This window comes from Pongo pygmaeus, chromosome 12 (genome assembly GCF_028885625.2).
Source record: "Pongo pygmaeus isolate AG05252 chromosome 12, NHGRI_mPonPyg2-v2.0_pri, whole genome shotgun sequence".
Classification (NCBI taxonomy): Eukaryota; Metazoa; Chordata; class Mammalia; order Primates; family Hominidae; genus Pongo; species Pongo pygmaeus.
The window spans coordinates 85267445-85411623 of record NC_072385.2 but is presented as its reverse complement, the minus strand read 5'-3'; the positions used below and the strand labels follow the sequence as shown (position 1 = coordinate 85411623).

Below are 144179 nucleotides of genomic sequence, written 5' to 3'. Positions count from 1 at the left end.
CTTCTTTACACCCTATCTGTTGAGGAACCCAGACCATCTACTCCCCTACACTCTGAATGTTGCTGATTATGCACTCATGAAGCAGTTCAACCAGTTTCTCTGTCCTCTTTATTTCCCACAGATTGGCAGCTAGATCTGGGGATGTGATCATACTCAACTTTGATTCCTTTGGGAAGACTAGGCGATGGTGTTTTCTTTCATATGGAGACATGTCTGCCTGTCTCTTTTTGTACCGTCAGCAGCTCTTGGTGCTCACTGCCTATATCCATTAAATCATTGGGGGTTAAAAAGTGGTGACACTTTAATTATATCATTTCTTTTTAATTTACTTGTTGAAATAGTTTTATGTAAAGATGGTTTCCCTCATTAACTATTTAGTAATATAATGGTACTGTTCATATAAGGTAGGACAAATGCTTAATTCTTTTCCATTATTAATTTTCAAGACAATGAATTAGTTGTCTATCATCTTCTAAAGAAGATGATACATACATATATGTGTATAAATATATATTTAATTATAATTGATGGGTTTTAATAAATTATTATCAACTTTGAAGCCCAAATTGTTATCATCCTGTCTTTGGCCAATGGAAATCTCTTTAGGCTGGCTCCTGGGTCTTTGGAAGTGACCCTGGTAAGTCCTTGTTCTTTTTTTTTTTTTTTTTTTGAGACAGTCTTGCTCTATCTCCCAGGCTGGGGTGCAGTGGCACAATCTTGGTGCACTGCAACCTCTGCCTCCTGAGTTCAAGCAATTCTCGTGCCTCAGCCTCCTGAGTAGCTGGGATTACAGGCACCTGCCACCATGCCCAGCTAATTTTTGTTTTAGTAGAGATGGGGTTTCACCGTGTTGGCCAAGCTGGCCTCCAACTCCTGACCTCAAGTGATCCATCCGTCTCGGCCTCCCAAAGAGCTGGGATTACAGGCATAAGTCACTGCATCCAGCCAGGCCCTGGTAAGTCTTGATAGGTTCCCCACTATCTAGTATGACAAGATAGTTGAGGCTCATCTTGTATATTGACTGCCAGTTATGAGTGTAATTATATTCTCCAAAATTCATATATTAAAATTCAAACCCCAAGTACCTCAAAGTATGACTTCGTTGAGAGAATCTTTACAGATGTAATCAAATTGAAGTGAGGTCATTAGAGTGGGCTCTAATCTAGTATGACTGGTATCCTTATGAACAGGGGAAATTGGGGCACAGCAATACACATAGAGGAAAGACAGTGTGAAGAAACAGGGAGAAGATAGCCTGGAGCTGTGAGACAATAAATTTCTGTTGTTTAAGACACTCAGTTTGTGGTACTTTGTTACAACAGCCCTAGAAAACTAATACGTTTCCCAAGATTTGAAATTAGCCATTTCTCCAAGAAGCCCTGATTTCTTTAAATGAGAATGCTATTCAAAAATCACAATCTGGCTTTTATGGGTGCTGATCACTACAGGGTTGAACACTGTTTTTAGGCCTCTTCTGTGGACAGAGATATCAAGGTTAAAAAAGAAAATATCCTTAAACAAAACTGTTTTTAAAACAACACATACAGAAAAGCACCCATTTTAAATATAAAATACCTCTGAGTTAATAGTAACATTTCCAATTCAGATTCAGGACCACAGTCTTTTTGTTTGTTTTTTAATCCTCCTGTATTCACACAAGAAAGCCTGGTTCTCACCAGGCACGGTGGCTCATGCCTGTAATCCCAGCACTTTGGGAGGCCAGGGTGGGTGGATCACTTGAGGTAAACAGTTTGAGGCCAGCCTGGCCAACATGGTGAAATCCCGTCTCTACTAAAAGTACTAAAAATTAGCCAGGTGTGGTGGCAGGCACCTGTAATCCCAGCTACTCAGGAGGCTGAGGCAGGAGAATCGCTTGAACCCAGGAGGCAGAGGTTGCAGTGAGCCAAGATCACACCACTGCACTCTACCCTGGGTGACAGAGCAAGACCCCCTCTAAAAAAAAAAAAAAAAAAAGAAAAACCTAGTTCTCAAAGGCAGAGAATATCTGGTAATTGCTGTTTACTTTATCCTGTATTACCCATATCACAGGCTCAGAAAAATATACATTTACTGAGAACAGCTAAAATTGTTTCCATATATTCTTTCCCCCTTCTCCCCTCAGTTTTAATAGATGTACTGTATTGACATTGTCAGATAGCCATTACGTACTATGCTTTCCCTATTACCACTTGTTTAGTCTTAGTCCTACAAGTAATTATTTGCTAATGCTCATGAGCATTCCTTATGTCAATGTCTCTAATCATTTTGGTGTCTAAAGTTCATTTTCTAGCAGATTCCTCAGGGAAAGAAAGTGAAAGCAATATTCCCTGAGTTTTTGCATGTTGATAAATGTTTGTCTTTTATATTTGAAGGTCGGCTTTGATGGATATAAAATCCTTGGCTTGCGTTTTCTTTGAGTGTCTCAAATATGGTACTCCCTTTTTATCTGGCATGAAGTATTATTTACAAATTTGCTAATCTGTGTTTGTCTCATAAAATCACATGGGTTTGAGGGTTTTTCTGTTTTTGTTTTTGCCTAAATGTCTAAAGATTTTTTTCCCATTTTTTTTTAAGTCCATGAATTTTGCTACATTATGTCTTGGTGTTGGTTATTCTGAATGACTATTCTCAGACTATGGTGTGCTCTTTCAAAATGTAACTTAAAATATTTTTTCTTGCTATATCAGGAAAGTTCTTGAATTATGGTTTTGAGTGTCTGTTCAGTTCTCTCAGTTTGATTTCTCATATGGGAGACTTCCTATTATCTATATGTTGGATCTTCTTTGTCTTCAATTTTTTCACATTCTATTGAATTGTTTCTCTTTTAACTTTTTTTATTTTTAAAATCCTTATTCCTTTCACTCTCTTTTCTCTTATGGCATTATCTGTAGTTTATTCTCTTGTATTTTTTCTAGTGAAGACTTTATTTCTTAAGTGATTTTTGTTTCTAATTCTCCAGGTTCTATCATCTCATTTCTGAGTTTTAAAAATCTGATTAATAGATTTTCCCATGTCTTACATTATTTTCTTAATGCTTTTTAGCTTATTTTGAAACTGAAAGTTACACTCTTGATGTGTTCTGTGGACACATGTCTCCAGTGTGCTTTTGTTGACTGAACTGATGTCATTCTGCTTTTTATTTTTGCATAGTAACTGATTTGTTGCTCATTTTATGTGAAAAAGGTTTTTCTGAACTTTTAGGAGACATAGTTGAAGGTAGTTTTGCTAACTTCGGAAAGTTCCTTGTTTTGTCTTCATAAAGTAATTTTTAAAAGTAACTATTTGCCTCCTGAGATTTTCTAGCTGTGAGTCTTCTTTCCTTTGTCTCTATTGTCTTTATCCTGATCCATTTTGATTCCAGTTTCAGAAGTCTGGGTCATGCTCCATTTTGGAAGGAAGCCCCGTCTGGTCAGTTTTATAAGTTCATTGTGGCCCAACTGTTCTAGCTCATTCCACCCTTAATGTGGGCCTCTTGTATTCATCTGCTTTTGGAGTGGGAGAAAATGCCTCCAAATTTCAGCTACTATTCTCAGATAGGTCTGTTGCACTTTGCACTCACTAAATATCTGTTGGCTATTTTTCCTACTCTGTTCTTGGGTTTATCAGGGGCTCTATTGTTTTCCTCTGCTTTCTCCCACACAAATGGCAGATCTTGCAGATATTAATGATTTGTTCTAATCTGCTTGTATAGTAGTCCCCCTTTATTCATGGAGGATATGTTCCAAAACCCGCAGTGGGTGGCTGAAGCTGCCAATAGTTCCAAACCTTATATATACTATGCTTTTATTTTCCCATACATACATACCTATGATAAAGTTTAATTTGTAAATTAGGCACAGTAAGAGATTAACAACAATAAAATAGAGCCATTATAAAAATATACTATAATAAAAGTTATGTGAATGTGGTCTCTCTCTCTCTCTCTCAAAATATCTTATTGTACTGTGCCATGGGAAATCACAGAAAGCAAAACTGTGGGTAAGGGGGGGACTTCTGGTATTTGGGGTTTTCCAGGGATGCTTTATCACCTGATTTTATTGTAAATGTTTTTGGTTTTGCTATCTAGTGGATCCGTTTGTTGTTATGTTAGGATTTTAAGAGATTAAAAAACTGTCATTGCTGTTGTAGTCCCAGAATCTTCTCAATCCTAATACATTTTTTAGATGTATATTTAAAGAACAACAGAATTCTCCTGCACACCGCCCAAAACAACATGACCTCCTGACACAGCAGGTTGCATCATAGATCTTGGAGCTGGAAAAAGCCTCAAGAGATCATCCAGTTCAGCTCCCTATGGTTAGGCAGGAAAAGCACCATCCTAAATTCAGAATAGATAACAGAAGCACTCAGAAATTAAGTAAGAAGTAGAACCTAATATTCTTTAATGGTTTTAAATTTTGGGTTTTTTTATAGTGTTCATACAATTGAAAATCTAAATGTATAAATATATACCACAGAATGTTACTCAAATTAAAATAAACACACAAACAATTCCACAGTATAAACATCAAGTTTATGGTACATTTGGGTATGGATGAGTATTAAAATTTCTGTATTTATTATAGCCATGTATTGGAAATATTAATTTAAAATATATACTTTTCAAAATAAATCTGAAAATCAGCTAAATGCAACATCCAATTCAACTAGTTTGTGAATAGCTTTGTGAGTGAGCCAGAATATTTTAAGGCAAATTCTTGTGAATTAACTAGGGAATGAAATCTGATGATGGTAAAATACTGAACTCAAAAATGACAGCTTTTTTTTTTTTAAAGATGGTACTCCATAATAATGAAAAGAAATAACTGTAATACAAGATGAAAATAACCTAAAAGTAAACAGAACATGTCATTAATAGAGTCCTTCATTATCTAGCGTAGCCTGTAATGGAGGAAACGGCAAGTGTAATTCTCTTATCTTACCATAGGCAGTAAGCACACACTGTAAAATCCATCTCTTCATTTTCTGGTTGAAAAGATCATTGTAGAAAAGGCCTGCCAGGGAGTAGAGGTCATGCTGATTTATTGGCAGTTAAACCTGCAGGACTTCTGCACTGCCTTCAAAACAAAGTATCTGAGGCTATTCAGCCAGGATGATTACATAGTAGGCTATCTACTAAAACCTGGGAGTCTTTCGCTTAGTGCACAACGGATACAATTGACTTGGTTGTATTCAGAAAATTACTGCTATTTTCCATGCAGACTCTTGTTGTATCTTCCTAAAATCGCCTCAGCCCAAAGAATTACCTTGTTAGTCAATTTAATAAAGCAGAATCTTACCAAGTGATATATGATTCAGCTTGGAGGCATAAGAACTTTGGTAAAAATACTAACAGGGACTCACTTGAAGCAAATGAATGTATTGCTGAATCTATGTAATCTGTCTGTGGTGACTCAGACCTAGCTTTCTGAATGTTGACTAGTTTGAGATGATGTTTTAGAGTTTGATACTCAAAATTAATTAGCTTTTATCCATTTCATGTCTAGACACAAACCAAGTTACTTAGGTTAGCTGTTTAAACCATGGACACTACTTATATACAGACATTTTACGTAGACGCATTTTACATATAGACATTTACACAGAGACAGGCAGGCTCAGGTGCTAGGAATGATGGAATCTCAGCAATACAGGTAAGGTAGGAAAGAGGAAGAAGGTAGAAATAGGATGGGTGAGAATGGAAAAAGTGACCAAATCAGCATTTCTGCCTCTGCCCAACCATATCTACCAGAATGAATGTTTATACCTGAGTTAGTTCTCCTTAGAAACAGGAAGATGGCTACTGTACATTGTACCATACAGGACCACCTGCGTCAGGCGCTGGCCTGCCACCACCATTCCTAGCTTCCTCTTCCTTCCTGCCAGCCTGTGTGGCTATGGTCTCATTTATTCATCCATCCATTCATTTATTCAGTAAATATTTTTTGAGATTTTAATATGTGTCAATTACTGTTCTAGGCCCTTGAAATATACCATGTCTCTGTAATGCACTGTTTTTTTTCTTTACTTTTTTACTTATAAAACTTTTTTTTTTCTGAGATGGAGTCTCATTCTGTCACCCAGGCTGGAGTGCAGTGGCACATTCACAGCTCACTGCAACCTCCACCTCCCGGGTTCAAGCAATTCTCCTGCCTCAGCCTCCCAAGTAGCTGGGACTACAGGCGCCCGCCCCCACGCCTGCTAATTTTCATATTTTTAGTACAGATGGGGTTTTATCATATTGGCCAGGCTGGTCTCGAACTCCTGACTTTGTGATCTGCCTGCCTCAACCTCCCAAAGTGCTGGAATTACAGGCGTGAGCCACTGTGCTCGGCCTTTTACTTATAAAATATTAAATAAAAATGATACATTTGTTTTAGAAAATAAAAATGAATATAAAGATGATATTTTAATCCACATATAATCCCAACAAATACTGTTAAACATTTCACTGTATATCTTTCTGATCTTTTTACCTCTTCTGATGTTTTTAAGTTGAAATATCCAGGCATACAAAATATTAAAGATCAATAAAACAAACACTCATGTGTCCATTATACAGTTTAAAAATAAAATACTACACTTTTGAAGACCCCTTCCCAGTTGTATTCAACTGCCTCACTGTCAGGAGCTACCACAATGGTAAAATGTTTTTTTCTATTTTTGACCATATATGTTATGTAGCATATTTTTATTGTATATGTGTGATATATAGGACTGTTTTGCATATTTTTAAAACTTTATGTAAATATTATTCTGAATATATTGTCCTGCAATTTGCTTTTTATCTCTCATCATTTTTTAGATTTATTAACATCAATGTATATAGCTCTACTTTATTGATTTTAACTGTTGTATCACAGATATTCCAGGGATGAATATGCCATGATTCATTTATTCTTTCTCCTATGGATTGGCATGTAAGTTGTTGCCAATATCTTTCTGTTAAAAACATGGCAATGACTGTTCTATTCCTGTCTCCTTGAGCACATGAGGGAGACTGTCTCTAGGGTATATAGCTAGGAATAAAATTGTTGAGAAAAAGGGTGTAAATTACACGGATATTACCAAACGACCCTTTGAAGTGGTTGCATTAATTTACACTACCACAAGTAATGTTCACATAATGTACTTTTTATGTATAAATAAATACATACATGCCCACATTCACACATATGTCATATGTATATGATGTGAATAAGGTATACGTTTCAGAGCTCAGAAGATCCAAGGCCAGATGGTCCTACCAGCATTTCTTTTCTTTTCTTCTTTGTCCTGATCCATGTCCTCTCACCTTCCTGTCCTTCAAGATCCAGCTCCAGTACCTCAGGAGGCCTTGTTTGTCACCAGGGTTCCATACATCTCTCCTTTCCCTGACTTCCTGAGGCTGCCGCTCACATGCACTCACCATCCAGGAGGTGTATTTAGTGTTTCAGGACTTATGCTCCAGCTCTACATCATAAAATCAGCTCCTCAAGGGCAGTAGACTGGCCTCTCCCAGAATCCAGTGCCACATTCATGATGAACCCACCATGTTCTTGATGAGGTTAGTGAATTGTTGATGGAGTGAAGGCAGTTTCATTTCCCTCCCATAGAGAGGTCAGGTCATATTCTTGGAGCAACTTCTTAGGAACAGCTGTCCTCTCCTATATTGGTAATACTTGGAACCACCTAAGATGTTCATCTTCATACCCTTTGTCCCAGCAATTTCATTGCTGTTATATACCCTAGAGAAAACCCCTCACATCTGTTCCTGCCTTTCTCTCACACTCTCCTCTTGGTGAATTCCCAAGGCAGCAACATGTACTTAGGCTAATCTTCTTGAAGCTACTACAAGTGATAAGACTGTTCTTTCAAAACCACAGGCACAAATACAGACTCAGAGTTCATCTTTGTTCAACTTAGAAGAACTCTATTAGTGAGAGCCTTCAGTCTGTTCAGTTACCCAAGTATATTCTATTCTTAGTTCCGGGTCCCTGAGAAGTCTGGATTCTCCTGTTTCTATTTCTAGCTATCTTCTAGTCTTCTGCAATATCCTGAGCAATATACCCTTTCTGGCATGTCTAACCCCAACCTTGTTGTGTTTCCCTCAATAGGATATCAAATATTCAGACGTATTTTCTTATCAGATTTTTCTTTCTTTTGTTTTGACAGCAACATGGTGTAGTGAAAAGAAAGCAGGCTTTGGAATGGATAGAACTGTACTTGAATCTCTGCTCTATCACCTAACCTCCATCATTTGTCAGGTAGGGAAATCTGTCTTATGGTTGCTGAGAGAATTAAATGAGATAACATAGGTTAAGTGTGTTTATCATAGTGTCCTGCATATAGTAGATGCTTGATAATGATTCACGTCATTCATTTCATTTTCCTCCCTCCCTCTGAATTATCAACAGGTATTTCTTCTTGAATAGAGATAGAGTAGGAAGTCATCTTCCTACTTGAATAGAGATGGAGTAGGAAGTCATCTAAGTGACTGGAAAGGACTCCATTACAGCCCACCCAGAATAATCTCTACTCCTATTTGCATCACAAAAATTCTACCAGTACCAATTACCAATTAATTATTTTGTACTCATAATTGACGAGTATTTAAGTACCTTCATTACCTTAGGCAAGTTTATTAGGCACTTTGTCCCAGGACAGAGAAAACCAATGTGAACCTGTTGCCAAGAAATTTAGTGGGGCACTAAAAGGGACACTCATCTAACCAGTTGGGCTGAGAGACCTATTTAGTATTTGGTATCTCCTAAAGACATAAATGTTTCTCTTGGATAATTATGTATCTATCCTTATACTGGCACACATATAGAAACCAATGGTGTCATTACACCAGAGATATCTGCCTCTTTGTGAATGTGTTTTTTATCACAGGCTTTCTAAAAATATTTTTAGAATATTTCAAAATAACATATTACATAAAATATTTAATTACATTTTTATAATAAAAACCTCTATTATCAGTAAGATTGTATCAATAAGATCCAATATTAATTTCCTTCCTCTGTATATCCACAGCAAGGTAAATGCTTTGAACGGTAAAGCAGCTAGAAAAAGAGTTAGTTCTTTCTGAACTACTTACCCGAGAAAGCTATTGGAAGGCCCCAGACACAATTATCAAAGTAGAGCTATCCTAGATCACCGCGGGACTTGGGGAACTTGAGACTAAGAAAAAAGAAATCATTCATTAGGAAGTGTGAGAAATGTCTTAGGGTTGATTTTGTTTAAATGCCAATGTGAACTGATCATTAGCATTTGCGAGAGCTGTGCAAATAACACCACCTAAGGGTCTAAACCAATGCGGAATTGTTACAAAGCAATTAATTCACTTCCAAGCCTTTTGTATTACCTCCACTTTATTTCCCTAGTGTAGATAGACAATTTGTTTTTTAAAAAAAAAAAAAAACAACCAAAAACTGTGATATTCTGCCAACAAGATTACAGGGGTGAAAGAACAACCCCCTAGTCAAATGCAAATTGTAGTCATATTAGCATGTTAATGAGCTAAGTGATAAACTGTGGGTCAAATTTCCCCTTCTCAGCTTAAATAGCACTCCAGAAGGGCTTATTTTAAAATGTTTGGGAAACCTAGGAACGGCAGCAATTAAGGATTACTATGTGAACATGATCTGTTCAGCAATATGAAAAATTAATAGATGGGACTTAATTAAAATGAGACATAATTCTTCCTAATGATTTACAAGTTATCAAGAAACACAGCTTAAAGGAGATATATTTAACTATTCTAAATTTGGAGTGAAGTCTTTCCAAAATTTCTTATATTGTGGTTTTTAAAATTTAGATCTGTTTTATCTAGTCGAAGGAAATGTAAGGAAGAGCCAAAAAGGAAAATAGAAAACAATGACATGTTTAGGGATATCAATTTCTCTTTCTTGACCACTTATCAAACAAGTCTTTCTTGATTGAACCTACTCCCATCACCTGATTTCACCCTTACAAAGCAGCTTTGTGTTTTCATAGAATTTTTCATATTCACTAGCTTTTACGTGCTCATGTTCATTTTATAAGCAGGTTTCATTGTATTTTACAGTGCCTAACTCAGCTTCTCGCCTGCTGGTCAGGCTCTGGAAAGCTGAGTGAAAACAGAAGGCAGCCAGAAGGTGCAGTGGGGACAACTTGCAATAGTGTCACATAGTCCCTCCTCCCTCTTTCTGTGTGCCCATGTCCACCTCTATCCTTGTTGCCACTTCCAGAAGCTTTGTAACCATGGGCAAGTTACTGAATCTCCCTGGACTTCAACTTTGACATTTGTAAAATAGAGATGATAAAGCTTTAGGTCCAAGGCAGTGGTCTCAACCTTGGCTGCGTAATGGAATCATCTGAAGAACTTTTAAAAATACTGATGACTATGTTGGATACAGTGAATTCTAGATTTCTCTTCAAATAATCAGTATGTCAGTATGTTCAGTTCTTTACCCTCCATTTGAAAGTTTAACTTCCTCGTAGTTTCAGTAAACAACCTTTTCCACCAGTTTTAATCAGTATTTCACATCTGTTCCCCTCGTCACCTGCTCTGTCCTGACTCATCCCAGTCACCTGCTTTGACCTGAGTCACCCCTGGTCACCAGCTCTGACCTAAGTCACCTTTAGTTACCTGTTCCTAACTGTCCTTCCTGCCAAACTACCCACCCTGCCACTCTGGCTGATACCCCTGCTCTCTTGAAAATAGCCAATCAGAATTAGCTTATACTGTGTGGTCCAACCCTCGCCAAGAAGGGAAGGACACAGCAGTAGGGGGCTACCTGCGTCAGGAATAAGAACCCCTTCCCCTCCCTTGTTCAGGTATGCTCTTGCCATTACTCCATTCGTGACTTGCACCCTTCTATAGAAGTAAAAATTGCATTGCTGAGAAAATTAAATTTATGTTTGAGTGCTATTTCTTTGCGGCTCCAAGGAACAAGCATTTTGTTTCTAACAATCGAGGAACAGGCATTTTGTTTCTAACAACTGGGTGCATCCCAGAGCTTCTAAATTCATCAGCGTGGTTGTTGCCAGGGAATGGGAAGCTTTAAAGCTCCCCAGGAGATTATAATGTCCAACTGAGGTTGAGAACCGATATTCTAAGGACTGTTATGATAATTAAATAAAACAGGGGAAAAAAGCAGCCTATAAGTAGTAGGAGGTAAAAAATAATGTGCTTCTTTCTTTGTCCAGTTAGTTTTACTATTTATGTTGGTAGCTGTATTTGATCCTAGCTAGAAGCTGAGGGACAGAGAAAGAATTTTGTTCAAAGATTTTTTTTAACTTTCTATTTTGAAATAATTTTAAACTTATAAAAAAGTTGCAAGAACAGTGTAAAGAATTCCCATATACCCTTCACCCAGGTTTATCAATTGTTAACAATCTACCACATTTGCTGTATCACTCCTCCATTCTCTGTATGCACATATTTTTTTTTCTGAACTAGTTGAGAGATAGTTATTGAAAATATGTTCCTTTACCCCTAAATAGCACATATTTACTAAAAACAAAGAAATATAACCACAGAGACAATTATTTGGAAAATTTAATATTGGTACAATGTTAATATCTAATCTACTGTCCATATGTAATTATTTCTAGTTTTCCTAATAATGTCCTACGGCATCCTCCCATTACCCTTCTCTACCCTCACCCCCTTCAGGATTCAACCCAGGTTCATACACAGTAGTTGGTTGTCATGCCTCTTTAGTTTCTTTTAATCTGGAATAATTCTTCTCCTTTTCACAACACAGAATTTTTTTTTTTTTTTTTTTAAGTACAGGCTAATTGTTTTGTATCCCATGCCATCTTTTTTGGTAAGTGTATAATTAAATGCTTTTTATTAAACTTAGAGGTGTGCAATCATCACTAAAACCCAGTCTTGAACATGTTTATCACCCTCAAATGTTCCCTTTTCCCCCATTCCCACCCCCAGACCTAAGCCACCACTGATTTGTTTTCTATCTCTATAGTTTTGCCTTTTTCAGAATGTCACATAAATGGAATCATACAATACATGGTCTTTATGTCTGGCTTCTTTTACTTAGCCTAGTGTGTTTGAGGTTCACCTACTTGTAGCATATCTCTGCAGGTTGTTCCTTTTTTATTGCTGAATAATATTCTAGTATATGGATATGCCACACTTGTGGGCAGCTTCTAAGATAGTCCCCAATGATTCCTAATTCCTAGTACTCATGCCCTTGCATAATTCCCTCCCATTGAGTATGGGCTGGACCTAGTGCCTTACTCCTAATGAACAGGATGTGGCAGAAGTGATGGAATGTCACTTCCGAGACCTGGTTATACAAAGACTATGACTTCCATCTTGGGAGCTCTCATTCTCTCTCACTTTCTCAAGCCCCTTGGACTGAGTAGCCATGTTGTGAGCAGCCCTATAGAGAGGTCCACATAGCAAGCAACTAATTTTTCTGGGCAACCACCAGTGAAAGCTGGAGGCCTGCTAGCACCATGTGAGTTGGCATGGAAGCAGATACCCTTTCTCTATAGTACAGTCTTCAGATGAGACTATAGCTCTGGCCAACACATTGCCTTCAACCTCAGGAGAGACTGAGTCAGAGACACCCAGCTAAGTAAGGTAGATTTCCCGTTGTTTTTAGCCATTACATTTTGGGGTGATTTGTTCACAGCAATAGACAATTAATATATCACATTTAAAAAAATCTATTCTCTGGTAGATGGACATTTGGATTGTTTCTGGGTTTTGACTCTCATGAATAACTTTGCTATGAACATTTACACACATGTCTCAAAGGATTTTTTTTTTTAAATGGCACCAAGCTCACCTGGCTCGTACTACCCCCTACTGTTCCCAATACAATTTTGTTCTTTTTCAACTTGTTTCCTTGTTTTAAAGCACTCTCTTATTCTGTCAAGTAAAATTGTACAATCTACCACCTATGCACTTCGGTAATATCTGAAATCAGAACACATGCTGGAGAGTAAATTGACCAAATTTTAAAAGCCATTCAAGTCCAATCTATACAGAGCCCCTACTACTTCTTGATAGGGTATTAATGTTTCAGGATATTAAAATATTATTTGGGAATAGTGGTGACAAAACATACATCTCTTAGAAAAAAGACATGTTTAATCTACTACACTTGCAGAGTAGTCCTTCATTCCTTTAACTCTTAACAGAGGATACAGTTACCATGACGTGTGTCTTTGTCTATTTTGTGCTGCTATAACAGAATAATACTGACCGGGTAATTTATAAAGAACAGAAATTTATTTCTCTCAGCTCTGGACGCTGGCATCTTGTCTGATAAGGGACTTGTTGCTGCATCCTTCCCGACAGAAGAGCAAGCTAACTGACCATTACGTGAAGCCTCTTTTATAACGGCCTTAAAATCCCATTAATGAGGGAAGAACCCTCATGGCCTAATTACATCTTAAACACCCTACCTTTTAAGACTAGCACTTTAACAACACCTGAATTTTGGAGGAGACACATTCAAATCAAAGCAACATGCATTTAGGATTTTCTTTGCATAAGCAAGACATGAGCCATTGTATTAGTTTGTTTTCACGCTGCTGATAAAGACATACCCAAGACTGGGGAAAAAAAAAAGAGGTTTAATTGGACTTACAGTTCCACATGACTGGGGAGGCCTTAGAATCATGGTGGAGGTGAAAAGCACTTCCTACATGGTGGCCACAAGAGAAAATGAGGAAGCTGCAAAAGTGGAAACCCCTGATAAAACCCTTCAATGCATTACATTTTATTTAATCCTTACAAGAGTCTTAATCATCACAACTTCATGAGGTAGATCCTCATCACAGGAAGGCCTTTTTGCATAATTCCATGAGGTGCCATTCACATTGTGATCTTTGTGAATGGGATCCCTGAAATTGTGTACTGCTAGGCTGCCTATTGGTATTATCTATTGCAATCTCCACTTTACAAATGAAGAAGCACAGAAAGGTTAAGTATCTTGCCCAGGCTTCCCAAGCTTGTAAGTGGTAGAGCTAAGATTTGCATTTAGGGTATCAGGTGTCTTCCAGGGTGATATGGTTTAGCTGTGTCCCCACCCAAATCTCATCTTGAATTGTAGTTCCCATAATCCCCATGTGTCATGGGAGGGACCTGGTGGGAGGTAATTGAATCACAAGGGCATTTACCCTTATCCTGTTATCATGATAGTGAATGAGTTTTCATGAGATCTGGTGGCTTTATAAGGGGACTTTCCCCCTTTGCTCAGCACTTCTCTCTCCTGCTGCCATGTGAAGAAAGGTGTGTTTGCTTCTGCTTCCACCATGATTATAAGTTTCCTGAGGCCTCCCCAACCATGTGCAACTATGAGTCAATTAAACCTCTTTTCTTTATAAATTACCCAGTCTTGGGTATTTCTTCATAGCAGCATGAGAATGATCTAATATACAGTGTAAGAGCTCTTAACCACTTTGCTCTTGCATAGAATCTTACTGTTTGGCTAAAATGAAAAAGGTTATGTTAGATATACTTCTCAGATGATTATTTCTAGGGCATTGTTTCTCAAGCGGTGGTCCCTGGACTGGGAAGATTATCATCATGTGGGAGCTTGACAGAAATTTGAACTATCATGACCCAGCTCCATCCCAGATGTATTGAATCAGAAACTGGGGGTAGGACCCAGCAATCTGTGTTTAACAAGCCCTCTAGCTGATTTCAATGCATGTTAAAGTGTGAGAACTATTGTTTTAGGAAACAACTTAGTTTTTTAAATGAACAAATATTTTTTAAAACATGTTTTCATTTGTTTTAGAGCAATTTTCCTACTCAGATAAGTTTAAGTGTTGAATATACTCTTGATCTGTACTTTAAGAATTCTAAACTCATAGAATTCAAGGAAAAGGCAAGGGTGGGAACAGGGCAATCACCCTCTTGGGCTCCTCTTTAAAAATGATGTAGCTACTCACTCCCTAGGTTTCTGTGTCTCCTCTCTCAAATGTTGAAACAAGGAGAAATTAATTTGTTTAGCTATGCAGTGGGGTGCATCTCCTTGGGGCATCAAATTGTTCATCCATGACTGCCTTACCTAAGTCCAGGGGAGAGGGTAGGGTCACATAGTACTAATGGGCCAGTACAGTCTCTGTTGTGATGGAAACAGAACTCAAAATCTTTTGGAATAGAGGATGGATATAATTAATTCATCTCCAATACACAATTTATGTTTTATATTATATAATATCAAATAGACAAGAATGTATTTTATTCCGTCACATTTTTCTTACTTAACATATTGCATTTGAGTTTCTAAAGTTGTTTGGGAAAGGAGGAAGACATAGGTGTGGCCAGAGATCAGAAGTCCAATGCAACACAGCAATTGGTGAGGTATTCAATGCATTTTTCTATTAAATGGCAACACAGACACCAAAGAAAGGCCCAGTAAATAAAAGGGATAAATTATTCCATTAGCCAGATTAACTGAATTAAGATTGGTAATTTTTCTTTTAGGGACCTGAAGATATATTTTAAAAGAATGTGAAATGCAGTATTTGCTTATAAGAAAAGAAAGTCGGCCAGTCGCAGTGGCTCACGCCTGTAATCCCAGCACTTTGGGAGGCCTAGGCCGGCGGATCACCTGAGATCGGGAGTTCGAGACCAGCCTGACCAACATGGAGAAACCCCATTTCAACTAAAAATACAAAATTAGCCAGGGGTGGTGGCGCATGCTTGTAATCCCAGCTGCTCAGGGGGCTGAGGCAGGAGAATTGCTTGAACCCCTGAGGCAGAGGTTGTGGTGAGCCGAGATCGTGCCATTGCACTCCAGCCTGGGCAACAAGAGTGAAACTCCATCTCAAAAATAAATAAATAAAAATAAGAAATAAATTCAATGGTAGTTTACACTTTCTCAAGGTGACATCATCAGTGGTGGAATTATATATTGTATCTAGCTATTTCCTGAACAATCTATCACCTTTGAATAAACCCTACCTGGGCCTTTTTGGTCCTGGTTGCCCTGTTTCTACTACACTGCATTCTCACCAGCCACAGTTGATTGGATCAGAGGTGGATACCTGACCAAGGAGAAGCAAGCTATTTCAGCCAATCAGACTCTCTGACTCAATATTTTAGTACCTGAACTGCATTATTGATGCAGCACTGGACTCCTTGTACTGACAGTCCAGAACTGTATTGATTCTTGTCTTTCCTGAGATTGTTCCATTTCCTTTTCCTTGTAGACCATGAGGTGATATTTTTATAATGCTCCTTTTAAAGTAATTTATTATTTAAGGACACATATACAGATGGTAAAATCTATAAAGAATAACGAGAATAATTATCTCAAAGAGCAGCATAATGGTTGCCTCTGAAGGAGAGGGAGGGAGATATTTTCAGACAGGGGCAAATAAGGGCTTTTTTTTTTTTTTTTCTGAGACAAGAGTCTCGCTGTGTCGCCCGGGCCGGAGTGCAGTGGTGCGATCTCAGCTCACTGCAAGCTTCGCCTCCCAGGTTCACGCCATTCTCCTGCCTCAGCCTCCCGAGTAGCTGGGACTACAGGCGCCCACCACCACACCAAATAAGGGCCTTTTAAGGTACAGCTCTGCTGTATTCTTTATCTGATGGTGGTTACTCTAGAGTTACTTTTAATATTCGTACATGTATATTTCATATACTCTTGTTCCATAAGACACAATTTCTCAAAGAAGATTTTTAACTTGAGCTAATTTAGTGGGTTTCTATTCCTTTCAAGCAAACATATTTCAAGACCCATTATTATTTCAAGACCTATCATTATTAAAGATAATTTAGTAGTAGTGGTATTCATTCAAATAAATAAAGTGTGTGTGTGTGTGTGTGTGTGTGTGTCTGTGTGTGTTTAAAGCACGCTATTCAAATCTCACTGAACTCTAGGATTAGAATAAACCTTAGGAATGTTCTAGCTTGTTCAAGGTCTAACAAAAGAAAAGAAAATTGAGAGACAATTCAGAATCCTGAGATTTTTCTACCAAGCTGCATCACTTTCCTCATACAAGAGACAGCAATCATATCAGCAAGAAATGCATATTTCAAAGATTCAATTATTTTTAATGCTTATTTTATTCTTAGAAAACTTAACTGCTGGCCGGGCGCAGTGGCTCATGCCTATAATCCCAGCACTTTGGGAGGCCGAGGCGGGTGGATCACGAGGTCAAGATATCGAGACCATCCTGGCCAACCTGGTGAAACCCTGTCTCTACTAAAAATACAAAAAATATATATATATACATATATATATATATATTAGCCAGGCATGGTGGCAGGTGCCTGTAATCCCAGCTACTTGGGAGGCTGAGGTAGAAGAATCGCTTGAACCCAGGAGGCAGAGGTTGCAGTGAGCCGAGATCATGCCATTGCACTCCAGCCTGGGCAAAAAGAGTGAAACTCTGTCTCAAAAACACAAAAACAAAAAAAGAAAACTTAACTGTCTCGGTACTGAAAATAAATTATCTTATGTAATACAACATCTATACATAAGCAACATTTTATATCATGATTGCTGGATATCAAGAACATCCAGAAAAGAAATTACTGCAATTTAAAATGGAATTTTACTGACAACTACTAAATTTTCTTTCCTGCTTATTAATGTTAAATCATATAATAAAGTGAATTTAATGACATAGTGAGTCTTATGAGTATGAGAAAAATTGCTTCCCCTTTGCTAAACCCATCACATGTAATTGAAGATTAATAATACTATGTGTTGTAAAAATTGGCTTATTTTCATTAATGGAAGGCATATCACCATTTCTGATGTTATGTCCCGCTACCTAGAAAGAAAAAAGAAGCAGAATGCCTACAGACAGGACCTGCTACATAATTTGCAGGGCCCAGTGAAAAATGAAGATATGGGTGCCTTGTTCAAAAAGCAGAGGTGGGAGTGCCATTAAGGGTACTAAAATATAAAACTTTTCTTTCTTCGGATGTTTCTCTTTCTCTCAACTTGTCATGGTGTTTTTTATTTGCTACTTAATGTTGTGCTCCCTTGCAAGGGGAATGCTTAGAGGGCAAATGGAGACACTCACAGGTGCCCAGGGCCCCATTCCTGGATTTGCTATGTTTTCACTGTCTACCAGCTGCCAGGTTCACCCGCTTATCAGCTGCAGGACCAACGTACTGCACCCTGCAAAGAACAGGAAGTCAACCTCCCCTTCACATGGCCTGCCACTAACCCACAGGAGACAGGCACCCTCCTTCAAGACTATAACCTCCATACCAGGAGATATTCAGTACCCAGATCATGGGTGGGCGAGAGACTTGACCCTGCCAAGACACCCATCAAATGTACCATGGTGCTAACAGCCTACAGCAGGGATGCTACAGTCATGCCCTGGCCCAAGATGCTACTAGGTGCATGTACCCTACTCAGACCTTTCCCAAACATACCATGGTCCCTGCTGGAGGCAGAGGGTGCCAGCAGATCGCAACCCCACCTCCATGACCTGGTTGCTACCCTGGGTAGAAGTGGTCACTTGGCAGGGGCAAAAAGAGGGAGGCTGGGCAGGGTTTTGGCTGCTGGAACATGGTAGAGCTAGCAGCTGAGAACCCCTCCTGGGAGGCAAAGAGATGGCAAGGGGGGGGACATGTGTGAGCCAAGGTTCCGAGCCCCCATCATATGCTCCATTGTCTCATCAAACTTCACTTAAAAACACAAAATCAAAGATAAAGAGTACGAAGATTTTTAAGGAGACTGCAGACATTAAACCCCAAAAGCAGGGCCCTTCTGAGCACCAGGTCCTATGGAACTGTACTGGTTACACCTATGAAACCAGCCCTATCTACCGAACTATATAGTTACTTCCAGGGCATGACAAAAATGAGATCACAGATACCTGTGTATATTTACAGGTATGTATTTATATCTGCTCTGAAATGTCTTTTTAGATGAAAATAGTATTACGGGTAGGATTCAAGTCAAAGTATAGTGCCAACCAGTCAATATGATGAAAGTAATTCTTTCATAAACATATAGCTTTGATAAAGAAACAGATGGGAAAACACTGTGTACAAAAAAACTTTAAAATTTCTAAGGATTTTTTGCTATTACATGAAATACAGATGATTATGTGTCTAATTTTTGGAGTCTCTCAGTCAGTCCTTCAGTTACAAGGAGTCATCATTTCTTTTTCTCTTCCACATTTCATTTAGTAGTAATCCTCATCAATCCTCAATGCCCAATCAAATTCCACCTTTTCTTTAAGGCCTTCTCCAGCTATCCCAATGTTATCCTTGGTTTGTTTGTCTCTTTTTTACTACTGGTAATTGTTGATTATCTTCCAACAATATGTGTGTTGTGTTTCCAAATGAGACCTTTACATTCTTTGAGGAGAAAATTCGGATTCTCTAGTATTCTCTGTGTTCTTTATTTCTTTATCTCCCTGTTCAGGGTTTAACAGTCTGTCTTGTATTGTGTATACCTAATCACATTCTTTTTTTAAATTAGGGCTCCAAGTTGTCTACATTGTTAAGAACTTGCTTAAATGACAGCAAACTCTACATTGGAAATAAGAGGTCAGCGGGAGATGAGGCTGTATGTGAACATAAAACCTTAGGCCAAAAACCATATTAGGCAAAAATGTGATGCAATCTAAGAGAACATGATCCAGTCTCTCACACAAAGGGCCAGCACCTTCCACTCTGTCCCCTCCCCATGACCCTGAGCACATGCTGTGGTGCCAATGCCTGTTTAACCCTGTTGGCAATGTACTTGACCCCCAAGCACTTCCGAAACTCCACTTTCACCCTAACTATGAATGCTTTCCTTTTGCCTTCTTTTCTCAAGGCTTTGCTCACTGTTTTTTAAGGAAACTAACCTCAATAAGTGAGTTAATGAAAGATGGAATAAACCTTACCCATTTCTCCCTTCTTAGGTGATGTTATACATTTGTAAAAGATGTTTTGGGGAGTCAGATTCTTCACCCAAAAGGAGTACTCTCATTATGTGAATTTTTGTCACTTTTATGGTCCCTCTCCCAACACTTCCCTTGAATACTTGAACAGGTCCTTATTAATTCTGCTAATCCAACACCTAAAATTTTTCTTATGTAACCCTGCCATGGGAAGCCTCCATTTTTGCTCCATGCCAACCTTAAAGTAAAAATCAGAACATGTTCAAATCCCTTCAAAAGAAAACCCACCCTTTGGCCGGGTGCAGTGGCTCACACCTGTAATCCCAGCACTTTGGGAGGCCAAGGTGTGTGGATTGCGACGTCAGGAGTTCGAGACCAGCCTGACCAATATGGTGAAACCCCGTCTACTAAAAACACAAAATTAACTGGGTGTTGTGGCATACATCTGTAGTTCCAGCTACTCGGGAGGCTGAGGCAGGAGAATCGCTTGTACCTGGGAGGCAGAGGTTGCAGTGAGCCAAGATCATGCCACTGCACTCCAGCCTGGGTGATGGAGCAAGACTCCATCTCAAAAAAAAAAAAAAAAAAGAAAAAGAAAGAAAGAAAAGAAAAGAAAACCCACCCTTCAAATATTTAAAGCAATGGAGATTTTACTGAAGATTTTGTAAAGGAGCCAAGGGAGGGCTTTATAAACCACACTCTATAGCACACAACTTTATTAATGCCCCCTTCATTTTTCTTCTTTCCCCTGTTCCTCCAGTGGGGTGGGGTGGGTAGAGTTTTCGATGTTTTCCCATAGAGGGCCAACTCACAGATCATCCCCTATGTGCTGCTATTCCCCTTCTCTCATTTCTTCACTGCAATAGTCCCTACACAGGCTACTGGCATGAGAATGAATGCCTCTCAGCCAATGTATCAGACTAGGCAGTCCTAAAAATAATGGATATTTGGAAATAAAGTTCTGTTCTGTTCACAAATTGGGGATTGCTAATGACTAGAAAGGGAGTGGAAGTGGTATAAGTACTATCATACAACATGAGGAAGATGAGCTCTTAGGTGAGGAAATGTGCACATCAGTTTAAAGTAAAGTTATATTTAGGACATATGGGAATTTTTATGTTAGTATCAAGAAGAAATTAAAAACAGAAGTAGAGAGAAAATGGAAAACCCCTCAATTCGTGTAATTACTTGCTTTCTTAAATGATTGTCAATTTGGCTTAGTCTTTGCTCAAATAAGACAGTACAACAAACACATGTAAAACTAGTAAACACAAAACTAATTAACTGATTCAACAAATATTTGTTGGGTGTGTCTAACAGTGTTCTAAATGCTTGGAACACACCAGTGAAGTAAACAAACACTGCAGCCCCTGTGAGGCCTATGTTTTAGTAGGGGAGACAGAATTAACCAAAATATAACAAATAAGCTACGTAATGTGTTGAAAGATGATTGCTGTGGGAAAAATAGAGTACAACAAGGAAAGGGGACTGAGATTCCTGGGTTGTGGTTGCAGGTATTAATAATTTGCCGTATTAAATAAGAAGGGCAAGGCAAGCCTCATTGAGTAAGTAAAATTTGAGCAGAGACTTAGAAGAGATAAGAGGGTTAGCTAAGCAAGTATCTGGGGGAAGAACATCCCTGGCAGAGAACACGGCTGATCTGGCAGGTTGTGCCTGGCACTGTCAAGAAACAGCAGGGAGGCCAATGGTGTGGGGAGGGGTAGTCAGATCATGTAAAACTTTATGGGCTATTACAAGGACTTTGGTATTATTATTCTGAGTGAAATGGGAGCCATCGAGGAGTTTTGAGCTGAGGAGTGACATGAAATGACAGCTTTTAAGAGGATCACTCTGACTGCTGTGTTAAGAAAATACTCCTGGGGGCAAAACTAGAAGTAGGGAGTTAAGAGGCTATTCAAGTGAGAGGCTATTCAGGTGAGAGATGACTGTGGCTTTGACAAGGGTGGTGGCAGTAGAGGTAGGAAGAAAGGATCAGGTTCTAGATATAATGTATTTTGAAGGTACAAAAAAAACCAAGATGGCTCCCAGGTTTGAGCCTTATACAACCAAAAAGACAGACTGAAGCAATTGACCGTCATTACTAAGAATGTCTTACTCTAAATAAAATGCAACACCACTGTGGAGCAAAAAGTTGCATTTGTTATAATTTGAAATCTCTTTAATACTCACTGCTTTTTCTGAACATTTAGCCAGGATTCAAACCCTACTCTGTCTAGGTCGAGGGCTTTTAAAAAACTGCACACACTGTCTCTCCATTTGACTGATAATTATGGAGGGACCAGAGAAGAGGTATGGAATTTCAGCATTTTGTTGTCCCTAAGATTTTAAATATATATACTTTAAGTTCTGGGATACATGTGCAGAATGTGCAGGTTTGTTACATAGGTATACATGTGCCATGGTGGTTTGCTGCATCCATCAACCCATCTTCTAGGTTTTAAGTCCCGCATGTATTAGGTATTTGTCCTAATGCTCTCCCTCCCCTTACCCCTCATCCCCCTGACAAGCCCCCGTGTGTGATGTTCCCCTCTCTGTGTCCATGTGTTCTCATTGTCCAACTCCCACTTAACAGTGAGAGCACGCAGTGTTTGGTTTTCTGTTCCTGTGTTAGTTTGCTGAGAATGATGGTTTCCAGTTTCATCCATGTCCCTGCAAAGGACATGAACTCATTCTTCTTTAGGGCTGCATAGTATTCCATGGTGTATATGTGCCACATTTTCTTTATCCATTCTATCATTGATGGGCATTTTGGTTGGTTCCACATCTTTGCTATTGTAAATAGTGCTGCAATAAACATACATGGCCATGTGCCTTTATAATACAATGATTTATAATCATTTGGGTATATACCCAGTAATGAGATTGCTGGGTCAAATGGTATTTCTGGTTCTAGATCCTTGAGGAATCACCACACTGTCTTCCACAATGGTTGAACTAATTTACACTCCCACCAACAGTGTAAAAGCATTCCTATTTCTTCACATCCTCTCCAGCATCTGTTGTTTCCTGACTTTTTAATGATTGCCATTCTAACTGGTGTGAGACAGTACCTCACTGTGGTTTTGATTTGCATGTCTCTAATGACCAGTGATGATGAACTTTTTTTCATATGTTGGTTGGCCACATAAATGTCTTCTTTTGCGAAGTGTCTGTTCATATCCTTTGCCTACTTTTTGATGGGGTTGCTTTTTTCTTGTAAATTTCTTTAAGTTCTTTGTAGATTCTGGATATTGGACCCTTGTCAGATGGATAGATTGAAAAAACTTTCTCCCACTCTGTAGGTTGCCTGTTTATTCTAACGATAGTTTCTTTTGCTATGCAGAAGCTCTTTAGTTTAATTAGATCCCTTTTGTCAATTTTGGCTTTTGTTGCCATTGCTTTTGGTGTTTTAGTCATGAAGTCTTTGCCCATGCCTATGTCCTAAATGGTATTGCCTAGGTTTTCTTCTAGGGTTTTTATGGTTTTGGGTTTTACACTTAATTCTTTAATCCATCTTGAGTTAATTTTTGTATAAGGTGTAAGGAAGGGGTCCAGTTTCAGTTTTCTGCATATGGCTTGCCAGTTTTCCCAGTACCATTTATTAAATAGGGAATCCTTTCCTCATTGCTTGTTTTTGTCAGGTTTGTCAAAGATCAGATGGTTGTAGATGTGTGGCGTTATTTCTGAGGCCTCTGTTCTGTTCCATTGGTCTATATATCTGTTTTGGTACCAGTACCATGCTGTTTTGGTTACTGTAAGCTTGTAGTATAGTTTGAAGTCAGGTAGCATGATGTCTCCAGCTTTGTTGTTTATGCTTAGGATTGTCTTGGCTATGTGGGCTCGTTTTTGGTTCCATATGAAATTTAAAGTAATTTTTTCTAATTCTCTGAAGAAGGTCAATGGTAGCTTGATGGGAATAGCACTGAATCTGTGGATTACTTTGGGCAGTGTGGACTTTTTCATGATATTGATTCTTCCTATCCATAAGCAAGGAATGTTTTTCTATTTGTTTGTGTCCTCTCTTACCTCCTTGAGCAGTGGTTTGTAGTTTTTGAAGAGGTCCTTCACGTCCGTTGTAAGTTGTATTCCTAGGTATTTTAATCTCTTTGTAGCAATTGTGAATGGGAGTTCACTCATAATTTGGCTCTGTTTGTCTATTATTGGTGTATAGGAATGCTTGTGATTTTTGCACATTGATTTTGTATCCTGAGACTTTGCTGAAGTTGCTTATAAGCTTAAGGAGTTTTGAGGCTGAGACGATGGGGTCATCTAAATATACAATCATGTCATCTGCAAACAGAGACAATTTGACTTCCTCTTTTACTATCTGAATATGCCTTCTTTCTCTTGCCTGATTGCCCTGGCCAGAATTTCCAATACTATGTTAAATAGGAGTGGTGAGAGAGGACATCCTTGTCTCTGCCGGTTTTCAAAGGGAATGCTTCCAGCTTTTGCCCATTCAGTATGATATTGGCTATGGGATTGTCATAAATAGCTGTTATTATTTTGAGATAAATTCCATCAATATCTAGTTTATTTAGAGTTTTTAACATGAAGGGATGTTGAATTTTATCGAAGGCTTTTTCTGCATCTATTGAGATAATCATGTGGTTTTTGTTATTGGTTCTGTTTATGTGATCAGTTACGTTTATTGATTTGCATATGTTGAACCAGCCTTGCATCCCAGGGATGAAGCCAACTTGATCGTGGTGGATACGCTTTCTGATGTGCTGCTGGATTCGGTTTGCTAGTATTTTACTGAGGAGTTTTGCATTGATGTTCATCAGGGACATTGACCTGAAATTTTCTTTTTTTGTTGTCTCTCTGCCAGGTTTTGGTATCAGGATGATGCTGGCCTCATAAAATGAGTTAGGAAGGAGTCCCTCTTTTTGTATTGTTTGGAATAGTTTCAGAAGGAATGGTACCAGCTCCTCTTTGTACCTCTGGTGGAATTTGGCTGTGAATCCATCTGGTCCTGAGTTTTTTTTGGTTGGTAGGCTTTAATTACTGCCTCAATTTCAGGACTTGTTATTGGTTCATTCAGGGATTCGACTTCTTCCTGGTTTAGTCTTGGGAGGGTGTATGTGTCCAGGAATTTATCCATTTCTTCTAGATTTTCTAGTTTATTTGCATAGAGGTGTTTATAGTATTCTCTGATGGTAGTTTGTATTTCTGTGGGGTTAGTGGTGATATCCCCTTTATCATTTTTTATTGTGTCTATTTGATTCTTCTTTATTAGTCTGACTAACAGTCTATTTTGTTAATCTTTTCAAAACACTAGTTCCTGGATTCATTGATTTTTTGAAGGGTTTTTCGTATCTCTATCTCCTTCACTTATGCTCTGCTCTTAGTTATTTCTTGTCTTCTGCTAGCTTTTGAATTTGTTTGCTCTTGCTTCTCTAGTTCTTTTTTTTTTTTTTTTTTTTGAGATGGAGTTTCGCTCTTGTTCCTCAGCTGGAGTGCAGTGGTGCGATCTTGGCTCACTGCAACCTCCGCCTCCCAGGTTCAAGCAATTCTCCTGCCTCAGCCTCCCGAGCAGCTGGGATTGGAGGCATGCACCACCATGCCTGGCTAATTTTGTATTTTTAGTACAGACAGGGTTTCTCCATGTTGGTCAGGTTGGTCTTGAACTCCTGACCTCAGGTGATCCACCTGCCTCAGCCTCCCAAAGTGCTGGGATTATAAGCGTGAGCCACTGCGCCTGGCCTTCTCTAGTTCTTTTAATTGTGATGTAGGGTGTTGATTTTAGATCTTTCCTGCTTTCTGATGTGTGCATTTAGTGCTATAAATTTCCCTCTAAATACTGCTTTAAGCGTGTCCCAGAGATTCTGGTACGTTGTGTCTTTGTTCTCATTGGTTTCAAATAACTTATTTATTTCTGCCTTTATTTTGTTATTTACCCAGTAGTCATTCAGGAGTAGGATCTTCAGTTTCCATGTAGTTGTGTGGTTTTCAATGAGTTCCTTAATCCTGAGTTCCAATTTGATTGCACTGTGGTCTGAGAGACTGTTTGTTATGATTTCCGTTCTTTTGCATTTGCTGAGTGTTTTACTACCAATTATGTGGTCAATTTTAGAATAAGTGCTATGTGCTGCTGAGAAGAATGTATATTCTGTTGATTTGGGGTGGAGGGTTCTGTAGATGTCTCCTAGGTCCACTTGGTCCAGAGCTGAGTTCAAGTTCTGAATACCCTTGTCAATTTTTTGTCTCATTGATCTGCCTAATATTGACAGTGGGTTGTTAAGTCTCCCACTATTATTGTGTGGGAGTCTAAGTCTCTTTGTAGGTCTCTAAGAACTTGTTTTATGAATCTGGGTGCTCCTGTATTGGGTGCATATATATTCAGGATAGTTAGCTCTTCTTGTTGCATTGATCCCTTTACCATTATGTAATGCCCTTCTCTGTCTTTTTTAATCTTTGTTGGTTTTTTTTTTGTCTGTTTTATCAGAGATTAGGATTGCAAACCCTGCTTTTTTTTTCTTTCCATTTTCTTGGTAAATTTTCCACCATCCCTTTATTTTGAGCCTATGCGTGTCTTTGCACACTGATGGAGTGTGCTGTATATTTTATCCAACTTGCCAGTCTGTGTTTTTTAATTAGGGCATTTAGCCCATTTACGTTTAAAGTTAATATTGTTATGTGTGAATTTGATCCTGTTATCATGATGCTAACTGGTTATTTTGCACATTAGTTGATGCAGTTTCTTCATACTGTCATTGGTCTTTATGTTTTGGTATGTTTTTGCTGTGGCTGGTACCGGTTTTTCTTTTCCATATTTAGTGCTTCCTTCAGGAGCTCTTGTAAGGCAGGCCTCGTGGTAACAAAATCCCTCAGCATTTCCTTGTCAGTAAAGGATTTTATTTTTCTTTCACTTGTGAAGCTTAATTTGGCTGGATATGAAATTCTGGGTTGAAAATTCTTTTCTTTAAGAATGTTGAATATTGGTCCCCACTCTCTTCTGGCTTGTAGGGTTTCTGCAAAGAGATCTGCTGTTAGTCTGATGGGCTTCCCTTTGTAGGTACTTGACCTTTGTCTCTGGCTGCCCTTAACATTTTATACTTCATTTCAGCCTTGGAGAATCTGACAATTATGTGTCTTGGGGTTGCTCTTCTCAAGGAATATCTTTGCGGTATTCTCTGTATTTCCTGAACTTGAATGTTGGCCTGCCCTGCTAGGTTGGGGAAGTTCTCCTGGATAATATTCTAAAGTGTGTTTTCCAACTTGATTCCATTCTCCCCATCACTTTCAGGTACATCAATCAATCGTAGGTTTGGTCTTTTCACATAGTCCCATATTTCTTGGAGGCTTTGTTCATTCCTTTTCATTCTTTTTTCTCTAATCTTGTCTTCATGCTTCATTTCATTAAGTTGATCTTCAATCTCTGATATCCTTTCTTCCGCTTGATCAATTCAGCTATTGATACTTGTATATGCTTCATGAAGTTCTCGTGCTGTGTTTTTCAGCTCCATCAGGTCATTTACATTCTTCTCTAAACTGGTTATTCTATTTAGCAGTTCTTGTAACCTTTTATCAAGGTTTTTAGCTTCCTTGCATTGGCTTAGAACATGCTCCTTTAGCTCAGAGGAGTTTGTTATTACCCACCTTCTGATGCCTACTTCTGTCAGTTCATCAAACTCTTTCTCCGTCCAGTTTTGTGCCTTTGCTGGATAGTAGCTGCAATCATTTGGAGGAGAAAAGGCATTCTGGTTTTTGGAATCTTCAGCATTTTTGTGCTGGTTTTTCCTCATCTTCGTGGATTTATCTACCTTTGATCTTTGATGCTGATGACCTTTGGATGGGGTTTTTTTTGTGGGCATCCTTTTTGTTGATATTGATATTGCTTTCTGTTTGTTAGTTTTCCTTCTAACAGGCAGGCCCCTCTTCTGCAGGTCTGCTGGAGTCTGCTGGAAGTCCACTCCAGACCCTGTTGCCTGGGTATCACCAGCAGAGGCTGTAGAACAGCAAAGATTACTGCCTGCTCCTTCCTCTGGAAGCTTCATCCAAGAGGGGCACCCACCTGAGGCTAGCTGGAACTCTCTTGTATGAGGTGCCTGTCCACCCCTGCTGGGAAGTGTCTCCCAGTCAGGAGGCATGGGGGTCAGGGACCCACTTGAGGAGGCAGTCTGTCCCTTAGCAGAGCTCGAGCACTATGCTGGGAGATCTGCTGCTCTCTTCAGAGCCAGCAGGCAGGAACGTTTAAGTCTGCTGAAGCTGTGCTCACAGCTGCCCCTTCCCCCAGCTGCTGTGTCACACTGAGATGGGAGTTCTATCTATAAGCCCCTGACTCAGGCTGCTGCCTTTCTTTCAGAGATGCCCTGCCCAGTGAGGAGGAATCTAGAGAGGCAGTCTGGCCACGGCCGTTTTTCTGCGCTGCAGTGAGTTCTGCCTAGTCCAAACTTCTGGGTGGCTTCCTTAACACTGTGAGGGGAAAACCACCTACTCAAGCCTCAGTAATGGCGGATGCCTCTCCTCCCACCAAGCTTGATTGTCCCTGGTTGACTTCAGACTGCTGTTCTGGCAGCAAGAATTTTGAGCCAGAGGTTCTTAGTTTGCTGAGCTCCGTGGGAGTGGGACCCGCTGAGCAAGACCACTTGGCTCCCTGGCTTCAGGCCCCTTTCCAGAGGAGTGAATGGTTCTCTCGCTGGGGTTCCATGCACCACTGGGGTCCAAAAAAAAAAGAAAAAACTCCTGCAGCTAGCTTGGTGTCTGCCCAAACAGCTGCCCAGTTTTGTGCTTGAAACACAGGGCCCCGGTGGTGCAGGCACACAAGGGAATCTCCTGGTCTGCAGGTTGCAAAAACCGTGGGAAAAGCATAGTATCCCGGCCAGATAGCACAGTCCTTCTTGGCTTTCCTTGGCTAGGGGACGGAGGTTCCAGCCCATGCACTTCTCACATGAGGCAATGCCCTACCCTGCTTCTGCTCACCCTCCATGGGTTGCACCCACTGTCTAACCAGTCCCAGTGAGACGAACAGGGTACTTTAGTTGGAAATGCAGAAATCATCCGCCTTCTGCATTGGTCTCGCTGGGAGCTGCAGACCAGAGCTCTTCCTATTTTGCCATCTTGGCAGGTCCCCGTCCCTAAGATTTATTGAATATTAGGTTTGTTTCTTTTGTTAGCAATTAGTATAGCTTTAAATGTAGCTGTGTTTTAATGAAGTTTCAATGGTCACCTTCTGAGCCCTAGATGCTTTATTTATTTATTTTGAGACGAAGTCTTGCTCTGCTGCCCAGGCTGGAGTGCAGTGTTGCAATCCCAGCTCACTGCAACCTCTGTCTCCCTGGCTAAAACAATTCTCCTGCCTCAGCCTCCCATGTAGCTGGGATTATAGGCATGAGCCACCATGCCCAGATAATTTTTTGTATTTTTAGTAGAGAGGGTGTTTCACCATGTTGGCCAGGCTGGTCTCAAACTCTTGACCTCAAGTGATCTGCCTGTCTTGGCCTCCCAAAGTGCTGGGATTACAGGTGTGAGCCACAGCACCTGGCTGCTTTATTTTTGAGTTGAAAAATGTGATCTATATCAGTGATTCCCAAGTTTTTAAAAATCTGTACTCTTTCAAAACAGGACATGTCTCATCCCTAACATGGATTCATTGTAGTAGTTCTCAATGAGGTGGAGCTGGAAAACAGCCTGGTAGTTTAACAGACCCTGGGCCTGAAGATTCTATTACTTCTGCTCATTCTGTTAGATCAGTGGTTTTCAAACTGTATTCTTGGAGGAACATTGAATAAACATGCCTGGGTTTTCCAGCCCTTCCCTGCCTTCCAGCATCCTCCCATCTTCAATCAGAACAGGTCTACTTTGATCTATTTTATGAATTGGGCTTTATGAAAGATTTCATTCAAAGAAAATGAAACAAAACAACTGTTCTATTTTAAACCATCTGAAAACTACTGTACTAATTCATTGCTTCTCTTACTTTAATGTAATTAGAATTGACAAAAATTCTCTGCTCGACCAAACCTTCCAGCATATTTGTACACTTTCTTGTAAAGTCCATTTTTAGCAAAGAACTCTGCTACGTCAGTTTAGCAAGAACCTCCCCCACCTTTAGTATCTGACTGGATTCTTCATCCTCTGCCATCCTCCAGAGGATGTCTGATTATCCTGGCCTGTCTATAGCAGAAGAAACCTTCTTAGGTTACTGTAGCCAGAATCCTCCTTACTGCTGATGTTTGCTCTTAGTAATTTTTCATCCACTGGCCCCTACCTGCTACTTGGCTATAAATTCCCACTTGTCCTTACTGTATTCTGAGTTGAGCCCAGTCTCTCATCCCCACTGTAAAATCTCATTGCAGTGGTCCCTATACCTATCGTGATGGTTCTGAATAAAGTCTGCCTTACCATGCTTTAACAAGTGTCATTGAATAACTTTTTCTCAACAGAATCATCTATGGGATTTTTTAAAATGCAGGTTCTTATTCACTGGATCTAGAATGGGGCCAGGGATTTTGCATTTCTTTTTCTTTTTCTTTTTTTTTTTTTTTTTCCTTTGAGACAGGGTCTCACTCTGTTGCCCAGGCTGGAGTGCAGTGTCATGATCTCGGCTCACTGCAACCTCTGCCTCCCGGGTTCGAGTGATTCTCCTGCCTCAGCCTCTCTAGTAACTGGGATTACAGGAGCGTGCCACTACCATACTCAGATAATTTTTGTATTTTTAGTAGAGACAGGGTTTCACTATGTTGGCCAGGCTGATCTCGAACCCCTGACCTCAGATGATCCACCCGCCTTGGCCTCCCAAAGCATTGGGATTACAGGCATGAGTTACCACACCCAGCCGGGATTTGGCATTTCTAATAAATTTCCTGGTGATGCCAATACTGCTGAGTGTGCTCGGGCCACACTTGGAGTAGTAAGGATCTGAAGCTTAGGGGTTTGTTTTGTTTTGTTTGAGACAGAGTATTGCTCTGTCACCCAGGCTGAAGTGCAGTGGTGCAGTCTGGGCTCACTGCAACCTCTGCCTCTCGGGTTCAAGCGATTCTCTTGCCTCAGCCTTCTGAGTAGCTGGGACTACAGGTGTTTGCCACCACACCTGGCTAATTTTTTGTATTTTTAGTAGAGACGGGGTTTCACCATGTTGGCCAGGCTGGTCTCGAACTCCTGCCCTCAAGTGACCCACCTGCCTCAGCCTCCCAAAGTGTTGGGATTACAGGCATGAGCCACCGTGCCTGGCCATGAATCTTCGGGTTTTTAAAAATCTAATATTTTTTCTACTCACCCAGAAAAAGTGTTTCTTATCAAAGATTTCCCCACAATGATCTTAAATTTACCAAAATAGTAAATTCTAGATTTTATTGTCTCCTCCCTGACCAAGTCTCAGTCTATCTGCCTCTTTCTATTTATCCGTCTCTTTCTCTCAGTACCTTCTCTCTCTCTCTTTCTCTCTGGAAGGTAAACAATATTTAACCTTCTGGACATGCATTTAAAAATCTTTGTACATTCAGCAAATATTATGCCTCAGCCAGTTCATCTCAGCAAGAGCTATGCTTGGAGGGTCTGGGAAATTTGCCACAAGTGAGTTATTTAAAGGCAGTTACAGGTGACACGCGCTCCTAAATTTAGCATCTTAATGAATTTCTCCAGAGTAAGAAGTTACGGTCTTTTACCCTTTCACCCTTTGTGAAAAACATTTAGCATACACTTGAGACTGATTATTTTATTTCCTGTGTTAGTTTACAACCCGTTCCTTTCTCAAAATACTTCCACAGCCACTGTTTCTTTCCCCACCATTATCCTTTTTTTTGAAGAGACACAAAGGGGTTATCCACTTTCAGAGCTTCCATTACCAGAGCTGACTCCCTGTAAATCTTTATACAGCTCTATACCTCCACATGACCTGTTTACTGCAAAGTCAGCCATTTTTTTTTTTTTTTTTTTTTTTTTGAGACCGAGTCTCACTCTTGCCCAGGCTGGAGTGCAGCGTCGCGATCTCGGCTCACTGCAATCTCTGCCTCCTGGGTTCAAGTGATTCTCCTGCCTCAGCCTCCCAAGTAGCTGGGATTTACAGGTTCGCACCACCACGCCTGGGTAGTTTTTGTATTTTTAGTAGAGACGGGGTTTCACCATGTTGGCCATGCTGGTCTTGAACTGCTGACCTCAGGTGATCCACTCACCTAGGCCTCCCAAAGTACTGGGATTACAGGCGTGAGCCACCGTGCCTGGACAGCAAACTTTTCCTGTAAAGGTCGCCATAGTAAATGTTTTCAGCCTTATGGTCCATTGGTTTTCTGTCTCAGTTGCACAGCTCTGTCTTTGTAGTGCCAAAGCAGCCATAGATAGTATGTTCATGAATGTGTGTGGCTATGTTCCATTAAAACCTTATTTACAAAAGTGGAAGGCAGGCTAGATTTGGCCCCCAGGGCCATAGTTTGCTGACCCCTGATCTACAAGCATGTAGAAGCTGCATCACTCTGATTACAGCTCCTGGGAATTTGGAAGTGGGACCCTGAGGCTGTGTTAGGTAATAACTGTGGGTTGCTAAGCAGGAAAGTTAGACAAAGTGGGTTGGTGGCAGAGGTGGAGAGCCAAGGCCCATATCTGGGACAGCCATAATGGGCCACATGTAAGCATATAAGTGAGCAGAGAGTGAAACAGACACACAAAGCCAAGACTAGATGGTGAGAGAGAGAAAGGGGAGAGTTCTTGTAATGTTGGCTGTGCTTCCCACAGTTGTGTCTCACATAATCCCTGCCTATTTTTATATTCATTTCTCCTACTTTAGCCAGCTGGCATGAGTTTCTGTTTCTTGCAACCGGATAATCCCTAACTTGAGCAACCCTTTATATTCCAGACATTCCAAATGACTGGCAGTTCTCTGACTTGAATAATCATGCTCTTTCCCCACTAGGCTTTGCTAGATATGGTTCCACCCCTCCTTCTACCACTCCCATTCCTACCTCTACTCTATATTCTTCTCTCTTCAATCTTTGTTCAGACATCTCCCAGGGCTGAGTTAGGACTTGATTCCCATTACTACTTATGTAAAGCTCTATCTCTGCACTTGTATACCACAATTACATTTTCTGATTTGCTTGTCTGTAGTTTTAACTACTGTTTTCATCTCTGTACTAAGTGCAGGGCCTGGAACATAGTCAGTAGTTAATATGTTTACTTAATGAATGAGGTAAAGGTACACAATCTATCTGTAAAATAGGGATAGATTCTAAGCAGCCTGAAGGCTCAGGATCCTCTGATATCCTTACCAGCTTCATGAGCCAAAGCAGAAATAACATAAACTAATGAATTTCTTTATGTGTAAAGGACTGTAGAAAAGTATTCCATATGTCCTTATACTTAACTTTGCTAATAGCGTTGTTCAGACCCATAGTCACTGAATTTTTTGTCTGCCTGTTTTATCAGTAACTGAATATGTTAACATCTCCTCCTAAAATTCTGGATTTTTTATTCCTCATAGTTCTGTAATTTTTGCTTTATATACTTTGAGGTTATGTTATTGGAGGAACATAAATTTAGAATATTTTTATTTTCCTGGCAAATTAAGTCTTCATTATTATGAAGAGTCTCCCTTTCACTCCAGCAGTACTTTTCGTCTTTTTTTTTTTTTTTTTTTTTTTGAGACGGAGTCTCACTCTGTTGCCCAGGCTGGAGTACAGTGGCCTGATCTCGGCTCACTGCAAGCTCCACCTCCTGGGTTCATGCCATTCTCCTGCCTCAGCCTCCCTAGCAGCTGGGATTACAGGCGCCCGCCACCACACCCAGCTAATTTTTTTGTATTTTTTAGTAGAGATGGGGTTTCACCGTGTTAGCCAGGATGGTCTCAATCTCCTGACCTCGCGATCCGCCAGTCTCGGCCTCCCAAAGGGATTACAGGCTGGGATTACAGGCATGAGCCAACGCGCCCGGCCCCAGTACTTTTTGTCTTACTATCTACTTAATTTAGCTATTCCAGCTTCCTTTTGGTAATTTTCCATGGTTTACATTTTTTCTATTTTTTACTTTCAAACTTTCTGTATTTTTATGTTCTAGATTATGCCCCTTGTAAACAGCGTGTGGTTGGGTTTTTATTTTTGCCCAGTGACAATCTGTGGTAGTTGGTTACATCAATTGGTGGTCCCAGGTTCATCCTACTTCCTAGTATTTACACCCTTATGCAGTTTCCTCCTCTTGACTCTAGGCCTGTTATTTCCTTTATCTGATAGAATGTAACAGAAGTGACAGTGTGTTAGTTCTAAACCTAATCTTCTTGGGAACTCTGAGCTTGCATATAAGAAGTCGGCTATCTTTCTGGAGAGGCTACATGGATTGGCCATGTGGAAAAGAAGTCCTAGAACTACTTGTAGAAAAACCAAAGAACCCAATCAATTGTGAGAACCAAGGCCCCACACATATGATATCAGTCAAGCTGTTCTAACCCCTGGCCATTGGAGCCATCCTAGCTAGGTGCCAGACATGTGAGAGAAGAAGCTATCTAGAACATTTCAGCCCCAGCGGACATCACCCAGAGAAGAGAGAGCCTTCTCCATTATGCCCTGTTGAAATTTCTGACCCATAGAATCTGAAAAATAATAAAATGGTTTTGATTTTAAGCTACTAAATTTTTTTTTTTTTGGAGACAGGGTCTTGGTATGTTGCCCAGGCTGGAGTACAGTGGCACCATCTCGGCTCACTGCAACCTCCACCTCCTGGTTCAAGTGATTCTTGTGCCTCATCCCCCTGAGTAGCTGGGACTACAGGTGGGTACAACCACGTTTGGCTAATTTTTTTGCATTTTTATTAGAGATGGGGTTTCGCCATGTTAGCTAGGCTGGTCTCAAACTCCTGGCCTCAAGTGATCCACTTGCCTCAGCTTCCCAAAGTGCTGGGATTACAGGTGTGAGGCACCGTGCTGGGCCTAAACTACTAAATTTTGGGGTAGTTTGTTATATAACAATAGGCAACAAAAACAATCTTTGTCATTAAATTAGGATCTGTTTTCATTTAGTGTAATTAGTGATATATTTGGGTTTATGTCTACCATCTTATAACAACTTTCTATTTGCTCTATCATATGTTCTTATTTCTCTTCTATCTTGCATTCAGATTATTTTTTATTTCCTCACATGCTCAAATTAGATTGGAAATTGCATAGTGTCCTGGTTTATTTTATGAATCAACTTGCCAGTGCCACTGGTGTCCAAATGTTTGGTCAAACACTATTCTAAATGTTTCTGTGAAGGTGTCTTTTGGATGAGATTAACATTTAAATCTGTAGACTTTAATAAAGCAGATTACCTTCCATAAGGTGGGTAGATCTTATCCAATGCCTTAATAGAACAAAGATTTATCTCCCATGGGCAAGAAGGAATTCTGCTAGCTGACTGCTTTTGGACTCAAACTGCAACTCTTCTTTGAGTCTCTAGCCCATTGTTCTACCTTACAGCTTTCAGGCTACTAAGCCTCCACTTCTGTTTCTCTGAAGAATCCTGACTAATACACAGTTTCTTACTATTTTCTCAATGATTATTCTAAAGCTCATAAGATGCATTCGTGACTTACCAGAGTCTAATATTAACTATCACTTTTTCCACACTTCTAGAAAATGCACTGATTTTAGAACACTTGATTCCATTTACCTTCTCCTGACATATACCATTATTTCGTGTGTGTGTGTGTGTGTGTGTGCGGGGGTGTGTGTGTGTGTGTGTGTGTGTGTGTGTGTGTGTGTGTCTTAAGAGGATCTCTTTTGCTCAGGCTAGAGTGCAGTGCAGTGGTGCAATGATGGCTTACGGGGCTCAAGCAATCTTCCCACCTCAGCTTCCCAAGAAGCTTTCTACTATAGGAATGTGCCATCGTGCCTGGCTAATTTTTTAATTTTATGTACAGATGGGGTCTCACTATGTTGCCCAGGCTTGTCTCTAACTCCTGGGCTCAAGTCCTCCTGCCTCAGCCTCCCAAAGTGCTGGGATTACAGCCGTGAACCACCGCACCTAGCCTACTGTATATTTTTAAATACAGAAGACAAGACTATTATAGTCTTATATAGTCAGTATCAATATTCATTTAGCTTTACCTATGTATTTATCATTTTTCTTGATCTTTATTTCCTACCATATCTATGATACAACTGGGATCATTTACTTCCTGCCCATGGAATGCCACTGTGAATACTGTTTTGTTCCTTTGGAAATTCCTTAATTTTACTTTCATTCTTAAAAAATATTTGTTTCAGCCCTTTAAAGTTGTCATTCCATCATTTTCTGGCTTCAGCTATTTCTGTTAAAAAGTCAACTGCAAGTCTAATTTTCTTTCTTTTAAGTCCTCTCTTTTCTCTGGCTGCTCTTAAAGATTTTTCTTCTTGTCTTCAGATTTTAGCAATTTTTTCATGATGTGTCTATATATCAGCTGTGTGGATTAAAAAAAATCCTGATGGAGATTCATTGGTTCAAATATTATTTAGGCTGAATACCTTTTCCTTTCCTTTTGGAATGTCATTTATGTTCATATTAAACTTCCTTACTCGATTTTCTATGTGTTCTATATTTTCCATCTTTTTTCCTTTTTGTGCTTCATTCTGAATAGTTTCTTCTGACTTACCTTCTAGTTCACTAATTCTATCTTTATCTGTGCCTAATATGCTCTTATACCCATCATTGAGTCTTTATTTTCAGTTAGTAAATTTTTTTGTTCCAAAATTTTCATCTGGCTCTTTTTTCAAGTTTCTAGTTGTCTGCCCACATATTTAATCTCGTGTTTGATTTATTTGAACATAGTAGGCATTGTTATTTTTAAATCTGTACCTGATAATTTCATTACCTGACCCCTGTTGGGTCTGTTTTTGTTTTCTGTTGTTTCTGCTATATTTTTCTTATTTCCTTAGGTAACTGATTTTTAAAAATTGTGTATGAGGCATTGTGATTTCAAAATTATCTGTAGAAATTATTTGAGGCCTAGAATGATATTATTTTACTCCAGAAAGGATTTTAGTTTGCTTCTGCCAAGTGCTTGCGGGCATGAGCTCAAAGGAATTATCCTAATCCAGTTTCAAGGTTGAGATGATCTGAAGCTGAGCTACAGATCTTTTACTTTTATGATGGAGCCCTTTGAATTCCTAGTCCAAAGCAAGGGGCCTTCAACAGAGTTCACCTCTTTCTCGCTTAGTGTGCCCTGAACTCAAATCTCTGTCCCCCATTCCTGCTCATTCTCTCAGCAGCCCTCTATGCAATTGACCTCCATCATTCCCCAGATCATGGCCTGGTAATGCCTCATTAACTTTTTAGCTTTCTCATGCCTTCAAGCTGATATCTTTTATATTTTGTTGAAGATTGATCCAAATTACTGTTAATACCAAGGCTTACAAAAATGTAGATATCATTAAATATAGGTATTTGCTTTTAAAAAATGCATTGAAAATGATCCTTCAGGAAAAAAAAATTAGACTTTTATTCATAATTCTAACCTTTTAGCCCAAGTGGCAGACCAGTATTTAGGAATATTATATACTAGTCCTAGCATCGAAAATTTGAGATTAGTTACTTATTTTATTGACAAACATTATTGAACATCACCACTGTACCTGAAGCTCTTCTTAGAAATTAGATTATAGAAAAACATGGTTCTTGACCTCAAGGGGCTTGAAGTCTAGACTCCTTATTGACAAACTGGTTATTTTTAGAATCATCAATTCATGATCAAAAAGTCTTTTGTTAAATTTATGTAGCATTATACAATGATAAATACATTTAAAACATAAACAAATATTTGAGCTTCCATCACTTTTTAGCCTAAGCATGGGAGCATTTTAAACAATATATTTTCTAATGCATTTGTCTTCCAGTAAAGTTTATCACTGAATATGTTTCTTTTGAAATATTTTGGAGACAGAAGAATAGTAAGCTTCACAAGAGATCTTAAAGCCAGGATCATCTTTTTCCTAGAGTTCACTTCTTGTTTCCTAGCCTTTTTACTGTTGCAAACTCCTGGGAAAAGCTATTCACTCTGAATCATCATTATCTTTAATCAGGGCTTTTCCTTGGCAGATGTTCAAAGTCCTCTAACACAACCTGTAGGTATACAAGCATCCCTGGACTGTAAACTAAGGGTATAACAGATTTGCTGAGACCTCAGCCTTACTCACAAAGATTATTTAAATATGCCCAGACTTTCTGGGTTGAATCAGTCGGTAAGAGGATTAGGAGAGGCAATTTAGAGAATGAGGGTGCAGTAGATTCATCATTTGATCTTGGACAAATTACATAACTTTTCTGGATTTGTTTTCTCATGATAGATTGAGTTCCTGGATGATACATCTCTGAAGTATCGTCCAGCTCTCAAATTCTGTGATCCTTCTACAGTTAAAGAGGACTGCTTAGCCACTTGATTTTAAAATAGATAGATGGCACGGCGCGGTGGTTCACGCCTGTAATCCCAGCACTTTGGGAGGCTGAGACAGGGAGATCACCTGAGCTCAGGAGTTTGAGACCAGCCTGGCCAACACAGTGAAATCCTATCTCTACTAAAATTACAAAAATTAGCTGGGCATGTTGGCACACGCTGTAATCCCAGCTACTCCAAAGGCTGGAGCATGAGAATCACTTGAACTCGGGTGGCGGAGGTTGCAGTGAGCCGAGATTGGGCCACTGCACTCCAGCCTGGGCGACAGAGCGAGACTCTGTCTCAAAAAAATAAAAAATAAAAATAATATATAAATACATAGATGGAGTAAGAGCAATGAGGAGAAAGATAATTAAAGTTCAATATATCAAGTAAGATATTAGTAAAATAATTTGTAAGAAGATTAACATATGTTAGTAGCCACCACAACAATGGCTGGAAGAGATAAAACAAGACTGAGGTGTGAGGAGGCTGTGGCTCCTTTGTGGCTTCATCTTCTTTCAATCTTCCCTTCGTTCTTTCCCCTGCTCCCTCTCTACTACACCCTCCTTCCAAGAATTTCCTTCAGTATGTCCATATGAGTGGGCAACAGTGATTGCTCCGAAGGGAGAAGTCCCAGCAACTCCTGTTCCAATTGAAGCACAATGCACATTTGCCTTGCGGCCTCCGAATGCAGCTGTGAGGCCCTCCAGGACGGTGCAAGAAAGACAAATGGAACTGGTAGATGACTAAACAAGTTATATAAATGCAGCGTTCCATCTGTGGAATGACGGGATCAAATGTTTATATTTTTAAAATATATTCTGATGCCCATAATTCTTCTGTAGCTATCAGCCCCACAGCCTGACTTGTTTTATTGTCAGCAGGTAGCTTGTTTCATACACAGCTCACCTTCTACTCAGAGCCCGGACACACAGTGAATGAACATGCTCACTCAGTATCCGGGCTTCGTATACCTTTTCTTTTAGTCTACTCAACACCTTTGTGAGATAGGTATCACTACTCTAGTTTTTGAAGATATTGATAGAGAAACTCAGAGATTTAATTATCAGGATCATATTCGTAGCAAACTAGAGCCTTAGTGCTGCCACTTCTCATACCTTTGACGGGTCATTTTTCTAAGTCTCAGTTTCCATATCTGTAAAATTTCCACTTCTAAGCCTCAGTTTCCGTATCTGTAAAGTTTCCATGAGTTATATAGGGTTCTCAGATTTAGTAAAACGAACCAAAACAAACAGGAAGTATATCCCAAACGGGATATTCTTATACTAAAAAAAAAAAATCTCCATTTATCTGAAATTCAGGTTTAAATGAGCACTCCTGTATTTCATGTGGCAAAGCTATGTTATTATTATGTATATGACAATGCATGTGAAGTCCTTAGCTTCTGTAAATGCTATGCACACTAAATTTTGGATTTGATCCCTAAGTCTTTTTTTCCCTACTGCAAACACAGTGACTTGTTTCCACAGAACATTTCAGTCAAGCCAGAGTAACACTACTTTAAGTTACAGCAATGCTTTACCGTTTCTAAAGCGCTTTCAAAGCCCGGGCAATGGCGGAAGGCCTTGAGGAAACCCACATAACTTGGGCTGTCGAGGAAGGTCTCCGCAGCCCGGGCACAGGCACCGAGGGCCGTCCTGCCCTGCGGCAGCCTATCCCCGCCCCCGCACCTCCTCGGCCACTCAGCGGCCGCGCCGCGCCGCCGCCGCACTCCTATAGGTCCTTCCTCGGACAGGCGAGGCCTTTCCATTTTCCCGCTTTCCCCTGCCCTGCTCAGCCCGAAACCCGCACCGGCCTACAGCGCCTCCGCCCTGCTTTCCGTGTGAGCCCCGCCCTTCCGGACCCTGCATTTCACCCCCACCCCAGCCGCCGTGCCGGGCAGCCAGCCGGATCCCAGGCCCGTCCCTTCGGTAGGAGTGGGCGGGAACCGGGAGGGGCCGGCCGAGCCCCCTTCCTCGGGGTCGCGGGAGGCGGGACGGGAGGGAGGGGTGGGGCTAATCTCCTTGGCGCCGCGTTGCCATGGCAGCGGGGAAGGGGAGGGAGGGGGAGGAAGCGAGCGGGAGGGGGATGTGGTGCTGCCGGGGCCGCCACTGCAGCTGCTGCTGCCTGCTGGTTGCCGCGTCTTCCCGGAGGCGACTGCTGGAAGCTGCAGGGAACAGCTGCGGTGCTCTGCCATATTGTGTCTTCCCCGGCCGGTCCCTCGCCTCCCGGCCGGTCGGCCGAGCTGACGGTGAGTCCCGGGTGGAGCGGTGCGCTCCGGGGTCGGCGCTCCCCGCCCCAACCCGCGGCGCAGCTCCCGGGTGCGGAGGCAGCGCGAGCGACCCGCGCCAGGCGTGGGGCGCGGAGGCGGCTGTCCCGTGACGCGCCTGGACATTTTTGTCCCGTGAGGAATATGCGCCGGCGCGGGGGTGTCCCCGGCGCGCGGGTGTCCCCGGCGCGCGTATCGGGTGGTGTGTGGGCTCCGGGGGATGTCGAACTGAGGGGAGTGTGGCTTGTGAGGAGTTAGGAGTTTTTCCTGAGAGGTAATGACCGCCCGGGAGGGGCTGTCGCGCGGCGGAAACCGCGGCGAGGGGTGTCGTCTCTCCGGGAAGGCGTGGAGGGGGCCCCGAGGACCCTCATGGCTCGGCTCGGGGCTGGAATCTGCTGTTAGGGAAGTACCCCAAGCACCTCGGAGCGTTTGCAACGCCCCCTCCTCTGGCTTGAAGTGGAGCGAGACATGCCGGGCTCGGAGTCCTCGTCCGGCCCCAGTTGGGACTGGCTGGGCCCCGCCAAGTAGTGCCCGGGGAGGTGCCAGGGGCGGCCGGGCGTTGTGGTGGGCAGAGGCGGGTCCCGGGTGTGCGTGGGGGCGACCCCGGCACCCTCTTGCCCCTCCACCGCCTCGAGGGGGCCTCCGAGGGTGGCTGTCTTGGGAGCTAATGTTTCAGAGCTGCATACGGACACTTCCTGTTCGCCGTCTCCTTTGGGGCCGTGGTTACCTTTGCCTTTCAAGTCCTCTTTCCTGGCAAGGTGAGAGGTCTGCGGTGGAAGAGGCCTTCAGCCTTTCGAGTTTGCCCCACTGCAGCAGCAGCGTGTGTGAAACCCGGCAGGACGGTGGTAGTTAGGGGAAAGCAGCCCATGTGCTCTGTGCTCCATCCTCCACTCTACTTAACTCCACCCCCTTTTGCACCTTTGCAAAATGCCTCTTTCCACCGCAGCTCTCGGGAGCTGGGGTGTCTGCTTCGCTGAGGAGCCACACTCTCGCAGTGTTCTTGCACTGGATTTCTGCTTTAAAGTCTTTTTACAGCAGTCTCTGAACTTCATTTTCTCCCTACTGGGAAGAAAGAGTTGTAGCGTGCAAAGAAATGACCACAGACTTTCTTCTACCCCAACTCCAAGGTGAGGGGAGGAGGGCGGTTAAGTATTTACAGGTTAGTTGAAGTTGTTTCTCCTATCTTTTTTCTGATTGTGACAGCCACGTGGCCGGCTGAGTGTAATAGAGTGCGCTAGCGGCACTAGGGGCTGAGGTTTCTCTGGTAGCCAGGAGCTTTGTAACTGTGCTGTCGCTTCGCATGTACATTTATCTTGGTGGGAGAGGCTGAACCATTCATGCCTGTACCTGTTCCATCCGAATCTTAAGACTTACCTCTGTTACCTTGCAGTTCTCCTAAGGTGTATACCGACGTTTTTTGCCGTTCTCTGCTGTTTTGTTGATCCATCTTTAAAACCTCAGCATTATTAGGTACCATCATAGAGTGATGGGGAATAGTAGAATAGTGCATTATGGAGTTTGCCAACTTTGGGAAAAAATATTACTTGAATTTCAAAACCATTAATGAGCGATTCTAATGTAATCACAAATAATTGCATTATCTGGATTTCTTTTTGATAGTTTTAGAAAAATCTGTTTTTTTCTTTTTACGTAAAAATTGTGATCTAAACATACGTAAATAAAATTACCAGTGAAAATACTTTTTTAGAGATGAAGTAGTGATTTGATTTGTGTATATGTGTGCTTTTTAAAGCTTTTTTTGAAAAATGTGAAGTTAATGTGAATGTTAACATGAACAGATTTTAAGAGAATGAAATATAATTTTTAGGATATATAAAAGTAGAAGGTCAAAGAGTTGAAGATAAAAAATAAACTTTTGGAGAGTTTGGAAAATTTTTGAATTTAAGGACAATCCTTGTTTACTAATGCATCGTTTCATTTTGTGAATGCTTTGGTAGATTTGAATTATTTCTGTAATGTATGTTTTTATTTGAATCAATTTTACTTGAAGAATGTTAAACCACAGGAACCATTTAAAATCTGCACAAGAACTGTATAGAGAGGTTATAGCAACACCATTTTATTGGAATTTTAATTACCCCATAACAATGGTGCTCAATCAGAAAAGTTAATAGATAAAGATACTGAAGTGGTATCCAGGCCTCAGGGCAGAAAAGACAATACAGTTGAGAAATGAGTATATATGCTAATCACTGAGAGCAATTTTTAGTTGAGAAAGAAAAGTAAATGAGGTCATAAAATACTTATATAAGGCTAAGGCGGGAGGCTCTCCTGAGATCAGGAGTTCAAGTCCAGCCTGGGCAATGTAGCCAGACTCCCATCCCTTGAAAAAAGGATTGCTCAACTCGTGCCTGTAATCCCAGCACTTTGGGAGGCTGAGGTGGGAGGATCACCTGAGGTTAGGAGTTTGAGACCAGCCTGGCCAACATGGCAAAACCCCATCTCTACCAAAAATACAAAAATTAGCTGGGCCTCGTGGGGCATGCCTGTAGTTCCAGCTACTTGGGAGGCTGAGGCAGGAGAATCGCTTGAACCTAGGAGGTGGAGGTTGTAGTGAGCTGAGATCATGCCACTGCACTCCAGCGTGGGCAATGGGGCAAAACTCCGTCTCAAAAAAAAAAAAAAGAATTTTTGAAGGGTTGAGAACAAAGATTGCTTTGGGAAACTAACATTTAAGGAGCCTTTGGTTTGGTCATATGTGACTTCAAAATTAATACTACAGATGTGTACAATGCCTATAGCCTATAGTATTGCTTTTTTTTTTTTTTTTTTTTTTTTGATGGAGTCCGGCAGCCTTTCTCCCAGGCTGGAGTGCAGTGGCGCTATCTTGGCTCACTGCAAGCTCCACCTCCCGGGTTCAAGTGATTCTCCTGTCTCAGCCTCTGGAGTAGCTGGGGTTACAGGCACCTGCCACCAAGCCTGGCTAATTTTTGTATTTTTAGTAGAGACGGAGTTTTACCGTGTTGGCCAGGCTGGTCTCGAACTCCTGACCTCAGGTATCCGCCTGCCTCAGCCTCCCAAAGTGCTGGGATTACAGGCGGGAACCACCGCGCCCGGCTTATAGTATTGTTTTATTAATAATCTTATTTCCTCTAAATGAGAAGGCTATCCCTGTCCTGCCACTAAATATAAAGGAATCAAAAGAATGTTTATTATTATTTGCTTCTAAGGGATTTTGATCCATATATCCTTTATTTCCCTTACCCTAACTTTTCTATTTAAATAAACTTTTTATTTTAGAATAGTTTTATAGTTACAGAAAAGTTGCAAGGTAGTGTACAGAGTATACCTCACCCAGTTTCTCCTGTTCAATTTCCTACATTACAATGGTACATTTGTCACAATTAAGGAAACAAAATTGTTACAGTACTATTAACTAAACTACATACTTTATTCCTATTTCGCTAATTTTTCCCTGATGTCTTTTTTTGTTCCAGAATTTCACTTTCTATGACTTCTCTTTGTTTTGATGACTATGACAGTTTTAAGAAGTACTTGTCAAACATTTTATAGAATATCCCTCAATTGAGATTTATCTGGTATTTTTCTGATGATTAGACTGGGATTATGAGTTTTAGGGAGGAAGATAACAGAGATGAAGTGCCAGTCTCATCACATCGTATCAAGGATACAAACTAACAACATGATAAAACTGATGATGCTTACCTTGATCATGTAGTTGAGGTCTTTGTGGTGTTTCGCCCACTTTCCTGCCTCCTTCCGATCTCTACTCTTTTGAAAGCAAGTCACTAAGTACATACCATACTCAAAAACCTTAACCTAATTTTGATTCATGTATTTTTAATTTCCCTCAACCTAATTTTCCTTTCTATAAACGAATACTTAAACTTGGACAGATATTTATTTAGTATCTATTGTATGTAGGTGCTAAGAATGCAGTGGTGAGCAAGAGAGACATTTCTTCTGGAGTCTGCCTGATTTAAATATCACATAGGATGTATCTCCTCACCTTAGGTCCTGATTGCGTTAACAGTTTATAAACATAAAATTACTGAAGCCCTGAAAGGCTAAATAATAAATAAAAGCTCTTGAGTAAACATTTAGAATATATGCTATTAGCGTGAAGTTTAAATATATGTACCATAAAAATAGCCATCTCTTTGCTCCCAACACAGATAATGGAAAATTACTTTGATTCTTCCCGAGTAGATATATTACTGTTAAATCACTGGGATAGTTTAATTACTGTTAACTATCTTCCTATCTTAAAAATGTTTACAGGTGTTAGAAGAAAATTCTTGCCTTCTTGCTAGTGTTTTTACAGGTATTGGTGCTTCTGCCACTCAAAAGCCTTTTTTTTTTCCTGAGAAGTGCTTTGAAACATGTGTTGGAGAAAACACGTGGGGAAAATAACAGGGACCCTGGTCTCTCTATGAGAAGCCATGCTTATTTATTTATGGAAAAAAAAATGAGACTGAGGAAATAAAAAACATTAATCAAAGTTTTCAAAGTGATAATAAACGTTTTTGGAGGGAATATACTGTATATTTAATAGAAGAGTAGAAGAGTGCTGCCATCCTAACATTGGGAATGTTACTGGGAATGTTTTTAACCAAATAATACCAATTTTATTGGAGAATAAAATTTTATTAAAGACTTATTGAGTAAAGATTTCAGTTAATATTTTTCTGGTAAACTGGGTTAACTACAAAACACTCTTAATTTGAACTTGTAGCTGAAATTCTTTCTAAAATATGTCATTAATACACTTTAAATTGTATAGCCCACTGAACAGAATTTTTATATATTTAAATTCTTTTTTTTTTTTTTTTTTTTGAGATAGGGTCACACTCAACCCTGCTGGAGTGCAGTGGTAACAATCACAGTGCACAGCAACCTCCACCTCTTAGGCTCAAGTGATCCTCCTGCCTCAACCTACCAAGTAGCTGGGACCACCCCTGGCTAATTTTTTAATTTTTTTTTTTTTTTTTTTTTGAGAGGGGAGGTCTGACTATGTTGCCCAAGCTCGTCTCAAACTCCTGGGCTCAAGGGATCCTCCTACCTCAGCCTCCCAAAGCGCTGGGATTTTAGGCATGAGCCACCTCACCTGGCCAATATTTAAATTAAATTTTGCATTATACATGGTTAGTGTGGTTATTCTGGGTTTTATATGTAACCTTGGAGATAGAGAATTGAGGAAATTGACACATTTATATCCTTGTAGTTTGTTTCTTTTTCTTAAAAGAGGAAATACAGAAAAAAAGGGGAAGAGGTTTCTTATAATTAAGATGTTACTGGTCCTTTTGACTGCACCATGCCTTTGTCCAACCCTTCCAACCTTAAAAATTCAGTTTATGTACTACCTCTTTCTATGCTGATTGAACAATTATTAGTAATCATAGCAACAACTGCAGTCTTTATTGTGTCTACTATGTATTGGCATAGTTACATTAGACACATGTGTGTATAATTTAATTTTTTTTTTTTTTTTTGAGATGGAGTTGTGCTCTGTCGCCCATGTTGGAGTGCAGTGGCTCCATCTCGGCTTACTGCAACCTCTGCCTCCCGGGTTCAAGCAATTCTCCAGCCTTAGCCTCCCGAATAGCTAGGACTACAGGCACACACCACCGCACCTGGCTAATTTTTGTATCTTTATTAGAGACGAGGTTTCACCATGTTGGCCAGGCTGCTCTTGAACCCTGACCTCAAGTGATCTGCCCACCTCGGCCTCCCAAAGTGCTGGAATTACAGGTGTGAGCCACTGTACCTGGCCATAATTTAATTTTCAATAATGCTGTAAGGAGTGTCATATTCTCATAAACAGATAATGAGAAATTGTGTAAATGTAATACTGGGTATTTACCCAAATCTCTCAGACTTGAAAAAAATCATTAATCTTTGTACTACAATCTAAAGTCTTTAAAAAAATGAGTATTTGTTAGGATGAGATGCTTTCATCTTGATCTGTTCCTAAGAAGGAGTAGGGAAGAATACAAGGTACGGAGAGAAACTCATATTTATAGAATGCTTACTCTGTGGCAGGAATGTTGCTACTTTATTGTTATAGCAAGTTAAGTAAGTGGTATTATTTCCTGGGACTCAAGGAGGTTCAGTCATTTGTCAGAGATTGCATAAGTATATTGGGGCTGGTGGGTCAGTTTGACTTGAGAGCCTTACTCTTTCACTTTTCTCTCCTTTGTTTTTTTTTTTTAACTTGCCCCAAAGCAATGAAGATACTGTTTCAGTTTTCTAGTACAGCATCTACTGTATTTATTCATTCATTTAAACATTTAAAAGTTCACTACATGTTATGGTCTGTACTAGAGCATAAAAATGAATGTATTGAGTTTTACGAACAAGGATTTATATTCTAGTGTAGTATTTCTTAAATGGGTGACTGAATTGGGGTGGGAAATTTTGACCAGCTTTTATTAAAAAACAATCTAGGCTGGGCGCAGTGGCTCACGCCTGTAATCCCAGCACTTTGGGAGGCCGATGTGGGCGGATCACGAGGTCAGGAGATCGAGACCATCTGGCTAATACGGTGAAACCCCGTCTCTACTGAAAATACAAAAAAAATTAGGCGGGCGTGTTGGCGGGTGCCTGTAGTCCCAGCTACTCGGGAGGCTGAGGCAGGAGAATGGCGTGAACCCGGGAGGCGGAGCTTGCAGTGAGCCGAGATTGCCCCACTGCACTCCAGCCTGGACGACAGAGCAACACTCCATCTCAAAAAAAAAAAAAAAAAACTACAAAAATTTTAGTACATTTTATGTGGTAAGGATAAAAGTATTATTTCATGAAATTGTGACCACCTTTTATTAAAAAACAATCTAAAAAAATTTTAGTACATTATATGTGGTAAGGGTAAAAGTATTATTTCATGATATTTTTGTTTTAGTTATATATGTATGTATATTGTGGGTCTCTATGAAAAAAATACATTTCTTATTGTGGGATAACATTGAAAGTTTGAGAACTACAGGTCTGGTGGCTGAGATAGAACTGTAAGCAAATAATTATACATAATTAGAATAGCAAGTAAGTTCCTTTTTTATTTTGAGATGGAGTCTTGCTTTGTTGCCCAGCCTGGAGCTCAGTGGCGTGAACTCGGCTCATTGCAATCTCTGCCTCCGGGGTTCGAGCAATTCTGCCTCAGCCCCGGGAGTAGCTGGGACTACAGGAATGTGCCACCACGCCTAGCTGATTTTTTTGTATTTTTAGTAGAGATGGGGTTTCACCGTGTTGGCCAGGCTGGTCTCGAACTCCTGACCTCAGGTGATCTGCCTGCCTCGGTCTCCCAAAGTGCTGGTATTACAGGTGTGAACCACTGTGCCTGGGCTAGAGGTAGATTTAAATTAATAGCAGCAGCAGTTTATTTTCCTAAATTCTTTTTTTTTTTTAATTGTAAAGTGAAACAAATGCAGAAAACCACACAAAACCAATGTGTAACTTAGTGAATTATAAGGCTAGCACCTGTGTAACCCTGTCCTTTAAAAAGTAACCACTGTCCTGGGTTTTCTGGAAATGAATTAAGTTTTTGGTTTTATTACTCAAGTATGTGTCCCTAGATGCTATAGTTAAGCCTGCTTTCTTGCTCATGCTCACGCTCACGCAGATTCTTGCACTCCCCCCTTTTCTTCTTTTTCATTAAGCTTGCTTTCTTTACACCTTCTGTTTCTCTAAGATTTTATCCAATGCATTCTTTTCTCATAATCCTTTAAGTCTTCATTTCTGAAATGATTTTTTCCCTTTTATTTTAAATTCTTTCTTGAGCTCTGTCACCTCATTTCTGAGCTTTTCTAATTCTGATATATTTGATATATGTATAATACTATATATATATCTGATATAGGTATTTCTCATAATTTTTTTTAAGTTTACTTTGAAATAGGAGTTCATTTTTATCTCTTTGAGCATCTCTTTCAGACTTGCTTTTATTGTTTATAGGGATGTTACTTTATTCTGTTTCTTTTTTTTTTTTAAGTTGTAACTTTGTGTGGGATTCAATCTCTTGAAAGTATGAATGCTTTCATTTATACTGTGCTAGGAATAAGATGCATGTAAGTAAATAATTGCATTATGAGACATATTCTTCTAAACATACATTCAAGGGTATTATGAGAACACAGAGTAGGAGCTTACTTTCCCCAAAGTGTAGGGATTGGATGAGGTGGACTTTAGTCATAATGGAGGTTTTTTATTGGTGTATCAATATTTTTAAATATTCTGGTTTTTTCTTTTTTATAATTGATAAATTTTTGAGGGTACATGTGATATTTTGGTACATGTTTACAACGTGTAATGATCAAATTAAGATAATTAGAATATCTGTCACCTGAAACGTCATGGTAGTTCTGATTTTAGTTTTTGAGGAAACTCTATATGGTTTTTCATAATGGCTGTATTACTTTACATTTCCACCAACAGTGTATGCGCATTCCCCCTTTCTCCACATCCTTGCCAGCATTGTTATTTTTTGTCTTTTTGATAAATAGCTCTTCTGACTGGTGTAAGATGGTATCTCATTGTAGTTTTAATTTGCATTTCTCTGATGATTAGTGATGTTGAGCATTTTTTTCATGTTGGTTGGCTGCTTTATGTCTTGAAAAGTTACTGATCATGCTCTTTGCCCGCTTTTTGATAGAGTTGTGTTTTTCTTGTTGAGTTGTTTGAGTGCCTTGTAGGTTCTGGATATTAGTCCTTTGTCACATGTATAGTTTGCAAATATTTTCTCCCATTCTGTGGGTTGTCTCTTTATTGATTATTTCTTTTACTGTGCAGAAGCTTTGTCTGTTTTTGGTTTTGTTGCAGTTGCTTTTGAGTTCTTAGTCATAAATTCTTGTTCAGGCCAATGTTCAGAAGAGTTTTTCCGAGGTTTTCTTCTAGAATTTTTATAGTATAGTTTCAGGTCTTACATTTAAATCTTTTCTGTAGCTAATTTTTGTATATGGTGAGAGATGGGTCCAGTTTCATTCTTCTGCATATGGCTATCCAATTTAATAGTGCTTTTTATACAAATGAATTTACTGTTGGCTTCCTTCAATTACTACTTTGAAATACTGTTCAGATGGAATTAAAATAATATTTTAAAAGTTTTCTTTTGCTGTACTATTGTCATATATCATCAACTGTCTCTTAAGTAGAGACCTGAAATTTAGAAAGTGAAAAGGTCACAAAGTAGAATGGAAAACACAGTATAACGCATAGTATTCTGTATGTGAATGACAAATTGCTCAGTAATTTTGTGTGTGTGTGTGTGTGTGTGTGTGATGGAGTTTCTCTCTGTCTCCCAGGCTGGAGTACAGAGGCACGATCTTGCTCACTGCAACCTCCTCCTCCTGGGTTCAAGTGAGTCTCCTGCCCCAGCCTCCCAAGTAGCTGGGATTACGGGCACCTACCACCTTGCCTGGCTAATTTTTGTATTTTTAGTAGAGACTGGTTTTGCCATTTTGGCCAGGCAGGTCTTGAACTCCTGACCTCAAGTGATTTGCCTGCCTTGGCCTCCCAAAGTGCTTGGACGAGTAAATATTTTAAGGAATATCATATTTCATCCTTCAGTTTTTTTTTTTTTGTTTCATGTAGTTTGATTAAAATGGCTTCTTTGTTTAGTTAAAACAAAACTTAATGATGTGGTATGGTTTGGGTATAATTTTCCCTTTGTATTTCTATTCAAATTGGCAGCAAGTTAGAGCCAGGTTGTGCTTGCTTTTGAAGTACTCTGCTTAGGGATATTGAGTCCATTGTTTTCTATTTTCTTTCTTTGGTTAACGATACTTTTGACTTGGTGTGTATTAAGTATCTTATAAAATAACTTTAGTGTTTATGAAGTGATCTCATGTCTATTGTTTCTTTTGGTCTCTTAACATAAATAACTACAGTAAAAAGAGGAAATGTAAATGCAGTTGGAACACGGAGAGATTGAAAGACTCTAACAGAAAAAAGCTGGGGTGGGAATTATGTGGAAGAGTTGTCGTTAAATTAGGCCTTAAATATTAGGGTTTGACTGAATGATGAGAGGGAAGGTAGACAATCCAGTTGTTAGAATATCAAAAGCAAGCATATAGAGAAATGTATTTGAACAGGATTAGTATAGTTTGGACTGACTTCTAATATAGAAGCATTAGCTTGAGGATGTAGATTCCAAATCAGTTATTGATTTTTGTTTGTTTGTTTGTTTTTGGCCTTTTGTACTTAAAAAGCAATCTAGGCAGAATGTCAGGCTAGTGTAGCAGTGAATAGTGTGAACTCTGGAGCCAATACTTGCAGTTTGGAGCACACCGTTTAATCCTTCTCTGTATGTGTTTCTGCATATAAAATAGACACTAATAATGGCAACTACTTGATAGGGTGGTTATGGATAAGATTAAAAGAGTTAATACTAGTAAAGTATTTACAACAATACCTGTTACCAATAAGCATTCAATGAGTTTTTTTAATTTATGAAAGTACTAGCTCTTTCATTCTGTGTGTGTGTGTATTTGTAATGTAAACATACATGTGTGAGTATATATGGAATATAATGTGAGTGTATGTGGAATAAATACAGAGAGGAAATGTAGATCTCACATATATGTATCTATCGGAAAGGTAGTAGTATTTGAATTTCAGTTTTGATTAGAGTTTAGATTATTATAATAAAGTCTAACATCTCATTTTACAGATGGCAAAATTATGTACTAGCAGAACTAGAACCAAGATTTGCCAGACAACAAATATTTGAGCAGTAAACAAAACAGACAACTAGCTCTGCCCTTATGAAGCTTTCAGTTAGTCAGGAAAGATATGTATTAAACCATCTCAGGTGTGACAAATGTTATCAAAAGGTTAGAGTACTATGGGAGAGTAGAACTGGGGCCCCTCCATAGTCTGGGATTTTAGAGATTCTTCCCTCAAGATTTCTTTTTTTTTTTTGAGACGAGGTTTTCCTCTGTCGCCCAGGCTGGAGTGCAGTGGCGCGATTTTGGCTCACCGCAAACTGTGTCTCCCAGGTTCAGATGAGTCTCCTGCCTCAGCCTCCCAACTAGCTAGGATTAAAGGCACATGCCACCATGCCCAGCTAATATTTGTATTTTTAGTATAGATGGGGTTTTTGCCATATTGGCCAGGCCAGTCTCAAACTTCTGGCCTCAAATGATCTGCCTGCCTTGGCCTACCAGATGGCTGGGATTACATGAGCCACCGTGCCCGGCCTTCTCCCAAGATTTCCAAGCTGAGGTGTGAATAATAAATAGCAGTTAGCCAGGGTTAGGTGGAATGAAGAGTGTTCCAGGCAGAGGGAGTAGGATTTGTATAGGCTCTGAGAGAGGAGAAAGCATGGTCTATTCAGATATCCGAAATGGAGAGAACAAGGGAAAGAGTGGCAAAAAATGTGACCTGAAAGGTTAGAGCATGACTAAAATACGCAGGGTCTTGTATACAAGGTTAAGGATTTTGACCTAAGCGTCCCCTTGATGGATTAAGCAGGAAAGGGACATTGCTAGGTTTACATTCTGCAGTATTATATTAGTGTATTACAGAGAACAAATTAAGAGAGAGTCTGGCATAAGTTTAGGGAGATTAATTTAGGAAGATACTGTAAGAGCTACTGTGTGTGGTTGTGCAGAACACACCATAGGGGTTTCCATTCATGTGTACTGGTTGAGCATCACTAATGCAAAAATCCAAAATCTGAAATGCTTCAAAATCTGAAGTTTTCTGAGTGCCAACATGATGCCACAAGTGGAAGATTCCACACTTGACCTAATGTGATGGTTTGTAGTCAAAATGCAGGTGCACAACACATAGTTTATTCAGCATCTCCAAGGGAAAAATAAAATTACCTTCAGGCTATTTGTATAAGATATATATGAAACATAAATGAATATTATGTTTAGACTTGGGTCCCATCCCTAAAGTATCTCATCATGTATATACAAGTAAATATTGCAAAGTCCCAAAAAATCCCACATCCAAAGCATTCTGGTCTCAAGAATTTTGGGTAAGAAGTGAGTATTCAACCTATACTACCTTTGGAGTGGTCTGGATGAAAGATAATGTTGACCTAGGCTATAGTAGTGACAGTGAAAATGGAGAAAAGTGGACAGATTTCAGAGATATTTCTGATTTAATGACTCCAAAATTTATCTCCAGACCAGACCTCTTTCCTGAACTTTAGGTCATGTGTATCCCAAATGCCTGTCCTACTTGGCTATCTCACAAATGTCTCAAATTCAACAGCTTTTTAAAACAAAACACTGCAAACATTAATCTGTCTCCAAAAAGAAAAAAATTAGTCATTTTCTCTTCCAGTATTTATAGTAGCAAATAGAACTAACATCCACTCACTTGCTAACCATGTCTGCTAGTAGTGACCACTAGACTACTTAGCTATATGTAGCTGCAGTTGATATGGCTTTTTAGAATTTAGGTTATATTCCATGTAAGTTTATTTAGAAACATTTATTTTAGAAAGTATTACTTTCTAAAATGATCTGGAGATAGTCTTTTTTTTTTTTTTTATTTGAGATGGAATTTCACTCTTGTTGCGCAGGCTGGAGTGCAATGGCACGATCTTGGCTCACCGCAAACTCCGCCTCCTGGGTTCAAGCGATTCTCCCGCCTCAGCCTCACAAGTAGCTGGGATTACAGGCATGCGGCACCACGCCCAGCTAATTTTGTATTTTTACTAGAGACGGGGTTTCTCCATGTTGGTCAGGCTGGTCTCGAACTCCCTACCTCAGGTGATCCACCTGCCTTGGCCTCCCAGAGTGCTGGGATTACAGGTGTGAGCCAACGTGTCCAGCTGGAGATAGTCTTTAATAACATTAATGTCTTTAATAATTTTTTAGCATAAATATATTTTTAAGTCAGAGTACATATGAGGTTAATGTAGCCCTATTTAAAATCGACTTAATTCTGTTAATTGTATTTTTGTTTTGTTTTTAGAATTACATATAAAATCAATATATTAAACAAATCAGTATAGAGGCCTAAGTTTTACTCTTGCTTTCCAAATTTGACATTGGGACTATTAGTAAGGTATCATTGTCTGCATTTATTAGATTTATTTCTGATCATGAATATACTTTTAAAAGATGCTTCTTTTCAGTGGAGCAATTTATTTGGCTATAGGTGATTTACTGCATGACTATGACTTATATTCAAGGCATTGAAATATTGTTATACATAAACAAATTTTGATGACAAGACCACATGTTTATATTCATATGCCAACCAGATTTGTCCTTTAGGACATTAGCTCTGTTGACTTTTTAGGTTTCTATAACTTTGTTCCTTTCAGTGTTGTTTTTCAAGTGCAATATAGTCATCCCTTGATATCATGGGGGATTGATTCTGGGACCTCCTGAAAATACCAAAATCCACAGATGCTCAAGTTTCTTGTATTACATGGTGTAGTATTTGCATATAACCTACCCACTTCCTTCCATATACTGTACTTTAAGTCTCTAGATTACTTATAATAACCTAATACAATGTAAATACTATATAAATAGTTGTTATACTGTATTGTTTAGGGAATAATGACAAGAAAAAAAAGTCTATATCTGTTCGTTACAGACACAACCAACCTTTTTTTCCCCCCAAATATTTCTGATGTGCAGTTGGTTGAATCCATGGATAACAGAACCCACAGATGCAGAGGGCTGACTGTACAAGTCTGTCAAAAAACCAGACTGCTGGTTGGCTAATAATTGGTCGCTGTATGACTTATAGTACAGGTGATATTACTTCTGATTCTAGATGGTAAGTATATTTTTCTCCTTTAATTATTATTTTTGTTCTTTGATTTCTATGCTGTTAGTTTTTTTCTGCTTTTAACATAGTTTTGTTTAGATGTAGCATTGATAGCAATCCTAAAATTTAAGTAGATGGGTTTTCTAAGTCAGATTTACTCTAAGAGCTAGTAGTGGTTCTTTTCTATTGTATTTAGTAACATGTAGGGTATATAAGTGCTATGTTTGAGATAATAGAACTTTATAAATTATTTAGTCACCAGTTTTTTTTAACATTTATTCAAAATAGCCATTTTTCGTAAAACAGTTTTTACTCAATTTAGATCTTTTGTGGTACTGCTTTTTGAAATCCGTGTTTCTGTGAAAGGAAGGAGGATTGTGTGCTAGGGACTCAATGTATTTGGTCTTTATGCAGAAAATATCAGGTTTGTAAGTTATTGCTTCATTTTAACTTCCCCAAGAAAGGGACGAATGACTACACTTTTCTTTTTGAGACAAATGCTGCAACATTGTGTAGAGGAAGTCTATACACTGTGTACAATTGACAGAAAATTATTAATATTTAAATAGAAGTGGCATCTAAACACATGGTTTACAAATTGAATCTGGGCAAGTTAGTATAGTAGAAAAGTAAATTCAGTGGAAGGTTGCCACACATATTTTTTTTCTTTTTTTCAGTTTTAATGGTATCTGCTTTTAGTATGAGTTGGAGAAAGGTTTTCCCCCCACTCACTTTTATTTCATTTTTTACTCCCATTTGAGAAGCAATTTCTCCATGAGACAGATCTTTGACCCTTTTGTATTCTGCACTCCCATCCCCCTTGACTAGAAAATGCAGCTGCACACATTTTTTGTTCAGAGACAATGGATCACATGCTGTGTCACCTAAATCTATGACCAAGAGGCAGTTTTATCCCTAAGAGACCATAATGCTTCAGTTCTCCTGGATACATGACATCATGTAGCATTATAATCAAATATACATCTTTTTGCAGTACATTTGGGATTTGATTTTACCCTCTAATCTCAGTATTGGATTTTATGGGGATAGACATTATTTATAATGGAGAATCTTAATCAAAACAAAGAATGTATTGTTAAATCAATAGGAAAGGTTGTGAGTTCCTTCCTTTTATATGCCTTTTTTTTTCTTACATGAGGTTTACCAATGTTTTTAGATATTCTGAGATTATAGAATATCTTTAAAGCTGTAGTGGCTGTTAGGTTTATTACACAGTGCATTGCAAATAATGTGTGTTCAGTAAATGCGAGACTATTTTTGCTACTGACTAGACAAATTAACAGGAAGAAAATGGTTTTCCTTTTTTGAGTGAGAACCAACCTTAATTGCCAAGAAAAAAAATAAAAATAAATAAAAAATTGTTTTCCTTTTTAAAAATGAGGAAGTCTTCAGATTTAGAAAATATTGGTATCTATAAACTGCTAAAATATATTATGTCAAGTTTAATAAGCTGATTATACTTTTGAATAAATCTGGGAAATACAATGCTGTGGCTTCCAGTCTTGAGAAATGGTACCTTATTATAATTAATAAATATGGTTCATTCCTAAGAATATTGGAGGTGAGGAAAATTGAATGGAAATTTCTTTTATTATGTATTAAATCTTAGTGGCAAAGCTTAAATAAATTGCAGTGAATAATTGAACTAATTGCTATGCAGTTTCCATAAAATTCACAAACATTTGGATTTCTGGGCTTTGCCATAGCTCTGTAGTAGACATTTCTTTTTCTATGAAAAACATTGTTTAGTGATCTGAATTCAGTGGATGACTACCTCTTTCCCTTTACCAGGGTTATCTTAGCCTCAATTTGTTTTTTTAATATTGGTTACTTGAGAGTGATTGGATAGGAAAGCCACAAATCTGAGATGATGCCTACTTTCTGGTTGCTCTTTTGACATTTGTGAAATTGCTTGATTTGCTGATGACATGCAGTTCTTGGTGGGAGGTAAAATGGCAAGTCAATAAAATAAAGTTTCCAAATATCTTAAGACCACCTAAAAAGAATTAGAGATTGTAAACTTAAATTAAGTGTAACCCAAAAATCCTATTATATGCTTCAGGATTCACATGTTTAAGTATTTAATGAGACCGATTTTAAGTAGGAAGCTGGAGTAGTAGGGTCAAAATGGTGAGAAACAATTTTATCTGTAGGCTGGATGCTGCCATATAGTTTGAGGTTAATTATTCCTTGCTTAAAGCATGGGACTGGCTACAGTCTTCCTCAGGCCCCTTGGTACAGTTATTCAAGTGTTGGTTTCAACTTCTTTGCAGTTCTAGTAGAAATAACAGATGGCATGGTTTTTTTTCACTCCATGTAGTAAAGCTTATTAGAAACAGCACAATTGATGTTCTTCATTACCCAAAGAGGTAATAAGGAAAGATGTTCAGTGACTGGCTCAAGGGTACAAGGAAAAAATAAATTTGCCTAAGTTTACTTTGGGCTATCAAGAATTGACTATTGTGTTTTGTTTTGATCTGAGTCTTTTCTCAGTGCTATATTTTATTTCCTAGTAAGAATTCTTAGACAATATAATGGATGAAATATAAATTTTAAAAAAGTAAATAATTATTTAGAAACAACATAGATTTAGGACTCTGAGAACTATAGTATAGGTAAGATAGAAACAATTAAAATTGAAAATGTAGCATGAAGAGATTCAATAATAAAACTTTAAAAGCACTTTTTAAAGGTATTGAACTCATAATTAATCGAACCAAGTTAATTGCAGCTATTCCTTGTTTGCTGTGGACCTATGTGAGTTACTAAATATTACACTAAAAATCATTTATGTTGGCCAGGCACACTGTTTCACACCTGTAATCCTTACAATTAGGGAGGGGCCAAGGCAAGAAGATCACTTGAGCCCAGGAGTTTGAGACCAACCTGAGCAACATAGGGAGACCCTGCCTCTACAGAAATAAGAAAATTAGCTGAGTGTGGTGACACACGCCTGTTGTCCCAGCTACTCAGGGAGCTGAGGTGGGAGGATCACTTGAGCCCAAGAGCTTGAGGTTGCAGTGAGCTATGATCATGCCACTGCACTCCGGCCTGGGTGACAGAACCAGAAAAAAAAAAAAAAAAAAAAGAAAGAAAAAAACCAGAACCTTTATGTTCATGAAAATTTCTGAACTGAGCTGGATTTTTTTTGGTCATTAAATAAATTTTATATTCATATACACATATTTTTAATGTACTGTAGCTGCTAGGCTGAAATTAACCATGTTATTTATATATTTTTCTTAGATCTACCACATTTGTTAAAAGTAGTATCTCAAAAATGGATAGAAAATTATTATTTTGAGTATTTTAACCTAAGAATTCTGAAACAGAATAGTACATTCTAAATTAGTTGGATACAATGAATGTAACTAGGAGATATTTATATTCCTGTCCTGTTTTCATGATGCCATTACATTGCTGTGTCTTTTTGTTTTTGAGAATGGCATTAATAGTGAAAACTCATGATTATTTCAGAGGTAGTATAGTTATTTTTATTGTTCATAAATTCTTTTTTGTGTGTGTGAGAATGTTGGCATCAGACAAAGCTGTTAATAAAGTAATTTAGACTTTTCTTGGCCATTAATAACAAAATATTAAAAGTTTATATGTTTTAAGTTCTTTTGGATTAAACTACAAGGATTAGAAGAAGGGTTCTATCATGTTGCATGATTGGCAAAATATCTGCAAAGTGCATGGAGACAAATATAATAAGGAAGTGAAAGTCGAATCATAAAGAAAATGATGAAACACGTATTGTGGCACTCTTCCAAGAAGTCCTGATCTCATTTGGCCACCTCGTCAGTGGATGTCATTGGTCGTGAGGGAGATCTATCCTTAACACTAGACAAATATGTTTTTAATTTCAAAACTTCAAAATATAAAGCATTGTTACTGATTTTGTACCCTAATTTTTATATTTGGAGGTTATAATATTTATATATCTACTTTAGGAAGAAAGCTAATAATTTTTAAAATTTATAATAGTAATAACCATCATTAGCATCTCTGCAGCGAGTATTCATTGTATACTTACTCTGTGCCTCTAAGTGCTTTATTTTTGTTGTTTAATTTGTACTAAGAATCTTATGAAAGTAGATAGTATTATAATTCTAAATTGATAGGTCTCATAGCTTAGTGAAAGGCAGGGCTGGGATTTGAAGCCAAGCAATATTTCTTCACAGCTCATGCTGATAATCCTTTGGTTCTCTGTCTCCAGATGTGATTAATATCAAGGTAAATGATTTAGATTTTCCTTTTTCAATTTTTAAATTAATGAAGTTCTTTATCCTTCATAATTTCAACTTCAAATATATTGCCTCCTCAAGTTTCTGCCCAATATCTCCTAGTATTATGTATGTTAATCCTTTCTAAAGGAAGAAGGCTTTCATTTTATAATTATATAATATTTACCATAGACTCTAAGCATGACAACAGAGCCATGCATGTAGTAGAAGCAAGAAGTTTCTGATTTGAAGCCTCTTAGAAAAGAACCAGCAGAGGTTCTTCTGAATAGTATATCTCTTATACATCTCTTTCTCTACCTTTTATCTACATTACTAGATGCAGAGATACTATAATCATAGTCCAATATAGCTAATACTTTAGCTTTAGCATTTAAAATTCCTATATACATTTTATATAGATTTAAAATTCTATATTTAAAATTCCTGTATACATTTAGGTACTTCTGACATTATAGTAATTCATAATACATTTCCTTATCAGGAGGTTACTTACTCTGTATCCTCAACTGTTAAACCACAGATAGACAAAAAAGAGACTTACAAGTATTTGTTGGGGAGGAATCACAAAGTTTATACATTAAATTCATGTCCCTTAAGGTGAGCTCTTTACCCTTATTAAGATTTTATTCAGATCTGTGATATTATATGAAATTCTAATGAAATTTACCTGGCTTTCCATTCTGTAACGGATAATAAATCTGTAAGTCCATTTCCATGATTTAGAAATCCAAAATGCTCCAGAAGCCAAAAGTTTTCTTAACCCTATAGTGGCAAAACATGATCTGAGTGGATGTAAGGGTATTGGTGGTCTCTATTTACAACCCCTCTTACTGTGAATATACATTTTGCCACAGAAATATTAACATATTTATTTTGGGGTATTGCCTCAGACTTCACTAGGATGTGAGATATATATGTGTGTGTGTGTGTATATGTCATATTACCTTTCTGAAATCCAAAATATTCTGAATTTTGAAATATATTTGGCCCTAAGTTTTTTAGATAAGGGATTGCAGACCTGTATAATCAGGTACATTGACTACATACAGTACCATTGAGGACTGAGATATGGAAGTAAGATTTATTTGGTAACTTAAATATAGCAATTTGAGACTTTTCAGTATGGAGCAGTGCCTCTCTCAAATAATATGGATCTCTTTCAAAGAAAAAAAAATCTCATGTTGAGAATCTCCAACTTTAGTTCTTAAGGCAGTTTTCTTTAAAAATGTCTCTCACTTTTCTCTTTGAAAATGGTAAAATACATTTTTTATTATTGAAATGAAAGCACAAAATGAAAATTTGCAACACTTGTGTGTACTGTAGAATGTATCCATTAATCTTTTACCTCCAGGGATACTTCCAATTGAGATTTATTATCATAATGACAACTCTTGTTAGAAGTATGTCAGACTTCTCAAGTGTGCTGAGGCAGAAAGGAAAACATAAGAAATTATGTGCTAAAATAAAGGATAATGTACTTTAGTGACATTGTCATCAGAAACTAATGTAAACATCTGCTTCCAGCAGCATGGTGAACCACGTACCTGGATCAAGGTACCAAGTACCTTCAGCTTTCTGCTGAAAACAACCTAAAATGCTGGATAAAATAAAATCTTAAATGCATCAGTGCTCTGGTGCAAAGGGGAGAGTACTTAGGCCAGGCTGAGTTCTGAACCTGGCTATTGCCTTGAGGATATTTGCCAAATCAGGTGAGCTTCTCTGTTCATGTCTTTGTGGGGCTCAGGGATCAGGAAGCAAAGCCTAGACCCAGTCAAGGTGGAGCATTTAGCAGGAAATAGTCTTCCTCATTAATTTGGAGCCCCATTGTACTGTACCTTTATAAGAGTGATATAGAAATTATTTCCGTTTATGCCCCCAGGGTTTCTACAGAGAAATTTTCTTCTAGAATATTGCTGCAAATCGAAAAAATGTCCCTGAAAATGTGCTACCGCAAACCACCTCTCACACTAGTTTGCAGCATGAATTCACACTAAACGTTAAGAATTTAAAATGATCCTGGGCTATTACTACTCCCAAGGGCCTGATAAAACCTAACATATAATCATCATTATCAAAGAATTCCCATTGGTAAAGTTCTAATGAAAATAAGTGGCTTATAATAAAAATTACAGACCATCCAAGGAAAAAAGCATAATATAAGAGAATCATTTGAGTCAGATCTGCAAATAGTTCACGTTTTGGAATTATCAGATGTAAAATAGAAAATAAATACATTTAATATGTTCAGTAACAGGCTTAAAAATGAAAAGAGCAAACATGTTGAAAAGGAACCAGAAGTTCTAGAAATGAAAATAGTAATTGAAATTAAAATTAAATGGATAGGTATAAAAGCAAATATACTGTTGAAAAGTTAGCATAATGAAAAGTAAATCTTAAGAAATTTAGACCACAAGATAGACAAGAAATTGGAAAATATAAAAGAGGTTAATAAAGGGAACATTTTTAAGAGAAAAGACAGATTACCTCCAAAGGAATATCAGGTTTCGATAACAGTAATGGAAATAGTAGTGGACTATGAAATGATACGCAAGACAAAATAACAGTGTAGAATTCTATAGCAAAAACATCTTTAAAGATCATGGGCAAAAACATGTTCATACAAATAAAATGTGAAAGTTCAGTGACAGACTATTTTTTAAGCAGAAGTAAATGATCAGAGGTAGAAAATCTGAGATTTAAGAAGAAATGATCAAAGACAGTGACAATTATATAGGTGAATAAAAGTGGACTCTATAAATAATAATAGCATCTTATGAAGTTAAGAAAAAGCTATATTGGCTGGGCGCGGTGGCTCACGCCTGTAATCCCAGCACTTTGGGAGGCCGAGGCAGGCGGATCATGAGGTCAGGAAATAGAGACCATCCTGGCGAATACGGTGAAACCTCATCTCTACTAAGAATATTAAAAAATTAGCCAGACGTGGTGGCAGGTGCCTATAGTCCCAGCTCCTCGGGAGGCTGAGGCAGGCATGAACCTGGAGGGCAGAACTTGCAGTGAACGAACATCGCACCACTGCACTCCAGCCTGGGCGACAGAGCGAGACTCTGTCTCAAAAAAAAAAAAAAAAAAGAAAAAGCTGTATTATAAACCAGGAGAAGGTGACTGGAGCTAGCATTTAAAGGACTTTTTATTGTTGCTGGGCACGGCGGCTCACGCCTGTGATCCCAGCACTTTGGGAGGCCGAGGTGGGCAGATCACTTGAGGTCAGGAGTTCGAGACCAGCCTGGCCAACATGGTGAAAATAAAAAATATTTTTTAAAAAAAGCCGGGTGTAGTGGTGCACGCTTGTAGTCTCAGCTACTCAGGAGGCCGAGGCAGGAGAATCGCTTGAACCTGGGAGGCGGAGGTTGCTTTGAGCTGAGATTGTGCCACTGCACTCCAGCCTGGGTGACAGAGCAAGACTCTGTTTCCAAAAAAAAATGTGTGTGTGTGTGTGTGTGTGTTTGAAGGTAACATTTCAGTGATAGAAATATGTATATAATTTCCACACTAGTAGAGGATTTAAAAAAATGGAATGAGAAAAAAGAATCATTCCAAAGAAGGCAAAAAAAAAAAAGAAAGAGAAAAATTAACATGGAAAGAGCAGGATACCAAAAAGGATGGTAGAAGTAAATCCAAATACATGCATGTCTTAAAAACAATATTCATTTATATGGGGTTTAGGATAGAGACTACAAGGAAACAAAGGAAAATGTTGAAAGTAAAATGATGGAAAAACATACACCTGGCAATTTTTTTTTTTTTAATTTTAGTGTGTACATAGTAGGTGTATATATTTATGGGGTACGTGAGATGTTTTGATACAGGTACGCAATGTGAAATAAGCACATCCTGGAAAATGGGGTATCCATCATTTCAAGCATTCATCCTTTGAGTTACAGATAATCTAATTACTTTCTTTAAGTTATTTAAAAATATACAAATAAGTTATTGACTATAGTCACCCTATTGTGCTATCAAATAGTAGGTCTTATTCATTCTTTTTTCTTTTTTTTTTTTTTTTTTACTCATTAACCACCCCACCTCCCTCCCACTAATCCTCTACTACCTTTCCCAGCCTCTAGTAACTATCCTTCTACTCTTACGTTCATGATTTCAATTCATTTGATTTTTAGATCCTACAAATAAGTGAGAACATGCGACGTTTGTCTTTCTGTGTCTGGCTTATTTCACTTAACATGATCTCCAGTTCCATCCATGTTGTTGCATATGATTGGATTTCTCTCTCTCTCTCTTTTTTTTATTTATTTATTAATTTATTTTTTTTAGTGAGACGGAGTCGTCTCCCTTTGTTGCTTAGGCTGGTGTGCAGTGGTATGATCTCAGCTCGCTGTAACCTCCACTTCCCGGGTTCAAGCAATTCTCCTGCCTCATCCTCCCAAAGTAGCTGGGACCACAGGTGCACACCACCATGCCCCACTAATTTTTGTGGGGTTTTTTTGGGTACAGATGGGGTTTCACCATGTTGGCCAGGCTGGTTTTGAACTCCTGACCTCAAATGACCCGCCCACCTCTGCCTCCCAAAGTGCTGGGATTACAGGTGTGAGCCACCACGCCTGGCCTGATCTCATTCTTTTTCATGTGTATATGCATCACATCCATTTCTTTCGTTGATGGACACTTAGGCTGCTGCCTCATATTAATGGAAAGAAAGCTAGTATATAATTTCAAATAGACTTAAAGACGAAAAGAATTGATACATAATGGGAAATGGCTAATTTGGCAGGAATATATATGTTTTAAAGTTACATGCAATTAATAACCATAGCCACAAAATAAAGCAAAAAATTAACAGATGTACAAGGAAAAAATTGAAAAATTTTTCCAGCATAGCAGGAGATTGTAATTTATCTGCCTTAGTATTTGATATAGAAAGCAGACCCCGAAAAAAGATTAGTAGGAATATAGAAAATTTAAACAGTGCGATTAACAAGCTTCATCCAATGGACATATATTTCATCCACGCACCATAGAAACATCAAATGAATCATTATGAAAATTAATCATGTACTGGGCCATGAAACAAGTTTCAACAAATTTTAGAGAATTGATACCCTATACACATTATAATACCAACTCAGTTAAGTTAGAAATAGGTAATACAAAAAAACTTTCTTTACCACATGGAAACTAAAAAAAGTTTTCTCAATATCTTATCGATCAGAAAAGAAATGTTGGAAGTTGGCCTGTTCTTCAGCAGGAGATGTTAAATCATACCTCAGGTTTGCTTGCAGCAAACAAAAAACTGAGAAATGGCCCAGATAAAAGGCCTTGCACTCTTAACAGGTGAGAGTGTGCAGGAACGCTAAGGACTGATGGTAGATAGGTTCTCCTAACAGGAAGGATGAATTTTTTTTTTTTTTTTTGAGACGGAATCTCGGAATCTTGCTCTGTCGCCCAGGCTGGAGTGCAGTGGTGCGATCTAAGCTCACTGCAAACTCCGCCTCGGGTTCACGCCATTCTCCTGCCTCAGCCTCCCCAGCAGCTGGGACCACAGGCGCTCGCCACCAGGCCCAGCTAATTTTTTGTATTTTTAGTAGAGGGAGTTTCACCGTGCTAGCCAGGATGGTCTCAATCTCCTGACCTGGTGATCCACCTGCCTCTGCCTCCCAAAGTGCTGAGATTACAGGCATGAGCCACCGCGCCTGGCCTGAAATTTTTAATAAATGGTGCTGGAACAATTTTATGTTTATATGTGAAAGATGAAATTGGATAAAAAATACATGTATACATTTTTGGTGAGTTGAAGATTTAAATGTAAAAGGCAAAAATTAAAAAAACTGCAGACCATAAAGAAAAGAGTTAATAAATTCCACCATATGAAAGTAAAGAAATTTCTTATTAAAAGCAACTAATAAAGAGATTGAAAAGACAAGTCATCTACTGGGGAAAGATATTTGCATCACATATAAGTATTAGTATCCAAACATTACAAATCGTTAAGAAAACCCATAAAAAAAAATGGGCACAAGGCTTCAATAGATACTTTATGGAAGAATAAATCCAAATGGTATATGTATAGATATATATTCATAGCTATATGTTCATATATATCTATATATTCATATTCTATATATCCATATACAGATATATAGGAATGAATAAAAAGATGTTCCGCCCTATTACTAGTCTGGGAAATGCAAATTAAAACTACAAGGAGATATAGTTTCAGAGTTGATATGGTCTAGCTCTGAGTCCCCCACCCAGATCTCATCTTTAATTGTAATCCGAATTGTAATCCCCACGTGTTGAGAAGGGACCTTGTGGGAGGTGATTAGATCATGGGGGTGGTCCCTTCAAGCTGTTCTTGTGATAGTGAGTTCTCACAGGATCTGGTGGTTTTACAAGGGGCTTTTCCCCAGTTTGCTCAGCACTTCTCTCTGAGCATGTGAAGAAGGACATTTTTGCTTCCCCTTCTGCCATGATTGTAAGTTTCCTGAGGCCTCCCCAGCCATGCAAAACTATGAGCCAATTAAACCTCTTTCCATTATAAATTACCCAGTCTCGGATATGTCCCTCTAGCAGCGTAGAAACGGACTAATGCAGTAGTCATCAGATTGGCAAAAAACAATTTTGACAAGTACATGAAGCATTTGGTATATACATTACTGGTTAGTGGTAACTGATTCAGCATTTTTTGGTAAGCAGTTTGTCATCAATTAAAGTTGAAGACTATTCTGTGACCAAATAATTCTACTTCTTGGCATATGTTCAACTTTTAGATGTATACTCAAGAGAAATTTTTGGCACTTGTATTCCAGGTGATATGAACTAAGACTTCTATAACATTAGTACTTGTAATAGCCCCAAACATAAACAATTAAGTGTTCCTTAAGAGTATAAGAAATTATTGAATATTCATAAAATGGAATACTAGTCTCTATAAAAATGAATTACTGCTACAATAATGTTAATGAATTCGATAGGGGAAAAAACAAGTCTCAGAATGTCTTCCATATAATTTTATATGATGTTTAAATGTGGAAAGCTAAGTAATGTTTAAGGATTCTAACATCTGGGAAAAGTATAAAGAAAAAACCTTTTGTTAACTCGGTCTTTAATCAGTTAAAAGTGTGGAAAAGTAAGTTAAAATTCTGATTGGTTAAACCAACATTTTGTGTTTAGTAGGTTTCTTAGTTATTTTGGGCAAAAAAGGCTATCACTGTGACACATCTAATTCTCTGTAATGCAGCATATTATGTTTTAGGTAATGCTGAACATTCTGTGGCTTTGTTTCCCTTTTCTTATGTAGTCTCTGAAGCATTTCTCTCTTACCAATGTTAATACCAACCTAAGCAAAAATGCTCTCCTATGACCTTTTGGGAAATGATCAGAGAATTCCAATAGGTAATTTTATATTTCTTATCCTAGAGTAGGATATCACTATAACATTGAACGTAATATGCGGATGTGCAAATCTCTGTTAGACACCTTAGGAGATGCATGAGCTGCACAACTGTGAAAAAAAAAATAGTACATTTAAATCCCAAACCTTCTTCTCAAGATACCGCCATGGCAGGCACACAGTCAAGCTCTATATGGGTTCCAGAGTGATTGTACTGGGTTGGTTTGAACTCTCCACTTTTATTTTTATTTATTTTTCTTATTTTATTTATTTATTTATTTATGTCTCCATAGAGACTGTCAAAAATTGCCAGTGCTGACTGTGTTGCAAGTAATTGCAGTGGGGTATTGGGAAAAGTTTCCACTTAGCAATAATTGCACTCAGATAAACCTCATTGGCTACGATACTGCTACTGCACAAAGCTTGGACTCTCTCCACTTTTAAAATTCTCCTTGTGAATAATTTTTTTTCTTTTTTAGAATGTAGAAGATGGGAGCCTTAACACAAATGTGTACTTTGCTAAAGTGTATAGTACATTTATCTACTTTTTTGGATAGCAGTGTCTTGGCTTAGAAATTTGTTTGTTAGTGGTTGTATTAATTACTTGGATTAAGCTAGTTATACTCCTAAAAATTAGAATATATTTTTTAAATCCCACATCATACTATTTTGGCCTTTTTTTGAGTAATATTTGTTATGTATCACAATCTTATGTAGTTCATTGAAATACTGTTCTTAAAGGAGTAATAAAAAGAAATGTTACATCACAGGCCCAGGTTTCCTTTTATTTATGCATTTGGCTTTATGAAGCAAACTGACCATGCATATTATTAATGCTCTGCTAGTGAATGTTTTCATTTCATTTTAAGATGCAGTTTCTCATAAGACTATAATTTTTAAAATAAATAAAATGGAAAGTTTTCTTGATTTTATTGTGAAATATACAGATCTTTTTGTAGTAATATTGCATATTTATATATTCCTGAAAACACTAAAATTGTGCACAGCTGATGGGCCAACTCACTCAAAAGTGAAAAATACGCAGCTTTGTAACCAGAATGCTAACAAAAATAAATCTTAATGAGAATACTAGAATATATTAAAACATACATGAAATTTGTCACAAACAAGTAATATGGTCAGTTTAGGATTTTAGAAAAAAGATGAACACTGTGCAAGGAAGGGTTGAAGCTACAGGATGATGGACGCCAGGGTAAAATGCATAAAGATTTGGAAAGAAGAGCTCATTAAACACTTCCAAGAAAGAGCATGTGGCCAAGCTGTGCCAAGAGGAAGAACATGGGTTGAATGAGAATTGTGTACCATACTGTCTTTTCAGCAGCTTGCTGCTTTCCACTGTGTTAGCCTATTTTGGGTTCAGCTGTTGTTATTTGGTAGTACAAAAACATAGGCTGAGAAGAATCATGTACAAACCAATATGACTTACATTATACTAAAATCATTCCCTTATTTACCAGCGGGCTAATTCGTGTTATGGAAAAGGTTTATAACAGAACAGGCTGTACTAAGAATACAAGAGGTGGCTTCTGTTTTTGACTTGAGCTCTCTGATAAGTCCATGACCTTTTTAAGATTTGATTTTTGTGTGTGAAATGGAAATACTACATCTAAAAATAATGTAGTACAGCCTTTTCTCCCTTGAGCTTATTGTTTTAATTTTAAACTATAAAAATAATAAGCACATTAAAGAAAAATGGGAAAATAGAACAACAAAGACAAAAATTAGTAATATAAACACTGTTTTCTTTTTTGTATGTGTTTTTTACTTTTTCACTGGTTTTTATAAGCTTTTTAATTTATTCACATTCTTCAAGTCAGTAATTTTTAATGGCTACTAAATATTAGATTGAATAGATGGGCTTTAGTTTACCATTTCTCTATTATAGAAAATGTAAGTTGTTTATAGTTTTCCGTTATCTTTAATAATTCTTGGATGAATATCTGTGTGTCCCTCCACACATCGTGGGCTGGGAAGGGAATGTCTTTTTCCCTACATAAGATTATTTCACAAAAGTGACACATTTGGAATTGTTGGGTCAAAGAATGAAATTTTTAATAATTCTTGATACACATTTCCAGTTAGCTTTCCAAAATGGCCCTAGGTCCTTGCCCAAAATTGTTTATTTTATATTTTTTAGAATAAGTTTTTTATATAATTTTTTAATTTATGTATTTGTTTGCTATCTGTATTTAATATGTGAGAAAAGATCATTTGCCTGTTTATCCATTGTGGTGGACTTGGTGTTCCAAATGGATAGTGCTCTGTCTACGGTCATAGCACCCTGAACATGCCTGATCTCATCTAAGTGGATAGTGCTCTAAAGTGTTCTATAAGGATAGTTTAGAAACAGCTTTTTTTCCTTCTTGAAAACACAATGACAGTTCAAACCTTACTAAGATAATGTCAGTACTTGGTTTTTAATAATGTCAATACTTGGTTTTTAAACTTTGCTTGGATTAACACTCTGTAACTCTTTGGCATATTTGCTGCCATACTATTTCTTTACATCTTAAAGTAATGAAATTTTATTGTAAACTTGTAATTCAGAGGAATAACATACTTGCAACCATTTAAATTACTTATGAGAAAATTTAGTCAATAGTTATCAAGAGACTGATTTTTGAGTATGTTACATTAATAAAACTCACTATTTCTGTTTTAAGTAGTATTGATAAAAATACAAGTTTCTTGAGCGATTGAGAGTGACTCTAATGGCCAGAAATTTGAATATTGAACTTAGCCTCGTTTATAATTTTGGCTCTGCTTTTTATTAGCTTTAGAACCTTAGGGAAATGGCTTACTTCATTTCCATTTCCTTATTCTTAACAATGAATTTCAGTTTTTTTAATTGTTACCATTTAGGATGTTTCCTACCATTAAGGATTCATTTCCAAAATAAATTAACTCTTCAAGGCAGTTAGTGTACCTTTTTGTAGAATAGACAAATAATTTGTATTATGAGTTCATTTCAGTCTGAAATAATTATGATTTGGGTGTCTACTCATACTCAACATTTTGAAAAGATTCATTAGGAATGCAAAAGTAAAAGACTCTTATCCCAGCTAGGCATGATGGCTTATACCTGTAATCCCAACACTTTGGGAAGCTGAGGCAGGAGGATTGCTTGAGGCCAATTGTTTGAGACCAGCCTGGGCAACCATAGCAAGACTCTGTTTCTATAAAAAATTTAAAAATTAGCTGGGCATGGTGGTGTGCACCTGTAGTCCCAGCTACTTGGGAGGCTGGGGCAGGAGGATCGCTTGAACCCAGGAGGTGGAGGTTACAGTGAGCCATGATATCGCCACTGTACTACAGCCTGGGTGACGGAGTGAGACCCTGTCTATTTAAAAAAAAAAAAAAAGACTTGCTCCTCATGGAATTCACAGTCGGAAAGGAAGGACATATATTGAACTAAGGAGTAGTTCAGAGTAAGTAGAGATGATGCATTTTAAAGCCTATGACATAGAATCTGTAATGTAGTAAAATCTCAGCAAATGTTAGCCACTGCTGTTTGGTACTTTCTAATTTCTAGATGTAATGGAAGATAAATGGAGATTTAAGTGACAAGGCAGAAGTGAGACATTAGAAATTAATCACTCCCTTCTTTAACTGAACACTGGGTACACTAAAGAGTGGTTTTTTGTTTGTTTTTTAAGGAAGCAAGACATTATTCAACCAATTCTCATTCGTCATGTTTTTAAGTCTCTATGAATAGAGAGACTTTGGTGATAAAATGAATAATTTGGTCACTTATATAGTACAGGATATCAGTTCTGAAATACATTGTGTGCTCATATATGTGAATGTTTATGTATGTGTGGTTTTCATAAGAGATTGAAACAGAAACCAAATCCGTTATCGTTTAATCTTTTCCTTTTTACAGTGTTTTGATGTTTCAAGTTATGGGTGCACAGGAGAGAGATAAGAACTGGATATGGAAAGAATGCTGTTAAGATTTAAAATGAATAGGATTTGAGTCATTGGTGCTCATGGGTGTTGTGTACATACTGTTGCCAGCACATATTGTGGTTAGAGTTTTGTTTCTGGAATCAGTCTGCCTGGATTTAAATTCTGACAGTTCCACTTATGCTTAACCTCTCTGATTAATTTTCCTCATCAATAAAGTTGAATTAATAATAGTGCCTACCTTACAGGGTTTAATTGACAGTTAATTGAGATATCATATGTAAATTGTTTAGCACAATGCCTGGGCACCTAAAGTATTATCTAAGGCTGTTGCTAATGGAGTGCTCTGAGGCTAACTACTTCTGGTGGTAGCTCCCAGAATCCAGATAAACTGTTCTACATCTAAAATTAACCAGTTTTCTCTTTTACATAACTGACATAAAAAATAGAAATAAAATTAGCCGGTTTTCAGAATTCTTGAAGTAACCTGCCATCTATGTCTTAAGCAAAATAAAACTCTGGAGGTACCCCCCACCAATTATTTCAGTTACACAAGCATAAGTGGGTTGAATAGGATAATAGTTGGTTTTTCACTGAATTTAGAAATGAGTTATCTTTATGAGCCATTGAAAATTAATTAAATAGCACATTAGCCTATTGCTTTCTTCTCTGGTCTGTTATTGTCTCATGATAAAGTTTTTGAATAGAAGGGTGTTTAAAATGCAAAACAAAAATAATTTGAGAAAATAGAAATGAAAAAAGAATAGTAACAGCTATTTTTCGCTCTCCTTGAAAGTACAGGGACAGTTCATACCTTACTAAGAGAATGCCAGCCTTGAAATGTCAGTACTTGAGATGATATAGAATGCAGAGTTTAAAAGTACTGGAATTTTAAAAAGAAATGATAACTTATAGTGAATTTAATTTAGCTAATAATAAATTTAGTGAATAAGAAGTGTTATCTTGTTAGACTTACAGAAGTATAGAGTAGAATGGTTGGTAACCAGATATGGGTGGTGGGGGTAGGAGGAGGGTGTAGGGAAGGGGGAGATGTTAGTGAAAGAGTACAAAGTTCTGGTTACACAAGAGGAGTAAGTTCTAGTGACCTATTGCATAGCATGATGACTGTAGTTAATAATAATGTATATTTCAAAATTCCTAAAAGAACATTTAAAATGTTCTCACCACAAAGAGAAATAGGTATGTGAGGTGATGGATATATTAATTAGCCTGAACTAATCATTTCACAATATATACATGTATCATAATATCACATTGTACCCCATAAATATATATAATCATTGTCGATTCAAAATAAATAATGAATTAAAAATGTTACCTCTTTTTAGTATGATGTGCTGTAAAAATAGTATACATAGTTTCTTTTTATAGTAAATATTTGAGATTTGAGGAAAGGGTTTATTTTAAAATATTGCTTAAATAATCATTTAATCATTAATTTAATCATTTGGTCATAATTAATATTAATAATTTAATCATTTGAATCATTTGTCGATTCAAAATAAATAATGAAATAAAAATGTTACCTCTTTTTAATATGATGTGCTGTAAAAATAGTATACATAGTTTCTTTTTATAGTAAATATTTGAGATTTGAGGAAAGGGTTTATTTTAAAATATTGCTTAAATAATATTTCAAATTTATTATTTTCAAGATTCAACTATTTGTATATAGTAAAATCATAGATTCTTAAGATACATATAAAGTCTTACAATTCAAAGAAATAGCCTGTCCATTTTAAGTAATAATAGCCACTTCCTATTAGGTGATTAGTGTGGGCTAGGTACTTTACTAAGTATTTAAAATACATTGTTTAATTGTGTTAATATCACCCATATACCTGGTCCTATAAAGCTGCACTTTATTTACAGCCATTTCAACTAATATAAGTTATTTTCCTTGTATTATAACCATTAGTATCTTCATTATACAAATGTGGTGCTTAAATATTATGTGGGATAATTGATTGCAAAATTTCTCTGATTTGGGGATATTTACATATGTATTTTCTTTTTCCCAGAGTTTAAGAATCTAAAGTATTACATTGACAATTGTTTCCTTTGTTGCAGAACTATAAGAGTAAATGGGTCCAGTAATTGGAATGACTCCAGATAAGAGAGCTGAAACCCCAGGAGCTGAAAAGATTGCAGGATTAAGCCAGATTTACAAAATGGGAAGCTTGCCTGAAGCTGTTGATGCTGCCAGGCCGAAGGCCACTCTAGTGGACAGTGAGTCAGCAGATGATGAACTCACAAACTTGAACTGGCTTCATGAAAGCACTAATCTTCTAACAAACTTCAGCCTCGGAAGTGAGGGTCTTCCAATTGTTAGTCCATTGTATGACATAGAGGGAGATGATGTGCCATCCTTTGGACCAGCTTGCTACCAGAACCCAGAAAAAAAATCAGCAACTTCAAAGCCCCCATACTCCTTTAGTCTTCTCATTTATATGGCCATTGAGCACTCTCCAAATAAATGTTTGCCTGTCAAAGAAATTTATAGCTGGATTCTGGACCATTTTCCATATTTTGCTACTGCACCAACAGGCTGGAAGAATTCTGTTCGACATAATCTGTCCCTGAATAAATGTTTTCGGAAAGTGGAAAGAAGCCATGGCAAGGTCAGTGTTTATGAACATTGCTATATTTGGTGAGGTGGGGGGACTAATTAACATGGAGCCCTTAAAATATCTGGAAATCGGGGAGACAATAAGTAGTCAAGTCAAATTACTTCAGCTGAACTGAATTATATTCATTTGTTTTCACTTGAGATGTTTTAAAATTTCTTAAATATTGATATAAATTTAGCAGAATTATGTTTTGTCTACTATAGGTACCTAGATTAGTCTTTTTATTATTTTAGTTCTTTGTTTCTAGTTTCTGTAGTGTTCCTATAACTATCAGCATTTGATTCTTTATTCAATATGATAATCTCTGCCTTATAATCAAAGTATAGACCATTTAAATTAATGAAATTAATATGGTTGGGTTTAAATCTATCACCTTGCTATTTATTTGATTTTCTTTTCCACTTTTCCTGCCTTTTGTGGGATGAGGTGTTCTTCACTTTTGGTTTTGGTTTTTTGGTGTTTTTTGTTTTGTTTTGTTTTGTTTTGTTTTTGAGACAGTCTCGATCTGTCACCCAGCCTGGAGTACAGTGGCGTGATCTCCGCTCACTGCAACCTCTACCTCCTGGGTTCCAGCGATTCTTAATGCCTCAGCATCCAGAATAGCTGGTGCCACCACGCCCAGCTAATTTTCGTATTTTTAATAGAGATGGGGTTTTGCCATGTTGTCCAGACTGGTCTTGGAAATCCTGACCTCAAGCACCACCCACCTTGACCTCCCAAAGTGTTGGGATTACAAGTGTGAGCCACTGTGCCCCACCGAGGTGTTTTGTGTGTGTGTGTGTGTGTTTTTTTTTATGCTTCAATTTTATTTCTACTATTGGCTTATTATTTATGTATTTTAGTGGTTGCTATATGGTTTTCAGTAAACATCTTTAATTTATCATTGGTCCACCTTCAAATAATATTACACCATTTCACTTAACTGGCTCTTTACAGAAAAAGTTGCTTGGCACCTGATGCCCTATTGGATTAATTCCTTTTGCCTGGAGAAGTTTATTTAAAATTTCTCATTATTCAGTTTTGCTGGCAATGGTTATTTTAAACTTTTTTGTGGGGTGCGGGTTTAGAATTCTAGGTTAACATTTTTTTCTTCTATGTATTTTAAAGATGATTTATTGTCTTCTGGCTCCCATGGTTTCTGGTGAGAAGTCTGCTGTCGTTATTCCTCTTTATATAATGTCTCTTTTTTTAATTGCTGTCTTCAGTATTTTTTCTTTTTCTCTTTATCACTGCTTTTCAGCAGTTTGACTATAACGGGCCTAGTTGTGTTATTCTTTATTTTTATCTTGCTTTGGTTTCTCAGTGGTTCTTAAATATATAGTTTATTGTCTTTCATTAAATTTAGGAAATTTTTGCTCATTATCTCTTCAAATATTTCTTCTGCCTCACTCCTGCTTTTAGGAGTCCAAGTAAAAATATGTTAGACCATTTGCTATTTGTCTTACCTCTTGATTGCTTTGCCTTTCCCCCACTCTTTCTCTCTTAGTTTGGAAAATTTTTATTGATTTTTCTGTAGGTTCACCATTTTTCTTTGTTGTGTTCATTCTGCTGGTAAGCCCCAATGAAGGACTTCTTCATATTTTTAATTTCTAATGTTTTTATTTTCCTTTTAAAAAAGTTTCTCTGCTAAAATTCCCCACTAGATCCATAAACATATTAATTATAGTTATTATATAACGTCTGTCAGTTTCAATATCTGGTCCATCTCTGGATCTGGTTTTGCTGACTGTTTTAATCTCTTGTTTTTGTATGTATTTTATAATTTTGGATTGAATATCAGACATTGTAAAAGAATGGCAGGGACGGAAGTACGTAATATTTCTACCCAGAAATAGCTATGCCTCTACTTCTGTTAGGCTGTTAGTGTGAACAGGTATTGGTCAGTCTAGTTAGTAATTGAGAAGAGTTTGGAGTGTTTGTGGTTGCAGTAATTACCGTCAGTACACCACACTCTTCAGACTCCTACAGAGATGGACTGCCAATACTTCGTGTTTGAAGTGAGGCCTGGAGCAACAGATGATTTTTTTGTCTCAGCATTACTGCTACAACTTCATCTTCCAGCTTGTGCCACATTTGAGGGTGGGAGAGAGGTAAGATAGCTCTCTCTGTTGCCCTTCCTACAGCACTAGATTGCTATTGCTTGTTACTTGGAGCAAGGCTTTTGGATGGGGCAGATTAGGATCCTTGGTTCTTCTCCAGCATTAGTCTTAAACAGGCTCTGCATGCCTGTGCTTCAGGTGTGAGTCTTTCTGTGCCTCCCCCAGGAGCAGACAGTCTCTCCATCTACTCAGTATAGAGTCTAGAGCTGCATTTTTCAGTAGCAAAACGTACTCTTTCATGCCAGGAACCATCTCACCACTGCACTCCAGCCTGGGCAATAGAGGGAGACTCTGTCTCACAAAACAAAACGAAAAACATTGGATTCAACTTTGGCCAAGTGCAGTGGGTCATACCTGTAATCCCAGCACTTTGGAAGGCTGAGACAGGTGGATCACTTGAGCCCAGGAGTTAGAGACCAGCCTGGGCAATATGGCAAAACCCTGTCTCTACTAAAATTAGAAAAAATTAGCTGGGCGTGGTGGTACACATAGTCCCAGCTACTCAGGAAATGGAGGTAGGAGGATTGCTTGAACCGTCGGAGGTTGCAGTGGGCCGAGATTGTGCCACTGTACTCCAGCCTGGATGACAAAGTAAGACCCTGTCTCAAAATAAGAAAATAAGCTGGACGTGGTGGTTCACACCTGTAATCCCAGCACTTTGGGAAGTTGAGGTGGGCAGATCACCTGAGGTTGGGAGTTCAAGACCAGCCTGACCAACATGGAGAAACCCTGTCTCTACGAAAAATACAACAAATTAGCCAGGCATGGTGGCACATGCCTGTAATCCCAGCTACTCGGGAGACTGAAGCAGGAGAGTTGCCTGAACCTGGGAGGCAGAGGTTGTGGTTAGCCTACATCGTGCCATTGCACTCCAGCCTGGGCAACAAGAGTGAAACTCCATCTCAAAAAAAAATAAATAAAATGTGACAGGGTCCATCCTGTGAAGTGAGATGTAACGTATGAACTCTTACCTTTGACAGAGCACAGAAATGGCAGTCGTAAAAGAATGTAAGAAAAAGAAGCCACCCAAATTTTAAATCAAATTATTAAAGACCAAATGTGAGCTAGCATGACAGCTTAGAATCCCTGACATTCCCAGAAGAAGAAGAGTCTGCATCCACTAGCTAGGTCTTTTTCCACTGGCCTCCATCTGGTGCTCCAGAGGAAGACTGCAGGCAGGCCAGGAAGCCTAAGAGAGAAACCTTTATGAATGAAGACAGATGTACAGAATCTGCCAAGGTTTAGGCAAAGATAGAGCCTAGAGCTTCATTCTTCAGTAGCCATTTATCCACATGTGGCTAGTGGTTGGCATATTGAACAGCTATAGGATATTTATGTCATCATAAACAGTCCTTTTAGACAGTGCTGTTTTAGAGTTCAAGCCAGTTTTCTGCTCATTCCCATTATGGTGGAGAAACTCAGTCTAGTATTAGTGGGAGGTCTTGGACAAAAGTGAGTGACCACTCCCTTTCCCAATGGCAGCAGTTCTCTGTATCATCAGCAGATTTGAGCATGAGCAGATTTTCTGCCTTTCTTCTAGTGGCACATGGCACATTGCCTTGTTAAATATGGGGATAGCTAGGTTTTATACTTCTCTTTTAGCAACAGCCATCCTTTGCCTGGGACTAGAGTGGGCGAAGTATTTTCCCTCTTCCTCAGTGGCAGACAGCTTTTGCTTTGTATTAGAGAAGAGTCCGGGATATAGGCAGGTTTGTGTCTATCCTACACCACCACCTGATCTTCACCCTGTGCTTGTTCAGGGTCTAGAACATGGATGATCTTTGCCTAAACCTTGGCAGATTCTGTACATCTGTCTTCATTCATAAGGGTTTCTCTCTTAGGCTTCCTGGCCTGCTTGCAGTCTTCCTCTGGAGCACCAGATGGAGGCCAGTGGAAAAAGACGTATCCTGGTGGAGGCAGACTCTTCTTCTTCTAGGAATGTCAGGGATTCTAAGCTGTCATGCTAGCTCACATTTGGTCTTTAATAAATTTGTTTTTAAAATTTGGGTGGTGTTTTTTTTCTTACATTCTTTTACGACTGCCATCTCTGTGCTCTGCCAAAAGTAAGAGTTCATATGTTACATCTCACCTCACCGGATGGACCCTGTTACAATTTATTTTATTTTTTTATTTTGAGATAGGGTCTCACTTTGTCATCCAGGCTGGAGTACAGTGGCACAATCTCGGCCCACTGCAACCTCCGACGGTTCAAGCAATCCTGTTACCTCCGTTTCCTAAGTAGCTGGGACTGTAGGCGTGTACCACCACACCCAGCTAATTTTTTCTAATTTTAGTAGAGACAGGGTTTTGCCATGTTGCCCAGGCTGGTCTTTAACTCCTGGGCTCAAGTGATCCACCTGTCTCAGCCTCCCAAAGTGCTGGGATTACAGGTGTGACCCACTGCACTCGGCCAAAGTTGAATCCAATGTTTTTTGTTTTGTTTTGTGAGACAGAGTCTCCCTCTATTGCCCAGGCTGGAGTGCAGTGGTGAGATGGTTCCTGGCGTGAAGTTTAAGTTTTAAAAAGTAAGAAGGCAAACAGTTAATCATAATACAATATAGAAAGAAATATAATAATAGCAACATGAACAGAGTCGGAGTGAAGTTGATTAATTATTACCTAGCACAGTGGTCCCCAAAATTTTTGGCACTAGGGACTGGTTTTGTGGAAGACAGTTTTTCTGCAGCCTGAGGTGGGGACATGGGATACGGTTTTGGGATGAAACTGTTCCACCTCAGATCATCAGGCATTAGATTCTCATAAGGAGCACACAACCTAGATCCCCTCACATGCGCAGTTCACAATAGGGTTTGAGCTCCTGTGAGAATCTAATGCATGGGCTGATCGGATAGGAGGCAGAGCTCAGGTGGTAATGCTTCTCAACTTCCACTCTCCTCCTGCTCTGCGACCTGTTTCCTAAGAGGCCATGGACCTGTACCGGTCTCCAGCTTGGGGGTTGGGGACCCCTAAACTAAAAGATTTGGGAAATTTTTATGGAAAAGTTTGCCATTGAAGTGTGCTTTGAAAAAGAAGAACAGGTTTTAGAAGGGTAACATATGCCAAAGGGCAATAGTATATTCCGCTGGGAGTTTGGGGCAGTAGGCATATTCTCTGTTGGTGAGGAATGTATGAGAGCAGGGTGGAAAAGCAGAGTGATCCGGAATAGAAGTGTGATGAATATCATGCTAAGTTGTTTGGACTTCAGTTTCGAGAGCAAACCATTGAGAGTTTTTAAGCCAGGAGCATGATGGAATTTCTCTGTATTTGACTTGTGACAGTGTGAATGATAGGGCAATATATTATCTTAAACAATATCTGAATTCATTTGCCAAAGGAATGTTACAGTTAGTAGTACCATGCAAACAGATAGTTTCAGTGAAGATGTGGGATTTGAACACTTTGTAATCATTGCCCTCCTTATGTCTAAATCCACTGACTTATTTTCTGTCTTATTCAACCTAAAACTGCATTATATGACATGATTAGCTCCGGGAATTCATCTTTTCTTTGATTTGTATAACACTGTGCTTAATTCTCTGTTTACCTGTGTGGACTCTCCATCTTTTTCTTTTACCACTTGCCATTTAAACTTTAGTGTTCACTATTTTGTCTTTTTTGTTGATTTAGTGTTTTCTTACTCTCATTAATTCCCATGGCTTAATATGTCATCTGTGATCTAATGACTTCTAGATCTTTCTCCTAAAGCCCAGACCTAAATTTGCAACTAATTATTAGATCTGGAGGTATCTCAAATTCAGTGTGTCCAAAATTGGACTTTATTCCTCTCTCTTCTCCAAGGATCTATTTGGGTCTCAGCTAGAAATCTGAGTCATCTTGGGTACCTGCTCTTTGCAATTCCTAAGTTATTTGAATGTCAAATTTGAAAGGAATGTAGACATTACCCTGATGAACTTCCTTATTTTATAACCAAAAAAGTGAGATATGTGGTATTAATTGATCCTGGTCTAGAAAGCCTGTCAAAGCCAGGGGTTAGATTCTAGAAAAAACAGTATCTAGTAGCACCTATAAATACCTACAAGTTGCTTTTTGATTCTGGCCATTTCTTTTAGTTTCTACCATAACATTGGCCTTAGTTCAGGTCTTCCCCTCATTTCTCATCAAATTGAACTATTATATAAGTTGAGGAGTCAGCATGAAGGATTGGATTCAGTTATGTTCCTAGATCCAGATAGATGTGTGACTTGGTAAAGTTAGACTCTCTGAGCCTCCTTTTTACTTCAGTTTTTGTAACTAGTAACCTTTAGTAAATATGACTTACTAAATAAAAGCCAAACTTGTTAATATGGTTTTCAAGACCCTCCCCAGTTTGGCCTCTGCCTGTCTTTGCAGTTTTTTTTCTTCACTACTCCATGATCTACCCCCACAAGACTACTTGCTATTCCAGTATACTATAAATAGTCCTTCTCTATCTACACTGCATTTTCGTAATTCACTGTCAGTGGAGATACCATTTCCTCAAAGCCCAGCTCAGAAGTCACCTCTCAAGCATTTCCTGCTTTTTTGTACTCATTTTGTGTTTTTATAGCATTCTGTTACCTTTATAACATACATATCCCAGTTATGTATAGATGTGCTTCTCCCACTAGGGAAGATATGAGAGCTCTCTGAGGTCAAGGCCTTAGTAGAATAGTCACTTAAGAGAGAGAGAGTGTGTGTGTGTGTGTGTGTGTGTGAAAGAGAAAGGGACGAGTGATATTATTCAATAACCTTTTAAAAGCTCAGCATCTTTTTTCATCTTAATGCATAATTCTCTTTAATTGTGATGTGGATGAACATTTAGGTTTCTAATTTTTTATTATAAACACTGCTACAGTGAAAATCATCTCCCTATCCTTCCTTCTCTTTGCCTTCTTTGAAATTGATCTCCCTTTATTCTTTTTCCTCTGTTATGTTGGTATTGTTATCTCTGTCTTTTTTTTAAACACTATACATATTTCATAATTATTTTATATAGTCTCCATTTAAATTTACCCCTATAGTTAACAGTGTCATTGTTTGCTACTGTTTATGCATTTAGAATTTCCTTAGTGATTTTATTCTTGAATTGTGTCACTTAATTCTTTTATACTTTTAAAACTATTGTGTTTATACTTATGATGGTACATAAAAGGTAACCATCTACTAGGTACTTAGAAATATAGGCAGGAATAGAGGTGATGTGGTGAGATTACAGGTCTTAAGTTTGGAATTTATCAGCATTCCTTCTGAGTGGAATAATCTAGGAAAAGTATGCTGTAATGAAGCCAAGGAAGCTAAGCTTAAGTATGAATGGCCAACAGTGTCAAATGTTGCAGAACACTTGAAAATGATTGGCTAAGAAGAAGTTGTTGAGAAAGTAGCAGCCAAAAGATTAGGATTCAAAATATATAATAAGTGCTGTGCTGGCTGGGCGTGGTGGCTTACACCTGTAATCCCAGCACTTTTGGAGGCCGAGGTGGGCGGATCACGAGGTCAAGTCCAGCCTGGCCAACAAGGTGAAACCCCATCTCTACTAAAAATACAAAAATTAGCTGGGTGTGGTGGTGCATGCCTGTAATCCCAGCTACTTGGGAGGCTGAGGCAGGAGAATCACTTGAACCCAGGAGGCAGAGGTTGCAGTGAGCTGAGACCGCGCCAGTGCACTCCAGCCTGGCAGCAGAGCGAGACTCCGTCTCAAAAAAAAAAAAGTACTGTGCTGATAAATGTTTAACAACTGGCTAGGGACGGGCTGTTTAATTTTTGCAGATTTCCATGGTATAATATTTCCATCATGGCCAATTTCAAGCTACCAACATCATGTCATTAAATGTGGAGTTGAGAAGCGATGTTTACTATCAACAGTATATACCATTATAGAATAAACTCATATAATTCAATAAGAAAATGAAAATCTAATAGAAAAATGGGCAAGTATATGAATAGGCAGTTCACAGAGGAGGAAACACAAATAGGCAATAAACATAAACAAAGATGTTTATCTTACTAGTAATGTGTATAAGGGACATTCAAATTAAAAGAACAAAAAATGCTTTTTTATCTATTAGAATTCAAAAATTTTAAATATTTGATAATATCAAATGAGATGAGGACATGAGTAAATATTGATACTTTCACACCATTGATAGGAGTATATTAATATGACCATTCTTGAGGGCACCCTGGCAGTAGTTACTAGAATTAGAAATGGGCTCTCCTTTGATCTAGTGGATCATATTCTGATTTCTCCCGTAGAGTAACATTCATACTTGCACACAAGAAGATGTATGTGAAAATATTCACAGTGGTATTATTTTTAGTAAAAGTTACAAAACCATATGTCCAATAGTATGATTTGTGGTAGTACTCAAAAGGGAGTTGGTCACGTCTATAATTTTTAAATGTATACATTTTTAATGTAATTAACCTGAGTGTTTTGAGTGTTCAGAGAAAGGAAGAAATTAAGGAAGTGAGAGCTAGAGAATGGGAAAGGATGCAGTCCAGAGTATAGGTAGAATTTGATAACGAAAAGGAGAGAAATCTTACAATTTAAAAAAGGGATAAATATAGAAATGGTAATATATTGGCATAAAAATTAGCAAGCTATCACCACAAGTCAGGGTGGGAGGGAAGGAACTTGTAAATCGTCTTCATAAAAATCAGTTAACTATTTTGCCTAAATGTCTGAGATTTAGACAGAGATACATTCAAGCAGATTTGGGAATGCATGTGGATTTTTTTTTTTTTTTTAAATTTATGAAACGTTTCTTGGGTCAGTGACAGAATGACAGTATTTTTCTTCCAATCTGTGAAAGCCAAATATACTTAGTTGCACTAAATGTTAGAGTTGGATTTGGCAACCTTGACAACACTTTTCTGATGAATGGCTGTTATCTAGAGATGATAATCCCAATAGAAGGCAGAATGGCAAGGTCTAGATCAAACTATGAAGTGGTAATGATAGCCAGCTGATACAGCTGCTGATTAGATTTTTTTCTCCCTATCATCATACCATTTTTACTACTCTGAAAAGACAGGTCTAACAATCCTGGTTTGGTATTTATTTGTCTCAGGATTTTAAATTTGTTAAAATTACATATGGTTGTCTTTTGTTTTGATTCAGCTTGCTTTGGTTTTGGGCTTTATGTTTTAAATGTTAACATCTGGCTGGGCACAGTGGCGCGTACACCTGTAATTCCAGCACTCTGGGAGGTTGAGACACGAGAATCACTTGAACCCGGAGGCAGAGGTTGCAGTGAGCCAAGATCGTGCCACTGCATTCCAGCCTGGATGACAGAGCAAGACTCTGTCTCAAATTTAAAAAATAAATAAAAATAAAAATAAAAATTGGCCAGGCGTGGTGGCTCACGCCTGTAATCCCAACACTTTGGGAGCCGAGGCAGGTGGATCACCTGAGGTCAGGAGTTCGAGATCAGGCTGGCCAACATGGTGGAACCCCGTCTCTACTAAAAATACAAAAATTAGCCGGGCATGGTGGTGCGCACCTGTAATCCCAGCTACTTGGGAGGCTGAGGCAAGGGAATTGCCTGAACCTGGGAGGGGGAGGTTGCAGTGAGCCGAGATCGCGCCACTGCACTCCAGCCTGAGTGACACAGCGAGACTGTCTCAAAAAAAAAAAAAAAAAAAAAAGTTAATATCCAAGTCTTGTATGTACTTTTCTAAATTTTTATAAGGCCCATCTTAAACATTATTACTGTGAGATTTTAGCTGGAAAACATGGAATTAAATTTTTTCCTAGTGTGGTAAAATTTTAATCAGTTAATTATTTTTAATTCAGAGGTTCTAAAAGCCACTGAAAATCATTACCACTTTATAGTTTTATCTAGGCCTTGCCATTTTGCCTTCTTTTGGTAGTAGACAAGAGGAGCAACTCTATTAAAATATACAGGACAAGTTCATAAAAACATTTTAGGAATAATGAATGTTGCCTCTTCTCCCAATCTAGTCTTTACCACTTCTGTTAAGACGAGTCTTTTTAAAGTTCACCTTTTAGTATATTCACAATTTCTTCAAAACCTTTAGCAGTTCTCTACCAAGTTCAGAAGCCTTAGAGTTCTAAAACGCAAAATAATAAAATGAGAGAATGCTCATTTCCTGTTTCCATTGCACAGAAGACTATTTTGTTATAGGCAAATTTAGTTTTAAAAAGTTATTATTTGTATTCTCTCATCTAAGCCCAATAATACAGGAGCAAAGGTTTTAAGTGGAAAATTAGTTAAAAATAAGTTTCTTTTTGCTGTAGACTCTAAAATGTAGATTAGCAAATACAGAGTTTTATCTCTTGTTCATGATAGTTCATGAACAGACCCAGTGAAAGGAAGTGCTGCCATGGTAACATAAACCAGACTGTTACTTGAGACCATACTCAAGATACTTAACTGCCCTGAAACTGCACGTTTTCAATACCAGTTTTTCCAATTTGCTATTTCAAGGAAATAGCAACTCTACTGTGATCAAAACAATTTGCAGTCCCCTCACAATAGAATTTGGAAAGTAGACTTGAACTAAACAATTGCTAGGAGCGTAATCTCAGGAATTCCAAGGTAGAGCATGGCTAGCATTATTAAAATAATTGTCTTGATCTGTGTATGAAAAGTAATGCTGCATATCTTTTCTATATGAAACTGAATTGGCTTTGGGGCAAAAGATGTTGTAGGTACTAACATTTTAATTCTTCCTTTTTTTTTTTTTTTTGAGACAGCGTTTCAGTCTGTCACCCAGGCTGGCCTCAGCCTCCTGAATAGCTGAGACTATAGGTGCATACCACCACACCAGGCTAATTTTTTTCTATTTTTTTAGAGACAGAGTTTTGCTGTGTTGCTTACGCTGGTCTTGAACTCCTGAGCACAAGCAATCACCTGCGCTGGCTTCCCAAAGTGCTAGGATTACAGACGTGAGCCACCGCACCTGGCCTGGTGCTAATATTTTTTTCCCTGTCATCAAAACACATTTATCATTTGGTCCAGGTGACTGAACATATAGCTAAGTTAAGAAGTTTCATTTAATCCAAAAATACATTTGTAAAACTTGTCTTTTCTTGAAAAAAAAAAAAAAGAAAATGTCAGATACTTTTTTAGTATAGTTAATGTGATATCTTGCTGCTAAACACCAGGAAAATGTTTCTCCTGATAATCCAGTGCATTTCTTTCTTTATGACAGTGTGATATGGCAACCATGGTTTTTCTATTTATGTAAATTGCCAGCATAGTAAAAAACTGCCTTACACTCAATTGCTACACCTTTTCACAGGCAAAAGGTTTTATTCTCGCCTAAGTTTATTTTATCACCTTTTTTTTACCACCTAACTTTTGCCTTTTATTCAGAACTAATTTATTTTTTTCTTATTGTTGATTTTTTTTCAAAATTCCCTCGTCTGTGGAAAGTAAAGGAGTAGGAACGTACTATTATTCAACCAACATGCAGCAAACCCTTATGTATGTCAGTTTCAGAATGGCCCCTTAATATTCACCTATTTTGCAGCTATGTCTCTTGCATATAAATCCTCTTATTTGAATCTCATTACAATTCAGTGAAGTGGCCTGCATTGTTGTTTTACTTTACGGGTAAAATGTAAATGAGAAGTCTGACTCTCAAAAATTAAATGATTTGCCCAATATCACATAGCCAGTCAATAAGTAGTGATCGGGACCTTGGTTTTTGAACCTATAGAACAGTGTTCTTTCATTTTGCCATTCTGCTATAAAAATTATGAAACGATATTCAGAGATAAAAGAGCCTCAGTAATAGACTAGGGTTACCTTGAAAAAGAGTGTGGGAAATGGAAGGACTCTGGAGATCATCACATTAAATCTTAATAGCAATCATAATAGCTTATATCATAGAAGATTTGATACACGCAAAAAGGAGTATGAGAATGGGAAACAAGTAAATTTTGTTGTTATCTAAATAATTGTTAATGTAGTTGTAAAGGTAATTCAAATTTTAAGAAAGAGTTTTTGAAGTAGAAAAGGCATAATATAAAACCAGAAGCTAATAACATTTGAACCTCACTAATCTTGTGAATTAGAGGAAGTCTTTTACATTATAGGATGACTTTTAGTCACTACAGTGCACACATAGCAAGCTCACTTCAACCTTAGTTTCATACTCAAAAGGTGCTAGAGATTATTTCCCCCTGCACATTTATTTAAAACATTTAGACGCTGACTGTTTATGTATAAAAGTTCCTAGTTAGTTATTCTTGTGCATTTTATTCTAGGTTAATGGAAAAGGTTCCTTGTGGTGTGTTGATCCGGAATATAAACCCAATCTTATCCAGGCACTGAAGAAGCAACCTTTTTCTTCAGCATCTTCACAAAAGTAAGGATCTTCCATGTAACTGTCAGTGGTGATTTATAGGATTTCAGTGTGTGAGATGGAGAAACTTAAAGGTCCAGGGTATTTTGTTTCTGTTTGTTTATTATATAAAGAAGTATTTATATTTTATTTAGTTTTTAGTTTTTAGTTTTTGTTTTTGTTTTGTTTTGTTTTGTGAGACAGAGTCTTACTCTGTCACCTAGGCTGGAGTGCAGTAGCGAGATCTCAGCTCACTGCAACCTCCCTCTCCTGGGTTCAGGTGATCCTCCCACCTCGGCCTCCCTAGTAGCTAGGACTACAGGCACGCACCACCACTCCCAGCTAATCTTTGTCTTTTTAGTAGAGTCGCGGTTTCACCATGTTGTCCTGGGTGGTCTCTAACTCCTGACTTCAAGTGATCCTCCCACCTCTGCCTCCCAAAGTGCTGGGATTACAGGCGTGAGCCACAATCCTCGGCCCATTTTTTCTTTTCTTTTTTTTAAAGAAGTATTTATGGATAAGACATTAGCCTAAGTTAGTTTTCCTTATGGTCTAATTTGTGTTTCTAGAAAACAGGAAATTGGTTACTTGAGAACTGTATATGTTCTCAAGTAACCAATTTCCTGTTTTCTAGAAACACAAATATAGTCAGTATTGAAATATAGTCAGTACTGAGTATAAGTAAACCCTAAAGAAAGTTGTAATATAATTTCAGTTACAAACAGGTCAGATCATTTTAATGGTCTGCAATACTAATGCTAACCTAAAAGTGAGGGAAATTAAAAATATATTTAAAATTTTTAAATAAGATTATTTTGTCATTATAACATTTTATATACATATGTAGGTTTCTTTTTCTGTTTTAGGTTTTTTTTCGTAGTACTTAATATTTGAAAAGTATGTTCAAGTCTAAAATTTTTAAATGTTTGGCAAATAATGCTTTGAACTTTGTTTTTATTTTTTCTGGTAAATATAATTGTGCTGTATTTGCTTATAATTTTCCTTGTCTTTGTTTTCAATCCCAGTAACCCCTATTGATCTTCTAGCTTCCTCAAGTTAAATCAGAAAATAATATGACCTTCTTAAATCTGATTTTTGTTTCCTTTTTCTAAAGAAGACTTTAGAGTCTTCTACAATTTATTATATACCTTCATTTGAATTGAAAATCCCAGATTTGGTTAAAATACTTTTAAGGGTAGTTTATAATGGCTAACTTGTTTTTTGAAAAATTTAAAAAGATTTTTAATAAAGTAATAAATGGAAATTTTTAAACATGGAAAAAAGTAGAGAGAAAGTTATAATGAACTCCCAGCTGCAGCAATCATCAACGTTTCATATAGTGGTTAATTTGAATTCTTAAAGTATTGTTAGATAACTTGTAGAGGAGTGATTGTAGCTGGAATACAGTAAATAGCTGGGAAGGCTAAAGTTGAAATATCAGTAATATATTCACTCACTGAGATTTTAAGCTTCTTTACCATATTTGTAGATTAGATGGATCATTATAAAAAGAATAACTGAGTGGTTTATCTTCATGAAATGAAACCTAGAAAAGAAGTTACCAGATTTCATATTCTCACTTGGAAATTGATATCTTTATTAATTTTGGTTATTATGAGGCATTTTAAATAATAATTTAGAAACTAATGGTGAGTTCTATTGATGTTCACCTATGTGTTTTACTTAGCTGTGTTGGGTTTTTTTTTTTGGCTGAAGATTAAGCCTGGACAACATGGCGAAACCCTGTCTTTACCAAAAATACAAAAATTAGCTGGGCGTGGGTAGTGCATGCCTGTGGTGCCAGCTACTCAGGAGGGTGAGGTGGGAGGATCGTTTGAGCCTGGGAGGCAGAGGTTGCAATGAGCCAAGATGGTGCTAGTGCACTCCAGCCTGGGTGACAGACTGAGACCCCATCTCAAAAAAAAAAAGATTATATGAAAGAATTGGCACCATTTTTTCTAAACCATCACAAATATATTTTGCTGTCTTTGATATATTGTATTTTCATGTTTCTATCTTTTAGCCTTAATCATAAGTTTAAATGATCTTGTGGCTTTAAAAGAAGATAAAAACTATGGTTGGGTGAGGTGGCTCAAGCTTGTAATCCCAGCACTTTGGTAGGCCGAGGCCAGTGGATCACCTGAGGTTGGGAGTTTGAGACTAGCCTGGCCAACATGTTGAAACCTATCTCTACCAAAAATACAAAAGTCATCTGGGTGTGGTGGCACGCGCCTGTAACCCCAGCTACTCAGGAGGCTGAGGCAGGAGAATCATCTTGAACCCAGGAGGCAGAGGTTGCAGTGAGCCGAGATTGCACCACTGCTCTCCAGCCTGGGCGACAGAGCGAGACTGTGTCTCAGAAAAAAAAAAAAAAGATTAAACTACAACATAAGGGTTATATATAACCTTTTGACTTTAAACCCTTAATATAAAATGAAACATTTTCCCCTTTGTGTTGTTTGGCAAAATAACAGTTCCATGTGACATGCTTTTGTGTAGCCCTTGCATATAAGAATTTGTAAGTCTGAGGAAAAGAGTGAGATACAGTATACGTAAAATTATGAATAGGAAATAAACTTTTAAGTTAGTTAACAGATTTTTTTTTCATGCTATCATGAATTCCAAAGAAGAGAAGTAGTTTTTCCCAAAAATATTTTAGTTCCTGGATTAAAAAAGAACTGTTGATGTCTTTCCATGAATATAGAAAGTTTAATTTTATGTTTATTAATAAAATCAGGAACATACCTGTTTGCTATCACTACCAAGTGTTCCTTAACCATGAATTTTGGTAAATGCTTTTATTTCTGTGGTAATACCTATATTAGTATTATATCAAACTTAAGAATCCAATGCAAAACCAAACAGTAACTATCATGTATTATCTATAGTTCCAGGCATTTTAAATGCCTTATTCTTATTTAATTATCACAACAGCCTATGTGGGAGATTTAATTATTCCTATTTTACAGATGAAGAAACTAAGAGATTAATTATTTTGCCTAAGAACATCCAAACAGTTGTGATTTAATTTTGGCTCCTGTGCTCTTTCTGCTTTGGCAGACTTTCTAAATTGAGTAGTATTAGCAAAGAAAACAAGGTAAAAATAGTTTGTTTTTGGTGGTACAAATTAGCTGTATTTGTGACTAAGTTCTACAAAAAGTGAAATAGTTGGGTGCGAGTGGCTCACGCCTGTAATTCCAGCACTGTAGGAGGCCAAGGCAGGTAGACTGCTTGAGCCCCGGAGTTTGAGACCAGCTTGCACAACATGGTAAAACCCTTTCTCTACCAAAAAAAAAAAAAAATTAGCCACACATGGTGGTCCATGCTTGTGGTCCCAGCCACTCAGGCAGCTAAGGTGGGAGGATCACCTGAGCCCAGAAAGGCAAGGCTGCAGTGAGCTGAAATCACGCCACTGCACTCCAGCCTGGGTGGCCGGCAGAGTGAGAGAGAACCTGTCAAAAATTAGGGGGAAAAAAGTGAAGTAAAAATTTTTATGAGCACATTTGCTTTTCTGTTTGTTTTTCAGTGGTTCTTTATCACCTCACTATTTAAGCTCTGTAATCAAGCAGAACCAGGTGCGAAACCTCAAAGGTATGTGTGAATATCAGTACAGTCATGCACCACACAACAATCTTTTGGTCAACAACGGGTGGTGCATAACAATGGTGGTCCCCTAAGATTATAATGGAGCTGAAAAATTTCTATTGCCTGGTGCCCTGGTAGCTTGTTGTAACATTGTGGCACAACGCATTTACTGAAGTTTGTGGTGATGCTGGTGCAAGCAGACTCACTGCACTGCTAGTCCTGTAAAAATATAGCACGTAGTTATGTACATATGTTAATACTTGATAATGGTAATAAACTGTGTCACTAGTTTACGTATTTACTATACTTTTTACTGTTATTTTTGAGTATACCCCTTCCACCAATTAAAAAAAGTTAACTGTAAAAGAGCCTCACGCAGGTCCTTTAGGAGGTATTCTAGAAGGCATTGTTACAGGAAGATGACAGCTCCCTGTGTTTATTGTCCCTAAAGACCTTCCCAGTGGGACAAAAATGTAGAGGCAGAAGACAGTGATATTGATGATCTTGACCCTGTGTATGCTCAGGTTAATGTGTGTATTTGTATCTTTGTTTTTAACTAAAAAGTTAAAAAAAGTTAATTTAAAAATAGAAAAAAGCTTATAGGTTATAAATAAAATATTTTTATACAGCTGTATTATGTATTTTATGCTGTTATTACAAAAGAGTAAAAATGTTTAAAAAATTAAAAAGTTTATAAAGTAAAAGGTTACAGTAAACTAAGGTTAATATATTATTGAAGAAAGAAAAAATTAAAAAATCAACTTAGTGCAGCCTAAGTGTACACTGTTTATAAAGTCTACAATAGTGTACAGTAATATCCTAGGCCTCTACATTCACTCACCACTCACACTCTCTGACTCACCCAGAGCAATTCCGGTCCTTCAAGCTTCATTCATGGTAAGTACCCTATACAGGTGTACCATTTTAAATATTTATATAGTGTTTTTATTGTACCCCCTTTTTTGTCCCCTGGCAGAAACTAATAGACCATTTACTGTACCTTTTCTATGTTTAGATACACAAATACCGTTTGTGATACAATTGCCTATAGTATTCAGTACAGTAACATGGTGTACAGTTTTGTAGTTCAGGAGCAATCCTAGGTGTGTAGTAGGCTATACCATTTAGGTTTAAGCACACTCTATGATGTTCACACAGTGACAAAATCACCTAACAGTACATTTCTCAGAACATATTCCCATCATTAAACAAAGCATGACTGCATTTTTATTTTATTTATTTGTTTTATTTTTAAGAGATGGCGTCTTGCCATGTTGCCCACACTGGTCTTGAATGCCTGGGCTCAAGTGATCTCCTACCTCAGCTTCCCAAGTAGGTGGGACTACAGGCGCACATGACTGTATTTTAAATCATAAAAAATTCAGATAAAAATTTGGGATATTTTGTTGTTGCTGTTTAACATTTTTCTATTTTAAAAAGTATTATATATTTATTACAGGAAATTTGGGCAATAAAAACATTTATCAAAGAGAAAGTAAAGTCATTTATCCCATTGTTAATATTTTGTTTATTTTTATTTATTTATTTATTTATTTATTTGAGACAGCTTCTCACTCTGTCACCCAGGCCAGAGGGCAGTGGCACAGTCATGACTCACCACAGCCTCACAATCTTGGGCTCAAGCCCTCTTCCCACCTTAGCCTCCCAAGTAGCTAGGACTACAGGTGCCATCACACCTGGCTAATTTTATTGTTAACATTTTGATATAATTCTTTTGGGGTTTTTTTAATGCCACATATATGAATAGATACACTTGCATGCATGTATGTACAGGGACACATACATAAACACACACATACTTTTTCTCCAGATAGTAGATTCACACTTTGTATACAGTTTTATATCCCTTTTCCATTTATTTTTATGGTTATTTTTCATGGAAAATAGGATTGAATTTTTTAGTAATATCAGTAGAGTTATTACCTTTTCAGGTCTATCTTAGACTAGAATAGGGGTTGGGAAACTATGGCCCATGGCCATATCTGGCCTGACATCTGTTTTTGGGTGTCGCATGAGCTAAGGATGGTTTTACATTTGTAAAATGGTTGGAGAAAACAAAATCAAATAACAATAACTTTTCAAGACTGTGAAAATTCATTGCAACAGCAGAGTTAAGTAGTTGCAACAGAGACCTACATATTATATCCTGGATTTTGCCTCTTAGCATGCAAAGCCTAAAATATTTACCTTCTGACCCTTTACTGAAGAAGTTTGTCATCCCTTGAATTAGAATATGCTTGAAGATATTTCTCCTGTAGGTTATTTAATCTGAAGAACTTTAATTTTAAAAGGTAATAAGTTGACTTTTTGAAAGTATATCAAAATTCTGAATAGTGGGTTTTTTTCTTGTAGATTAGTAGTATATTAAAATCAGTTTTTCTAGTGTTGCTTTGGAGCCTAGAGACATTTTCATAACCTTTAAAAATAGAAAATTTCGGATGAAAACCTTTCTGTGTATCAGAAATATTTTGGCTCTTTGGAACTATACTAAACTGAGCCTCAGAAGCAGTGTGCTGATATCTTTAAAAATAAAGGAGGAAAAGAATATGAAAAAGTTCTAGAGAACCCTGCAAAGAAGTTAAATGGATAGGGGATCTGTTTCAAATAATGTTCTGTCTTAACATAAGACAAATATCCGTGTTCCTGTTACCTACATCAGTAAATGTGGTTTCTCTTTACATTTAGGTATTGCCAAAATGCCTTTATCTTTGTATTGCCTCAATAAAGTCTGACACTTATTCTCTAAAGCTCAGTTCGTATACATATTTTGACAACATTTTCTTTGTGAATTCTGGAGTTTACTTAAAATCTTTTCTTGCTCTTGTTCTGTTCTATCCAAATTCTTTCTTTCTTTGGGGAACAAGACATTTCCACAAGTTTTTGCTGCTAGTTTCAGCTGCATGTTTTTCATTTAGTAGGGCACAGATACTTCTTCTTCATCTAATGGCTTACACGTATTATGCATCATCTGTCTAGTGCTACCAGCACCTTACCTCCATTCCTATATGCATGAGTCTTAGGCCTGTTCCTCTAGTAATAATTAACTTGGTGGGGAGGCCATTGGCATTCTAGGTTAAAACAAATGCACATCTGTCCTGGAATATAATACAAAATTCTCCATGAATTTTAAGGGAAGAAAACGTAAAACCTCACAAAAATTTAGGAAATTTTATTTTTGAACTTGGTTATTTTGGGGTATATTTCTGAGGAAATTTTCTCTTGCCTCTTTATATTATTTCTAGAGAGAAGTTTAAAAAACATCAAGTGGATTAGACATTCATTACAACTAATACTGTTGAGCTAGACTCCTTGTGCCAGACACTGTTGGAGGTTCCTTGGGATATGCATAGATGAGAGACCCAGGCCCTGCTCTTAGAAAATATATACTTTGGCTGGGCATGGTGGCTCACGCCTATAATCCCAGCACTTTGGGAGGCTGAGGTAGGTGGATCATATGAGATCAAGAGTTCGAGACCAGCCTGGCCAACATGGTGAAACCCTATCTCTACTAAAAATACAAAGATCAGCCGGGTATGTGGTGGCACATGCCTGTAATCCCCGCTACTCGGGAGGCTGAGGCAGGAGAATCACTTGAACTCGGGAGGTGGAGATTGCAGTGAGCTGAGATCGCGCCGCTGCACTCCAGCCTAGGTGACAGAGTGAGACTCCAAAAAAAAAAAAAAAAAAAAAGGTGGAGAACACCTGATTATCAACGATTTGTCCAAGGTACAACCTCAAATTTTGTGGAACAAAAGTTCTCCTTGGCAGAGAGAATCATAACAATAGAGAAAGTTGTCTGGCAGTTGCTAGGAATCTGTCTGGCATGTTGATATAGACCAGGTAGATGTGGTCATTTGCGTGGGCAAGGCAAATGTAGCAGAAGTTTAAGAGCTTATTTAGCATAATAAGGACTTTGAACATCCTCCTCTGCCTAGAACAATTAATAAGCCTTAAGTTGCTTACTTGATACTTGGCATGCATTATCTAATTTAATCCTTAAAACAACCCTCTGAGGTATTGCTGCCCCTCTTTTACAGATAAGCAAACTGAAGTTTGGGGAGATTAACTTCTCAAGGTCACACAGCTAGTAAGTGGCAAAGAAGGATTCAGATTGAATAATTCTAATTTCAAAGCCTGACTCCTACTAGATAAGTGGCACTGGGAGACCTGCTGAAGAACTTTAAATAGTGAAGTGACATTGTCAGTTTTATGTTTTATAAAGATCACTTAGGTATTATCGTTGGCCTCCAATATTAAAACTTACATATTCATCTAACACTTCATAGAATCATCTTTACTGATCATTACATTAGATCTACCTTTAGACATGGAAAACTGAGGGGAGAGATTAGGCTTAGAACTCCAGAAACTGTTATCAGCCTAAACAGGTGCAGCAGTGTGTTTGTTGTCTCTTGATCAACTTACAATGACTAATTTTATGTGACAATATCAGTGTTATGGCATTGTATAATAGATAGCAGGAGACACAGGATTCTCGTACTGAGATAGCAGAACAAAATATTTTTTGGCCAATAGTTTGGTTTGGTGTGTATTTAGAGTAAATTCACCTGTTTAAAAATATTACTGAGCTGTTCTAGACACCAAGGTACATCAGTGAACAAAGCAGACAAAAATGGAACTCACATTCCAGTTAGTGAATTTTAGTAGTTATACTAACTGCTAAAAGCACCTGGTATACTACAAAGAGATACAAAATTAAGGTAGTTGATGGTGATGTTAGGGCTACATGTAAATCTAAGATTTGTGTCTTATTGAAATGAAACTAAACCAGTGGTCCAGACAGCTTAAAGTGTTGGTAATTTATTGAAACTATTCTTTTACTTCAGAGAATTACAAGAGACAGCTTCTCCATCTGGATGCTCTGCAAATGTATATATTAGTTTTGATAGAGACAATAAATCCTTTTGTAGTTACTACAAAGCTTATACCATTTGAATTATTTCTATAGTTCTCATATCATTCCTTACACAAATGGACTGAGAATCAAACAACAGAAATATGCTCGACTTATAACCTTACTCTCATATGGCTAAAACTAGGGTCTTTGAATTGTTTTTAATTATTTTTAATAATTTCCCAACATCAAGGTTAAGGAAATAAAAACCAACAGGCACAAATAAACAGGTTTTTTAAATTGTTGTTTATTTTTGGTTTTTTGAAATGGTGTCTCGCTCTGTCACCCAGGCTGCAAGTGCAGTGGCATGATCTCTGCTCACTGTAACCTCCACCTCCTGGGTTCAAGCAATTCTCCTGCCTCAGCGTCCCAAGTAGCTGGGATTATAGACGCTTACGACCTCACCCGGCTAATTTTTGTATTTTTAGTAGAGACGGGGTTTCACCATATTGGCCAGGCTGGTCTCGAGCTCCTGACCTCAAGTGATCCACCCACCTCGGCCTCCCAAAGTGCTGGGATTACAGGCATGAGCCACCACGCTTAGCCAAATTCACGGTTTTGACACGGTTTTGTTTGAACCAGTTATGAAATCAGTAGCATGTTTGAAACTATCAAATTTTGGTTCCTTATGAACTGGATATGTTAGATAATTTAGCTAATAGTGTTACTGTTTTTAAAAACAGAGCCACCTTTAAAATATCATAAAGTACTTTATCAATGAAAAAATACCATTATGAAGTGTTTTCAAATGTGACAATAAACAAATGAGTCTTCAGTTTAAATTTAGTAGCAAAATTGGCTGAACGCGGTGGTTCATGCTCATAATCCCAGCACTTTGGGAGGCCGAGACGGATCCCTCAGGAGTTCAAGACCAGCCTGGGCAACATGTTGAAACCCCATCTCTACCAAAAATACGAAAATTAGCCGGGTGTGGTGGTGCACACCTGTGGTTCCAGCTACACGAGAGGCTGAGGTGGGCAGATCACTTGAACCTGGGAGGTGAAGGTTGCAGTGAGCCATGATTGCACCATTGCACTCCAGCCTGGACAACAGAGTGAGACCCTGTTGATAAATAACGAACCAATCAACAAAAATAGATTGGGTACTATAATTAAAAATTGTAAGTTCTACCCAGAGAATTTTTATGGCTTTTGTTCCACGAAGTTCAAGATTGTACCTTGGACAAATCATTGATAATCAGGTGTTCTCAATTATGATGGTGTTTTGGGTCATTCATTGCTTATTTTTAATGTTGAAGTTAAACTTTTTTTCACAGTTAATTGGCAAGGCATTGCAGGAAGCATACTTATAAATGTTTTAAACAAATAAGATACAGGCAAAATCCTTTTGCAAAGAAGTATTTGGTTTCACAAAGTTAATTTCATGTTGGAGATTTCAAGTTAATTTGGCTATAGTAAGTTATCTATAATAAATAAATCTATTTAAGGAGTATTTTTCCTACCGTTCTGCTGTTATAGAAACAGTACTTAATTTTGTTATCACTTTACAATATTCAGAAATGGTGTTCATGTAACTTTCTTATGTTATCAGGATAAGCCTCTTACCAGTTTTAGGTGTTATGTTTCAAAATAATGTTCCTTGAATCATAATGGATGTTTGTTAAAAGAAGTCAAGTTAGGCCAGGCGGGGGGCTCACCCTGTAATCCCAGCACTTTGGGAGGCCAAGCCAAGGCGGGTGGATCATCTGAGGTCAGGAGTTTGAGACCAGCCTGACCAACATGATGAAACCCCATCTCTACTAAAAATACAAAAATTAGCTGGGTGTGGTGGCAAGTGCCTGTAATCCCAGCTACTCAGGAGGCTGAGGCAGTAGAATCACTTGAACCCAGGAGGCGGAGGTTGCAGTAAGCCGAGATGGCGCCATTGCACTCCAGCCTGGACGACAAGAGTGAAACTCCATCTCAAAAAAAAGAAGTCAAGTTAGAGATATACTAATTTTTTAGTAAGTAGATTTTATAGGTGCTTCATTTATAGGACAAAGTTTCTGTAATCGGTTTCTCATTATAATGCATTTCCTCGTTAGATTATTTTGCCATCACCTTCCTCTTTTATAAAATTGGAAACAAGGTAGATCCTTTTTATTAAAAAGAAAAATTAGGCTGGGCACAGTGGCTCACACCTGTAATCCCAGCACTTTGGGAACCTGAGGCGGGAGGATCACTTGAGCTCAGGCAACACAGTAAAACCGTATCTCTACAAAAAATAAAAATAAAAATTAGCCAGGTGCAGTGGTACATGCCTGTCGTCCCAGCTACTTGGGAAGCTAAGGTAGAGGGATCATTTGAGCCTGGGAGGTTGAGGCTACAGTGAGCCATGATTGTGCCACTGCACTCCAGCCTGGGTGACAGAGGGAGACCTTGTATCTCAAAAAAAAGAAAAGAAAAAAGAAAAATTAGTTAATGGAGAAGTAATCTCTCTGTTGGGGCTTTTGCATAATGCCATGCAAGTTGTGCCCTCTGCAAGTCCACTTGGCTTAAGGCAGTGAGTGGGGCCTGAAATTCAGCCCACATTCCATTCTTCTAGCTGTGTGCCTTGAATAGGGAACCATTCACCTGGAGGAAGATTTGCCTTTTTTCCAACTCAAACAGAGACACAATATGGGCTAGCGCCTGCATCTTTTCTTCTTCAGACGTGTTAGAATACTGAGCTCAAAAAGAATTGTCTCAGCCTTCATCCTAAAAGACAGGAATTGGAGAGGTCATTGTTTTTGCTAGCCTCTTGGATGTGGCATGTGGGCATCATTGATTCAAATCCTTTGTACTTGCTCTTCTTTCTGCCCAATACTCTTTTCCCTCAGATATCATTCTTTCCCTCCCTGAGGTCTTTGCCCAACTGTAGCCTGCCTTCTCCTTCAGGATTTCTCTGACCTCTATATTTAAAATTGTAACCACTTTCCCCAACACTCTATTTCCCTTTCCTCTTAATTTTTTTTAAATTTCTTGGCCATTTGTATGTCTTCTTTTGAGCAATGTCTGTTCTGATCATTTGCCCATTTTTAAATTAGAGGATTTTGGTTTGTTTGTTTTCCTGTTGAGATGCTTGAGTTCCATTTATATTGTAGATGTTAATCCCCTGTCAGATGAGTAGTTTGCATGTATTTTATTCATTCTGTAGGTTGTCATTTCACTGTTGATTGTTTCTTTGCTGTGCAGAAGCTTTTTAGTTTGATATAATTCCGTTTATTTTTGCTTTTGTTACCTATGTTTTTGAGGTCTCATTCATAAAATCTTTTCCCAGACCAATGTCCTGAAGTGTTCATCTTTGTTTTCTCCTGGTAGTTTTATTGTTTCAGTTCTTACATTTAGGTCTTTGATCCATTTTGAGCTGATTTTTGTATAGGGTGACAATGGGAGTCTCGTTTCATTCTTCTGCGTGTAGATATATATCCGATTTCCTTTGTATCATTTATTGAAGAAACTGTCTTTCCCCCAGTTAGTGTTCTTGGCACCTTTGTCAAAAGTCAGTCCACTGGGGCGGGCGTGGTGGCTCATGCCTGTAATCCCAGGACTTTGGGAGGCCGAGGCAGGCAGATCACTTGAGGCCAGGAGTTTGAGACCAGCCTGGCCAACATGGTGAAATTCCATCTCTACTAAAAACTCAAAAATTAGCCGAGTGTGGTGGCACGCCTCTGTAATCCTAGCTGTTCAGGAGGCTGAGCACAAGAATCGCTTGAACCTGGGAGATGGAGGTTACAGTGACCTGAGAACACTCCTCTGCCCTCCAGCCTGGGTGACAGAGCAAGACTCTGTCTCCAAAATAAATAAATAAATAAATAAAAATTAAAAAAAAATTAGTTGGCTGTAAATATGTGAATTAATGTCCAGGTTCTCTATTCTGTTCCATTGGTCTATGTATCTTATTTTTATGCCAGTACCTTGCTTTTTTTGGTTACTACAACTTTGTAGTATATTTTGAGGTCTGTTCGTATTTTGCCTCCAGTTTTGTTCTTTTTGCTCAAGATTGTTCTGCCTATTTGGGGTCTTTTGTAGTTCCATACAGCTTTCAGGATTATTTTATATTTCTGTGAAGGATATCACTGGTATTTTGATAGAATTTATAGATTGCTTTGGGGGTAGTATTGTCATTTTAACAATACTAATTTTCCCTATCCATGAATATGGGATGTCTATTTGTATTGTCTTCAACTTTTTTGTAGGCATTTTAATTTTATTTTTTGTAGCTATTGTGAATGAGATTGCCATCTTGATTTCTTTTTCAGCTAGTTTGTTGTTTTGTGTATAGAAATATTACTGACTTTTGTGTATTAATTTTGTATCTTGCGACTTTACTGACTTTATCAGTTCTAAGAGTTTTTTGGTAGAATCTTTAGTTTTTTCTATATATAAGAGCCCATTGTCTGCAAACAGGGACATTTGACTTCCTCTCTTCCAACATAGATGCCTTTTATTTCTTTCTCTTACCTAATTGCTCTGGCTAGGGCTTCCAGTACGATGTTGACTAAGAGTGGTGAGAGTGAGCATCCTTTGCTTGTTTCAGTTCTTACAGGAAACGCTTTCAGCTTTTCCCCATTCAGTAAGATATTAGCTGTGGATCATGAGGTCACATTTTACTTGGGGGAAAAGAGGTATAGTATTATGTGCTGTCTCATAGTGGCCAGCATCTGATTTACTTAAGTCTGTTAGTGTTATCAATAACAATAGCATTTCCTACCTTAAGAGAGTTTATGGTCTAGTTGGAGAGAAAACAAGTCAGTATCTTCATGGCTTTATTATCTACAATGACTTTTAAATTAGACATTGAAAGTAAATAGGAAATCTTTATGGTAATAAAAATTTCCACCTTTGAGATATAGATTAGAAATTTCATATCTGAGTCTTATTTTAAATGTCTTTTTGTAAGCTAAAATTTATAAACATTTTCTAACTTTTCTAATTATTAATGGTGTAATTTAGATTATACCATTTTACTTTTCTTTAGTTATTCAGACTAATATATCACCAAGATGAAGAACTTACAGCAGTAAATATAAGTAGGTATGAGAGCATAACTTTATCTGTTGTAGAACCTGCTGATTTTGCCAGTCTTTTAAAGCCCATTTTTAATGGAGTATCCATTTGACTTCATGAATATTATATAAATTTGTTGTACTTGTAGGCTTGTGTATAATCATGACTAAAAACAATACTAATTATTTTTGTTTCTGCATAATTATTCACTTAGCATTTATAGGTTTACATGACCTAGACTGACAAATTACATATTTTTATCTCCTGCAACTGGCATGTAATTAACATAGTGCTTCATAACTGCAGATATGCATAGGTAATGATAGTATTCAAGTAAAAATGCAAAAAAAAAAAAGGAGTAACGATGTACATTCTTAGCTAATTTAGTCTGTTTAAGGGGAAACCTTACTGAAATACAGTTTAAGTTTTCGTTTTCATTGTGAATAATTGAAGAGAACTTGCATTATTTCTGGTATCTTTCCATCTCTTTTACACAGTATTGTTCACAAAACTGTTTCGTGATTTTAAGTGAACAAAATCAGACTTCAGAATAATATATAATATCTCATTTTTGTTTGATGTATGTTTATGCTTTCTTCGAATATACACCAAAATTGTAACACTGGTTATCTTCGGGGGCATGCAAATACTTACAATAGCCTCTCCTTTATAAAGAACATTAATATTATTACTTTTTCCCTTTTCAGAATCTGATATTGATGCTGCTGCTGCAATGATGCTTTTAAATACTTCTATAGAACAAGGAATTTTAGAATGTAAGTAATCATGCCTTTTTTTAAAAAAAAAAATTTAGTGCCTTTTCAAATTTAACCTAGACTATAAAATAACTATTACAGACAAAATTACTTCTTTCCAACCAAATTGTATTTTGATCTGAGTAACTCAGTTTCTGTTTTATTATACTGTCATTAATTTATGTGAGCAATTGAGAGATTGAAGTTAATGCTGTGATTTTTCTTACATTGACCAAGAAATGAAGAAAAATATATTTAGAAAATGAGCTCGAAGAGCTAAAAGTAAAAATGAAAACTATAAACAAGAAAATATAGTAAGTATAAAGTATATTTATGAACTTGGACTAGGAAAAGCTTTCTTTAAGATACAAAATGCAGAATCCCTGAAGGAAAAAAATGGGTAAATTTAATAAAACATCAAGATTTTAGCATTCTGGTCAGTCATGGTGGCTCACGTCTGTAATCCTAGCACTTTTGGGAGGACAAGGCAGGTGGATCACTTGAGACCAGGAGTTCCAGACCAGCCTGGGCAACATGGCAAAACTCCATCTCTACAAGAAATACAAAAATTAGCCAGATGTGGTGGTACATGCCTGTAGTCCCAGCTACTCAAGAGGCTGAGGTGGGAGAATTGCTTGAACCTGGGAGGTGGAGGTTGCAGTGAGCCATGAGCATGCCACTGCACTCCAGCCTGAGTGACAGAGTGAGACTTTGTCTCCAAAAAAAAAAAAGCATTCTGACAACAAAATATATCTAAGAAAAGTGACATAAAATGCTGGAGACATGTTTTTTCTGTGTATAACAAAAGATTAGTATCAAGTACATACATAAAAAGGATTCTACAAGTAAGAAATAAGAAAACAGTTCAACCGAAAAGTCAGCAAAATATATGACTAGGTGGATCTTAGAAGAGGAAATATATGTGGGCAATACACATGTGAAAAGATGTGTAACTTCTTTAGAAATTCGGGAAACACAAAATGAAATAATATTGAGGTAACTTTTTTGTCCATAAAATTATAAAAAATTTAAGTAATTGAGAATGGTGTTAAGTAGGGAATACGTTTTGTCATACACTGTTGGGAGTAAATTGGTACAACCATTTTGGAGGGCAATTTGAGAATACCAATGATAATTTTAAATGTATGTATCCCTTAGCAATTTTTTCATATCTCTTTTTAAAAATTACTTGCATATATTCAAGAAAAGGCATCCAGAAGGATTTGTATTGCAGCATGATTTATACTAATGAAAAATTGGAAACAGCCTAAATATTAACACCGAAGTGATTAGCTAAACAGTGGTACATTCATATTGAGGCATTCTTTGTAAGCAATTCAAAATAATTATATATTCTATAGAAAAGTCAAGACATTGTTAAATGGTTTTTAAATGTTTCAAATTAATGCTTGCAAAATGATATGATGTGGGTAAAAAAAATAAAAAATCTACAAAGCATCATGAATCTAAAACATTTGTTGCTCAAGAGTAATGTAGTAGTTTAAAATTGGTCTGTTTTTGCCACCAAACACATTTGACCTATTGATGGAACTTTTATTTTCCACAGGTGAGAAGCCTCTTCCTCTTAAAACAGCATTGCAAAAAAAGAGGAGTTACGGCAATGCATTTCATCATCCCAGTGCTGTACGATTGCAAGAGAGTGATTCTTTAGCCACCAGCATTGATCCAAAAGAAGATCACAATTACAGTGCAAGTAGCATGGCAGCACAACGTTGTGCATCCAGGTCTAGCGTGTCTTCCCTGTCTTCTGTGGATGAGGTATATGAATTTATCCCAAAGAATAGTCACGTGGGAAGTGATGGCAGTGAAGGATTTCACAGTGAAGAAGATACAGACGTTGATTATGAAGATGATCCTCTTGGAGACAGTGGCTATGCATCACAGCCTTGTGCAAAAATCTCTGAAAAAGGGCAGTCAGGCAAAAAGATGCGAAAACAAACATGTCAAGAAATTGATGAGGAGCTCAAAGAGGCAGCTGGATCTCTGCTCCACCTTGCTGGAATTCGTACATGTTTAGGTTCCCTAATAAGTACTGCAAAGACACAAAATCAAAAGCAACGGAAAAAATAGAAATACTTAAAGTGTGGCAATACTCTTTCACTTAATTCTTTACAAGGGATATCAAAGCCATAATGGACTTCATTAGTTTTAGGGTAGGGAAGGGATACTAATTACTTATTTCTTTCAAAACATTTTTGGTTTTTGGTTTTTTAAATTTTTATTAAACAATTGCTGTTAGGATCATGCCTGATCAGAAATACATGATGTGAAGTCCTAAAAGCATAATTTTTGTGATAAATGTGTCCAAGATTTGAAAATTTTTATATAAGAAAATCCCCAGCCTCTGTCTTAAACTTGTGGGACAAAAATCCTTTCTTCTGTTAATATGTCAGAATGTAAGATTTGGCAACTCTGTACATTTTTTTCATTTTCTTTTCCAATCTGTAACTATAGTTACTGAACCAGCTAAAAATTTTGCTGATGTATTTTTCATATACTTCTCTCCTGACACACAATCCGGTAACATAAGATTGAAATTTTTTTACTTTGTCTTAATTTGTTTTTAATTTTTTTTTGTTGTCGTGTGAGCAAAGACAAACATAAATTGAAAAACATCCTGATGTTTAGAAAGTTTCTTTTGGTTACATAGGTAGAGAATACAACAAAGAGTTCTAAGACTTAGAAAAGACAATTTTGTGATGTCATTTCATCGAAGAACACTCCCAATTCCTATTAGAATGGTAGCTTTGAAGTGTTTTTACTTTACAGATACTGCATAGCATTTATTGGGGCCTTTTATTCTTTCCCAAAGTGCTTTGCAAACATTAAGTTATAGCCACTAGCTGCCTTTGTTGAGTATAAGTTATCCAGTGAGAGGATATAGCCAGTTAAGTGTGTTATGGAGTACACCCATTTTGACACACTTGTAATAAGAGAATCTTTCATTTGCCTGCCACATGTACTGTATTCTGTACTCCAGAGTACTGAATGGAGTGAAATGAAACATTTTGAGTACTGATTGCATGTTATCATAAAGAAAGTAGGTCATTTAGGAAAAAACTTCTGTCCAAGCTTTGTATGAATTAAATTCATAACTATACCACATTAAATCTTAACAGATTTAATGCAATTTTACAGACACAATACCTTCATGAATTTCAAAATTTATATTAAATTTGATCTTATGCAATACACCCTTTTGAGGAGGCAGTGTAATAACCTATAGTGCCATTGATCCATGAGAAAAAGATTTTCTGGTACTACTCCAAAAGTGCTTTGACTAAGTATCTTAACTATTTGAACAGTCTGCTTATATGAGACAGTTTTTCATAGTATCATTTGTATAATTTGATTAGATTATTCAGAAACAACAGGATGCTAAACTAAACTTATTCATTGTATCTTTTTTTTACAATGGTGGAAGCAACTTTCTGAAAGTTCAGTCTTATGCTACATCCTAAGTCATAGACAATGACCTTGTTTTCATTATTCTGATAGATTGTATACATATGTACACATACATACACACACATGCACAGTCAAGGTCATGATGCTGATTTGCTGCTTTCAGCTGTTTCTATGATTATACAGCATTTTTTAAGAGACAATTTAACTTTTAATTTTTATTTTGGCAAAACTGTCAAATGAGAAAAATGATTTTAAAAACTTTTTTTTCAATTGACAAGACTTTTAGTCAGGGATAACAGTATTAATGTTCTCTGTTCTGTTTCCATGTTAAATTTAATTTAACCTGGATAGCCACATTAATGAATTGGTGCTGTCAAAATACAGTAATTTTTAAATTTGTTAATAATGAAAACCCTTAAGCATGCAGGATGAGGTATTTGGGTTTTTTTCTTTGGATCGATCAGATCTACAGAAAATGGCTAAATTAAGTTAACTTTTATTATAGACAGTGAATAAAACACCAAAAACCCAAAAATGCTTTAACCACAGTATAAATAATAAAAAGGTTATATACATCATTTTAATAACTATTTTTAAGTTATTTACCATAGCCTCTGGATAGACCTTAGGAACAGTGTTTCAGTGATCTGGCACCAATTTATTTTGTTCTGCTGAAATTCTGTATCACAAATGTGCTATCTGGTTTCTGTCCATTAGATAATTACTCTTTGTAAGAAAAGGAAAGAGAAGCAGAGTTAGTTCCAGCTCTAATAGGGATCTTGAAAGTTATTTTGTCTTGATGTATGTAACAGTAATTCTTTACATCTTTTGATTTTTCTCTTCCTTTTTATTCACCCTTCCCACGAATTTAAATGTTTAAGTAATATTCATCACTAGCAAGGATGATAAACACTTGTGCACTGAAAGCTAACAGGGAGAGGTTACACAATATTTTACAGTTTCTTAAACATAATTTAATGCATCACCTTCCACTTGCTAATATACCAAGTCAGTTATTTTCAAGGGAAGAACCTTTTAAATTATGGTCCTCCAATTACTACTTCCATTGAGAGTATGCTCTCATTCCTCAGGTGTTTTGAGAAACATGACTAATAACCACACAATTAAGTAGAGTCATTCCAAGTCCTATGGCCTGGAAATTGTGTTCCCTATAATATACAAATTTTCCTGTAATAAAGTCAACTTAGAAACTCCAAGGAGGTTACATGTTTTCCAACATATCCTAAAACTGTGATATAAGCTAACATATAATTTGCCTTACGTCAAAAGAATATGTTTTGTTGCAGCTGATTCCAGTTTATAATAGATCCCTAGTAAAAAGCTTTGATTCAACACAATTGTTCATCTTCACATCCCAAACAGAATCAGTGTTTCTTGAATATATATTTTTGAAGTTTTTTTGTGCAATATATTACTAAATCAGTTATTATTTTACTTTTCAAATTCAGAGAAAGAAAACAGATTACCTGAATTCATGGAAAAGGTGGATCACCTCCCTTTTTCCACCTTCAAGCCTTTCCTGTCCTCATAGCCAGCATGATTTCTTTTAACTTGGATTCCTTTGTATATAGTAAAGTTTAGTATATATATATTTTTTTTTTGCTACTTTCTGAGGCATTATGTAAAGGGCTCATACTAGATGTTCAGTTAAATATACTTTAGCACAAAGTCAAACTAGAGAATGTGTTAAGGAGGGAATGTATGTGTCTTGGTAGACCAGGAGGCCTTTCCCAGCAGTTTAAGCAACAGATGTGAATACTTCACAAAGCTGTAAAGACCATTGTCTTAAATACTACAACAACTTAACACCCTTTTGTGAAGATCATAGCATTTATCTAAGAAACTTTGAGGCTTTCTGGTTTACATATATCTTACAGGTGTTTTCTTGTATTTTTTTTTTTTAGTTTGAAATGTGTAAGCTTTGATTTAAACCAAGTTTACTTGAGTATGTTAATGATGTAGTAAAAATATTTATTGAAAGGCGAATTCGAGTATTTTAATGTTATACCTGCCATTTTTTTTTCTTAAAACGTATTCTTTGCATCTAACTGCCAGTGCCATTGTCAAAACTTATTTTTTAAATCGTTGTACATTTCTTCTTAAACTAAGTGCTTAATTTTAAAGTATTATGTTGCCATCATATAGTGTATAAAAATGTATAATTGCCAATTGATTGTAACTATTATTTATTTTTAAATGAAAGTGTAAGAATGCTTTCTGATTCAACAAATTTGTTATCAAACTGTTTCCTTATCCTCTTTTCTGATGTAGCATAAAAATTGTCCCGGTTTGAGTTATAACTGCCAATAGATGACCAGTCACAAGTGAACCACTTCTCAGTTGCCAGTCTTTGCTCATATTAAAAACAACTTACAAATACTTAGTTTTTGTATCTAATCTCTGATTATTAAAATGTTTATAAAGTTTATTTTTACCAAAGAGATGCAATTCATTATGAGAAAGTATTGCATAATAAATTTTGTTTTATAACATTTTTTGTGCTTTCTCTGATCTTTTGTAGGATAGGGTGGGACAGGAGAAGGGTGGTAGGGCAGATGTGATGGCTATACTTCTACACACACTTTCCATTCAAATTGGAGTCAAGGAAATGAAAAATACAGTTTAATTTCAAAATTTTTTTAAAGTTTTTTTATGGTTTTTAGATGTTAATTATTGAAAGCTAAAACGACATTAATTAAATTACTATCTTCCTAAAGTTAAACTTCTTTTCCTATTAATTTACATATATCTGAGATATTTTGAAATATAACTGGGAAAAATGGAGTAGAATATGAAACGAGCCTGGCCAACATAATGAAACCCCATCTCTACTAAAAATACGAAAATTAGCCAGGTATAGTGGCGAACGCCTGTAATCCCATCTACCCAGGAGGCTGAGGCATGAGAAATGCTTGAACCCAGGAGGTGGAGGTTGCAGTGACCTGAGATCTCACCACTGCACTCCAGCCTACACAACAGAGTGAGACTGCATCTCAAAAAAAAAAAAAAGTCATCAAGAGCTTTATGCCAATAAGTTCAACAACTTCGGTGAATTAAAATGCAACAATAAGAAAACCCAATCTAAAAATGGGTTAAATACCTGAACGGACACCTCACCAGAAAAGATAAACAGATCACAGTCATTGATATTTACCCAAATGAATTGAAAACATGTCTAAACAAAAACCTGCACACAATTGTTATAGCAGCATTGTTCATAATTGCCAAAACTTGGAAGCAAATAAGATGTCTGTCAGTAGGCAAATGTATAAACTGGTACATCCAGACAGCAGACTATTATACAGCAATTTTTTTAAAAAGCTATCGACATCCCAAAGAAGATACACAAATGGCCAAAAAGAACATGAAAATATCCTCAACATCACTAATTACTAGGGAAATGCAAATAAAAATCACAATGAGATACCACCTCATATCCATTAGAATGGCTACTATTAAAAGCTTAAAAACACCACCAAAACTAAGTGACGAGTGTTGGCAAGGATTGGAACACTTGTGTAGCCACTATGGAAAGCAGTATGGAATTCAAAATAGTGCAGTCACTGAAAAGCAGTATGGAAGTTCCTCAAGAAATTAAAAATAGACCAGCAATTTTACTTCTGGGCACATACCCAAAAGAATTGAAAGCAGGTTCTCAAAGAGATATTTGTCTACCCATGTTTAGAGCAGCATTATTCACAATAGCCAAAAGGTGGAAGGTTCACAAATGTTGATCGATCGATGAATGAGTAAAATATGGCACATACAGACAATGGATTATTGTTTCACTTCAAAAGGGAAGGGAATTTTGACGCAAGCTACAACATGGATGAAACTTGAGGACATTATTCTAAGTGAAATAAGCCAGTCAGAAAAAGAATACTGTATGGTACCTACAGTAGTCAAACTGATAGAGACAAAATAGAAATGTTTGCCAGGGGCTGGAAGAACAGGGGAATAGGAAGTTGTTTAATAGGGCATGGAATTTGTGTTTTGCAAAATGAAAGAGTTCTAGAGATTGTTTTCACAACAGTGTGAATGTACTTAACACTATTGAACTGTACGCACGAAAATAGTAAATGTTATATATATGTTACCACAAATAAAAAACAAAAACAAAAGAGATTTCAAGCTATGATGGAAATTGAAACACATATTACTAAGTGAAAGAAGCCAATCTTTGACTTAGTTGAAAGGTTCACTTACTGAGCCTTAGAAGGCTCATTTCTGTGATTCCAACTACAATCTTGTATCGCTTAGCAACAGGAATACCTTCTGAGAAAAGTATCAGGCAGTTTTCTTATTGTGGGAACATCATAGGGTGTACTTAAAGAAACTTAGATGGTATGGCCTACTACACAACTAGACTATATAGTAGATAGCCTATAGCTCAGGCTACAAATCTATGCAACATCTTACTGTCCCAAATACTGTAGACAGTGGTAATGCAATGGTATTTGTGTATCTTAACCATATCTAAACATAGAAAAGCTACAGTAAAAACAGCATAAAAGATAAAAAATAGTACACCTGTATAGGGCACTTACCATGAATGGAGCTTGCAGGACTGGAAGTTGCTCTGGGTGAGTCAGTGAGTGTGAGTGGTGAGTGAATGTGAAGACTTAGGACATTACTGTACACTACTGTAGACTTTTTAAACACTGTACTCTTAGGCTATACTAAATTCATTTTAAAGTTTTTTCTTCAACAATAAATTAACATTAGCTTACTGTAACTTTATAAACTTTAAATTTTTTTTAACTTTTTGACTTTTATAGTAACACAGCTTAAAACACAAACACATTGTACAGCTGTACCAAAATATTTTTTCTTCATATCCTATAAGCTTTGTTCTATTCAAATTTTTATTTTTACTTTTTAAACATTTTTCTTAAAAACTAAGACACAAACACACACATTTTCCTAGGCCCACACAGGGTCAAGATCATCAGTATTACTGTCTTCCACCTCCACATCTTGTCCCACTGGAAGGTCTTCAGGGGCAATAATGTGTATGGCGCTATTATCTCCAATGATAGCAATGCCTTTTTCTGGAATATCTCCTGAAGGACCTGAGTTTGTTTTACAGTTAGCTTTTCTTTTTGTTTAATAGGAGTATACTGTAAAATAATGGTAAAAAGTATAGTAAATACATAAACCAATAGCATAGTCATTTATTTTCAAGTATCCTGTACTGTACCTTATTGTACGTGCTATATTTTATATGACTGGTAGTGCAGTAGGTTTGTTTATACCAGCATCACCATAAACACAGAATATATTATGATAATATGAGGGCTAAGGAATCACTAGGTGATAGGAATTTTTCATCTTCATTATGATCTTATGGGACCGCTGTCGTCTATGTGGTCTGTCCTGGCCTTTGACCGAAACATCATTATGCAGCTCATGGCTGTATATGACATTCTAGAAAAAACAAAACTATGGAGACAGTAAAAAGATCGGTAGTTACCAGGGGTTGTGGGGGAGTATGGGCTTTTTAGGGCGGTAAAACTATCCTTCATGATACTGTAATGGTGTATATATATCATCATACATTTGTCAAAACCCACAGAAATTAAAACCAGACAGAGTGAATCCTAATGTAAACTATGGATTTTAGTTACTAGTGATGTATTAATATTGGCTCGTCCATTGTAATAAGTGTACCACACTAATGCAAGACATTAATAATAGGAGAAACTGGGGCTGTGGTAGGGGGCACAAAGGAGGGTATAAGAGACCTCTTGGTACTTTCCACCCAATTTTTCTGTACACCTAAAACTCCTCTAAAAAAATAAAGTCTATTAATTAAAAAACAAAACCTAAAACAACTGGGACTTGAAAGTACTTCCAATGGCCAAAGCTAGAACAATATGAGCACCAAAATAAAAATGTAGTCTTGGCCAGGTGCGGTGGCTCACACCTGTAATCCCAGCACTTTGGGAGGCTGAGGAGGGCAGATCACGAGGTCAGGAGTTCAAGACCATCCTGGCCAACATGGTGAAACCCCGTCTCTGCTAAAAACACAAAAATTAGCTGGGCATGGTGGCGCGCGCCTGTAATCCCTGCTACTCAGGAGGCTGAGGCAAGAGAATTGCTTGAACCAGGGGTTGCAGTGAGCCGAGATCACGCCATTGCACTCCAGCCTGGGCTACAGAGCAAGATTCCATCTCAAAAACAAAAAACAAAACAATTGTACTCTTAATATCTTAATGTATAAAATAAACATCTATGAGTCCATACTGATATAAATAAATGATTGATTATGTTAATACATGAGGGAAAAGAGACAAATCTCCCATGCAGAAGAATTCCACATAAATTATGCAGCTACTCCACCCTAAAGGAGGAAGCATAACTTCCCATTTCTTAAATGTGGGCTTGCATAAGGGCTTCCTTCCAGAGTTTAGTGTGGAAGGGACAGTGATGCGGGTAGTACCTTCACGGTGGAGAAACCTGACAGACACTACTTCAGTCAGGCATCCTAGGTCAACATCAGCAGTCATGACTGACGTTGATAGCATGTGTTCGTGATATTATATAGAAATGGACTTTCCCTCTGTGATCTGCCTCCCAAAACTCATAGCCTAATTTTTAAAAAGAAATCAGACAAATTCTAGTAGTTTGGCATCCTACAACAAGCCTGACCAGTATTCCTCAAATCTGTCAAGATCATTGAAAACAATCAAAGTCTGAGAAACTTTCATAACCAAAAGGACCCTAAAGAGACACAGCAACTAGATGGGATGCATCCTGAATGGGGTCCTGGAATAGAAAAATGGTATTAGGTTAAAAACTAAGAATATCTAAATAAAGTATAAACTTGTGTTAATAATAATGTATCAATAGCAGTTCATTAATTGTAACAAATGTACCATACTAGTGTAAGAGGTTAGCAGCAGGGAAAACTGTGCAGGGCAGAGGGTATGTGGAAAGTATCTGTATTATTTGCTCAATTTTTTTAACTCTAAAATGACTCTTTAAAAAGTCTAGTAAAAAAAAACTGAAAGCAAACTCCAAGTCCACATGGCTTCACATGAATTATATTTATTATTTAAGGAAGAAATAATACCATTATACCCAAACTCCTTAAAAGCAATAAAAAAAAGAAGACAAGAAAATATTTCATAACTTGCTTTATGAGGCTATAGGTTTAGCATTAACCTAATACTAAAACTGAGTAAAGACATTACCTGCTGGGTGCAGTGGCTCATGCCTGTAATCCCAGCACTTTGGGAGGTCAAGGCGGGTGGATTACTTGAGGTCAGGAGTTCAAGACTAGCCTGACTGATGTGGTGAAACCCCATCCCTACTAAAAATACAAAAATTAGCCAAGTGTGGTGGCACGTGCCTGTAATCCTAGGTACTTGGGAGGCTGAGGCAGGAGAATCATTTGAACCTGGGAGGCAGAGGCTGTAGTGAGCCGAGAACGCGCCACTGCACTCTAGCCTGGGCGATAGAGTGAGACTCAGTCTCACAGGGAAAAAAAAAAAAAAAAAGACATTACCAAAAAATACAGACCAATATTCGTCATGAATATAGACACAAAAATTCTTAACAAAATATAATCAAATAAAATTCAGTAATATAAAAAAGAGACAATAACCAATGGGGCTGGCCCTAGGAGTGGTTCAATACTAAAAATCATCATTGTAATTCACCATATCAACAGAGGCAAGAAGAAGAATGTTGGGAACAGGCCCCAAAACTGGCCATAAACAAAATCTCTGCAGCACTGTGACATGTTCGTGATGGCCATGACGCCCACACTGAAGGTTGTGGGTTTACTGGAATGAGGGCAAGGAACACCTGGCCCATCCAGGGCAGAAAACCACTTAAAGGCGTTCCTGAACCGCAAAGAATAGAATGAGCGATCTGTGCCTTAAGGACATGTTCCTGCTGCAGATAACTAGCCAGACCCATCCCTTTGTTTTAGCCCATCCCTTTATTTCCCCTAAGAAATGCTTTTAGTTAATCTATAGAAACAATGCTTATCACTGGCTTGCTGTCAATAAATATGCGGGTAAATCTCTGTTGGGGCTCTCAGCTCTGAAGGCTGTGAGACCCCTTATTTCCCACTCCACATGCTATATTTCCATGTGTGTGTCTTTAATTCCTCTAGTGCTGCTGGGTTAGGGTCTCCCTGACTGAGCTGGTCTCGGCAAGTGGCGTCCATACGTGGGGCTCGAACCCAGGTTGAAGGGTCGCTGGAGCAACAGTTGGAGAACGTGGAACTAAGCTGGAGGACACTCGAGTACTCTTAAAGCAATCCCCTTGGTGAGTAAGAAGGGGAGCTCGGAAGCATCAAGGGGAGCTCGGAAGCATCAAGGTAACAATGGGACAAGTGTGGGCTCTGGTTCGTTCCACCTTGGAACATTTTCACACTGATGATGAGGAGGAAGGAGAGTATAACGAAGTAACAGAGCAGGTTTGTTTGCCAGCTAAAGGTAAAGCGGCAAAGGAGGGAGAGGTTCATCCCTACTCTTCTGCACCCCCTCCTTATTTTGAAGAAAAAGAGTGGCCTGACCCTCCAGATCTTTCTTTTCCAGAGGACACTGGGCGAAAAGTAGTTGCTCCAGTGACTGTTGGAGCAGCACCTCGAGCAACCACTCTCAGTTCTATTCAGGCAGGAATCTAGCAAGCTAGAAGAAGGGGTGATTTAAAGGTTTGGCAGTTCCCTGTTAGAATACACCCCCCAAATCAACAGGGAAATATTATAGCTACATTTGAGCTTTTTCCTTTTAAATTAGCTTGGTTACAGGAGTCTCTCAAAAAGGTGATTGCAGGCAGCATGTGGGCTCAGTGGCTCACACCCATAATCCCAGCACTTTGGGAGGCCAAGATGGGCAGATCACAAGGTCAGAAGATCAAGACCATCCTGGCTAACATGGTGAAAGCCCATCTCTACTAAAAATACAAAAAAAAATTAGCTGGGCGTGGTGGCGGGCGCCTGTAGTCCCAGCTACTGGGGAGGCTGAGGCAGGAGAATGGCATGAAACCAGGAGGCGGAGCTTGCAGTGAGCCGGGATCATGCCATGGCACTCCAGCCTGGGCAACAGAGTGAGACTCTGTCTCAAAAAAATAAAATAAAATAAAAGTGATTGTAGATTTGGCTGCTCAGGATATAGTGTTGCGGTTATTAGCTTTCGACAATGCTAATCCTGATTGTCAGGCTGCTGTGCAACCTATTAGAGGGAAAGCACATTTAGTTGATTATATCAAGGCCTGTGATGGTATCAGAGGTAATCTGCATAAGGCCACTCTGCTAGCCCAGGCAATGGCAGGACTGAGAGTAGACGAAGGAAATACTCCGTTTCCTGGAACTTGTTTTAACTGTGGGAAGCATGGTCATGCTAAAAAAGAAAGTAGAAAAAATCAGCGAATCAGGCCACCAGATAGGGGAAAAAAGAAAACTGCTGAGCCTGAAATATGTCCACAATGTAAAAAAGGAAACATTGGGCTAGTCAGTGTCATTCTAAGTTTGATAAAGAAGGGAACCTGATTTCGGGAAATGCCATGAGAGGCCCATCCCATGCCTCGTTCCAGACCGGGGCATTTCCGGCTCAGGCCATTCCCTCACCCCTGTACAATGTCTGTCCCCTGACACAGCTGGTAGTGCTGCAGTAGATTTATGCTACACAAAAGCTGTGAGCCTTCTGCCTGGGGAAACCCCGCAAAAGGTCCCAACAGGAGTCTGTGGACCCTTGCCACTGGGGACGATAGGATTACTTCTAGGAAGGTCTAGTTTAAATTTAAAAGGAGTACAAATACTTACAGGAGTCATTTATTCAGATTACAATGGGGAAATTCAAATTGTTATATCTACTTCTGTTCCCTGGAAAGCAGAGCCAGGATAGCGCATAGCACAGCTCCTGATTGTACCATATGTGGAAATGGGGAAAAGTGAAATTAAATGAACAGGAGGATTTGGAAGCACAAATAAACGAGGCAAAGCAGCTTACTGGGTAAATCAAATTACTGATAAACGTCCTACCTATGAAATAACTATTCAGGGAAAGAAATTTAAAGGTTTGGTAGATACAGGAGCAGACATTTCAATCATTTCTCTACAGCACTGGCCATCCACGTGGCCAATTCAACCCGCTCAATTTAACATGGTTGGAGTTGGTAAAGCCCTTGAAGTATATGAAAGTAGTTATATTTTGCGTTGTGAAAGGCCCGATAGACAATCTGGGACTATTCAACCAATGATAACTTCTGTACCTATAAATTAATGGGGGAGAGATTTATTACAACAATGGGGAGCACAAGTTCTAATTCCAGAACAATTATATAGCCCTCAAAGTCAACATTTGATGCATGAAATGGGGTATGTCCCTGGTATGGGACTAGGAAAAAATTTGCAAGGTTTGAAGGAACTGCTTCAAGCAGAAAGACAAAGTTCTCACTAAGGTTTATGTTATTTTTAATGGTGGCCATTTTTAAGCCTCCAGAACCTATACCTTGAAAATGGTTAGCAGATAAGCCAATTTGGATAGAAAATGGCCACTAAGTAAAGAGAAACTGGAGGCTTTAGAAGGCTTAATTACTGAACAATTAGGAAAAGGACACATAGCTACAACATTTTCCTCTTGGAATTTTCCAGTTTTCGTAATTAAGAAAAAATCAGGTAAATGGAGAATGTTGACAGATCTTAGAGCCATTAACTCAGTTACACAAGCTATGGGGACATAACAGCCAGGATTGCCTTCTCCTGCTATGATTCCAAAAAATTGGCCTTTAATCATCATAGATTTAAAAGACTGTTTCTTTACTATCCCCTTAGCTGAGCAAGACTGTCAATGGTTTGCATTTACAATTCCTGCAGTAAACGACCTGCAGCCTGCTAAGTGTTTCCATTGGAAAGTGTTTCCACAAGGCATGTTAAACAGTCCAACAATTTGCCAGACTTATATAGGACAAGCAATTGAACCTACTCGTAAAAAATTTTCACAGTGTTACATTATTCATTATAAGGACAATATACTTTGTGCTGCCCCCACTCTAGAAATGTTACTCCAATGTTATGATCACTTGCAAAATTCGATTTCTTGCACTGATTTAATTGTAGCTCCTGACAAAATTCAGACTACTACTCCTTACTCGTACTTGGGGACCTTAGTAAATGACACTACCATTGTGCCACAGAAAGTAACCATACATAGGGATCAATTGAAAACATTAAATGACTTCCAAAAATTACCAGGGGACATTAATTGGATACAACCTGCTGTAGGCATTCCTGCCTATGCCATGAGTAATCTATTTTCTATCCTTAGAGGAGATACTAGTCTCACTAGCCCTTGGCAATTAACAAAAGAAGCTAAGGCAGAGTTACAGCTGATTTAAAAGCAAGTCCATAAGGCTCAAATAAATAGAATAGATCCAAAGAAGACTCTAGATTTGATAATTTTTCCAACTCACCACTCATCTACTGGTGTTATTGTCCAAGAGCAGGACTTAGGACTTAGTAGAATGGCTTTTTCTTCCACATACTAATTCACAGACTCTAACTCCTTATTTGCATCAAATTACTACTATGATAGGTAATGGGAGAACTCAGATTGTTAAATGACGTGGATATGATCCTGGAAAAATTATTGTTCCTCTCACAAAGGCACAAATACAGTAAGCTTTTATAAACAGTCTTACTTGGCAAACCCATATAGCTGACTTTGTGGGTATTCTTGATAATCATTTTCCTAAAACGAAACTGTTTCAATTTTTCAAATTAACTGATTGGATCCTCCCTAGAATAACTAAATTTAAACCAATTGAAAGTGCTGAGAATGTTTTTACAGATGGGTCTAGTAATGGTAAAGAATAGTAAACACATTACTGGCATCCCATATAATTCTCAAGGACAAGCCACTGTAGAACAAATGAATCTCTCCCTGAAACAGCAGTTGCAAAAACAGAAAGGGGGAAATAGAGATTACGGGACAGCCCATACATACACAATTGAATCTAGCATTATTAACTTTAAATTTTTTTAGCCTGCCTAAAGGCCAGATGTTATCAGCAGCTGAACAACATCTACAGAAACCAGCTGCAAGGACCGAAGCAGAACAACTGGTTTGGTGGAGAGATCCAATAACAAAAAGTTGGGAAATAGGTAAAATAATAACTTGGAATGGAGGTTATGCTTGTTTTTCTCCAGGACCGAATCAACAGCTGATTTGGATACCATCAAGACACCTGAAACCTTATCATGAGCCAGATGCCGAGGAAGAGATTCCAGGAGGATCCTGAGGACCCCCCGGTTGGTTGCAGCCATGTCAAGACTGATGCTGAGGAGGACCCCAACTGTCACAAGCAACACCCATTGAACACAGCCACCTACCTGGGGACAGATCAAGAAGCTGTCACAGATGGTGGAAGAAAACCTGAGGAAAGCGGGACAACCAGTCACAATGAGTAATTTAATGATAGCTATGATAGCGATGATCACCATTGCTGTGAGTATTCCTTCTGCAAAGGCTGACCACAGAGAAGAATTATACTTATTGGGCATATTTATCAATCTTGGCTGGCAATAATGCCTGGATATAATCACTGTATGACACATTTACACATGCTTTCTGATCTCAGTATTTACCATAATAAATCTCCTCCTATAATTGAGGCATTCCGCTCTCAAAAACCTATTTGTAAACAGAAATGGACCTGGCCAGAAAAAATGAACATACTTGTTTAGGAAGATTGCATTGCAGAACAGGCAGAGTTTCTGCTCAACAAGTCCTGTGGAATCATTTTTGATTGGTCCTGTAAGGGGATGTTTAGCTTAAATTGCACCACTCAGTCTGCATGTCATGGCCACACTATGTTCAGCTGGTCTGAACAAAACGGTCAGATGGTAGAAATGGTAAGAAGTATGGCAAGAGTTCTTATTTTCTGGAAACATAGCGGTATAGTGGTACCTCAACCTCAAATCATATGGCCTGCTGTAGGAGCTAAACGTAAGGATTTGTGGAAACTCTTAATGGCTCTTAATAAGATCAAAATTTGGGAAAGAATAAAAAAGCATCTAGAAGGACACTCTACAAACTTGTCTTTGGATATTGCAAAATTTAAAAAAACTAATATTTAAAGCATCCCAGGCACACCTGACCTTAATGCCAGGAACTGGAGTGCTTAAAGGAAATGGATAAAAACACTTGGAAGGTCTGTGATTCCAATGATGACTGTGCTTTTAATCTGTGTTGTCTTTGTATAGTCTGCAGATGTGGATCCTGACTCCTGTGAGAAGCAGCTCACCTTGACAAAGCTGCCTTTGCTTTTATCGCTTTGCAAAACAAAAAAGGGAGACATGTTGGGAACAGGCCCCCAAATCTGGCCATAAACTGGCCCCAAAACTGGCCATAAACAAAATCTCTGCAGCACTGTGACGTGTTTGTGATGGCCATGATGCCCACACTGAAGGTTGTGGGTTTACTGGAATGAGGGCAAGGAACACCTGGCCCACCCAGGGCGGAAAACCACTTAAAGGTGTTCCTGAACCACAAAGAATAGAATGAGCGATCTGTGCCTTAAGGACATGTTCCTGCTGCAGATAACTAGCCAGACCCATCCCTTTGTTTCGGCCCATCCCTTTATTTCCCCTAAGAAATGCTTTTAGTTAATCTGTAATCTATAGAAACAATGCTTATCACTGGCTTGCTGTCAATAAATATGTGGGCAAATCTCTGTTTGGGACTCTCAGTTCTGAAGGCTGTGAGACCCCTGATTTCCCACTCCACATGCTGTATTTCTGTGTGTGTGTCTTTAATTCCTCTAGCACCACTGGGTTAGGGTCTCCACAACTGAGCTGGTCTCGGCAGAAGGAAAAATATGACCATTTCAATAGATAGAAAAGCTTTTAACAAAATTCAGTATCATTCATAATAAAAATTCTAACCAAACCGGAAATTAAAGGAAATGCTTTTATTGGAAGACAATTTTCTATGGATGTATTTTTTTTTGCAATTTTTTAATTCTAGCAAAATATGTAACATAAAATTTTAATCATCTTGAAGTGTACACTTCAGTAACATTAAGTACATTCACGATGTGATGCAACCATCACCAATACCCATTTCCAGAGCATTTTCATCATCCCAAACAGAAACTGTATTCATTAAACAATAACTCTCCATTCCCTTCCCCACCCCCGTAACCTCTTTTTACTGTTTGTCTCCATGAGTTTGCCTATTCTAGGTACCTCATTATACATGCAATCAATCATACAATAACTTCCCTTTTGTGTCTGGCTCATTTTCACTTGGCATAAAGTTTTCAGGTTTCATCCATGTGGTAGCATGTGTCAAAATTTTATTTCTTTTCAGGGCTAAATAAAACACCATTGTTTGTATACAATATATTTTGTTCATCCATTCTTCTGTTGATGAACATTTGGGTTGTTTTTACCTTTTGTCTCTTGTGAATAATGCTGCTATTAACATTGATGTATAAGTGACTGTTGGAGTCCCTGCTTTCAATTTGTTGGGGGTACCTAGAAGTAGAATTGCTGGATCATATGGGAATTCTGTGTCTAACTTTCTGAGGACCCACCAAACCGCTTTCCACAGCAGTTAAGATGCTTTATATTCCCACCAGCAATGCACAAGTGTTCTACTTTCTCTGTATCCTCTCTAACACTTAATTTCTGTTTTTATGTGTTTTATTTTCATAATAATCATCCTAATGAGTGCAAAGGAGAGTGTCATACATTTTTGCATGTCTTGCAAACAGAGGCACTGACAGTGTTTTTTTCCAGACTATCTTTTCAAGGATGTTTGTATAGTGAGCAGCCATGAAAAGTAGATATAGTATCTCTCTCCAGAGAAGAGGACAAGTTTTTTTGCTGTCCAGTATCATAAAGATAATGGCTTACTCTGGGGCAAAGGTTGGACAAATTTGCATGTACCCTTTATAAAATATTTAGATTTCCTAAGCAGCATCCACCTGGGCTACTCAGCATAACCCCAAAGGAGTGATGAGAACCAATGTGATCATGAAGCTGATGTTGCTTGCTGAGCTATAATAAATTCTTTGGTTTTTGACCCAGAAGTCTGATGTCTCTTGCCAGCATCCATGAAACTATTGCAGGCTAGCCTGTTAGCTTGAAAGTAATATAAAAGCTCACACTCTTCACAGTTCTGGACATTCTTCTGTCTGATAAAAGCCATCTATTGAAAATCTACAGTAAACATTATACTGAATGGTGAGAGACTGACTCCTCCTTCTCCCAGTAATGAACAAGCCAAGTATGTCCACACTCACCCTTTATATTCAATATTGTACTGAGGATCTTTGTCACTGCAATAAGGTCAAAAACTAAAAAAGAAGGAGAAGAGGAGGAAAAAGAGGAGCAGGGGGAAAAATAAAAGGCATACAGCATGGAAAGGAAGAAATAGAACCATCTTTATTTACAGACACCATGATTATGTATGTAAAAATTCCTAAGGAATCTATAAAAGGCTATTAGAACTAATAAGTACATTTAGCAATGCCACAAGATACTAGGTCAGTATTTTAAAAATCAATTGTATTTATGTTAGCAACAAACTTTTGGAAAATTAAATTTTAAAAAGCAATACCATTAGCAGTAGCATACAAAAAATGAAATACAAAGGGATAAATTTAACAAAATATGCGCAACACATGTACAATAAATGAAAACCAGAAAACATTGCTGACAAAACTTTAAAAGATCTAAATAAATGGACAGATAAACACTGTGTCCATGGATCCAAAGACTTAAATATTGGCAAGATGTCAATTCTTTCCAAATTGATCTATGCATTTAATTCAATCTCAGTCAAAATCCTAGCTGGCTTTTTTTTTTTTTTAAAGAAATTGGCAAGCTGATTTTAAAATTTGTATAGAAATGCAAATGACTTAGAATAGCCAAAAGATTTTTGAAAAAAAGAAAAACAAAATTGGATGACTTATACTACCTGACTTTAAAATTTGCTATAAAGCTACAATAACTAAACAGTATGGTATTGGCATAAATCTATATATACAGATCAATGGAACAGAATAGTTCAGAAAATAAAAACTCACATATATATAAGCAACTGTTTTTTGACAAGTACCAAGTTAACTCAAAGGATTAAAGATAATTTTTTTCAACGAATGGTGCTAGAGCAATTAGATACATATCAACAATGAGCCTCGACCCCTACCTCTCACCACACATAAACGTTTATTTGAAATCAACCACAGACGTAAATGTAAAAAAAGGCTAACAGTGTAACACTTTTAGAAGAAAACATAAGAGAAAATCCTTCTGATTTTGAGGCAGGCAAAGATTTATTAGACAGCACACACACAAAAAAATTAAAAATTAAAAAGTAGCCAGACATGGTGGTTGTGTACCTGTAGTCCCAGCTACTCAGGAGGCAAAGGATGTAGTGAGCCGTGATCACTCCACTGCACTCCAGCCTGGGCAACAGACTGAGACCCTATCTCAAAACAAAACAAAATAAAAATTAGAAAATAAAAACAGGTGAATAAACACATTATGCTGAATTCCTACAATGGAGCAAAAAACTTAATTTTTTTCAGAAATAAAAAGAAACAAACTGCTGATACAATGTATATGAAACCAATCTCAAAAGAATACACATATGTGATTCCATTAACATGAAATTTTTAAAAAGACAAATCTAATCCTCTCTATAGTGACAGAAAGCAGATCAGTGATTGCCTAGGACACGGGCTTGGGTGGGGAGCATTAAGAATCATGCATATATAGCAGAAGGGAGAAGAGCTTCTTGGTATTCTAATTCAGTGTTTGCAAAACAAAAATAATTTGTCCTGCTTGACCTGCAGAGTAAGAGAAATAATACAAATTTGTTATTAACATGAAAAATTGAAATAAATTGGACAATTTATATTACTTTCAGAGCTGATGGCTGAATAAAAAAACCTTCAACTCGTACTAATGACTCCCACGTAGATGGATTAGAGAGAAGTATTAAAAGGTGGCTGGGTGCGGTGGCTCATACCTGTAATCCCGGCACTTTGGGAGGCCGAGGCAGGTGGATCTCCTGAGGTCAGGAGTTGAAGACCAGCCTGGCCAACATGGTGATACTCTGTCTCTACAAAAAATACAAAAATTAGCTGGGTGTGGTGGTGTGCACCTGTAATCCCAGCTACTTGGGAGGCTGAGGCAGGAGAATTGCTTGAACCTGGGAAGCAGAGGTTGTGGTGAGCCAAGATCGTGCCACTGCACTCCAGCCTGGGTGACAGAGTGAGACTCCGTCTCAATAAATAAATAAATAAATAAGAAAAAGAAAGAAATATTAAAAGGTTTCTGAGGAGGGTTGGATGGATGTGGGGAATCAGTCACTAGAAGTTCAATGGCCTTTTTAAAAAAAAACTTCATTAAGAATATTAATGGAATGTAGGCTGGGTGCAGTGGCTCACGCTTGTAATTCCAGCACTTTGAAAGGTCGAGGCAGAAAGATCACCTGAAGTCAGAAGTTCGAAACCAGCCCTGCCAACATGGTGAAACCCCATCTCTACCAAAAGTACAAAAATTAGCCAGGCATGGTGGTGGGCACCTGTAATCCCAGCTACTCGGGAGGCTGAGGCAGGAGAATCGCTTGAACCTGAGAGATGGAGGTCGCAGTGAGCCTAGATCATGCCACAGCACTCCAACCTGGGTGATAGACACCATCTCCAAAAAAAAAAAAAAAAAAAAAAAAAAGAGAGAATACATGGAATGGAATGGAATAACTACTACTTATTGAGTATTTACTATTTGCCAAGCATGGCAATCACCAAGCCAGGCATTTATATATTGTTTTGTTATTTCATTTCATCCTCACATCGACACTACGAAGTTAATGAGGTAAATGTTACCATTTATAGATGAAGAAACGCAGACTTGAGGAGTTTAAATTGCCCATGGTTGCACTAGTTAGTAAATGATTAAAAAAACCAAGTCTGATTCCAGAATTTGTGCCTTAATTACCAGGCTTTACTGCCTCTAGATTATAGGAATATACAAGCACAAGAACATGTTTGGCCATTGATTCATTTGCTAAACAAATCTGCATGAAGCACTTTTTTTTTGAGACGGGATCTCCAGGCTGGAGTGCAGTGGTGCAATGTTGGCTCACTGCAACCTCCACCTCCCATATTCAAGCAGTTCTCATGTCTCAGCCTCCCAAGTAGCTGAGACTACAGTCACATACCACCATGCCTGGCTACTTTTTTTTTTTTTTTGTATTTTTAGTATAGACAGGGTTTCTCCATGTTGGCCAGGCTGGTCTCAAACTCCTGGCCTCAAGTGATCCAGCTGCCTCAGCCTCCCAAAGCGCTGGGATTATAGGCATGAGCTACCGCACCCGGCCAGAACACGAAGCACTTTTTTTTTTTTTTTTTTTGAGATGGAGTTTTCACTCTTGTTGCCCAAGCTGGAGTGCGATGGCGCAATCTCGGCTCACCACAACCTCCTGCCTCCCGGGTTCAAGCGATTCTCCAGCCTCTGCCTCCTGAGTAGCTGGGATTACAGACATGTGCCACCACGCCCGGCTAGTTTTCTTGTATTTTTAGTAGAGACGGGGTTTCTCCATGTTGGTCAGACTGGTCTCGAATTCCTGACCTCAGGTGATCCACCTGCCTTGGCTCCCAAAGTGCTGGGATTACAGGCGTGAGCCACCGCGCCCAGCACATGAAGCACTTATTAAAGCCCCACCACTGTATTGGGCCTTGGCAGTCGGTAGTGAACAAAACAAGTCTCTGCCCTCATGGAGCTTATATTCTAGTGGGAGGAGAATAGATAAAATAAGAAATTGAAATAAAATATCAGAAGTCATAAATGTAATGAAGAAAAATAAGGTGAGGAAGAGGAAGTAGAATCAGGGTGACAGTTGCTATTTTAGATAAGTTGGGCATCTGAGCAGAGCAGGGAATGGAATGATGTGCAGGAGACCGCAAGTATCTAGAGGAGGAGCCTCTAGGCAGGAACCAGGGAAGGTAAAGGAAGTGCAGACCTTTGATGCGTTTACGGGAACTGCAAGAGTAAGAGCTAGTGTACCCGGAGGAAACTGCGATGGAAAGACTCGTAGGAGATGACAACTGAGAAACATTCAGGTTCCAGAGACCATGTCATGTGTGGAGCTCTGCCGGTGCTGTGGTAAGAACTTAGAACCTAAGATCAGGGGAGCAGGGAACCAAATGTACATTTTAAAGAGTCACTATTGTGTCGTGAGATTTGAAGATTCTCATAGCAAATCTTAAATACAAATTCTTAGTCAAATACCTTCTGACAAAACAGTATATCCTATGTACTATAATCTGTTATAGTTACCCTTCAAGCCAAAATAACTCCTGAATCATGAAACATATAATCCAGGAAGTTAAGAAAGAAGGAGTTGTTTCTCTAAACTGGTATCCATATTACTGCACCTTATGTAATTATTTACTTATTTTTTTTTAGAGACGGGGTCTTGCCCTGTCACCCAGGTTGGAGTTCAGGGGCACGATCATAGCTCACTGTAACCTCACACTCCTGAGCTCATGCAATCTTCCCACCTCAGTCTCTTGAGTAGTTAGGCCTACAGGCATGCATCGCCATGCCCTGCTAATTTCTTTTTTATTTTATTTTTTATTTTGTAGTGATGGGATCTCACTGTGTTGTGCAGGCTGGTCTTGAACTCCTAGCCTCAAGCAGTTCTCCTGCCCTGCCCTCCCAAAGATTACTTTACTTTATTAACAAATGGTTTTATATGGTAAAATCTTACCTATTCTCATTTGTTTAAAGGTCAGCCTACATTATTGAAAAGTATATTAAAATATATACTTACTGCTTTTAAATGTAATTGGAACTAAACCATCTAAGTTTTTTAGGACATTAAGGGAATAGAGAAGAGTAACTTTACAATTAGCCTATCTGATAGATTTCATTAAGTAATTCAAGCATTCTCAAGTAAGCCCTTAAGAGAATGCTTACAGTATTGCATCTCTTAATAAGTAGAGTAAAAGTAAGAAGCTGAATCTTGATCAAATTATAGTCCTATCAATTCTACAACAACATAATTTGGCTGAAACACTTACTAATCTTTCAAGTAACTGCCAGCCAGCACACACTTTAAGAACTCAGATGTTTTGGTATCTTTCTAGTCAAATGAACAAGAAGCATGTCAGCAGGAAAACTTCACCTCACATCATATTGATTTAATTTAAAGGACTCCCACCCACTTTCTGCCTACACTTGCACACCAATCTGAATTTTTAAAGGAAATTATCTATAAATTGTTTTTTCTTGAATGAAAGTATATGATGATAATTCTGTTTCCTTGTAATTTGATTCTGTGTAAATACTATCTTTCCCTTCTTTTAAATGAATTTTCTCCAGGAAATGTATAGTCAGCTTTATTTCACTTTAAGAACAATCGTTGATTATTCAAATGAGAAATTACAATGTTTAAATACTTTCAGCCAGCTGTTGGAAGAGGCAATGGTGTACTGACACATTTCAGCTGACATACTACAGTCTCTTTATCAGTGGAGGTAAAAGCATGGCCATATATAATTCATTAGTATTCTCTCTCTCTCTAATTGCTTTCTAGTAGAATTGCAGAAAGGAATTCTCACTCTCTTCTGTTTCCATTGGGGGTGTGCCTTTGTTATGACTCAACTATAAGCTCTATATGGAGTTGCAGCTTTTGAAATAGAGCATTAATTGGAAGTAATTATTCAATTACAGCAGCTGTGCCTATGCTGTATCCTGAATATTTACCAAGAAAATAAAGCATTTAACAGATGATTTAATATAGCAGCTTGGCAATAATGAACCTGCAAGCAACACTGCAATGGCATAACTAATATCTTCAATGGCTGAAATATTCAAGAGTACATGGTATAAATTTAAAAATAAAAAGACTATCAGGCTTGATTTTCGAAGCACTGCAAAATGTGTGAAGTCAATTCAAAAGTAATCAAAGAACTTATGTTTGTTTGTTATCTAAACATGTGTGAGATTTCTCCAACTGCTTGATTTTAAAAGTAGATAATGTTTTCAACTTTAATCGATTTTTGTTTCTTTTACTCTTTTGATGCCTCATGTATGTACTCTGAAGTCTAATTATAAGGCTGTCCTTGAAATTGATGCTTTGGAACCACTTTAGGTACTTCTCAGATAAGCACCAAGAAGAACCTGCCCTGTGTGAAATTCCACTCTGTAACCAATGGTGTGATAATGAACTGCCTGCTAGTCATTTTCTGCCTATAATCTATTCAGCTTCTCGAGTGCTGACCAAGTGCTTGGCAGAGAATGGCTTTGGCTGCGCTAGGATTGATTAAATGGATGAGAAGACAATCCATATGCTGTCAAAAAATATTTTTATGAGCAAAAGTCCACTATTAATACCTGTAATATTGGTTCCGAAAGAAATGGAGAAAATGTTTCATCAAATTTATTAGCTCTATGTTAAAGAAATGAAACAAAGGAACCGAAACACTTTGCTACCAACTCTTGAGTCATCTTATTGGTGCTGTCTTGACAAAGAGATGCCATTCTTTTATTTGCTGTGATGTCACCTTTGTCCAATCATAACCTTCCTTATGAGAGTAGGATAACTCCGGAGACAAGGTGAGTGACAGCAGCAAGCAACGCAGCAGTCACTAGGCAACAAGATCCAGACTTCAGTGGAAGAGAATCTTAAAACATTTAACCCTCACACTGTCTGGGTGTCTCATTGCTGAAATGGCAGCAATCTCTGGACAAAAGCCTAATGTGAATAGGCAGCTTGTTTCTAAAGCCATGTTTTTTCAGGCACTGTGAGGAAACTTCCTTCTTAGACTAAGAACATTACTCAGTTTGAAAAGATTGGTAGAGTTAGAAATCTTTAAAACTGCTTTTTCACAGGGTCACAGTTTAAGCCACATGAGGATCCCCCAGTGTGTTTAGAACTGTTATTCAATTGCTCCCCATAAGCCAGGCTGCTGCACAGGTCTTGTAGTTTGTGCTCTGCACAAAGCCACACTACAGAAGGCGGTGAGTGGGACTGAAATCAGCCTGTGCCCCCTTGCCAAGATATAGCCCTGTTAGGGCAGTCTGGAGAAGGGTATCTTTATCTAATTGGTTGCCCTGATGGGGCGCCATTTTGTAATTTGTCTGCCTGGAGGAGGCGCTTTTTCCTAATTAGCACAAAATTGCTCTGTGAGCTCTTAGGTAGGGGGCACTGCAAGTACATCTTGTGGCCCCCACTAGCCAAAAGCTCTGGAAGATTGTCTCTCCTCTTTCACTTGACTCTTGCTGTAGAATTTAGCACAGGCTGGACAGACCCAGGTGTGAACTGGTGGTGTTGTTTCCAAACTGGATTTCCAGAATCGCCTCATTCAGATTGTTTTGGTTTGTTTCCAGAAAAAATGTCATTTTAAATTTTTCTCATGAAGCAAATATTTTGTCAGTTTGTGAGAGCTAATTGTTTCATATTATTTTCTGCTCCCAAACAGTTACACAGTATAATGATTTTCTTAAGATAAACCCTACTGTTTTTTAGTCAGATCAAAAAGTGATTGACAGGCATTTATTAAGTGGGCTCTTTGAGAACAGTGGGTACCATGTTTCTCTAACAGTGTCTGGCACAGAGTAAGTGCACATATCTCTTTGCATGAGTGCATTAATCAATTGATTAATTAATTAACAGTATTCACTTAGGGGAATCCAATAGGAGAGTTATATAATACATTGGAATTGTCAGAAAACCTACAGGGATTTTTGTCTTTTGGTTTTGAGAAAGGATCTCATTCTGTTACCTAGGCTGGAGTTCAGTGGCATGATCATAGCCCACTGCAGCCTTAAACTCCTGGGCTCGAGCAATCCTTGCCTTTAGCCTCCAAAGCATCTAGGACTACAGGCATGTGCCACCATGCCCAGCTAATTTTTGTAGAGATGGGGTCATACTATATTGCCCAAGCTAGTCTCAAACTCTTCACCTCAAGCCATCCTCTTGCCTCAACCTCCCAAAATGTTAAGATTACAGACATGAGCCACTGTACCTGGCCAAGAAACCTCACAGGTTATCCAGTACAACAGTTGTTATGCAGTTGAGGAAACTGAGACCCAAATAACTAACCAATTCGTACATCTAGTTAAAAGCATAGCCAAATGTCCCTATAATTAGCACTATATGGAGACTAATTTAGATTGTAATCATGTAGAGAGCAAAGATCATTTCCATTGACCTTGCTATATGACTTACCTATAGTATCATTAAACCTGTATTCAATGTTGGTGCCAATATAGTTGATGACTATAATGAGTTTACGAAAATAAAAACTGGATCCTGTTCAGAAATAACCAGGCTGTGGTTGGCTCATTGTGACCACTTTTCTTCTGGAATATAAAAATCTCATATTATAGTGATTATTGCTTTGCAACCTGTATTTTCTTCTGTCATTGAAAGTTTTTACAATCTAATTAAGGAGACAGGACTAACACAAGATAAATTAGAGAAAATACAGCCAAAGATTTACTAAGCCAGGCATTTTACATCTTATCTAATCCTCACAAAGGGCAGATCCAGGATACCAAGCCAGTTTTCTTATTCTGAAAACGTTTTTTTACTGAAACCAGTATTTCCCAAACTTCTCCTTCATATTTTTCATACTGTCACCTGTGTTATTTCTTTAACATTTTTCTTTAGATTGACCCACTTTTATTTTATTCTGTCATAATACTCCTTAATGTGTATAACAAATACATATTTGTCCTAATGTACATGAATATATCTAAAAATGTTTATTTGTGCCTTCAGCAGTACAGGGTCACTCCTTGAGAAACAGCAGACTACACTGTGCTTTTAAATATGCAATGACATTAAACATTACTGAGTGTCAAACAATGTCATAAATTTTCCAAAAAGGGGGAAAGCCAGTACTGACTTATAACTGATTTAATTTCACCCTAACAAGATCTTCATGAAATTATGTTAGATATCACAGTCTTATGTTCAAATTTAGCTGCTAGTGCAAGCTTTGCCGTTAGATGGCATGATCTGGTATCCTTCTGTTTCCTCATAAGTCAAACAGAAGATTGGATTAGACAAATTCTGAAGGCCAACATTCTAGGAGCTCTAATCACCTGCATTACTTATTTGTCTCTCCAGTTAGACAAAGGATCCCTGCATGCTGGGAGATCCCCACGCAGGAACTTAAAATGTGATGGAAACACTGGCCATAGTAAATGTGAATATGCTAAAGTTCCTGCTAACACCTTTCAAATGATTTCTTTAAAGAACAAAATTAGGTATGTTGTTAACAAGACATATTTAAACAAAACTAAAAACACTAAAAATAAAAAAAAAAAGGACTAGACAAACATGCAAACAAGCTTCCCCCTGCAAAAAATAAAGGTGGTAAAATTAATATCAGACAAGACAGCATTTAAGGCAAAAAGTTAGAATAAGAAGGGGTATTTCTTTTTTTTTTTTTTCCTTTCTTTTTTTTTTTTTTTTTTTGAGACTGTGTCTCACTCTGTCTCCAAGGCTGGATCTCGGCACACTGCAACCTCTGCTTCCCAGGTTCAAGCGATTCTGGTGCCTTAGCTTCCTGAGTAGCTGGGACTACAGGTGCACACCCACCATGCCGGCTAATTTTTTGCATTTTTAGTAGAGACAGGGTTTCACCATGTTGGCCAGGCTGGTCTTGAACTCCTGACCTCAGGTGATTCGCCCACCTCGGCCTCCCAAAGTGCTGGGATTACAGGCATGAGCCACTGCACCTGGCCAGGAAGGATATTTCATTTTGACAAAAGTATAGTCCATGAAGAAGATGTTATAATAGTTGTGAATATTTATAGATAAAACAATTAAAGTAAAAATTGTTAGAAATACAATTGTAGAAAATTTGACAAAATCGCAATTAGAATGGAAATTTTAATAAATCTTCCTCTGGATTTACAGAATACATAGAGCAAAATAACTAAGATAAAAAGAGTGAATTATGTATATACTTAGTAAGCTTGAAAATATATATTCTTGTCAAACAGATATTTGAAAAGGTAAAAATTACACCTTTTTTACTGTCACATTCTCTGACTGCAGTGAAATAAAACAGGAAATCAATAAGAAAAGGCAACTTTCCCTCCCACCCAATTACATTACTTGGCAATATTCATACAAATTTAAGTCAAAGAGGAAATCAAAACTGAAATTATAGATAATTTAGACATTAACAAATGAAAATATAAAGTAAAAGATATTAACATATTCAAGGGAAAATCCATAAAGTTAAATGCATTTATTAATGAACATGAAATGTTTAAATACTTGAAAGAAAGTATAAAGAACAACAAAATAATATGAAGGAGAAATTAAGAATTAATGAAAGGATAAAAGCGGAATCTAATTTATTAGAAAAAGAAAAATAGGCTTCATATATAAAACCAGGAATTGTTAGTTTGAAGAACAATGAAATAGAGAAACTTCTTACAAGTCTGATTATGGGAAACCACAAATACACAATGATAGAAGTGGAAAGGGAGTGTAATGATAGGCACAACAGAAGTTTTGTTATAAGAATGTTTATGGCCGGGCGCGGTGGCTCATGCCTGTAATCCCAGCACTTTGGGAGGCTGAGGCAGGCGGATCACAAGGTCAGGAGATCGAGACCATCCTGGCTAACAAGGTGAAACCTCGTCTCTACTAAAAATATGAAAAAATTAGCCGGGAGTGGTGGCGGGCACCTGTAGTCCCCGCTACTCACTCGGGAGGCAGAGGCAGGAGAATGGCGTTAACCTGGGAGGTGGAGCTTGCAGTGAGCTGAGATCGTGCCACTGCACTCCAACTCCAGTCTGGGTGACAGAGCGAGACTCTCTCAAAAAAAAAAAAAAAAAGCTCTCCCTCTCCCCCTCCCCCTCCCTCACTTCGGTCTCTCTCTCCTTTCTTCGGTCTCCCTCTGTTGCCGAAGCTGGACTGTACTGCCGTGATCTCAGCTCGCTGCAACCTCCCTGCCTCGGGCTCCTGTGATTCTCCTGCCCCGGCCTGCGGAGTGCCCAGGATTGCAGGCGCGCGCCGCCATGCTGGACTGGTTTTTGTATTTTTGGTTGAGACGCGGTGTCGCCGTGTTCACGGGGGCTGGTCTCCAGCTCCTGGCCCCGAGTTGATCGGCCCGCCTGGGCCTCCAGAGGTGCTGGGATTGCAGACGGAGTCTCGCTCACTCAATGCTCAATGTTGCCCGGGCTGGAGTGCAGTGGCGTGATCTCGGCTCGCTAAAACCTCCGCCTCCCAGCCGCCTGCCTTGGCCTCCCAAAGTGCTGAGATTACAGCCTCCGCCCCGCCGCCACCCCTTCTAGGAAGTGAGGAGCGTCTCTGCCTGGCCGCCCATCGTCTGGGATGTGAGGAGCCCCTCTGCCCTGCCGCCGGGTCCGGGAAGTGAGGAGCGCGTCTGCCCGGCCGCCATCCCTTAAAGGAAGTGAGGAGCGTCTCTGCCCAGCCGCCCATAGTCTGGGATGTGAAGAGCGCCTCTGCCCGGCCGCCCCGTCTGGGAAGTGAGGAGCGCCTCTGCCCGGTCGCCCCGTCTGGGAGGTGAGGAGAGCCTCTGCCCGGCCGCCCCGTCTGGGAGGTGAGGAGCGCCTCTGCCCGGCCGCCCCGTCTGGGAGGTGAGGAGCGCCTCTGCCCGGCCGCCCCGTCTGGGAGGTGAGGAGCGCCTCTGCCCGGCCGCCCCGTCTGGGAGGTGAGGAGCGCCTCTGCCCGGCCGCCCCGTCTGGGAGGTGAGGAGAGCCTCTGCCCGGCCGCCCCGTCTGGGAGGTGAGGAGCACCTCTGCCCGGCCGCGCAACGTCTGGGAAGTGAGGAGCGCCTCTGCCCGGCCGCCACCCGGTCTGGGAGGAAGTGAGGAGCGCCTCTGCCCAGCCGCCCCGTCTGGGAGGTGAGGAGCACCTCTGCCTGGCCGCCACCCCGTCTGGGAGGAAGTGAGGAGCGCCTCTGCCCGGCGGCCCCTTCTGGGAAGTGAGGAGCGCCTCTGCCTGGCCGCCCCGTCTGGGAGGTGAGGAGCGCCTCTGCGCGGCCGCCCCCTCTGGGAGGTGAGGAGCGCCTCTGCCCGGCCGCCACCCCGTCTGGGAGGAAGTGAGGAGCACCTCTTTCCGGCCGCCCCATCTGGGAAGTGAGGAGCGCCTCTGCCCGGCTGCCCCTTCTGGGAAGTGAGGAGCGCCCCTGCCCGGCTGCCCCGTCTGGAAGGTGAGGAGCGCCTCTGCCTGGCCGCCACCCTGTCTGGGAGGAAGTGAGGAGCGCCGGCCACCCCATCTGGGAAGTGAGGAGCGCCTCTACCTGGCCGCCCCGTCTGGGAAGTGAGGAGCGCCTCTGCCCGGCCGCCCCGTCTGGGAGGTGAGGAGAGCCTCTGCCCGGCCGCCCCGTCTGGGAGGTGAGGAGAGCCTCTGCCCGGCCGCCCCGTCTGGGAGGTGAGGAGCACCTCTGCCCGGCCGCCCCGTCTGGGAAGTGAGGAGCGCTTCTGCCCGGCCGTCCCCTCTGGGAGGTGAGGAGCACCTCTGCCCGGCCGCCACCCCGTCTGGAAGGAAGTGAGGAGCACCTCTGCCCAGCTGCCCCATCTGGGAAGTGAGGAGTGCCTCTGCTCGGCTGCCCCTTCCAGGAAGTGAGGAGCGCCTCTGCCCGGCCGCCCCGTCTGGGAGGTGAGGAGCCCCTCTGCCCGGCTGCCCCGTCTGGGAGGTGAGGAGTGCCTCTGCCCGGCCACCCCATCTGGGAAGTGAGGAGTGCCTCTACCTGGCTGCCACCCCGTCTGGGAGGAAGTGAGGAGCATCTCTGCCCGGCCGCGCCATCTGGGAAGTGAGGAGCACCTCTGCCCAGCCACCCCGTCTGGGAAGTGAGGAGCGCCCCTGCCCGGCCACCCCCTCTGGGAAGTGAGGAGCACCTCTGCCTGGCCGCCCTGTCTGGGAGGTATACTCAACAGCTCCAAAGAGACAGCGACCATCGATATCGGGCCATGAGGACGATGGCGGTTTTTTTGAAAAGAAAAGGGGGAAATGTGGGGAAAAGAAAGAGAGATCAGATTGTTACTGTGTCTGTGTAGAAAGAAGTAGGCATAGGAGACTCCATTTTGTTCTGCACTAGGAGAAATTCTTCTGCCTTGGGATGCTGTTGATCTATGGCCTTGCCCCCAGCCCCGTGCTCTCTGAAACATGTGCTGTGTCAACTCTGGGTTAAATGGATTAAGGGCAGTGCAAGATGTGCTTTGTTAAATAGATGCTTGAAGGCAGCATGCTCTTTAAGAGTCATCACCACTCCCTAATCTCAAGTACCCAGGGACACAAACACTGCAGAAGGCCGCAGGGACCTCTGCCTAGAAAAACCAGAGACCTTTGTTCATGTGTTTATCTGCTGACCTTCTCTCCACTATTATCCTATGACCCTGCCATATCCCCCTCTCCGAGAAACACCCAAGAATGATCAATAAATACTTAATAAAAAAAAAAAAGAATGTTTTTAGTTTTATGCTGATAAATCTGAACATTTAGATAAAATGAAAAATTTAATAGAAAAATTGAAAATCCAAATGGACCAATTACCATAGACAAATGAAAAAAGTTTGTCAAACACCTCCTACTTCCATTCCCAGTAAAACACCAGTCCAGGGGTTTCACAGTGAATACTACCAGTTTTTTCTAGGAGTTTCTTGTTTCAACTGTTCCAAAGAATAGGGAAGGAAGGAAGGAAGGAGAGTGTCTTAGTTTATTTTATAAAGTTATAAACACCTGGTGCCAAAATAAAAAAAAATCACAAAAATGCTACAGATCGATCTCCAGAATTGGACTTTTTCACTTATAAACTGGCATGGCCGATGTAACTTAACATTGGCTCCATGTTGGCAGGTGTACACATTGGTACAACCTTTGTGTCAATGAAATTTTGAGTGTTCACATTTAACCTAGAAATTCAATGTAAAGGAGTTTATCCCAAGAAAAGAATAAGGCAAGTGTGCAAAAACATATAAATATTTTAAAAGTTCATTGCAACATCTGTGATCTGTTAAGTGCAAAAGGAGATTATAAACAGAATGTGTAGCACTTACCTATTTGTTTAGCAAAAATCTAACAAATATGATTATATGTGTGTTTATACATTAAAAAGTCATGTTCTAATTCCTGGAACCTATGAATATGTTACCATTATATGGCAAAGAGGAATGAAGGTAGCAGACAAAATTGTTTGCTAATCAACGAACTTTAAGAAAATTATCCTGGATTATCTGGGTGGGCCGGATGTAGTCACAGGGTCCTTAAATGTGAAAGAAGGAGGCAGGAGAGGGAATGTCAGAGTGGTGTTATATGAGAAAGACTCACCCTGGCATTGCTGGATTGAAGATGAGCCAACGCAGGCTCTAGAAGCCGAAAAGGGAAAGGAAACACACTCCCAACTTAGAGCCTCCAGGAGGAACACAACAGCCTCACTAACACCTTGATTTCAACCCAGTGAGACTCCTTTCAGACTTCTCACTTCCCAATAATGAATTTATATTGTTTTTAAGTCATTAAGTTTGTGGTAATTTGTTATAGCAGCAATAGGAAACTAATATGATAAATGCCTTGATCTCTTAGTAAGAAAACATTTTCTAAGATTTCCTCCAAGGGTATCCTGAAAGTATGGGACAGGATCACTTCTTTAGTGGTATTCTAAACATTTTTCCAGTAGAGTTAATGTAAAAGATAAAGACAAATTATCTGTAATCATCTATTTCAGGGGCCTTAAAATGATATTATGCCATTAAAAGAAATTATTTGTATGTTGAACTTTTCATTTTTCCCTATTTTCCAAAATTAATAACATTTTGCATCAGCCAATAACACAGGTTGAAACCTTCCCCTTTTGCCAGTGGTAATTGGAACCCAGATCCTGGCTGCCTGAATGTCCCTAAGTTCTCCAGTCTTGGAGGGATCATCTTTTCTTTTTTTTATGAGACAGAGTCTCGCTCTGTGGCCCAGGCTGAAGTGCAGTGGCGCGATCTCGGCTCACTGCAAGCTCCGCCTCCCAGGTTCACTCCATTCTCCTGCCTCAGCCTCCCAAGTAGCTGGGACTACAGGCGCCCGCCACTAAGCCCGACTAATTTATTTTTTTTGTATTTTTAGTACAGACGGGGTTTCACAGCGTTAGTCATGATGGTCTCGATCTCCTGACCTCGGGATCTGCCCGCCTCGGCCTCCCAAAGTGCTGGGATTACAGGCGTGAGCCACCATGCCCAGCGGGATCATCTTTTTTAAGTGAAATTGTTAGTATTGAAGTAGAATTGGGCTGGGCACGGTGGCTCATGTCTGTAATATCAGCACTTGGTGGGGCAAAGGAGGGTGGATCACCTGAGGTCAGGAATTCAAGACCAGCTTGGCCAACATGGTGAAACCCCGTCTTTACTAAAAATACAAAAATTAGCTGGGTGGTTGTGGTGTGCGCCTGTAATCCCAGCTACTCGGGAAGCTGAGGCAGGAGAATCATTTGAGCCTGGGTGGTAGAGGTTGCGCTGAGCCGAGATCGCACCGCTGCATTCAGCAGACTGAGACCCTGTCTCAAAAAAAAGAGAGAGAAAGAAAAGAAAAGAAGTAGAAAGTAGAATTGACTTCACTTCTCCTGAATATGTGATGGTAAATCAACATCATTGCCAATATTTCCAGGGATTCTGAGCCCCCAGGGTTGAGCAAAGATGCTTTTATTTTTGCTAGAGATACTGATGACCAAATTTCCACTGATTTTTCTTCATCTCCACTCTGCCTTTTGCCTCTCATCTCTGTTCACCATTTTATACACCTTGTTACCCAATTAGATATTTTCCTTTCCAATCTCTTCACACTCCCAAATACTATTATGACTTAAGGCAATGGCCATAGCAGCCTTTATTAAACGTTTAGAGCAACGGAGGGTTGCACTGCATAAAACACAGACAACCACTTAACGTTGTATATTAGAATTCCTTCCTTTTAAATGTGTGTTGGCCATTTTCAGGACTAGGGAACAACATCACTTTGACTTGGGCTCCAGCCTCCTGCTGTGATGCTGGGTCTTCTCTCTTCTTTCCTTGATTGCCCCTTTCCTCTTTAGTTCGAAGTTCTCCAAACCCCAAATTACTGCTCATTTCTCAGGGAGAGCAGTTTACTTTCATCTCTGTCCCAACTTAGGCCACCCAGCTACCTTACAAGAGTCTTATTTTTATTTATTTATTTTTTTGAGACAGTGTCTGGCTCTATCACCCAGGCTGGAGTGCAGTGGCACAATTTCCCCTCACTGCAACCTCTGTCTCCCAGGCTCAAGCAATCCTCCCACCTCAGTCTCCTGAGCAGCTGAGACTATAGGCACCCACCACCATGCACAGCTAGCTTTTGTATATTTAGTAGAGATGGGGTCTCACTATGTTGCCCAGGCTGGTCTCAAACTTCTGGGTTCAAAGTGATCCACCTGCCTCAGCCTCCAAAAGTGCTGAGATTACAGTCATGAGGCACTTTGCCTGGCCAGCCTTACCTTTTTTTTTTTTTTTTTTGACACAGAGTCTCGCTCTTGTTCCCCAGGCTGGAGTGCAGTGGCATGAGCTCAGCTCACCACAGCCTCCGCCTCTCGGGTTCAAGCAATTCTCCTGCCTCAGCCTCCCAAGTAGCTGGGATTACAGGCATGTGCCACCATGCCCGGCTAATTTTGTATTTTTAGTAGAGACGGGGTTTCTCCATGTTGGTCAGGCTGGTCTAGAACTCCCGACCTCAGGTGATCCACCCACCTCGGCCTCCCAAAGTGCTGGGATTACAGATGTGAGCCACTGTGCCCAGCCCAGCTTTATCTTTTTAATAAAACTTTTCGAAGAAGAGATGTTTCAAGACAAGACATTTCTTCCTGAGGGAATTTTGTTTTGTCAGCTTGCTGCAACAGTTGTTCTTCTCCCCTACCCAAATAATTTAGTAATTTAAAATTTTTAACACTTATACTAAATGTCTATTTCATAGAATATGGAATCTATCTCAATTTTTGAAGTAAAACAAGAAATTAAAAAAAAAATAAAACATCTCTACTGCACTGGGGCTATTTCACACTACAGCCCCAGGCCCCAAAAGAGGCATGTGTACTTTCTCTCCCTTTCGTGGTTAGGGGTACTTAAGAGGAAGCTTCAGAAGCACTGTTCTCTTTCTGTTTCACTTTTTCGTAATAAAAGTGTTCAAGCGAATGCAAAAGTAAGGTACAAAAAGATAATAAATGTTTATATATTTATAACTCAGTTTCAATAATTATTAACATATGGCCAATGTTATCTCAAACAAATCCCCCTCATCTCCACCGTCTCCCACACTAGATTATTTTACAGTGAATTCCAGATATTATATCCTGTCCATAAATACTTCATTATTTATATCTAGAAGATAAAGACATGGGACCTTAATTGTCCCATGAAAGTCATTTGACAGTTGTTGAGAAGTACTGTTTTCAGGCATTATGCCCTCTTACAATCTGAAAATGCACACATTTATTAGATCCTTTTATGAGAGTAGTTGGCACTCAGTGATGAAAAAGAGATATTGTTCGAAGACTAGTTCAGCTTTGTTTATTTTATTTTTTTTTCTTTTTCTGGAGCAAGACATCTTCAGAACAGTCTATTCTCCAGTCTAGCTGAATGACATTTTAATTTGCTCCATGAGCAGTCTCGGCCTTACAAACAACCAACGAACTACTTAATCATACACAAGCCCTCCTCCACACCTGGGCCCTCTGTTGCCGAACAGGGGAGGTTTTAGACAATCTGTGCATTCAGGACTCAAAGGAGAGACAGAGTTGTGCAAAGGAAGGCCAGCTGAGGGGATGGACTCCTCCAGCGAGGGATGACTACTACCAAGTCAAGGCTTCCTCCCTACCTGAACTGCCCAGCTACTGTGTACCAGAAATCAAGTGATTTTACCAAGTGAAATGTAGCCACTGTTTGCTGTGAGCCCCTGTGGGACAGATGCTTGTCTTGCTGACCTTCGTATCTCCAGCGCCTAGCTCCAAGTCTAGCAAACAGTGGACTCTTAGAAGACTGAGGCTCCAGGTTCAGACTAGTATCTTCCTGAAACTGGTAGAATCAGGTACACTGGGGCCTTGTTGGGGAGGAGGTGTGGGACGTGGTAGCAAGGGTGGGAAACTTCAATTTTGCCAGCCTGGGGAGTATGGCACAGAGAGGTGCCTCATAGCTCCAGCTCTTTGCGGTGAGGCAGTTAGAGGTGAAATACTGATGCAAAGTGAATGGTCAGAGGGATTTGCTGACAATGTTTGCCTGTTTTAAAGATGTGCCCTGATTTGGCTAATTTCTGGGGACAGAAATTTTTTCTTCATTCTCTCCCTCCTTATTTATTTATTTATTTATTTTGAGACAAAGTCTCGCTCTATCGCCCAGGCTGGAGTGCAGTGGCGCTATCTCGGCTCACTGCAAGCTCCGCCCCCCGGGTTCACACCATTCTCCTTCCTCAGCCGCCCGAGTAGCTGGGACTACAGGCGCCCGCCACTACGCCTGGCTAATTTTTTTTGTCCTTTTGGTAGAGACAGTGTTTCACTGTGTTAGCCAGGATGGTCTCGATCTCCTGACCTTGTGATCTGCCCCCCTCGGTCTCCCAAAGTGCTGGGACTACAGGCGTGGGCCACCGCGCCCGGCCTTCTCCCTCCTTATTTCAGATGTATGCTGTATGGTCTTTTGTTGTTAAAAAGGCTCTTTAGGGATGGCCCAGGAACTGCCAGAATCAGGGTTGGGGTTGAGGGGAGGGGTAGGCCAAACTGGAGACGGCAAAAGCTGGGAATCCAGCCCGACATGCCAGATATGCAGGGGGAGTTAGTTGAGAATCCTCTGAATGAGAGTTAGAGGCCTTTCTCACCAGACGTAGAAATTTAGATAAATGTGCTATACTATTAAAGTTCATGACATTAAATGAGGTCATTCTAATATGGTTCCCAGGGCTAAAAACAAGCAAACACAAATATCTTGGAGGAATGTAGCCTTTGCATCTTCGAGGATTGGTGCAGGACTTGACACATAGTAGTTGCTCAATAAATATTTGTTCAAGGGACAAAAGGGTAAAATTAAAGAATAGACACAAAAATACATTTAAGTTCTCAAAGCTTTTGTTACATGGCAGATTTGCCTGTATTTGGCTATATTTGCTACAGCCACGTGAACCAGTCAACAGAAAGTGGTTTGAAGTCTTGTGAGCTCTTTTAACCAGCAAATAGATGTGTAAAATAGCACTCATTGTCCAAACTAATCCCAAAGAAAGCCTCACAGTGAAAATATCATGGTAGGGTAATAGTAAGGACACGTTTGGGTGGATTAAGTCTAAAATATTCTTTAGTTTTATTTATTTATTGAGATGGAGTCTAGCTCTTGTTACCCAGGCTGGAGTGCAGTGGCGCAATCTTGGGTCACTGCAACCTCTGCCTCCCAGGTTCAAGTGATTCTCCAGCCTCAGCATCCCAAGTAGCTGGGATTACAGGCGCCTGCCACCACACCCAGCTAATTTTTGTATTTTTAGTAGAGACAGGGTTTCACCTTGTTGGCCAGGCTGGTCTCGAACTCCCGACCTCAGGTGATCCATTTGCCTGGGCCTCCCAAAGTGCTGGGATTACAGGCGTGAGCCACCATGCCTGGCCTATTTTTCAGTTTATTAATTTGAGTCTGGTCGACTAAGATTTCTTAGAAGTGAACATTATAAGGAAAGTAGAAAAATAAATGCATAAAACAAAAACCTAGTGTGCCAAAGTGTATGGGATGCAGCTAAAGCAGTGTTTGAGGAAGGGGGGCATTTATAGCTAAAAGCCTACATTAGAAAAAAAGAAAGACCTCAAATCAGTAACCTATTCTTCCATCTTAAGAAACCAGAAAAAGAAGAGCAAACTAAACTCAAAGGAAATAGAAGATGGGTAATCATCATGATAAAAAGGGAAATAAATAAAATAGAAAAACAATAGAGAAAAGTAATGAAACCACAAGCTGGTTTTTTGAAAAGATCGAGAAAATGGGTAAAACTTTAGCTAGCCTGATCAATGACTAAAAGAGAGAGAGAGAGGACACAAATTACTGAAATCATGAATGAAAGTGGAGACATCACTCCCAACTTACAGAAATTAAAAGAATTCTAGAGGAATACTGTGAACAACAGTATGCCAATAAACTAGTTAACATCGGGAAACATTCCTAGAAAGACATGAATTACTGCAACTGACTCACGAAGAATAAAAAATAAATGTGTGTGCATAAACATTTTTTTCTGGAAGAGTATTTGTGCTTTAAGAATTATTTTTCTTCTAACATATGTACAATGCAGGTAAAGAAATGAAGTACAGATAAACAAAAAAGAGGAAATAACTTCATGACCAAGGATAAGCACACTGACAACTTTCTTTTTCTTTTTTTAAAGAGACAGGCTGAAGTGCAGTGGCACAATCATAGCTCTCTGAAGCCTTGAACTCTTGGGCTCAAGCAATCCTCCTGCCACAGTCTCCCGAATAGCTGGGACTACAGGTGTGCACCACTACGCCCAGCTAATTGTTTAATATTTTTTTGTAGAGATGGAGTCTCACTATGTTACCTAGACTGGTCTGAAATTCCTGGCCTCAAGTGATTCTCCTGCCTTGGCCTCCCAAAACATTGGGATTACAGGTGCAAGCACCCAGACTACTGAGAACATTTTGAAATGAAACCTGCAAATATGTGAACATGTAGATGTATATAACAGGGTGTTCAAATTGGGCTCTTCTCGCTTACTTTTGGTGAAAGCTCTAAAGGTTGATAACAATACAATAGATACACAAGGATTCCCACATCTTAAATATCCAAATTGGGTGCCTAGTCCTCCTATGTAACCTATGTAGAGCTGACTTGAGAGATTACGAAACTGATTCTGCAGGAAATAAGCAGTCAATCAAAAGTGAGGGCTGAAGCATTAGTGAGCGAGGATTTCATGGAAAGCCTGTGAGTGGGCTGCGTCCCACCTTCCTCCCAGGGGAAGAGGAGGGGGTGCATGCCCTCATCCCAAGCCAGTGAGAGGGCCTTCCAGAGACCCCCCCTTAGAGAGCTTCACATGGGCTCCCTGAAGTTTGGGGACTGGTGTCCGTCTTCGGCCAAGAAAAGCCTACAGGTGAGACTGTGGCTAGAACTAAATGGGGGTGGCAATAAAGAGATAGAAGTGGCTGACAAAGATGCGTGAGTTTTACTGGGAAGCCATGCGGACCTGGGGAGGGAGCTGGCCTGGGTTGTTTTAAAGGAGAACCACACAAGAGGACTCTTGAGGAGGGGGTAAAAGGCCAAAACAAGAAGGTTAATGTAAAGGAGTTTGCTGGAAACCCTGGGTTGAGGGGAGAAGTGGAAGCTTCCAGCTGGAGGAGAGACAGTGTCCTCCATAAAGGATTTTGGGGGCAACTTGCAAAACCATCTGCCAGAGAAAGAGCCTGCAAAGGTGCCTCTGTCACACCCCCAGGAACTAATGGTGGCTCAGGACAGTGTCTGCCTGGAAAGATGGCATCCTTCCCCGCCATCCCTATCCTCAAGGACCCACCTTGAGGGGCCAGAGACTGAAGGGAAGAAGGCAAGCTGTGAGAGGGAGGATGGCAACCACTAACCCTAAATCCCCACTTCTTCAGCTTGCAAGCTTGAAGTAGGTTGGCCTGGAGGAGGAGAGTCCCTTTCAGTTGAAAGCAGTTCGGATTGGGCTGGACATTTTAATTATTGAAGACAGTCCAGCTGACTGAAAGGGGCCAGAAGGCTTTGAGATCTGCCTGAGATTTCATCCACGGGCAGGAAAAGGGCAAATCCCAAGAGAGAATTTGAAATAAATGTAGGAGAAAGGAAATCATTGCTTTATTATTGCATTTGTGCTTGTCTTGTTCAACAAAGTAGTAACAAATATTTTTAAAAGGTGGGTTTTTTTTTGTTTTTTTTTTTTGTTTGTTTGTTTGTTTTTGAGACAGGGTCATTCTGTCACCCAGGCTGGAATGTAGTGGTACAATCTCAGCTCATTGCAGCCTCAACCACCCAGGCTCAGGTGATCCTCCCACCTTAGCCTCCTGAGAAGCTGGGACTACAGGCGCCTGCCACCACACCCAGCTAGTTTTTATATTTTTAGTAGAGACAGGTCTCATTATGTTGCCCAGGCTGGTCTCAAACTTCTGGGCTCAAAGTGATCTGCCCGCTTTGGCCTCTCAAACTGCTGGGATTACAGGCATGAGCCACCATGCCCGGCCTAGAAAATATTTTTAAACAAGTTTTGAATCATACTGGGTTCTTTTTTTTTTTTTTTGAGACAGAGTTTCGCTCTGTCGCCCAGGCTGGAGCGCAGTGGCGCGATCTCGGCTCACTGCAAGCTCCGCCTCCCAGGTTCATGCCGTTCTCCTGACTCAGCCTCCCAAGCAGCTGGGACTACAGGCGCCCGCCACTGCACCTGGCTAATTTTTTGTATTTTTAGTAGAAACGGGGTTTCACCATGTTAGCCAGGATGGTCTCGATCTCCTGACCTCGTGATCCGCCTGCCTCGGCCTCCCAAATTGCCGGGTTCTTATATAAATAAAATGGCTTAGTGTATGTAGAGTTCCTGGCATGATGTTTGGCACATAATAAATGCTCCATAAGTGTTAGTATTATTATTACTACTACAGTTTTGTAATCTGCCTTTTTTCACTTAATATACCCTAAATATATTTTATGCCAATAAATACACTTACGGCAGATAACTAGAAGAGGAGTTCCACACCGTTCTATTTACTAATGTATCCTTCTATTTACAACAGTGCTTGGCACATAGCAGGTAATCAATGAACAGTTGTTAAATGAATCATTTCAAGTGGATGCAATGTGGTGCTGTATGGAATGTACAATATTTATTCATTGATCTGTTATTATTGGTTAGAATATGTTGGAAACAACCCCATCGAGGTGGATTCCAATCTTTCATTATTATAAACCAGACTCTAACAAACATCCTTATTTTTGCATCTTTGTGTATATCCTTAATTGTTTTCTTGGTATAAATTCTTAGCAGAGGAACTGCTAGGTCAAAGGGTATGAACATTTTATTCAAACTTGGGAAATTGTCGCCAAATTGTCCTCCAGAAGGATTTTGAGGTCAAGAAAGAAATAGAAATTTCTAAGTATAGAGATTATTTTTATTATCTTGGCATATCTCTGGATATTTCCCAGTTCCAAGAGTTTGGCATGGCTTTAGCCCAAAAAGGATTTCTGCAAGGATTTTCTTGCAGAAATGAAATAAAAACATATTTCAGTAACTTTTTCTGGGGCATAGTTGACGGAATAAAATGGAAGGGAAAACAGAGCCTTCAGCAATAGAAGTAGCTGTGAGTAACTCCTCAGCCCAAGAAACCTCAGCTCTGAAAAGAACAGAGTCCTCTCCTGGCATCACAGAGAAGAATTACAAGTCAATATACAATTATTTATTGAGCACTTTCTAGATATGGCACCGTGCGGCTGTCATGGACAGACAGTGCTCGGCACATTCCTCCCTCTGCACTGACTTCAGAGTGCACTGGCCTGTCTGTGTTCCCACTCTCTCCCCTTGCCCCATGCCTGGACTGTAAGCTCTCCAGAAAAGGGAACTTGTTGGTTTCATCTTGCATCCCTGGCACGCAGCATTGTATGTTTGCAAAACTGAACAGAACTGCCCTAGGAGAACTCCAAAAGGATTAGTGCAAACTCTGGAAAACACACAAACATATGCATTTGAATGACTAAAGTCAAAAGTGTGAGAGGCTAAAACACTGCCATCTTGATTTCTCACAGAAGAGACAAGAAATTTGGGGGGTTTTGAGCCCCTTATCCTCAGATGGGTCTGCTGTCCCAAGATTTAGTTTAGTACCAGGATCTAGTCACAATGGATCATGGTGACTAGATCTTTCCCTCTGCTCCCTTGCATAAAATAGCAGCCTAAGATTGAAGCACAAAGGAACTTGAGCCCATAACCCAAGCAACCCAAAAGATTGCCTACCTCACTTAGAACCTGTGAGTTGAATCTGTGTTTGGGGGCTGCAGGAGGTTCCCCAGACATTGTCAGTGGGTGAAACAATGTGGTAGAGATGGCTAGCTGCCTACCCAATATCCCTTCACTTTGGCTTTCTCACTATAGAGCCCAATATTATTAGAGACAGCAAAGCACCTAACTAAAAAGTTCTATTTCCAGGCCTGCTTTGAGGACAGGGATGGCCAATGAGATATAAAGAGAGTTGTTGGGTGGGACTTCCAGGGATACTTCTAAAGGAAGTTTATTCACCTACTAGGTGACTTTGCTCTTCCTGCCTTCCTCCTTTTTTATTTCTTCCTACCTAGATCACAGACGCAATGGTTGGAGCTTCAGCAACCATTCTGTTACTGTGGATTTGAAGATGGAAATCAATGCCAAATAGGGGTGTTAAAGCAGAAAAGATAGGAGGCTTGGACAAACCAACCTAAGACTGCTAACTGCTAAGTTTATCTTATTTGAGAGAAAAACAAACCCCTATCTTGTTTAAGCTATTGTCAGTTGAGGACTCTGCAGTAGTGACCAAAGGTAATTGCTAATGAATGGCTTTCTATGGGTTGAAGGGCATCATACTAAGGGCACTTTGGAATTTTTTTTTTAGAGAGATTGCATTTTTGGTTGTCACAATGAATGGGAAAACTACTTGGATTTAATAGATGAGAGTCTAGGAGGTACCGTCCCAGATGTTCATGTGGATTCAAAGCAACAACAACAAAATATTGATAATCAATTACCCGTGCCTTGAACCTAACTATATTTTCCATGTAAAAACAACATACTTTTTGCATGGATTCAGACATACCTAATTTTCCATGAATTTAACTGTCACATAAAACAAATAAATCTTGAACTTTGCTTTTTGGACCTTTACTAGGATTTGTTCACCTTTTACAGAGTTATATCACCATTGGCAACACTAGCTGTATTCAGTATAACACACCTGTATTAATCTGTGGCTATAGTTGTCCTATTTTTGGTGGATGTATGAATAAGTATAGAATTTGACTCCATCATATCTTCTGGGGTAGCTTGTTCTAAGCATTTCCTTATTGAAATACATATTACTTTATTATAAATTACCTCCCTTTTATTTCTCCTTTGCATCTTTCCAGGGAAGCCCTTATGCTGATTCTATTTTTGAGAAGGTATGTGTAGGTAGATTATATTATCTATAAATTTAATTTCGGGATCACAAAAATTGCCCTACAAATTTAGCGGGGAGAGAGCTTTGCTCTTGACCATGCCTGTTGTCCTGACTGATACCGATGAATACACACTCAGCCCTTTGTCTGCCTTCTTTGCTTTAGTGCTAAGAGGCAGAAAGGACTGACAATAGCGAGCCAAGCGTTTGGGGTCTGTATTTCAAATAAAACAGGAGTGATTTTTACATTCATCCATGGCAAGCCTGGGTTTGGACACAAATGCAAAAGATGCCTCCTATGCAATGTCATTTGAGAGCTAATTCTCTCTGAGGGTTAAATATTAATCCAAGATCTTCCATGAACTGTTCTGCACACATTAGTTTATTAGAGGACACAGATTGGGATAGGATTCTCTGTTGATATGGGGGCGGCAGGGCCGACACAGCTCTGGAACTCCAGGGGCTCAGAAAGGGAAAGAGGGGGAGGTGAAGAAACCACACTGGCCATCTGGGGGTAGGAAGGAGTGCCAAGGGAAGCAGCATGCACAGGGCCACTGAGAGGACCTGCGGCCAGTGATGCCAACCTCACCGTTTGCCTTGGTCAGCTCGCTGGGATGACTGAATTAACCACATCTCTCTCTCCTTAATTGGAGCAGATAATTGGCAAGCTGGCTTTGTGCACAGGAAATGTGTTCAGATAGATTTGGCGGAGTGTGACAGGAAGAATGGGGACCACCTGATTTCATCTTGTGCCAAGGAGGGCGACACAAAGCGGCAGTGTCTCCTATGGAGCCTGGCCCAGGCAGAGCAGTGGGGGCAGAGAGCCCTGTGCAAACCCACAGTTCGGTGCTCCCTTCAGGAACCTCAGCTGGCTGGGCTGAACTGGGAGCATGCTGGAGCAGCTGATGCTCAGGAGCCCTGGGGCAGGCTCTGTGGTTCAGCTGCTTTGTGACTTTGGCCATGTAATTTAACCTCTCTGTCTGTTTCCTCATCTGCAAAACAACTGGAAAAGAAATGTTGTAACACCTTTAAGATTATGTCACTCCATCCCATGCAACCCACAGATGCTGCTTGAACGCCTACTCTGTGGGTAGAGCTGCTCTGGGAGCTCTGCCTACTTCCTGTTGATCCCTTGTAGGAGTGAGAGGAGTGTAAAACACAAATATAAACAATAAACAAATCACGGCAGGGCCATTTAAATCTTCACCTTCTCCCCAGAAAATTCTTCAGCACTTTCACGCCAGGTTGGAAAATATGGCCAAACCTCCTTCCCCAGCCCCTTGCCCAACTCTTTTTCAGAGGTACCCCCAGGAGAGGGATTATTTAGAGATAGTTGTTGCCAGGGTGACAGAAACCAAACACCAACAGAAGTGTCACTATTTCTAAGGATATGTTGAGTGAAGTGCTCATCTGATAACCGACCCCATGACTGCCAGAGGCTCTTTTCCAGCTTTTTGGAATCTTTATCTTAGAAAACCCTTTCTTGTTGTGAAATGCTCTCAGGTCCAGAAAGGAAGTGAGGGTCAGTCAGCAACGCAATCGCAACCCCCTCAGCACCCAGAACTTGCTGTACTTGCACACAAGCAGCCCGTACTTGCACACAAGCAGCACTGTGGAATAGCTACTGTTTTTGAAGGACTCATCTTCATTTGCCCCT

At 38.8% G+C, this 144179-nt stretch overlaps 1 protein-coding gene and 1 non-coding gene across 10 annotated transcripts; one reads left to right on the top strand and one right to left on the bottom strand.

The window, feature by feature from the left end:
* Window positions 1-39840: 39840 nt before the first annotated feature.
* On the top strand, window positions 39841-104907 carry FOXN2 (forkhead box N2). 9 transcript variants are annotated; one of them, XM_063649392.1, is made up of 8 exons: window positions 40223-40655; window positions 53965-54106; window positions 59890-60074; window positions 71750-72300; window positions 84625-84725; window positions 88228-88292; window positions 98918-98986; window positions 100533-104907. In XM_063649392.1, exons 4-8 carry the CDS (start codon window positions 71764-71766, stop codon window positions 101054-101056), a joined length of 1296 nt encoding a protein of 431 aa, XP_063505462.1. In that variant the 5' UTR covers window positions 40223-40655; window positions 53965-54106; window positions 59890-60074; window positions 71750-71763; the 3' UTR covers window positions 101057-104907. The 9 variants fall into 9 exon arrangements, with proteins under 9 accessions (XP_063505465.1, XP_063505464.1, XP_054331576.1 ...); XM_063649393.1 differs by having other exon boundaries at window positions 40234-40363; XM_063649394.1 differs by lacking the exons at window positions 40223-40655; window positions 59890-60074 and adding an exon at window positions 39906-40043.
* LOC129031037 (U4 spliceosomal RNA) lies at window positions 66016-66155 on the bottom strand. The gene has a single exon (XR_008500914.1). It is a non-coding gene; the product is annotated as a U4 spliceosomal RNA (small nuclear RNA).
* Window positions 104908-144179: the final 39272 nt, after the last annotated feature.

What these genes read in the sequence shown, in the direction of transcription:
- FOXN2 (XM_063649395.1), top strand. Translation starts at nt 71,764, where the DNA reads ATGGGTCCAGTAATTGGAATGACTCCAGATAAGAGAGCTGAAACCCCA. An exon ending in TGGAAAGAAGCCATGGCAAG is followed by an intron (nt 72,301 to 84,624) that starts GTCAGTGTTTAT and finishes ATTTTATTCTAG; the next exon opens with GTTAATGGAAAAGGTTCCTT. An exon ending in TCTTCAGCATCTTCACAAAA is followed by an intron (nt 84,726 to 88,227) that starts GTAAGGATCTTC and finishes TTTGTTTTTCAG; the next exon opens with TGGTTCTTTATCACCTCACT.